Source organism: Lutjanus erythropterus, chromosome 8 (assembly GCF_056507025.1).
Source record: "Lutjanus erythropterus isolate fLutEry1 chromosome 8, fLutEry1.hap2, whole genome shotgun sequence".
Lineage (NCBI taxonomy): Eukaryota > Metazoa > Chordata > Actinopteri > Lutjaniformes > Lutjanidae > Lutjanus > Lutjanus erythropterus.
In genome coordinates this window covers 24248736-24378882 of record NC_139324.1, presented here as the reverse complement: position 1 = coordinate 24378882, position 130147 = coordinate 24248736, and the positions used below count along the sequence as shown (strand labels likewise).

Below are 130147 nucleotides of genomic sequence, written 5' to 3'. Positions count from 1 at the left end.
ACCTGAATTAAGAAAAAAGATCAAATGTACATTAAAAATAGGCGATCAAGTCTATAAGTAATGTTATCTAAGCTGGGTAGCTTAAAATTTCTTCTTGTGTGGAACTAAGACATTGATAAAATCCCTGTAAAAATACTGATATTCATTGCCAGGTTTTCTTGTCATGGTCTCTCACCTACAAACACAAAACTCCTCACAACTATTTTATCTAGACTAACAAGGACGAGACTAAAGACTGACACGGCTCTGTCTTCATGGATTTTGGTTTCGTAATAATATGGTGATGGTAGATCAGTCATTTAATAGAGCTGGGCTTCTGTCAGAATCCCTGTAACACCTGGGGATTATGCAAAAGTCTTTGGTGCAATTCCCTCTGGAGTCTGCATGTTCTGTATGTATGTTCTTTAAATCTCAGCCAATTCTCAACAGTTGCCCTTGTTATCTCCCATAATTACAGTCCCATTTGTAATTTGATATTACTTCATCACTGTATGTGATTTCATACTGAAATCTATTTGTAGATGATACATGGGAGAAAGCCTCGCTCCTACCTAATCAATACTCAATCACCAAGAAAGTTAAAGAAGTTTTCTAAAATCTGCTCTTACATTTTATCCAGCCAAACACATTGATGTGAATTGTAGTTTCTGTTATAGATATTTGGAAATGTTGATGAGGGTTTTGTCTTATTGTATTGTTTGGTCCCATAGAAGATGGTGTGCAGAAGATATTAGATAAAATATTATGATTTCAAAAACACTGCATCATGATATCATAATACATGCAAAGATTCATGGCAGTGGCTCATTTTGTGCTCATGTTGTATTTAAATCCAAGACTGATGGCGATTTTAACTCAGATTTATTTGCATATGGTGGTATGTTCTTTATACTATGACAGTTTTCCTAAAATTAGATTTTAAAAAATAGCAATCGATCACCTTGTTTAGTATTGCAATATATTGAACTGTAACCCCCATATCACAATACAGTGTATGGCTAGACTACACCCTTACTTTGTTGCATTTAATGAGGCATTCAAGGTACACATATATTCAACTTGAAACTCTGAAACAAAAGCATTTTCAACTATGAAAGCTTGTAAAAAGTTAGTGAATTTTATCTAGATTTTTATATTTTATTTTCAATTTCCCTACAAGAGTTAATTTTTTTTGTTTTGTTTTTATTTCAGTTTCTTTTGTGTTTTTTTCTTGTGCTTTCTCCTATACAAGTTTTGTACATGTGAATTCCACTGTAGGAAATAAAGAGGAAGAGAAAGAAACAACGTCCATAAATAATGTCCTTTCGAGGAGAAGCAAATACTAGTATACTCATATTGGCATCGTGTGCTAACAACCTAGCTTGCTGCTTGGAGACGAAAACTAACTTGAGTGGCAACTCCATCAGCCAATCACATTTCGTCTGGCGGAGGCTCTTTAAAGCTTGTGCTTGTCGGAAGGCGGGGAGGACTCGGCTCGGTTAGGCTGCTGATTAGCAACAAACAGAAGGTTACGAGTTTAAAAAATTGGACTATTTGACCGCCAGACTGGGTTTACGGCACCAAGAGCGGTATGAACTATGTCGGGTGTATAACCGGAGCTTGTTGGGTCGCTTTTGGCGGTGATTTTGCAACATTTGAGGCTGATAGCGGATCCAACCTCGCTTTTAGGTCGTTGAAGTGGCGATGCTGAGCTGATAGCTGCGTCATCATGTTGCTTCCGACTCGAGTTGGCGAAAAGAAATCTCAAGTTAACGCCAGCGGCGAGGCTGCCCGCCGTCATCCAGCTCCGGAGGCCACTCCCGGCCCCTGAAACAGATGGACGGATACGCCGAATGCTGGTGAGCGGTTCCCGGTCAAGCCTGTTTACGTGGTCGCCGTGAAAGTGGCGACTTTACATCACTTGGCTCGGCGTTTGTTGGCGCGAGACTCTCCTGTCCTGGCTGCTTTTATTATCCACACTTGGATGGACGGTCACATACTGCTGTTGATGTTGAGTAGCGGTAAAACTGTACAGAAATATAAGGAAATGTTTCCCGGACATTTTTAGGGATGTTAGCCACAGCAGTTTGGATGGTGAGAAGTGACAGCTAGGCTACTAAGCAGCAGGACCCTCCAGTGAACCATCTGATGGTGACTCTCTTCTTTAGAGGAAAACAAGCTTTTATAAGCCATAATGAGAGACGTGACGGTTCCTTTTAGCTAAGTGGCTTTGCAGCCGTCCTTTAGGATATGTCAGACTATTAAGAGGTTGTTTGTTGGGATTTATTGTCAGGTCTGGTGTCTGCTGTCACCGTATCCACGTGGACTTTGTTGCAGGTCGGTGGGTAAAGTTTGGCTCGCAGCAAGGGGCGACCCGGCCCAGCAGGAGAGGGCTGAGTGTCTGCTTACTGCCTGGATAAAGTTACATTTTACATTACAATATAAAACCGGTTATAATGGCTCACACCGACACCTATTACCGGAGCGCAGAGACGTTTTGTACGCCCGAACCGTGGTCGGATGGACACGGAGAAACAGCCAGGGAGATGGAGGCAGCCGGGATCTCCAAAGGGCGTGGATCCCCCGCACGGCAGGCGCACAACTTTGAGGTGATAGACGGGCTGCTGTACCGCAAGAAGCTGGAGAGGGGCTTCATCAACTACCGTGAGGTCTTGGATGAGGACCGGAGACATGAGGCCCTGTCCACCTTTCACCGGAGGCGGGGGCCTGGTCAGCGCCACCTGTCCCTGGAGGAGACCTACAAATGTGTGGCTGAAAACTACTGGTGGGAGGGTATGAACATCACTGCTCTTTACATCTCATTCCCGGTGGTGGAAGTGGTGGCATGTAGCCGAGTAGATTTACTCAAGTATTATACTTAAGTAATAGGACTGTGTGTTGATATCGCCATGTATTGTGAGCAAGGTACTGTTTTTAATCTAGTTTTATGAAAACTGTCATAGTATACAGAACACACTATCATATGCATAAAGTTAAGAAACTTTAACAACATGGCTATGTCCAGTCAGGCTTTTCACACATCTGAAAGCGCTACCACAAATCTTTGTATTCATCATGTCACCATACTGTGTTTTTTTAATTAATACAGTATCACAAACATATCATTATACTCAAGTGTACTGATATCTTCTAACACCCTGATTAAGTAGTGTTTTTTGATTAGTTCCATTAGAGCTGTAACAATTAATCAATTATGAATTAATTATTAAATTAATTGGCAACTAGAAAAAAGTCAAAATTCTTTGATTTCACCTTTTTAAATGTGATTATTTTCTTTTTGTTCAATCCTTTATGACAGAGATATAAAATATCTTTGAGTTGTCGGCAAACGACATTTGAGGACATCATCTTGGGCTTTTGGAAACACTGAGCGACAATTTTCACCATTTTCTTACATCTTATAGTCCGAATAACTAATCAGTTAATTGAAAAAATAATCAACAGACTACTCGGCAATAAAAGTAATTGATAGTTGCAGTCCTAATGTCCATTTAGTGCTATTTTATACTTTCAGAGGTGGCAAAAGTAGTCGCATTCTTTACTTCTTTTCAAGTAGATATACAGATACTTGTGTCAAATAAGACTGGTAAAAGTAGCAGAACTATTTCAACTTGTTTACTTAAGTAAAAGAGCAAAAGAGAGAAATTGTGTATATTGGATATATACTGTATAATGCTTCTTTGGCTGAAAATATCAATATTATATTTTAGCTTTATCGCCATATCTGAGAATTTTAACCATCAGTACAATGCTAGTATAAAAGAACGATACTTAATACCTCTTTCAATACCACAGCAAAAAGGGAAAGACAGTGCCTTGGTAGCTCAGTTGGTAGAGCGTTCACCTCATGTACTGAAGCTGTGAGTCCTCTGTGGTGGCTGTGGGTTTGACTCACGCCTACGACCCTTTGCTGTATGTCATTCCCTAGTCTCTCTCCCCATGTGCTGTCATATAAATTAAAGGCATAAATTCCCCCCTCGCCCAATAAAAGTCCCAGACACACAAAACAGGATACTTGTTTTCTTTGTTTAAATTAAGAACCTGCACGAGGGCTGGCACAGAAAAGTTATTGAACACTCTGGTTTTGCTATTCTGTAAGACAAATGTTAGGGATTAGCACCCTATCACACAGCCCTTATACAAAATATATATCAACAAACTAATGATGTATTATTATCATAGATAAAGCTACCCAGCAGTGTAAAAAGTCATGAAGATGAGCCTCTCCTTTATCAGCTGCCACATAAAAGTGATGAAAAAATTAACGCATGTATAATTAGAATTCTGTAATATAATGTATATTATTCACAAATGGGATATTCTGCACTTCTGCTTTTGGTACTTTACGTAGATTTTATTGCTAATACTTTTGTACTTAAGTAAGATTTGCATGCAGGACTTAAACTTGTAACAAGGTGTTTTTACACTGTGGTAATGCTACTTTTAGTAAAATATCTTGGTATTTCTTCCACCTCTACTGATTTCATAGGACTGGTTTCTGACTTCTTATTAATTATGTTATCAGTGTCTTATACAGCTATCTTATCTTATGCATTTCTTATTGTGACACATGGGACACAGTCACTCTCGAATGCTTGAATCAATCAAAGATAAAGAAACTTACATGAATGATGGCTGTTGATGGACCCATCTTTGAAGTTGTAACAAAAATCACTGTCTGTCTTTTTTGCCTTTGTAGTCTGATGTTTGCATTACTGTCGTCTTCACAGGGATGTACTTCCAGATCAGAGATTTTGTCCTGAGCTGCCCAGAATGTAAGAGCCAGCGCACCAAGCAATCACAGGTAAAGAGTAGGCCCAAGTCACAGAGGCTGATCTGACAAGTAAAACTGTCCTGAGGTCATTTTCCTTCACATTGCTTTCAAACTTTCAGCACCTCTTTGTTTTTAATCAGTGCATCATTTTTCTCCTCCTCACACATTTTAATTCACACTTTTGTCGCTCTCATTCTCACTTAATCCTGCTCTCACACTTCTTCAATCTCACACATTATCCAGTATTCCAATAATGATGCCTCTATGTCTGCGTCTGTCTTGCTGTATTTGCCTCTCAGGGGCTGGATGGCAGAGGATGTGTCACAAAAACGATGGCGTCACACAGCACCGACTTGCTGAGCAAGCTAAAGAGTCAGCGGGAGGCGGGGCTGTTCTGTGACATCACCCTACGCACCAACGGGCGACCCTACTTGGCCCATAGAGCTGTTCTGGCGGCCGTCAGCGATCACTTCCAGGAAATCTTCACAGAGATGGACTCGAACATGAAAGCAGACATAGATCTCACAGGTAAGAACATGTGACTAGAGGCCAAACTGTCAATAGTCTGTGCCAGTTTAGGGGCTGGATTTGGATGTCAGGACCTGACTGAGCCTGTACCTTGTCTGTCCAAATTCATGTTTTAGCCTACAAGTCATGCAGTATCATGTTTTCACTTGCTTTTGTTCAGTGAAAATAAAAATTGTGACACAATAATGATCATTCCCAGTAATCGTTACTTAATCACATGGCAATCAGAGTATCTGTCAAGATAATCAGAATATGATTTTTGGTTTGATTTTCTGGTTGAAACTATGGATTAAGGCGCCAGTATGCTTCATCAGAACTGCTTGTCAGATGGTCAAGCAGCTTCAGAAACCCACTCCCTCCACACTTTTGCAATGCGACAATTGGGGTGGCTGCGTCTCACAATGTTTGCAACTAACAGCCCGTAATTCCCACCCATTTCACACAGCAATCGGCCAGTCTGTCTTTTTTTCCCCCCCGTTTGTTACACAACTATTTCTGTCATTTTTCACATGTACGAACTAGTGCAACACTTTGAATGCCTTCAGAGAGAGACTGTTTGAATATGCGCACAACAGTGCACATTTTCAGACAAATATCCCCCTCTGTCAGTCTTTCAGCAGCCCGCCTTTGATTGTTGTAGAAACTCATTCTGTTCTCACACATTACGTTATCCATTCATCTCCAGAATATTCTATGAAACATTTTCTTCTGGCTTAAAGCTTAAACGTAAAATGTCACAAAATAAGCCTCTTATAATTCCTTAGAGCCTGAGGTTACATATTCTAGTTGCTTATTTTATCCAACCAACAGTCCAAATGCAACGATTTTTAGATTACTATCATCTATGAAAAAGTGTAAGACCCTCAGATTTGAGAAGCTGGCACCAGCACATCTTTGGAATTATTGCTTGAAAAATGATTGAAACAAATACTCAATTATCAAAATAGTAGCCAATTCATTTACTGCTGCTCGACAAGGTGAAGATAAATTTAATGAACAATGTTTCTGTAATGTCCTTTGAGTGACATGTCCAGGCAAGAATGAACAGAGGAGTTAAAGGACCAGTGTGTAGGATTTAAATTGCAAATGGCAGTAACTCTCCCTGCTCAAGTATGTTGGAGAACCTACAGTGGCTGCAAAACTCAAGCAAAAATGTGAAAGGTTGTATCTATAGCCATTGTTTTGTTCGTTAGAAACATTGTAGTGCAACATTGCAGACTCTGTAGAAGAAGACCCGCTGCCTTTGTAGACCTAAACAGCTCGTTCTAAGGTAGCATAAACACAACGATATGTTTCAGTGATTGAACACTAATGAAAACTCACTTTTGAGTATTATATTACTTTTCTGCCAAATTCAGCCAATAAATCTCTGTAAATTCTTCTCACTGGACCTTTAATGCTTTCCATTATTTAGCTTGTGCAGTGGTTTTCTCCTTGGTCTAGTAGTTCATGTGACACATTTATCAGTCACTGATGACCGCCTGAATGCAGTCACATAACAATTCCTGACTTGAGTTGACACAGTTCATCTCTTATTATCATTCAAATGCAGGTTTCTAGGAAACTGAAAGCTGCAGATGAGACACTGCCAAAGGATGCTGCATTTCAAAGTCCTTTTGAATAAGGTCTGGTTTGTCATGTAGAGTGTCAACAATCAATCGATTAGTTGTCAACTATTAAATTAATTGCCAACTATTTTGATAATTGATTAATCTGATTGAACAACATCTAAATTCTCTGATTTCAGCTTCTTCAAATGTGAATGTTTTCTGGTTCCTTTATTTTACTTTGGAAAAACATGTTTTGGACCAAACAACCAATTGATTGATCAAGAAAATAATCAAAAGATTAATGGACAATAAAAATAATTGTTAGTTGCAGTCCTGTTGTCACGACATCTTTGGTCTAGAAATCTGGAAGAAATCTGGAGGATCCAGGCGCTCAATTGGGACAGAGTACAGTTTGTCCTCTCATCTACTTATGTCTTTGATGTGCGTCTTCAGATAGGAGCAGAGGTGGCCCTGATTAAAGCTCTTGTTATATTGTGTCCTCCACCGTCATGTTTACACTCTGCTCCCACTCTGCCTGTTGTCTCTCTGATCCTCTGTTTACACCGAGTCACTTTCATCCCACTCACTCATTGACCAGGCTTCAGCATATCTAATTAAAGGTTCTTTTTTTTCCCCCTCAGGTTTTAGTGAGGACAGTCTTCTGTCTCTGCTGGACTTCTCCTACTCCTCCACTCTGTGTGTCCGCCAGGAGGACCTACCTGAAGTCATCGCCATGGCCCGCCACCTTGGCATGTGGCCTGCAGTGGAAGCCTGCTCTGCTCTCATGAAAGAGCAGGAGCAGAAACTCCATCCTGGCAAGGGCTTTACCCCACCCTGCGCTGGAGCATGTCACGAGCGTCACTGCCAGCAGAGAGAAAGCAAAAGGAAAAGAAATATGGGATTCAATGACAGTATGGACAACAGCTTCAGTCTAATGCTGGATGCATCAGATGAGTCTCTGGAAGGAAGTCCGAGGCGCACATTGCGCAGGACGCCGAAACCTCAAGGCCATAATGGCCTCCCTCTGAGTCCCTCGCACAGGATGAAGCTTATGGACTTCAAATCTCCCTCTTCCAAGAAAGCTGCTACACCTCGACATGCCATAGCCACCCCACAGTCACAGAATTACTCGCCCACATCGCCATCAAACACCCGTCTTCTCCGCTCCACTCCTGGGGCTGCCAAAGAGGTTCAGAGGTTTCTTCCCTCGCCAGAGACCCCTCGACGAAACAAAAAACCTCACTCTATCACCCGGCTTTCTTGCACCTCCAGAATGAGGCCCAGCGTTGTGTGCAGCCCTGTACGGGTGAAGCAGGAAGTAGAGGCTGTTGGAGAAGATGAGGAGGATTATGCGAGAGCACAGGAGAAGTACAAGCTGATGAACGTTCTTGGGTTACAGAGGACTGCCCTCCTCCCCAGACCAGAGGATTTGATTGGCTGGAGACAAAAGAAACGACTGAGGAAGCTAAAGGCAAACAACTACTCACTGACCAAGAGGAGGAAACCGCGCTCCAAATCCCCTGGGCTACCATTCGGAGATGTGACACTGTCACTTCCTCTGTGTAACCCCATCAACTCTCACCTCCTCAACAAGTCGGTAAAGACCAAGCCTGGTGGTCTAGTCAGCTCAGAGCAGATGACAAATAAAAGGCCAAAGACCGTTCCACGACATGCCCCTCCAAGTGACAGGAGCATGAGGAGTAAAGGTGTGTTAACAGACATGTTCTCACCTTCCTTTGGGGGTAGGGAACTCAGACGGTCAGTGAGGAAGAGTGATAGCGGCCACCTTCCTGCCCAGCAGCCTCTGCAACGCAACACCAACAAAACTCTGGTGAGAAACACAGTCAGGATCAAATCAGAACCAGTTGACTTCTCTATCTCAGGTTTCCACTGTCCATCAAACAATCGCCACTCATCTCACAAATCCCCCCCTGTGGAGAGGCCACAGGCCAGAAAAAAGGTTGCTGTAGAGACGGTCAAAACGCTGCGTTACAACAGCGGCCGATCAGCAGCGAAGGCCAAGCTGAGGCGGGGTTCCACAAAGGATGTGGAGAAGACGAAGTGTAAGCCCAGAGAGGAGATGAGGAAGGTGGGAAGCCAGGGGCTGAGGGGGGTCACGGACACGAGGCTGAAAGTGAAAGTTAATGAACCTGCCGGGCTCCAGTTTTCAGAGCAGGCACCTCCTCCGTCCATCTACAACCACCCTCTGTACAAAGTCATCAAAGAGGAGCCAGGAGAGCCCGTGCCAGTTGTTGGACCTTTCTCTGATCCTCCATCACCGGACCTGGGCAAGCGCCAGAGCAAGCCCCCCATCAAACTACTGGACTCAGGATTTCTGTTCAGCTTCTGTCGGCCAGCAGGGGGCACAATGGGAGTGCTGAAGAAAGAGGAGGAGAGCGTGGATATCTGCTTAACACGCTCTGTGTCACAAGTTGGGGAGAAGTTTGGAGCGGACGAGTCCCCTCACAGGGCACTGAGAGCCAGAGGGCCCCCTGCCCTGCCTGTGATGAAGAGGGAGAGGGAGGAGAGGAGCGTGAGCCAAAGCAAGGTTCAGAGGCCCAGGCCGAACTCCCGAAACAACACTCTTCACCTGGCCAAAGCTGCTGCCTCAAAAGCCACACGGACGATGCCAAAGGTAGATGAAAGGGAGGGCAGGGATATATGACAATGACTGCGATTTCTTTAAGAGGCAGTAAACATCACTAATTTCACTTTTTAACTATTGCCATAATACAATCAACAAATGTGTGAAAGCACTTGGAATAATTTATCACATTTTAACTTTTCATTGCTTACCCAGTGAGCATTTTTCCAATAAAAAGATGTTTTAAAATGACAAGGGTCAGTGGATTAGTTCAAAAGAGTGGCTTTTAGACTGATAAAACAAGACATGTAAAGACATCACCTTGGACTTGGAGAAACTGGAATGGACATTTTTCACTATCTTCTGACATTTTATTAACATTGCAGCCTTAGATTAAATGGGACAGTCCACGTAAGTCTTTCAATAACACGCAGTAAATAAAATAATTTCTACTGGGGCAAGTAAAAATTGATTTACAGCAAGCAGATTACTGACCCGATTGGGCAAGTTAAAAAAAACCCATACATTTTAAAGCCTGACAACGTGTACATAATTGCCTATTGTTGCTTTGGGCCCTCACTAAGAAATTACATCCAAATTTCTCAGTTGAAAGACACAAGAAAAACTGCCATACACAAGCTTGATCCCCCAGTTGCCTGGGTGAAAGTCATTCACCATTTACATCTGTTTAATTAATGTCTCTGTCACCCTTTATACTACTTTAAACTTCAACCACATTTTAGCTGTTCAGACTGAACATCAACCAGTTTTCAAAATCAACATTGAAAGACTGATTGGTGCTCACAGGGTTCTTACCATTCAGCTAATCATTTGCATGTATATGATGTATCTTGCATTAAACTCATCCATAAATGTATTTTTCCTGCTTCTCCAGCAGAAGAATAAACTCCCTCTGAGCGGCAAGAGCTGTGTCGTGATGGATGCTGTACGTCGGGCAAGGCTAAAGCAGCTTCGAGGGCCCCGCAGTCAAGCCCCCAAAGTCCCCAAGGCAGCTCATTCCTGTCTTCAGTGCCGAGCCTCCTACAAGACCTGCGATGCTCTAATCATGCATCGCCTCAGGCACATTGAGGGAAAGCACTGGCCATGTCCGGTAAGTCGCGGCTTTCGTTCACCTTAACAATCTAAATCCACACAACTCTTAAGGGATAGAAAATCCTGACCTGGAGCACCAAAAGGGATGAATGATTCTGAAAAAGTGTATAATTGCAATCATTTTGACTGATTAAAATTGTGTGTGATTTGCAATATTAGAGAGCGTGATCGTTATTCTCAGTTTAATTGACAAACATATTAAAATGATTATGCTGTGATTTTTGCACAGATGTGCACCAAATACAGATGCTCTCTCAAGTCTGTAGAATATGATATCTATGCCAGGACATCTTTGCAGCACCACAATATTCAATTTGAAATTAAATTAAAAAAATTTAATTTTCATACCCAAATATTGCACCTCAAAATTTTGATTAATTGTGCAGACCTAAGTGGAAATAATCAGAAGATTTATTACCATTATGCAATATATCATGAGATTTAGAGTGAAATATAATCGAGTAATGAGATAAGATGGGTACCCCTCCTCTGAGTGTACTAGGCTTTTGGCTAGCTGAGTGGTTGTAACAAAAGTGCAGACATTTGAAAGTCTGGTTGCCAACTCCTGGTAATAAATACCATAGTGGAGTAGTGGAAGGTAATTTTACTCAAGTAAAAGCTTTTAAATATAATTGCTATAAATTAAACTTGCGTGTATGAATTACTATTACTGATTGCTACATTATGTAAGTTCAAATAGATTCTGTGATAATCTGCACAATGAGTACTTTTATGTTTGATTCAGAATTACATTTGGATGATAATACTAATGTGCTTTTACATGTTGGTGTGGGACTGTTAAAGTAGAGTGTCTTAAATAGTAACATTTTTTGGAAAATATGCTTATTACTTTTCTTTCCGAGACTTGGATGAGAATATTTATACCGATCTCATGTCTGTATGGTAAATATGAAGCTGGAGCCAGATGGTTAGCTTAGCACAAAGACCGAAAAACAGTTGCATGGCTCAGGAGTCTCTGCTGGTTGCCTGGCAACCCCACAGTGATAACAAAACTCCAGGAAATTACACTTTCATTTATCTTTTTTTTGTGTATGGATTAAGCCAGTAAGATGCTGGTAGGAGGATTTTATTTTTGAACAGAGATGCACTAACTGTTCCCCGTCTTCAGCCTTTATGCTAAGCTAAGCTAATCAGCTGCTGGCACTTACTTCATATTTATCTTACAGACCTCAGAGTGGTATCAGTCTTATCAATTTTCTGTTGATTTACTCCTTTACATTTTTTTTTTCACGTTTGTATCCTCTCTGCTTTAGCTCTGCAGTAAGACGTTCTTTCGACTGAGGAATGTACGGAACCACATCCGCACCCACGACCCCAAGTTATACAAATGCCGGAACTGCATTGTTGCCGGGTCCTGAGGCAGCTGGAGGGTCCGCTCTGTTGGTGAGACTGAGGTGGGTGAAAGTCACACCTTTCAAGGCTGAGTTCATATTTGGTTTGCACATTTGACGTCTGGTGCGATGCTGTCCACAATAGAAATTTTACTTGTTGAGGGTCTGCAGATTATTTTTAATCAAAGAGACGATAAGTGATATTTAGAAGTGATGTACAGTTACCAACTGGACTTAACTCACACGCATAACCAGTACTGCTTCCAGAATAATAGGTCTCCCCACACCCAACCTCACAGAATTAAACAGCAAGGCCATAGCGCACATTGTAACCACAATACCACAGGACGTCACACACCCACTCAACCACCATCTAACGCTGCTACCCTCTGGGCACAGGTACAGGCCTCTGAGGTACAGAAGCCTCATCCCAGCTGCCATTGCTGCCTTAAATAAGAGACCTCGTTGAGTGTATTCTGTTGTTATTATGTGCTGTGTTTGTTTTTCTATTTGTTTGTTGACCAGTGTGTACAGTGCTGTGGAAAATGAATTTCTCTTTGGGGGACAAAAAAAGTCTAAGTCTCCTCAAGTAATGCACTGAAGTACAATTTTGAGGCAATCGTACTTCACATCATTTAGCCTCCTTTACGTTTTCCACTACTTTATACTTCTGCACCACAATTAATATATTATATATATATATTATATATTTTTTCACTGTGGTATTACTACTTTTACTTAAAAGGGTAGTTCACTCAAAAATGAAAACTCAGTCATTATCTACTCAACCTCATGCAGATTGACCTTTAGGTTTCCTTTTGTAGTCTGCAAAACACTGCTGGAGTTTTTCAGAAAAACAGCGTTGCAGAATCTCCCAAACAATTGAAGTGAATGGTGACCAATTTTCAAACAGCAACAACAACAACAACAAAACAACAACAACATAATAAAAATGTCACATGCCTCCATACTACTCGTCTGGAATAATCCAAGTCTTTTAAAGCCCCAACATGCCAAGTTGACCAAAAATTGTTGACCACAGAGCAGCACATCCTCTTACTGCAAAAATACTAATACTTGAAACAGTTTGTTCACAGACTCTTATTTAGGCTACAGTATCTCAGATGTTAACACCACTGTAATGTCTCCTTCTTTGTCTCACCATGACCCTCAGTCCTCATGAGGGTGAGTAGATAATGACTGAATTTCCATTTTTGGCTGAATTATCCATTTAAGTAAAAGATCTGAGGACTTCCACCACCACTTAGAATAACACAAACTCCACCATAAAACTTAGTTTTTCAACATAATCTATCTCCAAAGTTTGATGAAGTAAGTAAAATAAAAATAAATAAAACTAGTAGTAAAACTCCAATTTGTATTGAAATTTGAGTACTTCTCTTGAAGCCAGTGTCCTCAGTTAGTAGTCCCACTTGAGCAGCACCAAGTTGTTCTGTAGCTCTCCAGTGAGACGACCTCTGTTCTTCTCATAAAGTGCTGAGACTTCACTGAAGACACAGACGCTCACTCAGAACAGACGAGGGTGGTGAGGTCGTTAAAGTTATATCACTGCAACACAGTGCATTATTCAGGGACCCTGGTGGAGGAGTGACTGATTTAAAAGCCGATGCTTTGGCCTCCATTGAGTGAAATCCTCTTGGCTATGACTTATTGTTGGACAATATGTGAAAATTTTCCAACTGGCCATCATCAGCCATCCATCTGCATTTGGTGATATATTTGTCCCCCCTCCCGCTTTCTCTCAAGTCTCAGATGGAAGATGTGTGCAAGTGACAAATGCTGCATACATTCACTACATCAAATAATCAAAAAAAACTCACAAAGTGTCAAGAAATTGAACATTCTTACACATATTTTCCTTTTTAAAAAGAGAAGTACAACCGTACACCTTCCAAATTCAAGTTTCTCTTGTACTGAGCTAAGACAAATATAATTGGCTCGTTCACTCCTCGTAAAACACACTTCATTCTTCAAAACTCACCAAAACCGTCTTTGTTAGTCTGTCCACTCTTTCGGCAATCGCCAACTCTGGTTTGTTGGAAATAAATCCTTAATTCACTGCGGGAAAAAGAGTGCAAAGAGTCTGGCTCTGCAGGCCATTAGCCGCTCACTCCTCACCCACCTCAGCGCATTCATGGTCCTGCTGAGTCGGTGTGTCCTGTGCTGCTGGATGAGTGCGCGTTGCATAGCAGCAGCTGTCGCTCTGCACACCATTACATTAGCAAAAATAAAATGACAAATATCGTCTCAAAAACTGGCCAAAAAAAAACAGCCGGCGATGGATTCAGCACATTGTCAGTGGGCGATGTATTCGTCTATTTGCCCAACCTTATTATGATCGGTCTAATTTTGAAACAGGGCATGTTTGTCATCATAGAAGTAGATAATAAGAATGTGATGTTTATTGCAACTGCAAATGCAACTGTTCCTGCCAGAAAAGTTGTTGGACACGGCCGAGCAAAGGGAGAGTGACTTGTCACTAACATGAGAATAGCTGGCCTGATCCACCTTTATACGTTAGTCCACCCTAAGTTAGCCTCAGCAAACAAGAGATGGGAACTTGGCTTGGGTCTTGAGGAGTTGTGATATTCACAGACAAATAACCTAACCTGTGCACACACTCCACTGCTATGTTCACAGCTGTAACGTCACACACGCTCTCACTCTCTCAACTGCACACTCAGTAATGCACACAACCTGCGCACTGCGAGTTGTTCCTATAATATCTTCAAATTCACATAATGAGAGAATTTGATTGGATGAATCTCATTTATTTTTTATTACACCTAACATACAAAGCAAACAACTTTTAAGGCAACAAAGCTGTTGTGTGTGTGTGTGTGTGTGTGTGTGTGTGTGTGTGTGTGTGTGTGTGTGTGTGTGTGTGTGTGTGAGAGAAGTGGCCATACAGATGCAAATCATTCGCACATCTCCTTGAGTTGTTCAAAATAGTTATTCTGGAATAGAGTGACTTCAGTATTGGATGAGGTATTAGGACACATAATCTCCAAAAAATGCTGCCTTTTATGTCTTGGCAATATAACTTAAGTGATGCAGGAGTGAAATAATTACTAGTTCAAAACTCTTCTCACAGCTGACAGGAAGGCCAGAAACTGGCTTCAAACTGACCCACAGTTAGATAGTACAGCAAAGATATGTGTGCCAAAGTAAATAATACAGTAAATGTTATTACTAGTTGTAAACTGTAAATGTTTGTCTTTCTTTCTTTTTTTTTAACCAGTGCAACAAGGGGTGGATGGGACATTAAATGAGAACAGTAGAGCTGAACAATTAATTGAAAATTTACCAGAATTGCACTAAGGTCCACAGGGAGATGCAGTAAATATTTGTTTAAGGTGAAAAGTGTGTGAGAATACTAGAGCTGAAATGGCTAAGCAAGTAATTGATTATTTAAATTGATTGGCAGCTGTTTTGATAATTGATTAATCAGTTAAAATGTCCAAATTCTCTGATTTCAGCTTTTCAGATGTGATTATTTTGTGGTTTATTTACTCCTCTGTGACAGTAAACTGAATATATTTGGATTGTGGACAAAAGAAGACATTTGAGGACGTCATTTTGGGCTTTGTGAAACACTAATTGGCAATTGTCATACATTTAAGGACCAAACAACCAATCGATTAATCAAGAAAATGATTGACTAATTAATCAATGAAAATAATCATTAGTTGCAGCCCTACAGTATACTGTTTTGAATGATTGTGCTGCAGAGCTTTGGTTGGTGCAGATCCCTGCAGAAATCGTATTTTAATTTGTTTTTCAGTGGAAATAATGGTGGAAAAAATGCATTCCCTCTAAAATCACATTTACAGTATCAGTCAAAATGATCACAATTAGACTTTTTTTTTTTTTTAATTGTTTGGTCTACAGTTGGCTACAGTGGTGACTAAAGACAGAAGCAAGGCAGCTGTACCAGAGCCATTTTTCAGATAATTATTTGATCAGAAATGGGATGAAAAAAAATCAGATAATTGTAAAAATCCTGAATATTGGAGCAGATAATCAGTCGACCCCTAGTGCAGATGAGTGTGTATTCTACTGTCAGTCGCTGCCGATACACTACAGTGCATTGTGATCATCATGCACATTGATTTTCTCCGGAGTACCTGCTCTGTTTCTTAACATGTGTGTGTTTATTTTCCAGGATGAAGGCTGTCGTGTGTGTGACACCAGCGAACAGACTGAAGCCAGAGGCACATGATCGATCAGCAGCTTGTACATAATGCATCCGCCACACACAAGCACAACGGTCTGCGGAAAGACATAATTACTCTAATTCTAATCTTGGCCGTCGTCAATGATTGCTAATGTTATTTAAATTTAAATAACCAAACCGAGGTAGCTGGTCCTGTTTGCTTCTCCGTAGCTGCAGAGGGTTAAACTTGAACATTACACTCAGGGGGCGGGGGAAGGTGATGCCACGATATAAAGTGATTAACGTCACGGTTGTGTATAAAATGAAATGTAAAGTGATTGTTATAACTATTCCTGCTACTTATTGTTATCATTATTTTTCTATGTATAAATGAATTTGAGTGCACTTATATCATGGCTTATGTTGTAAACCTAAGAAGTGGCAATGAAATTGAAGGTTTCCACGGAGGGAATACTTGAAGTGACACAAGCGCTGGAGGGAATACTTGAAGTTGGAGTGAGACTGTCCTTTGGGTGTTTCAGTGGGTCTTTTGTCCTTTTCGTGTGCTAACTTTTAAATGACTTGACTAGTGTGTCGCTCCTTTCGTATTGATCTGCTGGTCTCTCATAGTCCGCGAGTCGGGCCGTTTGACTCGGGGCTGGTATGGTGACACCACTGCATGTGTATCTGCAGGCCGTTTCTAGTCCACCGTCTTTTCTAAGGCTGCCAATTTTAAAAAGGGAATCGTGTCTCGTTTTTAATGTGAATTTCTGAATATTATTAACAACACAACTGTGTCATGACAGGTGTTTTATTGATCTCTTCTTCCACTTTAATCCAAGACACTCGTCGTCTTGTTCTACTTCAGATTCCCCTTCTACTGAGTAAATGCAATGTGTTCACATGAAGAGATGTTTGTTTCACAAATTGATTTTAGAAATAAATGAGCTGTCTCTTGCTATCTGTTAAAAGACTGAATAAATTTTTGCTTTTTATATCTTGTTCTTTCTTGAATTACATGTGTTTTTATATGTATTGTAAAGACGATTAGATCAGGATTGGTTTCATGACTCAAACTATAGGGACACAGTATATAAAGCTGTAGTGTGTTCTACATAAAACCCACCTTTAGAATGTGGAAAGGTGTAGAAAGGTTCTCTGTATAGCCTCTCTAAGAGGGTTTTGGATGAGAACTTTCATAGATAGTTCTAGGTAGTGGAACCAAGTAGAACTTCTTCTCCTTATTAGTGAACATACACTGCCTGGCCAAAACAAAAGAAAGTCACCATTCATTCATTCATTCATTCATTCATTTTCTGCAACCGCTTATTCCGTAAGGGTCGCGGGCTGCTGGAGTCTATCCCAGCTGACATTGGGCGAGAGGCGGGGTTCACCCTGGACAAGTCGCCAGTTCATCGCAGGGCTGACACATAGACAGACAACCACTCACACTCACATTCACACCTACAGGCAATTTAGAGTCAGCAATTAACCTAGCATGCATGTCTTTGGACTGTGGGAGGAAGCCGGAGAACCCGGAGAGAACCCACGCAGACACGGGGAGAACATGCAAACTCCAGAAAGTCACCACCTGGATTTAACTCGACAAACAGGTAAGAACCTTCCATTGCATAATTACTGCCGTGATTTATGTGTTTCAGCTGGCAACAAGTTATTTAACTGATGAAGTGAGGAACTTCTCATTTCTTAAACAATCATGTCAGAAGATATATCCTGTGGTCGTGGAAAATATGTTACTCTCTTTCAGAAGGGTGAAATTATTGGCCTGCATCAAGCAAGAAAACAACTAAGGCAACTGCATCAGTGAGGTTAATCAGAAAAATAGGTTTCAGGTTGCTAGGGAGCATAAAGATTGGACTGTGGAGCAAAGGAAAAAGGTCATGTGGTCTCATGAGTCCAGATTTACCCTGTTCCAGAGTGATGGGTGCATCAGGGTAAGACGAGAGGTGGATGAAGTCGAGTGCCTACTGTACAAGCCTGTGGGGGCAGTGTTATGATCTGGGGCTGCTTCAGTTGATCAGGTCGAGGTTCAGCAACGTCATGTGCCCAAAAACTGAGACCAGCTCACTACCTGAATATACTGAATGAGCAGGTTTTTCCATCAATGGATTTTTTGTTCCCTGGTGGCACGGACATATTCCAATAGCAGGATTCATCGGGCACAAATTGTGAAACTGAGTTCAGACCTTCACCTCATTACGAATCTTTCGGATGTGCTGGAGAAGACTTAATTTTCCACATGTTTCTTATATCAAAACATGAGTAGTGTATTTGAAATAGAGTTATGAAGGAAAATGTAAAAAACTTTACAATTTCCCCTGGTCTCTGAAAACAGACTACAATGAATAGAGAAAAGTTATCAAATTTAATCAAATTAAAGTTAATATCTGTTGGTCAGACAGGCAGTAACTGGTGTCACCTTGGACTTTAGAGAATTTTTCACCATTTTCTGACATTTTATAGACCAAATGATTAATTCAGATTACAGTTAGCTCTTTAAAATGCAGGGGATATCATCAACCTGGAGAGAAAACATTTCCATTCAAAAATATTAACTTTATGACTCTTTTACTGCAGATATACTCAAACTTTACACAAGTGTAAGTGGGTTCAGCACTGCTTTTATCCAGCCAGGAGGAGGAGGAGGAGGAGGATGAGGAGTACTGTCTGGGGAGGTTGTGATCCAGGAGGAATGAGGAAGAGCTTTAGGCATGAATCACGCCTTTGCATCCTTTCTGACTGACTCATCAGCAGCGAAAATAGAGGTCTTTGTGTTATCACATGTGCAGCAAGACGAGATGAAATACATGCTCGTGTTCAGCCAATTTAAGATGAGACTTTGATGATCCTCTGGAGGATATTTGGCCTTTACAGCAATAAACTGGGACAGAAAATGTACAATAATGGTCTTTGTAGGGATAGTTGAAATGAAAATTCAATCTTTATCTACTCACCCTCATATCGATTGAAGGTCGGGTTTAATTTTATATACCACAAAACACTGCAGGAATTTTACAGGAAAACAGTGTTGCAGAATCTCCCATACAATGTAAACTAATGGTGATCAGTTTTAAAACATAAAAAACAACTGGAAAAAAGACTAAATCTTCACTGTAGATTTTTAGCTTGGAGCCACGTTCACATGCTTTTACACACCGTCTAAACTGCATGTATGTGGTGTTACGGTGTGCACACACAAGTGAACGGCATTTGGGGCTTTAGGAGACTTGGATTACATCACATGAGCAGCATGGAGGCAATTTATTTTATTTATTTATTTTTTTTTCGGTTGTTTTTTCCGTTTGAAAACTGGTGATCATTCACTTACATTGGTCAGGGGGTTCTGCAACAGTTTTCCTGTGAAACTGCAGCAAGCAACTGCAATTAAACATCGTGGCTTTTGTGATTTTGTCCATTTTGTAATTTCCTTGCTCCATACTCCAAATTATTATTGTTGTATGTGGCAATCTTTCTGCTCTTAGCAGAGAAACACTAAAAATGTATCACATGAAAAATTTTATAACTTTGTAAACTCTTGGTTACATTCCAGATCTGTTTCCTCACTTTAACATGTTCACATTGCATGAACGCTTAGCATTACAAAGTCCCATTGTTCTCAAACAAGGACTTCCTTAGCAGCTTCCTAGCTTGTTACTATTGCTAAAATTTGTCAGACATGATTTCCACATCAAACTACAAATGTTTTACACAAGTTTTAACCTTGAGATTTTTTTTGTACCTGTTCCACCTGTACCACTCTTGATTGTGGACTGTTTTCACAGAGATCAGGGCCATCCTGTTTTTACACTGATAAGTATATTACAGAGTTGTGATAAGTGTAGATGCAGTGAAGTGAAGCATGAGGTGCAGCAAGTCCAAAATCTGCTGTCTCCATATGCAGATGCAGGGTCTCAGGAGCTTAAATTTGGAAAAGTATGCAGGTTTGCAGTATTACTCACCTAAATAAAATGTATTGTACTAAATGTAATGCATGCAGATACAAATCACACGTACAGAACAGAACATGACAAATGTTCATTTTGTCTTGTTCTCATTAATATTGGCATAATAAGAAAACACTAGAGGATGGAGGAACCTATGCAGGAAAAAAGATGAAAACAGATGAAAAAAATATCTTAAAAATTAAAGATAATCTAAACGTGAGCATGGGAAAAGTAGTGCAGGATGGACTGTGTAGACTGTGCAGACATCCCAGGCTGACAGAGAGAGGATGTATGATGGTGTATTATGGAGAATTTGATGTGCTGTCAGTACAAAAGAGCATCTAAAGTGAGGGTGAGCTGGAGACTGAAGGTGCTGCAAGGAGTAATAAGCTCATCATAGCAGGGTGGGAGTGAGGTGTTGTCTCAGATGTTAGATGAATTAAATCTCATCCTCTCTAGCTGCCTCTGCAGTCTTTACTCATTTGTTCATCCCATCCGCTTCTCTATGGAGTGAAATTAGTTTCAATACTACTTAGAGATGTTCCAGTATATTTTTTTCCTTCCTGATTCTGATCCCTGAACTTTGCATATCAGGTGATACAAAATACTGATCCAATACAAGTGTGTTAAAAATATATATTACTATTTTTAGCAGCTTAAATTAAAAACAGTTAAACATGAGCAAATCATGCAGTGTTTAGAACAGCCAATCCCAAGAATCACACAGCCCAGTTTGAAATCTGAAAATCTTCTGCAGCCCATCCAAACCTTTAATCACAATTCAATACAGAGAACTAAGACCCTATATGTCCCTATATATTTCTTTTTTCATAAACACAACAGTTCTAAGTTAATGTTGCCATGCTGTGCAAATTATTAATCTATCCACATGTACCAAACAATTTGTAAACTTGCACATCTTTCCGTTCTAACTCTTGTTCTCTCTTACTTTGTTGCACCTCCCGGGACACATTAAGTGACCTGCCTTATCTGCAAACAGGTGAATTTGGCGCTTTAGGAATTTTTAACATTAATCGTCATTAAGAGACCAATCACAAATGTTAAGTTCATGTCTGTGCAGCTCTTGATCATATAGCTTCGATTAGATTTACTTTATTATCCACACAGGGAAATTCATTTTGCTTAGGTCAAAATCATTTAGACGGACAAAAAGGCTGTCTCCCTAATTTGACGCTCAGTCATCAAAACTTTGAGAACCCCTGTGATCGATCAACAAATGGCTCAGCAAGGGCAACAGAATTACTGTGGCAGCTAAGAGCCATGTGCAAATTCTACCTTTGCTGGGTGTAGCACTGAGAGCTTTTTGGATTTGTGTTAACATCCAGTGATGTCACAGGATGTAAGGAACAGATTTTGCAGCAGGAGAACTCTGCACCACAAGCTGATTGCCATCCTGTGCCACTACATCCAAGAGATGGTGGACATCTCTATAGCTGATATTTCCAAAACTCAGCAACTTATACTAAAACGATCTTGATAAATAGCACTACAGTTAAGAGGAAAAATATTTATTTTATTTTTGGGGTGAACTGTCCCTTTAAGAAGTGGTGGCTCCATAGATAAATGTAAACTTTTCAGACATTTATATGCACAGGAAGAAGTTCAAATTGTTGTAAGATATACTTACTTCAGGCTGGGAGTATATAATGTCGAATACTTGATATTTATTTGAGTTTGGTCATATTTCTTCGTGGATATCAGGATGCATTCACAAACCGCTGCACATCATACTAATTTCTCTCTGTACTTCCCCCTCCCCACCCTCTTTAAAGCGCACAGGACATATGTTGAAACCTCAGCATTTGCACAAGTCTCTTTGAGGCAAGTTACTGAAACCCGAACTGCTCTGCAGCCGAATCGAGCTCTCACAAGCCATGAAGGCGAAAAAGAGAATTTTTCAGCAAAGATATCTCACCAGTGTGTTTGCTGTAATGAGAATGCTCATCAAAACAGACAGACAAAGGAAGCAGAGACTTCTTTGTTCACTCTGTTACACTCAGTGAAAAGCACCATGATTCATACTCACATTTCTCTCTCCTTTGAGTTTGTATCACAGCTGAGAAATCAAAGTCTGAGAACAATAATATCAATATTATATGCAATATTATTACTCTTTCAACATGTGCATCAGTATCACTGCTAATATTATTAATATGAAAGGGGTAATGTAAAGGGAGTGGGTCATTCTTTGTCGGGTTTTTTTTTTCCAGTAATGACCCACTGTATGACTTCCCACTAATTACACAGCTAGTAACTTAAAAAAATAATAATTTGACACAAAATATTAAGTCTGTTATTCATAGCAATTACAGCCTTATAAAGTTCTGTTTTTTTCCTGAATAACAGACCTTACTGAATTTGACCAATCAGCTTTGAGTATTTAACAAAGCCACTTAATCAGACTTTGTCATTATCATGTGCAAAATATTACTTTGAACATCACTGACATGACTACTTTTCTTTTTGAGTCTAATTTACTTTTTTCTTTTGCTTAAATTATTTTACTTCTGTTGTTCTATTGGGAACTGGTTTTTGCATTTACTCCTTATACACTTTAATGCTCAATTGTTTTTATTCTTGAAGATGATCATTTCCTCCTGAATTAATAAAGTGAATCTTATCTTGCCAAGGTTATGTTGATTAGTGCCAGTTTGGCAGTCATGGATATTTTGAAAGCAAAATTAAAGTGCTATTTGAAGTGATATTTTAAGAAATAGATATATTTTAAATGTATGTTAATCCAAGGATCTTAAAATTAAAATTGGCTTAGGGTATTATCATGTCATAGGGGAGCAACTGTGTTCAAGAAACTGCAAAAAAGTACTGTTATTACTATTATATTTCCAAAATATATTTTGTCTTACCTTATTTTAAAAAATGCAAAGAATTTCGTTTGCTGATAGAGAAATATTGTTGAACAAGCTATTTAGGAATTTTTAACTTGCATTTCAGAAATACAGACATACATTTTTAAAAATTTAATTATATTTTTATTTCAGTTGTTTGGTTGTTTTTGGTGTTGTAATTTGTGAGATGTTCCCACACTTTTGGGTAAAATGTCTGGACTAGCTGTGCCACTCTGAGAAAAAAAAAAGAAAAAAAAAGAAAAAAAAAAAAAGAACCATGTGTTGCTTCATTAAACCAACAGTACCCAAACCTGACACTAGATGACAGTCTGCACTAGTGGATAACAATGGCTGCTTGGTAACAATAAGACTACAATGCAAAATGGTTCCAGCCATATCAACCCCATACCTCTGGAAACCTCCAGACACCCCCCAATGTGGAGTATCTGAGACCGGGGGAAGTCAAGTCGAGTCAGTTTCCATGGTAAAAACAAACAAACAAACAAACAAAAAACTGCTGACCAAAGTATGTAGGCATAAAATATTAATACCCTCCATTTTCTTACATTTAATCACAACAATTATTCCAAAAACTGAAAAAAGGATTACATTTTAAGCACTCTTGACTCTCATAATGTCCATGCTGCTTGTGAGTTTTGACTTTTAATACACGAGTGGACAACACAGAAAGTGTTTGATATTAGTGTGACATTATTTGTGCAGACTGAAGACTCAGTCTATCAATAATGAGTTAATGCTTGTATTAATGAATTAAAAAAAAAATGTATGTTGATGTTAACCCTGCAATGCCATTAGCCTTGGTATCTGTTGCAGCTTATTATAGAGTAAAAACTCTCAGTGGCTTCGCGCTGCAGCATTATTCGGGGGCCTTGGTATACTTTTTCAAGACTCATAACCAACAGGGCTTACTTGGGTTACCCTTGTCCCACCAGCGGCTGCATATGTGGGCTTATGTGAGTTTAGGGAGCCATGGAGAGTACGCCCAGGAACAGCTGACAATTTATGCTAGTGGGGCCCCCACATTCTCAGAGAGAGAGGGGAGAGAGAGGGAGAGAAGGGGGGGGAGGGAGGAATGGGGGAGAAGGAGAGGGAAAGAGGGGGATGGAGAGGGTGGAAAGGGTAAGGAGGGAGGGAGCAGAGCAGAGCTGGGTTGAAAAAATGGGGGAGAGAGGGAAAGGGAGGCTGTCTTGTTTGTAGCTTGTCAGCAATTGCTTGAGACAAGCTTCCCCTCCATGTGTGAAAGCTACTTGGCAGGAATGCTTGGGCTGTACCAAGTCTGGCCAGGCGAGAGGGGGGTTCCACAAGAGGAACAGACCCGGATTGAGGAGCCAGTGTGTGGCTGAAGTAATCCTTCGGCGGTGTCGGCTCTTTGATGTTGTATCTTTGTGGATGTGTGTGTGTGTGTGTGTGTGTGTGTGTGTGTGTGTGTGTGTGTGTGTGGAGAGAGGAGAGGAGGGAGGGAGCGGTGTGTGGGTGTGAATGGGGCTGGAGAGAGCGTTCTGTATGGATATGTGCTCTCTCTCTCCCCAGCAGCAACAAAAGAGAGGGAATGAGACACCCCCCCCCCCCCTCCCCGGCTCTCAAGAGAAAGAAAGCAAAAAAAAAAAAAGGAAAAGAAGATGATGAAACCTGAAGTGGTCCTGCAGTGTGAATGTGTGCGTGTGCACACACACAGATACACACAGATGCTCATGTGTGCATCTGCATATTTGTCTGTGAGTGTGTCTCTGCATGCATGCCAGTGTGAATAGCTTCTCCAATTTAATCTGTTTACTAACAATCTGTGTGTATCCTGTGAGCGCTATTTGTGTGTGTGTGTGTGTGTGTGTGTGTGTGTCGAGCCCAATCTGTGGGTGGGTTTCTGCATGCAATTGTCTCTGTGTTTGAGTGGTGTGGTCATGTTATGTGTTTTCTCCCCAGTAGAGGCTGTTATTGTCCTAAGAATGTGTGTGTGTGTGTGTGTGTGTGTGTGTGTGTGTGTGTGTGTGTGTGCGTGTGCGCACGGGGTCAATCTTCCAGTAGCCTGTTGCTTCTTTCTGCCTCTGACTGCTCTCAGCTCTGCATCAGGAGGAATGCAGACTGAGATGGATTCCTGCAGGATTCCTCTTCTCTGGCTTCATTATTCCCAGTGCTGCCGCTGAACAAACACACACAAAAACACACACACATTTCTGCTGGCTTGCAGGAATATGCTACAACCTGATCTGACCGGTCTTAATGATGAACTTATGGTGAGCAGTTTACTTCTTTTCTCCCCAAAACTTTAGGAATTTTCTACTCTTAAGACTGGGTTGCACCAACAAAGATAAATGTAATCTAATCTTTTTTGTAATCAGTTTAGCTAAACTAGGTTTAAAATGAGTAAATCAGGATTTAAAATTAAGCGGAGCTCAGTTGCACAAAAGATGAAACTCCATTTAGAAAATCCAAGTTTATTGATGTAAACGTAATTTAAATAAATTACGTCAGTATGGAATTGCTTGCTAACCCAAATTAAAATAAACAAAAAATAAAGTTGAGTGCTATTGGGACTTTAAGTGGCCTTTAAAAGAGGATATAAAGAGGTTAACTTCTGGCTGCTCTGTATTCCTTAAGATTGCATTGTTTGCTAGCTAGCTGAAATATTAAAAAAACAGAAACTTTGATTTTGCTATCGAGTTAGCCAAAAAGTTAGTAAAGTGTTACAACCTTTGCTAGCTAGCTAAAAAAATTAACAAAACTTCACAGCTAGCTAAGAAGTTAAAAAAAACATAGGCTACATTTTAGATAGTTGAAGTTAAAAGTAGCCTATAGTACACAACATTTTCTTTAAAAACAATTTATAGAAGTGTGTGGTGGTGTCTTTATCTGACTTGTCCTCTGCCTGAATTTCATTATTTTGCTGTGCTCGGGATGCTTTACCAACCCAAAATGTTGGTGTCTTTGTGGTGCATTTATGAACAGCTTGTACAAATCTTACTGATTCTACCTTTAATAAAATGTCACATTGTTAAACAATTAGCAAGACAATTAACAAACATTACACTGTTTGCCAGCTGGCTAAAAAGTTAACATTACATTGTTTGCTATCTTGCTAAAAACATAAAAACAACAATAACAACAGAACAAAAAAAAAAAAGACAACAATAACAACAACAACAACAGTACAGTGTTTGTTAGCTAGCCAAAAACCCAACATTACATTCTTTGCTCACTAGGTAAAAGGTTAGTTAGCATAGTTAACTTTAGGGTTGCCAGGTCTGCATTTTTCTCAGTGGAATTGGGGTACTTTTGAAGAGTTATTGCGGGAGGAATTTTTTGCCCACTGGTTGGATGATTGATTTGGATGCATCCAAATGACATCAATATTATCTTAACATATAGGCTACACATCCATATTTGAAATGTAATTATTTATTTATACCCAAATCCTACCAAACTGACTCCAGATCAGCATGTACAAACACAGATCTGGCACATGCCTATGTTCTTGACTTGGCGGTGCCAGTTTTATTTCCAGTCACCTGACTCCATTTTGCTCATTAATGTCCTCCTATACAGTGTACTTGTGCGTTCCATGTCAAACCTTTTGCACTCCCACAAAACTGCACAGCTTCACACTGGTACAAATTGTTTTTTACTGTTTTTATATTTTAAATGATTCTGATTCATTGGGCTGGTTTTGTCACACCTGGCAACCCTGGTTATCCTACTCATTATGGCTCAGCAGAAAAAACCACTGATTTGTCACCTTTCTCGCCAAATTTCCTCCAGTCTTTGAGTAAAGCTTGTTGGCTGAATTAGAATCAGAGCAAGATGAAACAGAATAGTAAGGATCAACTGGAGTGACAAAAGAAGAGACGCGCCATAAAACTGTGTTGAGTCAGTTCCTCAACAAAACAACCTTGATTATTTTGCTCAGTCCATCTAAAAAAGGCAACCTACAGCCTCAACAAGTGTAACTTCAAACTTAATACTGGATTACAGCTTAAATTGGAGTTTTAAGTTTTGGTGCGATGGAATGAAATTGGTTTAGAGTAAAAAAGTAAACTGAGGCTTAAAGAGAGGTTTAAATTCAATCTGACCTAAACTTGGTGCAACATAATTTAGAAATTAAACCATGATTTATTCTGGTTTCTCACACACTCGTATTCTCACAAATGCACACTCTGCTGTTGGCAGTCCCAGGGTTTTATTTCCACACTCATCTTTTGTGTGTGTGTGTGTGTGTTTGTGTGTGTGTGGAAAAGCAGTAAAGTTTGAGAACGTCCAGTCAGCAGCAGGAGGAGGCTACCACAGAGCAGCAGCAGCCTCTATGTTACACAAGGAACTGAAGGCTCTCATCCCGTCACCCCTGCTCATCGTCTGTTTCCAGGGCTCGTGGTTAAAAAAAAAGGAGGCCAAGTAATGGGATGCAATTTTAAATGAATTAGGCCGTGAAAAATGTTCAGGATGTCAAAATGTATTGGGGTGAAGGCGTTTATGTAATTGGAGCACTTGGTGCACTGGTATACAGCTTAAGAGAGGAAATTCTTTATTAGGACTGGAACGCATCACACACACACACACACACACACACACACACACACACACACACACACACACACACAATCCATAGACTTTAATTTGCGCATGTATGCGTTGGCGCACACCTACGCTCACACCTGAGTGATGCGGTTGATGTACTCGACTGTGCTGACCTCATTTACATGTCCTCGTGAGGAGGTGTACTGTAAAGAACGGAGGGGACGCGGCACAAAGACGAGAGGAGAAAAGGAGAAGGAGACTTTTAGACCTCCTTTATTAAAAACATGTCCACCAAACACTAATTACGAGGAAAGAGAGAGGAAAGGAGAGAGAGGATAGGAGACAACAGGAGAAGAAAGGAGAGGAAAAGAGAGGAAGACGTAAGGGGAGAAAAAGCTAGGAAAGGAAAGGAGAGATGAGGAGGAAAGGAAAGGAGAGAGGGCTTAACAGAAGAGAGGTGAAGAGGATGGGTTAGGAAAGGAAAGGAATGAAAACAAGAGAAAGGAAAAGAAGAGAAAGGAAAGGAAAGGAGAGAGCAGAGAGGAGAGGAGAGAAAAAGAAAGGAAAGGAAAGGAAAGGAAAGGAAGGGAAATGAGAGAGGAGAGGTGAAGAAGAGAGGTTAGGAGAGGAAAGGAAATGATAATGGAAAGGAAACGAGAGAGGAAAAGAAAGATTGAGAGAGGTGAGGAAACATGAGAGGACAGGCATGTAGAGAAAAGACATATTAGTGAAGATGAGAGTTTAGGGGAGGAAAGGAAAGGAAATGAGAGGACAGAGGTGAACAGAAGAGGTTAACAGAGGAAAGGAAACAAGAGAGCAGAGCTGAGGAGAGGAACGAAATGTTTAGTGAAGAGGTGATGATAAAAGAAGACGAGTTGTGCAATGTAACGTGAAATGAAGGGGAGCAAAGGCTGGGAGGAGAGGAGAGGAGAGGAGAGGAGAGGAGAGGAGAGGAGAGGAGAGGAGAGGAGAGGAGAGGATGAAAAGAAGAGGAGCAAGAGGTAAAAACGAAGGGATAGGAAAGCTAATGGAAGAGGGAGGGAAGGAGGAGGAAACAAGGAAGTGAGGGGAGGAGAAAGAGATGGGGTGTAAAAAGGGGCAGATGAAAGAGGGAAAGTTGAAAGGTAAAGGGGGTGGAGAAACGAATGAAGGCTGTGGTGAAGGAAGGCAGGGATGGAGAGAGGGAGGGAGGGAGGCTGGCGGAGGAGGGAGGGAAGGAAGGAGGGAGGGAGGAGGGTTGATCTCTGGGGTTTGAAGCACATTAGTATTCATGGGGAAGAGGAGGCCACAGACAGCAGAGAAACAGAGGGACCAGACTGAGAGCAGCATACCACACACACACAAACATAAATACACACACACACACACACACACACACACACACACACACACACACACACACACACACACATTTCTCTGTGCCCACACACACACACACACACACACACACACACACACACAGCGTATGTATGATGTGGATTTAGATGCTAACCACTCCTTGTGCTCCATCTTGTCTAATATCTCCAGGTTGCACACATTAACGTGCATACAGGCCCCTGAAAATGCTCCCCAGAGATGCTTTAGCGGTTCAGGCCTCCGAAACCGCAACGCACCCCTGCTGGCCTCGGATCGAATCCCGCTTCAGAAGCATCTCTCCTGTGTTTTCACCGCTTCGCATCCCCTTTTCCTCCCTCCTTTGCTCCTGTCAATAAAAGCAGAACACACACTAGAGGGGCTGTAGATGACGTCTGCCTCCTTTTTTTTTTTTTTTTTTTTTTTTTTAAAAAGGAGACCTCAACCACTACCCCAACAGAAGCGGAGACAGGAGAGGAGAGGAGAGGAGCGAGGGAGGAGTGCAGGTGACTCATTTCACTGTGGGAGAGGAAGAAGGGGCTGGGCTGAGCTCTGGGGAAAGGGTGGAAGACAGAAGAGATTCCTATCGTGTTGGAGGCCACTTGCAAAACACCGCTGACGGTGGCAGGAGGAGAGCAGAGAGAGGAGGGAAGAAGAGGAGGTGGAGGAGGAGTAGGAAGAGGAGGAGGGAGAAACAGCAACACTCTCTGGGTGTTCTATTCTTAGTCTCTTCTCCTCAGACTTTGGGTGTACGTGTGTGTGTGTGTGTGTGTGTGTGTGTGTGTGTGTGGGCAGGCAGGTGGTGTACAGCTGACAGTTGATTTGCTGTGACACCAGACACACTGGCTGCCTTGGACTCCCGTGGCCTAGATATCAGAGTCTCCTGGAAGCCCCTCTCACTCTATTTCACACACACACACACACACACACACACACACACACACACACACACACACACGCATGGTCACACGCACACACACACTTAATCACATGCACACACTCATCTGTGTCACTCTCTTTTCTTTCTCTTTTTGCCCCGTTCTCTCTTAGACCTACATATCATTTACTGATTGGCAAGCAGGTGGTCTCTACTGTATGTCCTTAAGGGTTTTGGAAAAAAAAAAAAAAAAAAGCTGAGGCTGTGTTAAACCATTCATGCCAACCTTGAGCTCTCAAAAATAGGGAGGATTTTGCCCCCCCAAAAAAATTAATTTCAGAGACTTGGTTTCCTGCATTCTGGTGAGTTTTAAAGAATAAAAATACCAAACATATGAGTAGACTGCAGCAGCAAAAACTTTGCTTTTAAGTCTCGGGAAAGAATACAGAATAAGTTTGCATAAATCTCTAATACCCATCAGCACCCATCAGTATTTTGGGTATCAATAATATCCATCAGTTTTCTTATAGAGTTATAGGGCTTATATTTGCTGTTCAGTGCCAGAAACAGGTTGTGATAATGAACAAAGCAAAAAAAGTGCGAAATTTTGTGAAAAATCGGGAGACATGTGGAACAATTGTGATGCCAGGAGGAAATGGGGAGAGGGCAATGAAAAATGGAAATCTCCGGGCAAAATCAGAAGGGTTGATAAGCATAGGTTGAACCAACAAAGATTGATTTTTAAATCTGATTAAATCACCGTTTAACTTCAATTCATGTGGTGCCAAACTTTTAAACTATCTTAAAATTGAGAAAATTCATTTCAGCCTCTCTTTAAACACCAGTTTAGTTTTTAATCTAAACCTAGATTAAATTCTGAAACTTTAAAGCTACAACATTTCTGCATTAAAATGTCAAAATGTGTTTGATGTATGTAATCTGTTTTGCTAAGCTGAATACTTTTATCATCCCAAATGTTTACAACAATGATCAATAATTAATTAAAGATAAGGGTGTGTATCATGCTAGTTGATATAAGTTCCAAGAATACATTGGGATGGGATACATTGTCGGAGAGGAGGGAAGTCTGCAAATGCTGCGAATGTGAATAAAACTTAACTCCCATGATCCTACGCCACTTTACATCATAGAACTGTCTTTTGTTATGGTTTTAATGTGAGAGATTATTGCATTTTAACTTCAATTTAAAATGTGATCCACTATCAACTTAAAAGTTACACTTAAGGAGGTTTAATTTTTAAAATGGGTGCCTTTTTAAGACAGACTTATCAGAATAATTCCCATGAGTAGGCTAACTAGGCTAACCAATGTTTTGCTAGCTAGTAAACAATTTGCTTTGTTTGTTTGTTATTAGCCAGCTAACAAACAATATATTATTTTGAGGAGGCTTTTTAGCTTGCAGGCAAACAATGTAATGTTTAGTCTTAAATGTTAAAACTTAAACACTTGAACAAATTCATTTTTCATGAATTTATGGGAAAGAAATACATGAACGTAAACATCTCTATCTTGAATTAATTCTTATTTTGTTTTCCATCACTTACCTCATTTATGGATTTTTATTTTTATTGTTTTGCTATACTCCAATTAGAACTTATCTTTGATTAAATTCACATTTCTTAGTGAAACCCAGCGTTAAGGGCCATCCACACTGAGAATGATGACTATAACTATAAAAATATTGTTTTGAAAATTGTTATAATTCAAGTGGATGGCACAGTCCACAGCAGATTCCACCACTGCCCTTCAATTAGAATGACTTTTAAAATTATATTTCTATAGCTATAGTTATCGTTCTCAGTGTGGAGGACCCTTTAGCCTAGTAAAGATAAGACCAACAGCAAAGCGGCATGTGAGAGGAGGGAAGGAAAGAAAAAGGAGCTTGAGACAGAGGAGTAAAGGGAAATAGTGACAAGAGAGAGACAAATAGAGTAAGAAACGAGGAAAAAGGAGGAAGTGAGGAGTGATCGAGCGCAGGAAGCTGATAGGAGAGAGCGACTGGAGTGAGGGAGAGGGAAGAAGAGAGTGAGATCCCATCATGTAAACAGTCTGAAGCACCGCATAGAGATGGAGGAGGCTGTTGCCATGGCGGCAGAGGCTGCATCCTTTTGTTAAAGATGTCACTCAGGGGGAATCAGGGCTAATGAGGAAGGACTTTGCGCTCGCGCGTGCGTGTGTGTGCGCGAGTGTTTAGTCAATGTGTAGCTGAGCAACACGGTCTGGTATTCTTGACGGTATAATGGTTCTTTTACTTCAGGAAATTAAAAAAAAAGAAAATTGTTAAAGTGGAAAATACAGTTGAGAGAGCGCGAGAGGATGAGTGGGGGAATTAAAAATAGAGGAGAGCTGAAGTCAAGCAGGGGTTACAGAGTCCATGTGGAGAAATGTCAATGTCATTGGTGAGAAGGGCGCGAGGCAGTGAACTACAGATGAATGTAACTCTATTGAGAGTTGGGCAAGTGTGTGTGTTTGCACGCGTGTGTGTGGTTTGGTGTGGCGCTGTGCTGCGTAGGTGGTTTGTTCTCTGTGCTCTTCATCTCACTGCAAATTAGTGAAGAATCAAAGGGAAACAGGTTTCATTTAATCCTACCCTCTCTGTCTCTCTCCGTCTTTCTTTCTTTTTTCTCTCTTTTCCCTCTCTTGTCTCTCCGTCCTCGGCAAACAGCCTTGAGCCTCCCACAGAGTGAATGCAGACATCTGCCTGCACTTTCTCTCTCTGTCTCTCCCTCGTTTTCTGTCTTAGAACTGACACACAAACACGCACACACACACACACACTCGCAGACACACAAACACACACACGGCGTATTTGTTTTGCTGTCAGCACCGTCATCAAAGAGAGTGAGAGTGAGAGAGGTCTTCGCGCCATTCTTCCATTCTACTCCATTTCCCTCTGCTCACTCATTTTTCCCTTCTGTTCCTCTCCACCAGCCCTCTCCTTTCCCTGATCTTTCCCTCTCTTCCTTCCTCTCTCTGCCTTTATAGACAGGGATAAATAATTTGATCTGGAGGGTTTTTAAATTCCACCACTCTGAGAGGCGTGACGTTAATCTTTTATTATCTGCTCTCTCATTCTTCCTCTCCCTTTCTCTTTCCATTCCTTTTTCTCCTTATCTCCCCACCACCCCTTCTGCCTTTCTCCCCCCCCAGCCCGTCCTTGCAGTATTCTAATGATTCATATTTCACATCCACTGCCTTTTCATTTAGCCTGTCTACACCGCTTCAGGGACAGCTACTCACGATCTTAATTGACTGAGGAGATAGAGGGGCTGGGTAGGTGGCACAGAGGTACAGCCATCATCATCCAACCACCTCCACCCCCCCATCATCCCCAACTGCGCACAAACAAATCCACACATTTGAACAAAAACACATCAATGCACGGGGCAGGCATGCAGATTTGCACGGTGTGGTAATTAAGCTGTCGATTTTTCTTAGGGTCAGGGGAGTGACGCAGGAGAGCGGAGCAGAAATGATGATGTGAAGCAAAAGGATGCTCAGATGAGGAGAAATGAGAGGACTCACTCCCTCCCTTTCTCACCTCTCTCCATCTCTGCCTCCTCTCTGTATACCCCCCTCCTTCCCTCCAACACCACCTCCACCCAACCCATCTCTCTGTCTGTCTGTGCCTCTCTTTGATCTCAGCCTCTGTCCCACACTGCATATTAAGATGCCCGGGCCCCCTGTTTGGTATTCTGAGGCGGGCACCGGGATGCCAGTCTCCATATCCTCTCCTCGCTTCTCTCTGAAAGAGAGCAAAAACCCCTCTGTCTGTCTCAAGATGCTTATCCCGCTAAATGGGTCTGAAATAGCTGGAGAACAGGGCGGGGGAGCGGTGGTGGCGGCAGGGAAGAGAAGAAGAGAGATGCATTGGAGAGGAGAGAGGGGGGAAGTATTAGACACACCACAGACGGGTGGCGGTGGGGGGAAGGAGGGGTAAGGGAAGGGGAAGAGAAGCAGAGTGATGGGGCTGATTTTAGCTGAGAGGATAATTAAACGCTATTATCACAATGGGCCAGTAATACAGCTAGCTTGTACATAGAGAAGGCAGCCCTCCCATGTTTGCCTCGCTAAAAAGAGGGAGGAAGGAATGAGGGAGAGGAGAGATTAATAGGCGGTGGAAGAGCAGGAGAAACAGAGGGAGGAAGACAGGGAGAGGGGGGAGAGACGTGAAAATAGGCAAACAGAATTAGAATGGGAGAGTGAGTGGGAGAGTTTAGTGGTGGGGTGATTGCTCAGTGTTTGGGATTAGCATGACTCTCCCTCACCCACTCTCTCCCTCTTCCTCTCTCCATATATCTCCCTCTTTCTTTCTCTCCCTCTCCTTCTATAAGCCCTGGGGATGGCACAGCTTTAGTTAAACTGCTCTATTAAACGGCGCCTGCTGAGAAAATCAAATTATAACTTCCTTTAATCAGCGAGTATCAGTGGCCCACACAGGAGCAGCCGGCTCTGACAGCACACACAGAGAGAGGGAGAGAGAGAGAGAGAGAGAGAGAGAGAGGGAGAGAGGGAAGGAGACTGTGACTGGAGACCTGAGGGAGGCCGATATGAACCTGTCTCCCGTCTGCTTTGGTTCCCATGGCAACAAGATAGAGTGAGGGGGAATATGGGTTGTGGAATGTCTGCATCTATCGTTTCCTCTCGGTAAGCATTCATACACAAAGATAGCAGAGAGAGGAAGAGAATACGCTCAGTGAGTCAGGGTGTTCTTCGTCTCTTTGGGTGGCGTTTGAAGGCGGATACACGCACACACACACACTCACACTCACGCACACACTCACAACTATTGTCATCTCTGTCTGCTTGCCCCTGAGAGACCTGAGCTGTGGTGGAAAGTAACTAAGTACATTTACTCAGATACTGTTCTTAAGTACAATTTTGAGTTACTTGGACTTTATGGGAACGTTTCCTTTTTTTGCTTCTTCTACTCCCAAAACATTCAGAGGAAAATATCACATCTTTTACGCCACCACATTTATCAACAACCTTAGCTACCTTTCAGGTTAGAGGAGATTTCTGTAATATATTTGCTGTAATAAATTATAAAATGACCATGATATGTCATCAGAACATTAATTAGTTCAAATTAATGCCGAATGTTTGCTGAGTGAGTAACTGTCTGTTTACGAATCATAAGAAGTCATTAACAATCTTTTAGAAGGAGGAGATGTTTATAAGGGTTAATTTGAGCAAAATGAGTCTGGCAGGTAGTGAGACAGGCAGTTACTGAACTCCAACTCCAGAGTGTGTGTTTTCTGAGCAATGTGCTTTTGTTTCCTGGATAACGGGCTTAACTTTACATTGATATACAAGTGACAGTTATAAACAGCTGATCAGCCTACTTATTGTTGCTTGTTATTGTCAGATTATAATGTTGTGCTTGTCTCGTGCTCCTGCAGTGTTCCTGCAGCCTGCCGTAGCTTCCTTGAGGCTGGGGACGAAGGGGTGCTTCAACGTTAGATCATATATTAAATAGGATTTCAGCCTATTTAATACACCGTCTATGGCTCCAACTTGCTATCTGGACCACAGTACTCATTTTTCCACACACAGTTGTTACATATTGCTCCTTCAAGGTGTTACATTAAACGCATAGGATAATAAAATACAATGCATTTTATGAGGGATGCATGAAAATATCGCCCTGCTATTAATATCAGCCAATGAAGGCTTTAAAAATAAAATATCAGTGTCTATATGACAGGGTGATAAGATGATAAATTATGCACACACTTGATGCAAGTATGTCTGCAGTGTTGAGGGTTTTTTTCTTTTTCGAAGTGTTCAAAACGGACAGCAAAGTTGCTATTTGCAATGACTGCTCAGCGCCAGTACTGTGAGGAAGAGCCAAATTGCATTCTTTAAAGGCAAACTATGCATGACTTTCCTAAAAAAAAAAAACAATACAACATACAAAAATAACCCCTGTCAATTATCACCAATGCCCCACCAGAAGTATGTGGTGGCGCCTGCATTCTCAGAGACTCTGTCCTCCGCCTGTACCGTCTTATTTTCTCATTATTTTGCTGTGGATGCTTTAGCAGCCTAAATGTATTTGATGACCTGGGAATGAGACTCAACAATCCATTTTTCCGTGGTGTTTATAAGCAGCAACTAACAAATCACTTATTCTACCTTACAAACTACAAATTTCCCACCTTAAGAGCCGTCACCCTGATCATTATGATAAATTTGTGAAAAACAAAGAGAAGCAGGCACCAGCAACTCAGGGTTTTGTCAAATAAATGTGTACATTTTGAAAAGCATGGCATTTTTTTTGTCTGTATCTGCCAGTGGGCCATCATGATAAGAGTAGGCACTGTAATATGTCAATTCCACCACAAGGGAAACTTGATGTTCCCTGTAATTAGGAAGAAAAAATCTAAATATACCAGCATTTGTCCAAAATGACTTTGAAAAATATTGGCTTATTGGATATAGGAAAAAATCAATTATCGTGCATCATTAATGTTTATAGACAAACCGGTGATTGCCAACCTTTATGGCTTGTGACCTCTTACACAAGATACTGTGTAAGTATTCCAACCTTCTCTCCTAGAATTTACATTCATATATTACTAAATTATTTTCCCAATTATGTTGGACTGACAAATATAATTGCTGCCTGCATTATATTCACAGCCAACCTGTGAATGAGAGTGAGTCATTTAGTTACGCCATTGGTCAGATCAGACAAGTGTTGGAGTTTCCCAATTAGCTGTTGCTCTTTCATAATGAATAGGTTGAATAGTTGCATCCAATTACAACCTTAGTGGGCTTTTACAGCTGTTTCACTCATTGACTGCCACTGATTCCGGATCTATCATACACGAAAAGATGAATATTCTGCTGGTCTTGGATGAAACTAACTGATGACAAAAGACTTCTGCTTCTTTAAAAGTTGTCTGTCAAATCAAACATCTTCAGATATGAACCTTGAAAATATTAAAATAGACCATAGACGATTAGCCCAAGGTACGGAAAAGACAACAATTCTTATTTGCAGGTGATTATACATTAATTATGTCGTCAGCTAAATTTGCTTAAATGATCAAAGGTGAAAGACTGAATATTATGACATTATAGGACTGTTAACACAGATTCATCAATGTGTCAGTAACATTTTACTTGTGGAGGTAAGTCTTGGCGAAATGTCTCTTTAGTGGAACTGCTAATAACTCACAGACATCTGAAACATGGAACCCCGTCTCCTAGAAATCATCATTTGTGTCATTTACACAGTGGATGCTGGAGACATGTCCCCACCTCTTTCTGAAATGGTCGATTTTGTCGAGGCACTTAAGAGTTTAATTTAGTTTAAAATGTAAAAAAAAAAAAAAAAGCTTGCAGCAAGAAAACTAACAAATGAGAAAACTTTAATGTAAGTATGCGGCATCGAAACAACAAGGCAGTTTGACTAACGCCTTAAGATGAGGTTGATTTGTTATCTTTAATTTTCCCTCTGTTGTTTCTATTTTGTCGTTATTTTAGAGCAGTGATATCGGACATTGTTGGTTGACTGGAATGCTGCAGCTGTGGATGTGATGGACAACTGTCAATGTTGTTTTGTGTTTTAAGCTGAGTATTCATGTTCTCCTCTGTAGTAGCTTGGGTTTTGCTCTTTTGATGCGCCATTGTGCAATTTTGTTCCAGCCGGCCTTAATTATCTACTATTACAGCCTGTATTACAGAAGTTCTCAAAGTGTGGCCCGCAGGCCAACGGCAGCCCTCTGAAACTTTTCATGCGGCTCCTGAAAAGTGACATGAAATCCATTAAGACCAAGGGTTCTCAAAGTTTTGATTACTGAGTGCCTAGAGAGCCTGCTTATGATTGGGGGCTTTACAGGAAAACTCATGAATTTGTTGAATTCACCTGTTTGCAGATAAGGCAGCGATAAGAATTTATCCATTTTTCCTGAAACGTCGATTTCTCCTCAACCACCCAGCATTTTTTCCAGCTCACTTTCACCTTTAACTGCTGAGCTGTCCACTGAAATCACTAACTTCAGCTAACAGTATTGATATTGATTAAGGAATGTAATTTCTGCGACACTTGTGAGGTTCTACTAGTTGCCACGCAGCCAGCAGCTTTATACAAGTTGTCATTCTTAATTTGACACATTCTTGTTTCTAGCTGGGCACAGTGTAACACAATAGCTGAGTAGTGTGTTAAATGTAGGCCGCTGAAAGTGAAAGTGTTGAAGCAGACCATCAATGATTAGCCTAAAATATAATGCATGCATTTCATGTCATGTTAGGGGGCTGCACAAAATGTTTTAGAGTCAGTTTTATGAGCTGTTTATATCTATAGCTCAGGTCCTCTTCCACCGAGGCCACCATGTTGCCATGTTTCTACAGTGCCCCAGAATGGGCAAATCAAACAGTGGCTCCAGATACAGCCTTTCATGTTTGTTTTTCTTTTTATCGTGACTGTCACTGACACTGCAGGTCTGCAACGTTTACAATCAAAAGAGCCATTTTTGGCCAAAAAAGAAAAAATAAATCTGTCTGGACCTACAACTTTTAAATTCTTAATTTCCCTCTGAGACTTTTCTCATTTTGGATTTGGCATCCACAGCTAGCCTAGTGAAAGTCAAGACTAGCCATGAGCAAAATTTAGAGGAAAAGGAGCTGAGCTGTAGATGTAAGCTGTAATGTGCACTTTTGTTGATGAAATATTAAAGCTCTTTTTCAAATTCAGTGTATAGACTAAACATTTTTAAATTTCAAGAGAAAATAGAAAATAAGGAAATACAAGCAGAGGACAGAGTCTCTGCAGATGCAGACAACACCACACACTTCTAGTGGGTCATAAGTGATGATTGAAAGGAATTATGTTCATATGAGTCTATACATTATGTTTAAGAAAATGTTGCATGTTGTACCTTTAAGTAAGGAACTGCTATCATTCCTGCTATCACTGTAAAGGCCTTATCCATACACTGTATAGGCATAATAGACCCGTGCAATCATAAATCCTTCTCGTTAGGAGGCGATCTAATCACTCTTGCCTCTGATTAGTCATTAACAGTCCAGTTAGTGAAATGGTGAGACGCAGGTGGGTGGGCAAGTGCTTAGATCTCCGGGGTCTGCCTTGACTCGTTAATGATCGGTTAATTAACATTGTTTCAGTCCTCCAGCTTGTTTACACTCACCTGCCATGGGGAAGAGTCAGAAAACACTGCTGCAGGGGACAGTAAACACGGGGAGGAGGGGAGAAAGACGGCAGGACAGAAGAGAGGAAAGCAGGAGAAATGATGTTGAAACTTATAATTGAATTCTTTATGTCTGTAATCTGAGTTCAGCTCCAGCAACACCATTACAAACAGAAGACTGCTGAGAAAAGAGCAGAACTGGTGGTGAAAGTGAGGAGAAGGCAATGAAACAGTGTAAGCCAAGTGGTAGCATCTCAGTGCATCAACCATCATTAGGGATCCGCGAGGCAGTGCTTGTCTCTGTTACTCATAGCAACACTGCATACCATGATAATAGGCTGACTGATGATTGGTCAGGCTGCCACACTCCAGTAAGTGACCTCACCGCTGTGTGAGTGAGCTCACTGTCTCAGTATTTTGATAACCCAGCCAGTCCTGGTGTTCTTCGCAGCCTGTTAATGAACAAACCTGAATACAACCAGCGTACCCCGCTGCAGGCCAACACACAAGCCCTGATGATACAGTTCACACCCCCATCCCCCGATCCCACCATCCGTCCCAGTCTTCCCACAGCTGCTGCTTTGAGGCCAGCTGTGTGTTTTGTTAAAGGTAGGGATGTACAACATGGATTTTTTTCAGCTGATAAACGATAACTACATGATTTTTATTACTTGACATTTTTGTATTTTAAAGACAAGTTTATATAACCTGTAGTTTATGCACAACTGAGGGTAAGAAAGGCTCAGATGTAGTGAGCAAAGATGGATGATAATCTTCCATGGCTTTGACCAAACCAAATCTAACTGACATCACTATGACAACACAAACAAAGAACACTCCTCAAATGTTCCGTTAGTTTTTCTAGTAAAGTGCATCAAAAAAAAAAAACTTCACACATATTCTTTGACTTTTAAAGAGCATTTTCTGAAGAATTCAAATGCTTTGACATAATCTGTCAAATCTGACATTTCAGATGATATTTATTGGCTAATATATGGTGATACTGACACAGAATGATATGGCTGCTGTCCAATATCAGCTGAAAATTTATCAGCTAATATTTATCATGTATTCCAAGTTAAAGGTTTTATTGATGACGTTTTTATATAAATGAACAGTTTAATTGTGTTGAAAACTGTGAGCTAATAGTATACTGACATCGCTATCTTGTGGCGTCGTCAGCTACACAGCTGTTAATAGTTGCTAGTAACGTATGTTCACACTACTGGTGACATAGCTACAAAACAGCAAAGCGTGGCTACATTGTTGCAAAGTCGCCAATGAAGTGTTGCTTAGCGCTCATGTATAAAGTGAACAAACATGGCCATGTTGACGCTGCAGTAAGAAAAAAGGGTGGGGTTAAATTACACCAGATACTGGCTTACAGCAAGTTTATTTACACAGTACAAGAATTGTGGAGAGGTGGGAAGTGGGAGTGATGACACAACAACATATGATTGGTTGACTTGTCACCATGTCATTAGAGCACTCACGGCTGATACACGGCTGCATGACAGTTTCTGGCTTTGTGTCGCCAGCTTGCATCAGAAACAACTTGTAACCGGGTGCTTTATCACTGGTAGCGTGAACATACTGTTAGTGTGGAAAAACTGTAAAAAAAAAATGGCTGAGTTTGACACTAAGCATCTGGTTTCATTCTACTACCCACCCCAAATTCAATTTTTGCAGGTGTCAGCTGAAGGAGTTTTTAAAGGCTGAAAAGCCACGCTGAGCTGGCTACTTTTCTTGTTGACTAAATTAGAGCTACGGTTAACTAGCTAGCTTATGTTAGCTGACATTAACACCAGGTCAAGTTAATTATGCGCAGTGATGTTGTGAGGAGACAATAATGTAACATCATATTCCTTAATGTCTAATATCTAATGTTCCCTAATGCTAATGTTAATGTTGGCTAACTAGTCAGCCAACATTTTAATGTTAGTTGTATAGTTTGTTTAGCCGATGTTAATGATGCTAATGAGTTTCTTTTAAGCCTACATGAAAGTGACAGCTCAGTAGAGGACTTAGTACAGTAATTCTGACAAATTACCATGTGGAATAATACACTACATGTTAATTATTCTACATATTAATTAATGTCTGAGTTTCTGTCTTTATCAATAAAATGTATCACACCTCCAACCCACCACTTATCCCTCCTCTCTGAGTCTACAGTGTGTCTCCCTGGCATAAGACTGTTTATCGAAGCTTTAAATAATGCAGATGGTAATATGATAAGTGAACAGTCAATGTTGGTGTCCTGCTTAAACACACACACACTCACACAAATGATGAACACACACCCACGCATGCAGGCAGGCAGACAGATGGGCAAACACACACACACACACAGTGGTCACAGTGCAATAAATATGATTCAGTTTTTCTCCAGTTGTTTGAATCTAACATTGGGCAGAATCTGGATTCTGTTTTCCTGTTTCCAAAGTATTCTGCGTTAGTTAGTCATGCCAGAGAGTTGCAGCGCTGGAGAGCCAGAACATCGACCTGAAGAGCTTTGCTAGTGTGCATGTCTAATGCAACCCAGTCTGGGAATACTGCCAGTCTACTGTTACTCCACCAGTGGGGTTTATCATACACACATGCACACACCCACACACTCGCACACACAGAACCAGAGAGGGAGGGAGGAGTGTATATGTGTGTGTGTGAGAGAGAGAGAGAGACAGAAAGAGAGACAGAGCTTTGTGGTGTGTCACTGATCTCTACTAGCATGCACAAACATGTCGTACGTAGCCATGGCCTGCTTGTCAAAAGTCACAAATATGCAGCTCTCATCCTGTGATTTTGTCCCACGTACAGTGTGTCATCCCACAGTGCTCACTGCCATAAAAGGCTTCAACGTTGCTGATGCTCTACAGCCATATAAGATATGTGAAGAGAGATGTGCAATATGTTAACACACCTAGAAAGAAACAAAGTTTAAGGCAAGTTTCAAACAAACCAAAAAAACTAATTAGGTTCTCACAGGCTTAAAGGGATAGTTCAAATTATTTTAAGTGGGGATATATGAGGTTCTTGTCCATAGTCGACATATTACCTATAGTAGATGGTGGTCGGCACTCTTCCAGTTTGGAGAGACAGCAGGAGTACCACTGTAGAAAGGTAAGCAATGGACTGCTGTGAACATGGTCAGCAGCGAAATGTATTTTCCCTACCTAAAAAAAGCCCACTTAAAAAAATCAATATCAAGTGAGGCTATATTTAGAACATTTTCACCACTTTACCTTGGCATCAGACAGTCTTTCCCAACAGGAAACCACAGTTATATAAGCCAAATATCACTCTCTCCGACCAATCAAACTCCATAGGCAAAATTATTAGTTTTACCTTGCAGGAGCAGCTGGTCTACTGCTGTTTCGATTTGTTAGCTTGTTTGTATCGTGTGACTTTTGTATTTTAAAAGGTTAGTTTGGCTTCACCAAAGTTACGCAATAACACACAGGTAGTCAAGAAACCCATGTGTTCTGTGCCGTAAAATTTCTGTTTTTGCCTGTGGAGCAACATTCAGGTTATATAATGATGGTTTTCTGTCAGAAAAGACTGTCTGATGGCAAGGTAAAGCAGAAAATATTCTATAGTGTACAATTAAACTAAACATAAACTGCTCCTAGTGTACATTTTACTCTATATAATTGCATATGTTACATTAAAGTTGACCTTTATCTTTACCTTTAAACACAGTACACAAACCAGGGGCATGTCAACCACCATCCCTGTAATACACTCACTATCAATAAGTACTGCACAGTACCCTACTTCAAATAATCCAAACTATCGCTTTGAAGAGCTATATAAAATGTAATAAGTAAGTAATAGGAAATTATCATTTATTATTTTTGAAGAAAAAAATCAAGCTTTTTAATGTGAGTATTTGTTGGTTTTCTTAGTCTTCTTTGACTGTAAACCCTTGGGCTTTCAACCACTGATCTGCCAAAAAAACAAAATTTAAAAACGCCAATTTGGGCTTTGGGAAACTGTGATGGATATTTTTATTTTTATCATATTTTGTGGACCATGAATTGAGAAAAAAAAACTGTTTTAGCCCTAAGTTCTACAAGTATTAAGCATAAAACATGCAAACCGAACAACTTTCATGCATGCCATCCCTATTTTCTTTGTGGTTCCAAATCTACTGTTAGTATTGTTCTTTTCCATCCATTTTAGCATTTTGAAAATTGTGAGCAAAAGAGTCCCTGTTGCTAACACACATTTATTGACGCATCTCCTCTAACTGACACAATACATATAATTCTGTCCTTGTACATTTAAACTGTCGTGCACACATAAAACGGAGCCCTCAGCCTTGAACAGCCTGCTCTCGGTTTGCAAAAACATCTTCACTTTGAGAGTCTAAATCAGTTCTCAGAGAACTACAGGAACTGACACACACACACATGCATACACACACGCACAATCAGGTCAGCTAATAATGTGTGCGCTTAAACACCAATTCATTCAATCCCCATGTCATGATTATACATTTGGGTTAGATTTGAAATGTATCTTGATTAAATATTGAGGAGGACCACTCTCACATTGCATGTCCTTAATGTTGCACTCTTCCTCTGAGGCTTGTGATAGTCTGATGTGTGTAAGTGTGTGTGTGTGTCCTCTTGTAATATTATGGGTAAACCATGCGTATCACCACCCCACATATGAAACTACAATGTAAAACAATCCTATCCATTTATACTCTGGTGAATTACTTAATCATGCACATGACTGGGTGTATATGTTTATATATCTATAATCTGTATGTAAATTTGCATAAATATTTATATAAAAATTTATTTATTTTGATGAGTTGATGATTGCAGGCGATCTCTCTATTCTCTTTGCTTTCTTTCTTTTTTCTTTCTATCTTGCTTTCTTTCTTTTACAGTTCTTGTTTGTATAAATTAATTTTATTTTAATTATTAGAATTGTCCATTACTTATGACTACAAATGTAAAGGTCTGATGATTTCTGAGATTATGAGTTTGTCACAAAGAGTATTTTACCTGTGCCTAATCTGTATATGTACAATATTTTTTGAAAGTGACTCTGTCTTGGAAAAAATAACCCCCACTGATGTCATCCAGGTTATCTCAGACTGCAAATTTACAGCAGAAAACATGAGTCACACACTGGAGTTTTGGAGTTTGAAAGACACGAGCATTTGCCAGGCAGAGAGGATCTAATAAAAAGGTGGTAGCATTATGAGAAACATAGGATCAAGGGTTTTGGAACCCATACTGTGCATGAGCTAAACTTCTATTTTGATTTGGTCTTTCTCTCATGAGCCCCCAAACTTTATGGAAGCGCAATATTAAACGGCTGTACTCCTTTAAATACAAATGCAGATGTAGCTGAGTAATTGCTCCCTCTTAAAAAAAAACAAAACAATGTAATACAGCTGCTGCTAAATTGACAGCTTCATTAAAGAACAAAAACATCTGGACAAAAAATTAGAATATTAATTGCATGAACGCCTAACTATCAGCAGTGACAAGGGTTGTTCCAATACCAGAATAAGCACTGGCTTCCAAAACTGCCTGATAATGATGGTATTAGTATTGTTGAGTATCCGTGTCTATGCACTGATCTGATACCACATAATTTCCCAGCAGCATTCTCTATGCTTTCCTTCTGAGGATAGTAAAGTCATATTCTATAGAATTTATTCTGTATGTTTGTTCATGTTTTTCATGTCATTAAGGGTTTAACCTGAGCCTGTAACCTCTTGTTCATGAGTAGATGCACACTTCCCTCTGCGCTGTGATGCAGTTGTCAGGTGTAGTTTGGTAGAAAGAAAAAATTCCGACTTTAAACTGCTTTAACAAGGTTTTTGGATTATTCTGAGTAACTGGGTCATGATTTCTGAAAAGAGACATTGCAGTTGAGTTTTTCATGTAGTTCTTGGTCCTTTGAGCACCACAAGCTGAGTCCCATCTAGTTCCATTATATTCAAGAGAGGGCATACATCTCTACGGGTGATATCTCCAAAACTCAGCAACTCACATCAGAACAATTGAGACTGATAAATAGCACTACAGGTAAGAGGGAAAATATGTGGGGGAGAACAGGGACCAAAGTGTAACTTTTTTATATTCCCCTCTTTTCACAGAAATGCATTTATTTAGAATAAGCCTGTTTAATTGTTATCAACATACACATGTCCTCTAACCAATACCAACTATTTTTTAAATGTTTGGGTGAATGAGTCTGATTCAATCAGGCAAAGAAACACGGTCACAGGATTGAAGTATTGACAACACAAGTGCTTAATATTTCCGGCATAACACGGTCATTAATGCTTCTGTTAGTCCTCTACGCAAATGACCATGTTACTTCCAAATCTATTTATCATTTTAAATGTCACAGTTGTATAAAATTGGTCTAATTCTTCAAACTCACCTTAGTACACAATCACCTCTTACGAACTGTCCCTCATATTAAAGAGCCTGACTGCTCTAGCATTCACATCTGGAATGATGAGACCTCTGTGTGTTTCCCTCACCCTGACAGTGAACATTTCCTGTAAATACAATGAGCACAAAAATATATCTTTAATAACAGCAAGACAAAAGTAACAACCCTGTCTCTCTCAACACGACCCTGGCTATCACCAAAGATAGGCCTTCACTGATACTAAACCTATGGATAGGTCTAACAGATTACAATCTTCACCAAATAAACATTACCTTCAAAACAGAAAATACTTCTTTTTCTACCATAACTCTGTCAAAACTGATCAGATTGGGCTGATTTTAGCCTGTGGACTGAATGCAGGGGTGGAAATAAGTAATTACAAGCCAAATAACTGTAATAAAGTCATTTTTTGGTACTTAATTGGGCACCAACACCAACAGTTAAAAAGTAGCTAATAATCTACGTATCAGCATTTGTTAAAAAAATTTAAAAATTTAAGGATATATATATCTAAATCAAGCACAATTACGGCCCTGAATTTTATGTTACGTCAAACATATCAAGGAGTCAAAGGTCTTTAGTTGCACACCTGAGAACAGGAATCCTTCCTCTGAACTCTGAAGCTGGTAAACATAAAAACATCCAGGAGAACAACAGGATGTGTAAATTGTAAATGAACTAGGAGAAGCTGAGAATGACTCACATTTTATTCTGTATTGTCATTTGTGTGATTAGTTAAGAACACCGATATTCAATTAAATGTCTGCTCAAAATCCAGAATTGTTAATGATGACAGCATGAAATGGTTGGCTTCCTTTGTTTCTAAAGTTTGGAAAAAAAAAATACCAGGATGGTTTATTTGTTTGTCATTTATGTTACTACTCTAGTTTCTGGTGTGTTTTTCTAAATAATGGTGTCTTGTAAGCCTGTTTGGGCTGGGCACATTGTTCATGAACCAATAAAAAAAAAAATATATCAAATCAAGAGAAGTTTTTGAGAAGAATACTTTCACTTGAGTATTTCTTGTAGATGAGTACTATTTCAGTAATGTAAAAGCACTCGTACTTGAGTATAAACTTTCAGTACTCTTTCCACCACTGACTAGATGATGTATACTTTTCACGTGGACTTCCCTGGCTTCCATGTTGCAACCTCTACTACTTTAATTCGCGCTCTCATCTATTCGTGAGTTTTCGGTATGAACTGTCCCTTTAAAAGCATTATCCTGTGAGAACTTTCACAAGTATGATGCTTTACTATTCCCAAGTTGTTTCATGTGAGGAAGTTCGATGTCACCACAAAGACGCGGGTACGGCTCGGCGAAATAAAAACCCCAAATGCTTAATTCACGGTTTATGTGTACATGTCCTCTGTATGGTTGTATTTTATATAGTGTGTACCGTGTTACGTGTGATGGACATTGGTGTCTCGCTGCTGTCCGACAGTAACATTCTCACTGGCACACAGACCTGACCTAGAATTGCTACTTAGAATTCGGGCGAAACCATCGCGCTGGAACGGAGGGGGGGGAGAGAGAGAGACGACAGGAAATCTTGACTGGGATGTAATGGAGTAGGACCACTGGAAAGCTCGGGCGAAAGGGGGGAGACACATTTCTATTTTATAATGTTACCGTGATAATGTTGTGATTTGATAAGTGTACGCTATGAATCCGTCGTTCGAGGAAAACGGGAATTAAGCTAACATTCCAGGTGAGTGTTTATTTTTTTGTCAAATCCAGGTGCTACCAGAGCTCGCCTCCTGGCAACGGGCACACGCGGGTCCTCCTCCCGGGGACATCTCACTCCGGTATCCGTTCTTCTCTGCCTCTGTCCCCGAAGGCTGGCGAGCAAACCCACGTCGCGTCTGGCCTGGCAGACAGCGAGCACCCTTTCGACCGCGAATGCCGATTTTTTCCAGCGCACCAAAAGCGGATTATTCACGATGTTTTCAGCATGGTGTAAAACCCGCGGAGAAATATTGGTTTTTACCCCATTATACTGGAGGACCGCCCGTGCTTCGTGAAAATGAAAAAAAGATACAATGCAGCATGCATGTTCTGCATTCTTCGGGACTACCACACCGCTGGTATTGTATTTCCTTTATTAAAAATGTGTGTGATATGATTTATAAACGCGTAGCGAGATTATAGGCCTCGGCTGCTGCTGATTGTGTCGGCCAGCCCTATCATCTGCCGAGCGATTTAATTGTTACATTGTTAACGGAGCCAGCACAACTTGGAAATGAACGTTTGCCTAAGGAGGGCCTGAATTGTGTTATTAACAGACAAAGCCCCGACGTGAACCGCATTTTGCGTGTGTTTTTTGTGTGTGCTTGTGGCCCGACGTCGTTGTTCTCGCTCGCAGCCGCCGTCCAGTGCCTCCCTCTTCGGGGAAGACTTTGTTTGCGCTGGCCGACGCTCCATGAATGCAAGTGCTGAAGTCCTCCCTTCCCCCCCAGTTCTCTGGCGAAACAGGAACAACTTCTTTTAGGAAAAAGAAAAAAAAAAGTTCCTGGAGTTTCAAGCGCCATGGAATTACTTTGTCCGCCAAGAGTTGTCCAGTGAGGCGCTGAGATTTCAGGGGGGAAGTCTAGCCTCTGTAGTTGTTGTGTGCTTTACGTTTTATTCGCAGACTTTTAGGTTTGTAGATGTCTGTGTATATTTTAGGACGACTTTCTCGAGTAGGCCCGTTTGTGAGTAACTTGTGTGGCATTGTGTGCTGTGTTACCTTGGCAAGACCAGAGAGCTAAACATAGCAAAGAATGTGTTCAGTCCTAGTTTTTTTTTTTTTTGAACCAATCTTTTTTAACTTGACTTCTTGTGAGTGAAAAAATCCACAGGTCCCTACAGTGAAAATGAGTAGTGAAAGACATCTGATACCTGTGGACTTTATAAATTTACGCCTCCAGTGAATAATATCTCAGCTTGTTACCTTTCATGAGTTTAAGTGCCCCTAAATCATTTATTTTCCTTTTTAGTCAACATTATTAGAATCAAATTTTCAATCGGTCACATCGCCTTAATGCTAATACTGTTTTCTCCCCTTCATAATTGTAAAAACAAAATCTCGGCAGCTTTTTCTGCTTTGTTGTAGTTTGCCTTTCAGTCTTAACTGATGCTGTACTTCTCAATTCACAGGTAGGGGTTCGGTGTCTTGTTCAAGGACCGTTTTTGAAGCAGACCTGCCAGTTACTGAGATTGAACTACAGACTTTCCTGTTAAAAGACTGGTCTCTTCAATTGCTAGGCAACACTGCTGTCTGCCATGAACGTCTATCTGTTGCATAGTCTTGGGGGTGTTTTATATTTATCTTCATTTATCTTCTGCTTTTACCCCATTTTCTTTGCATTGTTGAGGTGTATCAAAAAGTCACTTTTTCGCTCCTACAGCTGATATTTGTAGGGGGTCAAATAAGTAAGAAACCTCTTGATAGAGTATCATACACTGTCTTGTAGTCCCTGATGTGTACACCAGTAGATAACTGAAGTATTAATGAGTGTCTAGGTTAAAAGGCAAGTATACGCTGCTCCTGTAGCCCCTAATGACCTAAGCTTTGCACTGGTTCTGTGTTTGCTACATGCTGGTCTTGTCAACATGAGTGACTGAGTGCTTTTCCTTGCCATTTGCTTGTTTGTGTTTCACCCAATGAGCAAAGTTCTTCTCCCTCTGTTCCAGGTGTGAATGACTTGTGGCTGTAGGGTGTCGTGAGTGGGCCAGGTTCCTGCACAGCCTCCGTGGCTGACTGGGAGGAGTCGAGTGGAGAGCAGACATCAGTGCCCAGGGGACCTGAGACCTGGTTCTCCATATGAGGCCCTGCTGAAAGGGCAGGGGGGGCTTCTGAGGTAAAACAACTCAAGTCTGTCTCTCTCTCTCTCTCCTTTTAAGTGTCACACTCTGTCACACAGTTTTTTCATATATACACATCCCCTTCTCACAAACATACATCCATGAATAGGGCTGGGTATTGGTACTTGATACCTTTAAGGGACCAAAATAACCCAGCACCAAGTAGTATTGAAACTTCTCCAGTCAAACGATACCTGCATTTGACCCTTTTTTCGACCGCAATCCAGAACAAATGGCTCTTTTTTAGGCGCGTCACAATTTGACCCGACTTTCACTTTAAAGGTCAAGATTTGATTCAATTCAGTTTAAACATACACGTATATATTTATTTTGCGCTGGTGGCCATGCTATTGTTAGACTCTTGATTTGAAAAAATCAACAGATCATTGGTTTAATGCTCTGACAACTGTGATTCACATTTCTTCTTTAAAAAGCGTGTTTTATTTCAAGGGTCAGCAACCTGTGGCTTTGACAAAATATTAAATGGAAATGAATAACATAAAATGTGTAGCCTATACACTGAATTTAAAAAAAGTTGTAATATTTTGTCAACCAAAATGTGCGGCGCAGCGTATGTCTACAGCTCATTGCCTTCTACTCTAAATTTTGGTGGTGGCAAGTCTTTAATCTCCCTAGCTTAGGTATGGATGCCAAATCCAAAAACGTCTGAGGAAAAAAGAGAATTTAAGGGTTGTGGCCCCAGAGAGATTTTTTTTCTTTTTAACCAAAAGTAATTCTTTTGATGGTAAAGATTGCTGGCCCCCGGGTCAAGTGTGATATAACAGCCGGTAAACATGTTGTCTTTGAAGTGTTGTTTTTTCTTTGGACACATGCTGGACGCTGCAAGTACGCAGAAGTGGGGTGAAAAAATAGTGAGAATCGCAGATTCGCAGATCAATTTTTGAAAGTGAAAGCTTGTTTCAATGGATTTTGGATTAAATATTGAATTTGTGACACCCCTAATACATATTTTGTTTTGCTCGCAATCAATAACTGCAAGCATTCTTTGGTTTAATGTAACATGTGATTTGACCCACTACCAGAGCAGCTACAAGTCATACAGTCTGTGGTGTGGTGAAGTTTTGCAATTCAGCGTGCTGCGATGCCACCAAAACTCTGTGGCCTCTGATAAAAATAAATGCAGAAGGTTTATTTCAGGAGTTCTTCCATTCACATGATTGGTATCGAATGAAGGGAAAAAGGTATCTAATGAAGACTCTATTCCTACTAAGGCTACTAGTATTGTAATTTTTTATACGATATGCAGCCCTATTCATGACAGACATAAATACAATTCTGTCATCCTGATTGCTTTTTGTGAGCTTAACTGAGAAATGCTAAGAAACAAGTCCCGGCAGGAACATCCGTCAGAAATCACTCTGTATTTACTATATAGCGTACTGCATTTTCCTGTCCACCATTTTATTAGTGTGTCCAAATTCTGAGTAAATTTATGCTCTTAGTAGTGCCCTTAAAATTTCCACAATGCGATGAAAAAAGGAGTGTTCATGACTTGCATTGAACTTTCTGCTCACAATCCCACAATGCAATGCGTCACTTTCTTTTAAATTGAGACTAGTTATTTCAGACTTGGTCATAGCCTAGCAGCAAAGCAAGTGTTTGTTTTTACTATACTTGGGACTAAGAAAAGAAAAATGAAAAAGACTAAAACATGGCAGTGTTTCCTCACTAGCATATCACACACTTTCCAGACTGTAATGTAGGGGTGGAACGGTACACAAAAGTCATGGCTTGTATGTACCTTGGGTTTTGGGGGTCACGATTTAGTACATTTTGGGTACAGTAGTAGGAAAAAGTACAAAAAACATTTGTCATTTATTTTTAAAAATTTAAACAGTGGCTCACTGACCGTAATTCTTACTATGAGAACCTCTCGAGTACTGGCATATAATATCAGTGAGTAAAAATAAATAACAAATAATAAATAAATAAGTGATACTCCAGCATTAGACTCTGACCTGTTGATAATTCCTGAATGTGTGCACAGAGAACTGACTACACATGGAGGCACATTGAAGCACAGCTCAAGCACTTTGACCACAAGCTTAAATCCTGCAACATTACTCTTCAGAGTACGGTCACATATCTGTTGAGATAAAGTCATATCATTAGTTATCGCTTTGGTCTGAATCTACACTGGGTGCTTCCTGAACGCTGTGGTGAGAAGAACTTGCCTTCGACTCTGTTTGTGTCGCGCTCTGCTAATCGACATATTCAGGTGATCCTGACGTAAATAACAAGTTTGAACTGATTCCACAGACAAACCCGACTTCAGTTGAACAATGTTGGCTGTGTCCATATTTACTGCAGCTAACAGGGAACACAGCCTCTGATTAGTTGGCAAGTCAGGAACACAGTCTCCTGATTGGTCGACAGACTCGCCCCAAGGCGTCATGGGATTGCTGGTGGGTGCCTGACATTGTTGGGAAACTGTAACCGAGAAACTGTAACGCTCTCCTACAGTGGAGCTGCAACACTACATGAGCTTGACTAACCAGGCTAACCAGGCTAAGCTGACTAGCATGCTACAATTGATACAGAACAACTGGTGCGCTGCCAAAACGTCTCGGGTTGCTATGGATATCTAGCAGGTAGCGCAGTATTTCTAATATGCAACCGTGACGAGCAGCGTTTCACACAACTCTACTATGAGGAATGCAGGATGCCACCGTAGTGACATTATATGAATGGGGAATTTTTATTTATCTCCTGTGACAGTAAACACAATATGCAGGCTTTCAGTAACTATTATTATATGCTTGTCTAGCCATGTTACAGTTGACTAAAGTAACGCAACTACCCCTTAAAGCGAGAAGCCCTTTTTGTGACTGCTTGCACCACGAATTTGAAATAAGAATTTGATAAAGTTAATGACAGTTGCCAGGTCATAAAGTCATAAAATGATGTGTTGATCTTTACAAATCGACTTGATATAATAACTAGAGCTGCAATAATCAATCAATTAAAAACTGATATTAAATTAATTGCCGACATTGTGATAACTGATCAATTGTTTCAAGTAAATTTTTAAGAAAAATGTCTCTGCTCTTCAGCTTCTGAAATTTGAATTTTTTTTTGCTGTCTTTACTAGTTTATGCCAGTAAACTAAATATATTTGGGTTGTGAATAAAAGAAGACATTTGAGGACATCGTCTTGACACTGATTGATATTGTTTACCATTTTCTGACATTTTAAAAAACAAACGGCTAATAATATATAAATCGGGAAAATAATCGATTGATTGACTATGAAGATAATCATTAGTTGCAAAATCAAATCGAGTCGTGAGCAATATCTAAAAATTGGAAGTCCAGAAATGAGTTCTACAGTCCAAATAATGAGCTGTGAGACTGTATATTAAATAGGTTGAATTCCTTTTTAGTGTGTGATCTACGGTTGAAGCCTACTCCCCAGATTCAAAGAAGCTCAGGCAGGGTGCAATCATACTGCAGGAGCACAAGACAGGCGCAACATTACAGTTACACTACACTGTATGTTGATTGACTGTTTATAACTGCCAGTTGTCTGTCACTGTAAAGTAAAGCCCGTTATCCTGAAAACAAAATCATGCGACTCTGAAAAACTCACTCTGGAGTTGCAGTTCAGCGACTCCCTGCCAGACTCCAGTAACATACCGCTCAATTTAACCTTCATAAACATCTCCCTAACAAGATCATGAATGATTTCTTACGACTCATGAATAGGCGCCTACTCAATCAGCGAACATTCAGCATTAATTTTGACTCTAGCCAACCACAAGTTGTGGATTTGAATAAAAAATTTCAAAGGCGCACATGCTGGCTGTTGCAAATATTTAAATTTAGCATGTTTTTTTGATCTGTGATGACATATCATGGTCATTTTGTAATTTATTACAGCAAATGTATTGCAGATTTCTCCTTTAAAATGGAAAGTCAAATCAAATTGTAAATTTGTGGAACTGTGGTACCCCTAGTATCATTCCACCCCTACTATAATATTCACGTTTTTCAACCCACGACCAACTTTTGTTACATTATCAAGCTTGGCAGCAAACACTTCATTCATGCACTCAAAGGACTAAGCTTCCCGTGCCGTAGCTTGATAGCTTGACGCTGTTCTGATGCAACAGTAACAAGCCAGGCACACGCTCTTCCTAACATCGGTCACTATCTCTTTGACATTTATCTATGAACGTGCCCACAATGATAACTGCATTCTGATGAGAGAGGCCTTGAATTGTGGAGCGGTTGCCCCTGCGCGGCTGCTCTCGATGCTTGAGGAAAAGGATCTCAGAGCTGCACTGCTTCGGACTATCAGTGCTATGTTTGGTCTTATTCTCTGATCTTCTGCACATGCTGAGGACACAACACGGTCAAGGCGCTCTTCCTGAGAACACTGTCCACGCTGTTTATTTATCTGCTATCTAATCCGAAGTGTGTTAACCAAAAACCACAGTGAGGTGAAGGACGCAGGGAAATGGATATTGATGTAAAGTGGCAAAGGATTTATTTTCTCCTCTGTGTATTGGCCTCTCATGTTTCCTGTGTGCATTTGTTTGCTTCATGGGTTTTCTAATTAAAACTCGCAAGGCATGTGTTGTGTATGACAAGGCGGGATGTGTCGGAGGGGTGGCTTGTCTCATCGCCTGTGTACTTGGTGGCAGTACATACAGTAGTTAGATCCTTGTCTGACTTTTCTATTGATTGAAATGTTTATTTTCACTTTGTTGCCTCATTCTGATCTCTCTTTTTTGTACCCGTTTGCTCTGAAAATAAGGGGTGTTGACATTTTAGCAAAAATGCATCCATTTCTCATTTACCCAGTGTTCTGACTAAGGCATCCTTTCACAATTGATTAAAGAATTTATTTCATCCACTGAATGACTCCGACAATAGTCAGGCCTCCATTATACAGTAATTATGTAGTATCCCTCAGGGAGCAGGAAAAGTACTGTTTTGTTTTAACCAGTCAGTGATTGGTACATTCAACCTGTTTGGAAGTGTAGACTGATGTTTGACTTTCCCCATAGAGCACGGAAATTTGTTAATATAATACATAAAAGGAGAAATCACAGATATTATTTTTAGGTAGGATTTTTTCTCTTTTTTTCTTTCTTTTCCCTTTTTTTTTTTTTTTTTTTTTTTTTTTTCAAAATATGTATTAAGTGTTCAGTTCCAAAACTGTGTTTAATAGAAAACAATTTTAAATTCTTCAGTTTGTAGAAAGTAAAAGTACTACATTTTGCTTGCCATTTTAAGGACATAATCAGAGATGTGAGTTGATGGCAGATGTGGGGTTGGATTTCTGTTTCGGTCAATTTATTGACAGCTGCAAATATTGCAAATTTTTTTTCCAGCAGTAGAGATCTGCTCTGACACATTTAATCCATATGAGCACCTACAGTGACTTTATTAAATGTCCTATCCTCATTAAATATTTTTTTGTTATTGTTGGTATGAGCTTCTCAACACAATGATTTAGATCGGTTCCAATTCAGTTACACAGATGGAACTGGTACTGGATTGATAGTCTGTGTCAGTCAATGATTATGAGTTTAGTTATCAGAATTAGTAGCACTTAGAGCTACAGCTAACGATTATTTTCATTATCAATTAAACTGCAGATTATTGTCATGTTTGTTTAGTCTATAAAATGTGAAAAATGACCATCACAGTTTCTCAGAGCCCAAAGAGAGATCTTCAAAGAAAAGTAGCAAATTCTCACATTTCAGATGCTGGAACCAGAAAATGTGATTGATATTTTGCTTGAAAAATGACTGAAACTATTAATTGATTATCAAAACAGTTAGAAACCAATGATCTCATGATCAACAAATGGATAGAGCTCTAGTAGTACTTGTGAAAGGCCAAGCTACAAAAGTGTAGTGCAAAGGCAAATTAGAAACAGTAACAAAAACCTTAAACAATGTCAAATCGGAGACAAAACATTAAAAGACTGATTATAATTTAGAAAGCAGGGACAGGAAATAGATGGATAATATTATGGTGGTATTAAAGTAACACAAAAAATATCAGTGTTCAGTAAATAAGGTTCTCTTGTTTTTGGAACACTAACACCAGTTATTCAAAACCAAAACTAGTCTGTCACTTAATTTATAGTCATTCTTGCCAAGCAACATTTTCAACAAGTACACAAATAAGTGCATCAGTTGTTTTATTTATTAATTTATTTGATCAAATTCTACGCTAACCCATACAGAGCAGTAAAATAAAGATGATTAAGATTAATTATTATACCAAAGGAAAGCATCCACACAAGGCTGGACGACGTCTTTTAGTGTTCTTAGCTTGTAGTAGTAAGTCTTTACAGCTTAGTGCGCCCATCCAAACAGTCACAGCTATAAATATGAATGTGTTTTTCTAATAGCTGCATTTCATATCTTTTTTAGTGTAGGAGGTTCAGTCTCACATGTGTGGTGGGATTGTTGCCCGTACAGGATCCTCGGGGATATGTGTCTGTCTGAGTCAGAATGTACCTATAATTCTGCTTTCATGTTTGTCTGCTGTGATTGACAGTTATTGTGCAGACATGCTGCTCCCCGTGCTGCGAGGGGAGGGGTCCTCACAAACAGACCTGCTCTCGGGTAGAAGCTGGAGGCTGCAGTGACCTGCAGTCACCTCAACTACCCATGCTAAAAGCTGCCAGCCAGGCTGAGGTCCTGTTGTTATTAGTTATCCTAGTTTAACATAGTGCCGTGACACAGTGATAACCAGCATTACAGTGTTTTTTTTTAAAAAAAAAAACTTTTAAAATCTTTAAATTAGATGCAAGCACCGGACAGTGATGGCATTCAGGAATAATCCACATCTGTCCATCACAATCAGGCTGAAGTGTTAAAGTTGAGATGCAGGGATTTTTTTAAATTTTCTTTTTTATTGATGTGATTCTTAATATTATTATATTATTTATATATATTATTATATTATTTATATATATATATTATTTATATACTATTTGTCAATTCACCAAAACACATGGAGCATGTGACATAATCTAGATAGCTTGTTTTTAAAGGGATGGTTCAGATTATTTGAAGTGGGGCTGTATGAGAAGTACGAGCACAGATGCTAAGCAATGAATTGCTGTGTATAAGGTAAGCAACCTAAAAAATAGCTAGACTAAAAAGAAAACACTATCAGTCTAAGTGTACACTATGTTTAGAATATGTTCAGTGTGAAACTGCCGTTACATAAGCCGAATATTGCCCTCTCCAAATCAACCAGACTCCATGGGAGAAATCAGTAAGTAGACCATCAGTAGACCACCAACTCCAGTGCTCTGCGAGTAACTGATTTCACCCATGGATTCTAGTTGGCTTTGAGAGCTTGATATTTGGCTTATATTATAGCTGTTTGCTAATTTTATGAGCAAGTGATAAGCATCCATCAACTGTGTCAAATCTTGATTATCAAGTGTTCTTTAACTGCACTGTGCGTGTAAATGAGAGGAGGCTTCTGGTATGTTAAATCCTTTATGTTCTTTGATAGAGCTCCTGATAAGTGATGCTGAGAATGTGTCAGTGTTTTACAGAAAGTCTTTTGTGGTCTTCCACATTAGTTTGGGAGAAGATAAGCAAAGCTTTACTGAGCTGTATGTTGTTAGCATAACCACGTTGTCTTGACTTTTGTTGTCTTCATCAAGACCGCCCCAAGATCTTTGGTTGAATTTTGAAATGTGAACATATTAACAATTTATATGGTGGGCATGTAAAGACGGGTTCAGCTTGAAACTTTGGAAACAGATCTTTGGGCTATTCATGTAAAGGGATAACCTCCTCTTATTCCAACTTAATGCTTTATTCCAGCATGGTTCACTCCATTGTTAGTCTTGTTGTCACACCTGTAAAAAGCCTAAATGTGCAACTTTTATTTTCTTACATATTTGCAGGAGTTTGTTAACAAATGAAACTACAAATGGTATATTTAATAATTGGTCGTTTGTAGCTATTTTTGCTAATAAACTACAAAACTGTATGAAGCTGTAATTTTTCCCCCACTCAGCTGTACAAAGTGTAGTATAATAGTTAAGTATATACTAAGCTTATCTTGTCATATCAGTCCATCACGATGGATGACAGTCAGCAGAGACATCTCAACAAAATATTCAAAACAAAAATCAAATATCAGTTATATTTTTAACAAGATACCTCAATATTTATCAATGTTATGAGTCTAACAATATTGTGGGCATGGCAGTTGGTGCTTTCATAATTTTTTTTTGATAAATAATCATCAGGAATGTGGCTATATTGACAAAGTCGGTAAAGGCAAATACCAGAAAAACTAGAACAGTCTGGTCAGACCAGAAAATTACATCACTTTACTATACTGCAGCCTTTAAAACCAGGAAAAACGACAAAACGTATGCCATAGTCTCAAATCACATATCACATATATTGTTGAGGCATATGCTAACATCTGTTGTGATTCCTTGAGTACCACCATTCTGTAAATAAATGAATTTTAATGTTTTCTGGTTGTACAACTTGGACGAGTCTGTTGGACCAGCGAATCAACAGGTTCCCGTCTTTCTGCAATGTTTAGATCTGGGTGGTGTTGAGCAGGATACACCCACATTTTGTTTGTTTTTCTTCCATAATTTATTTTGTTTGTAAACAACAGCAGTCCTTACCTTGTCATGATTCATGTAATTTTTCCAGTCTTCCAAAATACTGCCACACCTCGAATTTGAACCGCTCAAATCAAGTCTTCATCCTCTATGTTTGTTTTTGATAGTACTTTGAGTAGGCAGTGACTGTTTTTTGTGCCTCTCAGTTTATCGTTTTGTTTTTGTTTGTTTATCAGTTGAAGTAATGGCAGTGTAGACATCATAGTTTCAGAAGAACCTAAAGGAGGCTCAGACAGAAATGCTCAGACTCAGATCAGTAGATCCCATTAACTTGTAGCGCAGTTTTCAGTGCATCTCAGACATTATTATGAGAGCCAAGTAGTGCTGCATGTGGACGTTTCTATGATTGTGTGCACATATATTGTTCTGTGCCTGTATATTTAATTGGGCAGGTCTTAGTGTGTTTTAAAATTCCAAGGGAATGACACATGAGTGCAAACAGGGGTAATTCAGGGACACAATCTGGCTCATAGTCTCTCCAAAGTGCTAATTTTGTTGTATGATAGCGGAGAGGAGACGGCACATGTATTGCGTACCCTTTGTGTTTGTGAGCGCTTTGAGTAAAATCTGTCTTTTGCTTGTTTGTTGTCATGCCAGGGCAGTAGAGATGCCTGAACTGTGTCACATGGTCTGACAGGTTAAGATGTCACTTTTTTTTCTGTTGCGTAGTGATTTGTAATGCACAAAAAGAATCTTTGGCAAAAATATTTTGAGCAGCGCATCTTAAAATTTCCTCCCTTTTCTGCCTAATGTTCTTAGTGCTATAAACTGAGGTTTTGCACAGCAGCGTGGGTTGTATCGACTGCTGCTTCAAATGTGGGCATTTGATGTTTCTGTGCTGTTTGTTGTGAGGCTCAGTATCAAGACATTAATGGCAGTCATGTGTTTGTTTTTTACTTGTGGCGAGTGGCTTCGTGCAAGAGGAGCCTTTTGACCAAGGAAGAGAGGAACGCAAGCCTCCTTTACACTTTTACGTCTGCATGTTGGGATTTCCCACAATGCTTTTAGCCACAGGGAGACGTCCTCCCAGCATGAGCAAGAGGAGGAATGTGGCTCGAGTGTGGGAGCGACCGTCGGGCTGGAGGGAGGGAGTCACGGACCAGAGAGCATGGTCAAGGGAAGGGAGGAAAGAAGGGGTCTGCACAGAGGGCAGCAGAGTTTCTCTTAAGCAAATGGAGTTCTGTTTGGCTTTTCATTAGAGCTATAAATGAGAGGAACCTACTGCAGGGAAAGCACATTTTTGAATTTGCACTGGGAGTGTGTTTTACTATATATTGTTAATTTCAGTGGGCACAATTAACACAGCACATTACTCTTGCTTTAATTAGCAGTTTTATTTTGCTCAGACACAAGGAAGTGATTTTCTACTAGAGGCCTTTGTGTGTTCAAAATTTTAACCTACCTTAAAGGGATAGTTCCGATTATTTTAGGTGGGGTTGTATGAGGTACTAATCGAAATTTTTATTTTGTTTATTTTGTTTGTTTTATTTTGTTTATTTTGTTTTTCCTACAGTAGACAGATCGGCACAGCCTGGTTTTGAAGAGGCAGAGCGTGGAAGCTAAGCTATGTACTGGTGTGGTTAGAGTCAGCAGCAAAATGTATTTTAGCCACTTAAAATAGGTCCACCTAAAAAAAAAAAAAAAAAGAAATCAGTATCTGTTTGTGTATATGCTATATTTAGATATTTTCACTACTTTACTTTGCTTTCAGGCAGGCTTTCTCAACGTAAATGCTGTCATGTAAGCCACATATTGCTCTCTTCAAAGCAACCAGAGCAGTATTTTTACCCTTCTGTTAATTTGTTTGTGTTATGGTGTGACTTTGGCCTGTTCTGAACCTTTTTTAAACACAATAACACAAGAAAACTAAACAATTGAGGCAGAGGTAGTGTAGCAACTCCTGTGTTCTGCGAGGTAAAATAACAGTTTTTCTTTGAGGAGTCTAGTTGCTTTGGAGAGAGTGATGTGTGGCACGTATAACCATCGGAAAAGGCTCTCTGATGGCGAGGTGAAGCGGCGAAAGTATTCCAAAAAATTACATATATAATTTTTAGGTGGCTAAAATACATTTTGTTGCTAACCCTGTCAACAGCAGTTCATTGCTTAGCTTCCATGCTGGTGCTCTCTGCTTCTCTAAAATGGGACGTGCTGCCTTGTAGTCAATACACTGACAATTGATGAGTAACTCGGAAAATTAGGGCTGCGTGCTGGCATGTATCTGCCAATAGGGGTGATGATTCAATATATTGCGATACTGCAAGCGGGGTGATTATGTTGCTTTTTTAAAATAAAATTTTATGAAAACTGTCATAGTATAAAGAACACACCGATATATATATATATATATATATGTATATATATATGTATATATATATGTATATATATATGTATATATATATATATATATATATATATATATATATATATATATATATATATATATATATATATATATATATATATATATATATATATATATATAAAATCTGAAGTAAAAATGTACTTTTTATGCAACCTGAACAGTGAAGAGATATAACAACACTGCTATCTAGTGATCAGGGGTTTAAACACATCACAAAATGAACCACTGCCATGAATCTTTGCCTTTATCATATCACAATATTTCATGCTATACACTTCAAATAATCCGAACTCTTCCTTTAACCCGATGTGCAGAAATTAATATATAAAAAATGGGACCCAATCCAAAAGGCATCTGGAAGAATTCAGACAAAACTACACCTGCGAATAATTAGGACTGGGTCCGAAAAGTTGATGACTCCAACAGACCCCAGAAGAGACCACAGACAGTTAATTGGTGGTGGAGCATGGTGCTCCACCAATCAACAGGCAGCTGCAGTCTAAAACAGTAACAATATGCAACTTTTCACAGTGCTCTAGTTTTCTTCGGCAAGTTTGACACACCACATAATCAGAGCTGATTGCAAATTCGCTGGATCCATTTGTGTGTGCAGACATATTGATTCACAGACCTAAGATTTTTTTTTCATTTTGGCTTTCATTGCTTGCATTTCTATTACTACCAGAGGAGAGCGAGATTAAGAGCCTATTTGTTCCATGCTTCTAGTGATGGTGTGCAGAGGGGTGGGCTGCCCCATCCTCCTCAGACTTGAAGAACCTTTGGCAGGCTGCAGTAACACTGCAGGAGTGCAGGATGAGTGCAGCTTTGTAAATAACTGTCAGTTGTCTATCAAGGCAAAGTTAAGACTGTTATCCTGAAAACAAAAGCCCACTGATTGAAAAATGCACACACTGAAGTTTGAGTTCAGTGACTACCTGTCACACTGACCCCATTAACATATTGCTCAATTTATCTGCTATGAACACCTACACCTTCTAAACACTTACTTACTAGACACTTACTCATTTGGTAAAGATTCAGCCTTAATTTGAACGCTAATTAAAGTGAAATGGGCAAACAATAACACAAGTTACAGACCAGAATACAGATTTAAAATGACACTGCGAATGTTTCCCGAATCTCTGATGATATATTGTGGTCATTTTATGATTATGTACAGATTTATCCTTTAATAGAATTAAAAAAAACACAAAACCTTTCTGGTGAGCTGACCCGTCTTTTTGTATTAACAATTTCCTCACTGTCTGCACTCATTTCGTCACTCCACTCTGTAACTGAACAGCACACCTGTTCAGTGATTGGCTGTTTGTGTGTCACTCGTAGCGTGCTCAAGGGATATGATAGGCTGTTTAGGAGCCAGGGCATATTGGTTATGTGCTTTCATGACAGTTTGCATTTAATGCATTTAAGTAAAGTTATTTGTTTTTATCAATTTTCTTATTGCTGTTGATGAAGGAACTGTTGCTGTTGATGCATATCACTATTGTTTCATTGCACAGGCCTAATTTCGTGTCAATTGTTTGACGTGATTTACAACCAGTTTTCCTGTATAAATGCCATTTTAAGTGTATTTTATGTTTGTATGTATGCCTTTGAGTTGCAATGTATGCTTTCATGTTTGATAAATCCAAGGTAAATGTGGTGTTTACCTTGTTCTTACACTATAAATTTTTGACCACAGCAATTGTATTGTAAACATTTAATACTGGCACACCCCTGATTTGCACCCATGCTTGTTGTGTCAGACAAATAATAGCAGATTGTTGCCAGTTACCCAGTCTCTTTGTCTTGTATTGAGGACTGAGTAGAAAGGTGTGTGTGTGTTTGTGCGTGTAAGCAAGCAAGACACACCCACTTAGCCAGAGATGCAGAAACAGAGGGCAGATCGACAGAGATGGAAGTGCAGGGTGAAGTGTGTGAGACGGAGATCACAGCAGGCCGGAGTGCTGAGTGCCAGTCCTGCTGCTGGAGCTGGCCGCCACACATGGCACTGTGCCCAGGCTACGCCAGCAGATGTGTCACTAGTGAGTCAGCTGTGTGTGTATGTGTATGTGTGTGTCTGAGACACAGACACCCACCCGCACACTCTGTGAAGAGAGCGACTTGTGTAATAACCCCTCCCCCCTCTCTTCCTTCGGGTATATCTGTATCGCACCCCTTTCTCATCCTCCTGTTTTCATTGCCACTTCCATCATTGTGATGGACACGGCGAGGCTTCTGTCACCACGATATGATATGACAAAATGTGACATTACACACATGTCGCCTCCCTGGGGATGAAGGGGCATCGTCTGCCGACCAGAGGACAGGATGAAGAGAGAAGGGGGGAGTAGGAGTTATTGTAAAAATGCAGGACAGACAGATGAGTGGAGAGACAGCTGACATAAGGGGGGTAACAGACTTAAACACACTCAGGTGAGCAGAGGAGCAAACCTGGGTGCAGAACGATGATATTACTTTTGGAGCGGTTTGGAGACTGTGCAACAGTTTCCAAGTTGATCGTAAATATTTGTGCAGAATGGTTTCAGTATTAGCTGGAGCTCAGTCATACTTGTGTTAGCCGCCTTGTTCCTGTCACGGTAGATGCATTATGTCAAATGTTACATGTGTGGCGTCACAGCTCTATCTTTAGCGGCACTCAGCATTCCTCACATTCTGTATGTACTGAGCGTGAGTCATGAGTGCTATCTGCAGGGTGTGGCATGTTGGGACAGTGCTCTCAGAAGCCACCTCAACAGGTGAGCATGCAGGTGCTGCTCAGTCAGAGTACTGCGGGGTGTACAGCTGATCTTTGCTTGGTGGTCAGCAGAAGTCTTGCTGTATTTAATGCCACCTTTAAGTAGAGTTAATGTTGTTTGTTCTGTGTGCAGGTAGTTGCTGTTTCACTCGCAGCCAGGCAGGTATGTGCAGGGTTCAGCGTTAGGCTCAAGCAAATTTTTTCACTTGCCCAAAGTCAATTTTTACTTAGTCCTGTATAAATTGTTTAATATATGTTGTTATCTGATAGCTGATAATAAAAAAATTTGATTGTCTTGTTTAATCTAGAACTGCAAGTGTCAGAAAATAATGAAAAAGGTCCATCCCAGTTTTTTAAAATCCAAGGAAAGGAAAGTGTGAAATCCATGTATTTGAGAGGCTGAAATCTGCATTTTCTTGTCTGGTCAAGCAAGTAGGTTGCGAGTTTTACTGCGAAACAAGGCATTTTACTTGGGTAAGTGGGTAACCCGTATTGTTTAGCCCTGTAATATGTAGCAAGTCATTGCAGTAAGGAAATGTGTTTTGTACAAGGTAATGCTGAGCTTTTTACTGCATTTAATTTCATTTTCATACAGTTGGACGTTTCAGTCTAAATCTGTCATTCAAATAACACTCCAAAGTTGGTCTAAATTTAGCTGATGTGAAAACTGTCATGGTCATTTTCACTCTCACATCAAGATATCTGAATGAGTCTGTGTTAGAAATGGTATCAACCCCAAAACTGCTGCAACACTGTTTGAGATATGATGGGAATGGCCATCATATAGTTCCATCATAATATTCTGAGCCCTTATACACTCTAAACTTTCATGATTTTAATAACCAAACCACACTATTCAGATTCCTGACTAGGAAAACTTGAGCTGCATCTCTAAATTCAATCTTCAAGTTCACTGCCCCCACCTGAAAAGGATCTGTGGGAGGAGAAAAATATTTGGGTTTTATTGTAAGAATTAGTGCAAAGTTTTTCCACACTAGAAGGATTTATATATTGAGGCGTCGGATCAAACAACCCTGTGCGAAAGAACCAAAAATATTGGGCACTGTAAATCACTTGTGCTCGCTCATCTTATTTATGACATTTTAGTCCTTAGTCCATTGGGGGAAATTCATAATTCATATCACAAGAGTAAAACAGCAAGTAAACACACGCTGTGGTACCTCACGGGAGACTCGACTGTTGTTTCTAGTTTTGGTCCCATTGCACTTGTTCTCTAGACACTGATTAAAGCATTGACTCAGAAGGATTTTTTTTTGGAAAAGAATGACATTTCAATGTGCCATTGTCCCATAATTACCACCTGTGGCTGCTTTTCAACAAAAGTTACTCTGTTCAATTTATGATTTGAATTATTCCATTCTTTTGAAATATATTTTTTTAAAAGTACATTTCCAGAGAGGAATTTGATGCCTATCTAATTAGACTATTAGACCTATCTGATTCTAAAATCCTCTTTTCACTGGAATTTTGTCACAAAGCTTTGACCTGAGACTTCATATGTGGTAATGTGATTTGAATGAATATTGGCTACATGTGAGTTGTGGCTGGAAAGGCTTTTCTGTCTGAGAGAGATGGCTGCTGCTCTCTTCAAGATACCGCACGGTTCCTTTGCTTATTGCTGGGCGCTTTTTGTATATTCTTGCAGAAAATGGCAAGGAGAGGTGGAAATAATGTTTCTGATATTACCCTAAACAAATAATGGACTAAAGAAATTCTTGAGATGGAGGCCGAGCAGACGGAGAGCGTGTAGGGGAGCTAGAGAGCGAGAAAGAGAGAGCAATACTCCATTGTGACTGAACTGCAAAATGGGATTTGCATAAATAAGGCTGAAACATCAGCAGGCCCTTTTACAGCCAACAGCAGGACTGAGAAGAGAGCTGGGGTGTGAGTGTGTGTGTGTGTTTGCACTTGAGTGTTTTTCACCCTCTTCTTTTTAAAATAATTTCTTTGTAGCATTGTTGTGTTAAAAATTTAAGCCAGTGGACTAGGTTGGCAGCAAGGTCATGGTTCCTCCGCTCCCGTTTTTGATCCCACTGGATCCTCCGCTGGTATAAAGCCTCCCGTCTCCCCTTCAGAGGAATTTGGGTGACGTAGCAGGGAAGGGTCTACTCTCTACACTGCACTCAGCCAGTGTACGATGGCTGTTACATAAGCATGAAATGAAATGCTCCCTTTTAGTGCCACCCGCATGTGAAAACCCAAATCTAATTGAATTGAACTATTTTCTGCCCTCTTTTCATGTGGAACCTCATATTTATATCAGAGGCAAAAAGCTCATTTTTAGAGCCTCATTATACTGTTTTCCCATTAACTTGCGTGCACTGGAGCTCCTCGTGTGTGCAGTGATAGACAGTTCAGCGTCTCTACTGGAGATAGAGGAAGAGAAATCTCTGTGATTACCTCTACAATTCTTTGTTGTGTGTGCGCATCTGGTCGGCTGCACTCTGCATGCCTGATGTGTGTGTATGTGTGTCGGTGTATTCCTTATGACAGTCATGTCAGCAAGCTCCCCAATTAGTGTCTCGTTAGTGTGCGATTGGAGGGAACAGGTGATTGACAAGTCCTGCTGTTTGTGTCTGTATACGTGCACATGCTCACATTACATGCATTAGTGTGTGATGGGGATTTAGGTTTAGATAACACCCTGAGGGGTAATACTTGTTAGTTAGGGCTGAATGAGGTAGGAGGCTGGTTCTTTGATACAGTAAAATGAGATCTCCTTCAGCAAACTGAATACATTTTCTAATGGACTCTTATGAATGATCAGCCGTCATGTCTCTCCAAGGGCCCCGTGGTAGATCATGTCAAGCGAGCCTCGTCTCTGTCCTCGCCCCACAGCGGAGCAGAGTCACTGTTAGGGCTGGGTGATATGGATGTAATCAAATATCACAATATTTTTGACCAGATACCTCACTAGGGATATTGCAGCAGTAATAATATCAACACTAATATTTGACTATTCATTCCTTTTTTCACATAGAATATTGAGCAGTGCTGTCTTGAGTTGCAGGTTTTTTCAGGGGGTTTAGCAGGACATTCATTGTGACAGCTAGGGTTGGGTAACGTCTGCTAAATTGGTATGTGACAATTAAGGGTGTGTGCGATTAGTCTACTACACGATTAAACGTCGCCACCTGTGCTAGTTGGCACCAGAAATACTAATCGTTTAAACTGTTTACAGATATTTCATTCATGTACAGTGCCAGTTAACTGTTGCCGCTAAGGTGTTAAGCAGCCACCCGCCACTAGTCGGGGTTGTGGCCCCGTCATACAGCAGCCCCTCTCGCCGTACGCCATAAGTGCGTATGCCCTGAAGGCCCACGCATCCCTGAATGTTTATGTCAGCAAAGTTGACCAGATGACAGCTCTTAAAACCAGTGTAGTCTGGCAGTGTCGTAATCTAGACAATGGAAATACAGTTGAATGTAGGCTGTGACAGAATAAACTGGTAAATAATCACTCGACTGAAGCAACATGTGACCACATTAAGCACAGACATGGACATTAACCTGCAAGCAGAGCAGCAGCTGCTGCTAACACTGCTGATTTTAGCCACACTGTGTGGCAGGCTGGCAGCTAACGTCAGCTCCGGGTTGTTTACCCACCGACACTGTGATCCTCTTTGGGCTGAAAGGGTGAAGCATTTTGTGAGTTGTTGTGCAGGTCAGTGTTTAATGTTTGTATTACACAGTGCAAAGTGGCTCGCATTTCAGCGGCATTTATTAAATTTTGCATTCAATTCACTGTGAAATTAGTTGCCAGGAACATCCCTAGTGATGATGTCCAAAGTGAAACTGCACCACATGTCTGTTGTTTGGTTGTGCTTAACAAGAAAAAACAAACAAGACATGGAGATGTAGTGCAAGATGTGATGATGGTAGAGAGCTCAGTGGTTGATGACTGTCAGCCATCGTGATGGACGATGGCATTATCCATTGGCCCAACCACATTGACGGCATCAGTGACATAATCAGTCCCTCCAGGATTTCGCTGGCTTTTGGGGTGGTTTTTCTTGCAGCCTAAAATGCCTGATTTCATGGCAGCTTTTCTAAAAAAAAATGTGAATCATTATGCAATGTTTTTAGGCATCTTAAATGAAGTTGAAAATTGCAAAAAATAGTTGCATTTTTTTCTTTCTTAGGTTGATTAAAAAACAAAGCTGTGTTCTGAGTGTTCCAAGTGACTATACCAAAAAGCCTCAGAATTACAAAAATTACAAGAAAATAAGCTTTATTTGTATATGAAGAAGTGTACCTGGGGAAAACACAAGAAGCAGAATCTTTTTTGAGCTCAAACTCAGTCAAAACAGTAAAATTAAAGTGCACAGAGCAAAACCTGTGCTCTTTTCAATACCATGACAAAAGTTAACTACACCAAGACACCCCCTGTCAAAGGCTGACTATGCTTTAAATAAAGTGCTTTTCAGATGGTCAAACATCATCTGAAACCCTCCTCACTCTGCCTTTCTAATGCTGAAACTGAGGGGATTGTGTCAGACAATTTATGCAACTATCTGAAACTTAAAATCCCAACATTTGCACCCATGTCATGCAATGATTGGCCAGGTGTGTGGAGCTGAGAATGAGTGAAACACCTTCAATGCCTTTGACTAAAAATTGCGTCCTTACTCTCATTTAACAATTATCACTTCTTGCCCGTCTCTGTTATGACCTTTACATAAACTTAATATCTCATTTATAAAACGAGAAAACTTCTTTCTTACAGAGACTGAAAGTAACTATTGTAAGTCACTTTGGACAAAAACATCTGTCAAATGAGCGAAATGTGTAGTTATGATTGCTATGTGACATTTAATCCTCACTTCTCCAGTGTGTCGTGTAAGGGTTCAGGAGTTTTGCCCACTCTGTCCATTTTTGTATCCCTGTCTCGAGCAAACACATTTCAACCTGAATATTATTATTTAGTGTTTTTTGTTTCAGAGCAGCGGCCTGGTAGGACTTTTCCACTGTGACTTACGCAAGCTACTGTTTCACTTTGATGAGCAAATAACAGTCAACAGCAAAATCAAACTGCATCTGTGTTTTTGCCTCTTTTTCATCTCATCTCACTCACAGATACACAAACACACACACACACACACACACACTCCTCCCTTAATCCAAACTCTGCCCCAGCAAAGCCCCAACTCTAGAGACAACTATTGGTCTGAATATGTTCTTCTTATTTAGACACAGAATTGAAACTGTGAGCGTTCATACTCTGTCTCTGTGTGCTGCACATCACTGCTGCAGAATTACTCATGTATAATTGTGCGTTGCAATCCTTGTTTCCAAAGTTGTGTATCAAAGCATGTTGTGTCGCAAAATAGAAACCAGTCATTTCACTTAGAATTTAGGTCTTTCAAGCTGTTCTCTTGTAAATATATAGTGGAAACCTCTTCTAGTGATCACGTCTGTCCAAGTCAAATTGATATGCACTATAAGCGGATGATTATTATAACCAAATTTTTTTTCCTTCTCTTTACTTCTTAGCCGATAACCATCTAACTGACATTTGTATACTTAATTCATTATATGAATATGAAGAAAGCCAGTAAAACTGGCAGCTTTGCTATTTGCTGCATTTTATTGAGCATTTGAAATACTGTGCAGTTGTTTTAAATGTTTTTCAAATAACTGTAGTAATTAAATTAATAAACTTGGTTTAATTCACGTACCAGGGTGCAATACAAATTTTTTGTCCGCTTACCCAATGGTTAGTGAATATTAAAATTTTACCAGCCACTCATTAGATTACCATAGTCTTTTTTTGACTGGTGAGTGAAGCAAATGTACCAGACATTTTAATATTTTTGCCAGCATTTAGCTGGCAGCTGGTGCTAATTTTGGTCCCTGCAAATACACTCTATTACACACACAGCGCAGGGCTCAGCAAGCTGGCAATCCTTATTGTTAAGGGCAAGTAATATACGTTGTTAGGCCAGTAAATTTAGCAACTCAGCTTAGACTTTAAAACTGTTTTGTTAATGGATTAATGATTAATGCAAAAGAAATGTCAGAAAAGTTGTTTTCAGGCTGTCAAATATGGAGATTTCACACTTTTCTCAGTTTATTGTCATATAAAATGGAATATCTTTTGGTTTTGGACTGACAAAACATTTAAAGACATCACATTGGACTTTGAACAACGGGGACAGTCATTTGTCATTATTTTCTGAAATTTTATAGACATTACAGCCCTAGATTAAACATGACAATTAACTTTAGCCTTCGTTGTCATTTGATAACCACTAATGAATATGCCAGTTTGTACAGGGGTGAGTAGATTTCTGACCCGCTTGCCTGACCGGGCAACATTAACACTGAATCCTGCTCAGTACTATATATAAAATAAGGCCCACTGTCGTTTCACTGCTGCATCTTGTTAGCTTGTTTTTGGCAGCCGCTCATAAGCTTTGATGCTTTTTCCCGTCATGTTCTCAGTGTGCACACAGCGGCAGCCTCACATAGCCCGTTGGAAGTAGACGGGTTACTGTGAAGCAAAGTAGGCCTATCAGGGAAGTTAAGGAAAAAAACACAAAAACAAAAAACATTTACAGTAGTTTTAATTTTGCTCTCCAAATGTATGAAAGGTCCCAAAATGAACATTGTAAATGGACTGCTTTATTGCTATAAGCAAATTACTTTAATTGCATTTGTATAGGAGTAATTCTGTCCCAAGTTTTTAATCAGTCGCCACTTGTTTATCACAAAGTGTTTTTTTGTATTTAAACGGTGAAAGTAGTTTGATACACGGGGCTCCTCTGTGCTTCCCCCTCTCTGTCCCTGTGGAGCAGCCAGCCTCTGCTCGTGTGCAGCAGTGATCTGTGGTCCTGATAGTTGTAAATCACTTCTCCTGTACACCAGTGAGAGACCAGTGTTGCTGCTGTAGCAGGAGTCGGTTGTATTTGTCTGGATCCCAGTGACACCCCCCCCCCCAACCCCCCCCCCCCCAAATACTCCACCTCCTTCTCCCTAGGGGAACTCTGGAGCCAGTTACAATGTTGAGTGTTTTGGAAGAGCTCCTAAATATTTTCAGGATGACAATGTAATCTGACTGACTGGGCCGCTCTCTCGCGAACAGGATTCTCATGCAATTCTCGTGCTCACTCACCAACACACACACACACACACACAAACACACGCACACACACACAGTGATTAGTTTGGACCACAATACTACCTCTCCCACTCCACCACCAATCTTCACTGTTTGTTACAGTTGCTGTGTAGTGCTGGTATTTATTTAGTTAAGGTGATATCCCACCCCAAATCTTAAAATGATCAAAGACTAACTTGTCTGATACTGGACTTTTTAGGCCAGTAACAATATTAATATTTAACAGGTCAAAATCGAACAATGACATCCACCAATCATCATATTTTTACGTAAGCAAATATTTTTCCCTTAAAGGATCCCTTAAATGACTACACTGAGTTTTTAACTGTAACAGAAACAGTTTCAATTTAACACTGATGCCTCTATATGACCTACACAAGCTTACAGTTACAATGAATAGTACTTTAACTAGTTAAAAAGAGCAGGTGGAGATTTCTTGAGATATGTTTATTTTTGATGATATATTTTGTGGAAACGCTGCCGCTTTTGTCCACAGGGAGGACACAAAATGAACACAATGTGAAAGTTCCTTGTAGCCGCTTTAGACTTCAGTGTTTGAAGAATAACCACGACTGTAAAGGTGACTTTCTTTCTAGTTGAACCTAAACAGTTCTGTGGCATTTCTGTTACTTATTGGTTGACACATACATAGACTAAATATTGGTCTTGCTCCATGAAAAGCTGCATTTGCACTGCATGGTGTGGCTCGGTGTGGCTCGGCTCTGTTTTTTGTGGTTTTCCATTACGGGTAGTACCTGGTATATTTTTTGGTATCACCTCAGTCGAGGTTCCAAGCAAGCCGAGCCAATACTAATAGTTGCCATTAAAACACTGTGACATGGGATGGCCTGCACAAAGCTGCTATTATTAAATAGCCAAGCTTATGTTAATGGTGATGACATTTTTTTTTAATTCACTCAAATGGCAGCCCACAAAACCATGCCGTGAGCAACTGATGAAGTGTAGACATCTCAAGAACACTGTCCCTTTTTATCCTCTGTTATAAGAGTGATGTAGCTCCTTTGCGTGTGTGTAGTGAGAGAGGGAGAGAGAGTGAGCGGCAGAGACTGGCATTGAATGCTGCGGAGAAATGAAGTTGTCAGTCTGGCAGTAAATGTACAGTGCATGTTGAAGTTTGTCAGTGAGTAAAAGCTGCGGCTTCTCAAGTTGTGTTCTTTTCCAGCTACTGAATAGGCTTGGATGGTTAAGAAATTCTGACAGTATGAGTTTCAGTACAGTCAAAAATACAGACTCTTCTCTTTCTGTTACCATGACACAGCGATACTCGCCTGAGGTGATGTATTGTAGAGCACAGCATGTAACACCAGAGGTCAGTCTCTCTAATTGTGGACAAGGCAGTGCAGCTGATACGAGAAACATGGCGCCTGGGGGATTAAGTTACACATGCAACTTTAACTAGCACCGCTTTTTACTAGTAAAAAAGAAAAATGCCTCTGCCCTGGTTTGGGAGTATTTTAGATTTAGTCCTGATGATAAATGTGAGCTGGGAAATGCCACCCACTGACTGGTTTGAGTAGAGTAGTGTAGTATGTGTGTAAGTGTATGTTCAGACTACAGGTGTCAAAGCATCAGGGTTTAAGTCATTTTCAACGGAAGCTGGTGATATGAAGCCAGAAATGGATGTCTGAGACTTGTCGCTGTGTGACATGCTACAGATCAAAGTTGAGCTGGCCCCATCTTTTTCAGTGCTTGCCGATAATGTAGCCTGCTGTGTTTTGTAGCTGTGTTGCCAGTATTGTGAACATACGGTACAAGCTGTGTGAGCAAGTGACCTAGCGTGATAATTATTGTTTTTTGACTGCTGAATCGATTTTTCAGCATGTATAAATAACTAGTGCTTGGTCCTTTAGCTTGATGCTAACACGTAAAGGGAATAAGCATTGGAATCACAGTATGTAGTATCTTACACAAAAAGATCCATTTTATTTCTCATGCTTAATAAAAAAAAGTGTGCTCATACTTTCAGGCATATATTCTCTCTGCTCTGCGATGAAAAACTTAGAGCTACTGATACCGCATTGCTGAAAGGATCAACCTTAAAGGGTCAAAGCTCAAACTCCAGATGCATGTTTCATGCATGTGTGATGCATGTTTCAAAGTTCAATTTCATATGTGAAGGATGTTAATCTAAAGACTCACATTTGTGCTGTTCTATTCATTTTGATCTAACATCCTTTTTCATTTATTATATTGTTATGGCACCAGCTTGATGGGCAGGAAGAGCTAAAGTTTAATTTACTACTTTTATATGCAGTCTAGCAGTGCTGCTGCTGAAATAAAACTCAGACTCATTGATGTGATGTGCATTGTTTTCAGAAATATGATTTATAATATACAGTTTCTACAAGTGTATGCTTAAACATTTTCATATGGTCTTATGGCAAAATGAAGTAAACTGTCCCCCAACTACATAGAGACAAGGCTGACTTAATTAAAAAAAAAATGTTAGGTATAAATAGACAGACACTTAACTTCACAATCAGAAGTTGTGCTGCTGCACAGTCGTTCATATTATATCAGGAGAAAAATGTTTGCACTGAAGTTATGTGTGCAGTAATGCAGCAGAACTAGAATATGTGCATTTGTCTATGATTCATGTGTGTGCATGTGAGCAGGGCCTCATACCCCCTCCCTCCGCAAACAGACCTCATTAAAGCCACTGTAAAAGAAAAAAAAATCCCAAATTTTAACAGCCACCTTTCAAGCCTACACTAGTAGATTGATACTAAAAAGATTTTGGGTGGAGTGTCACTTTAAGTTTGTTCAGACTGTGGCCCTCTTTTCCAGTTTTGTTAACTGTCTTTTCTCCTCTCTCTTCTCTCTCAACAGTGTGCCCAAGGGCCGTTGAAAGCCCCCTTGGGGGAGTTTCATAAATACACACGGAACAAGAAAAGACTCCTGGACTATTGTTATTGTTTTTACACACACACACACACACACACACACACACACATACATACACACACACACACACACACACACACTCACACATACACGCACACACACACGCTCACACAGACAAGGACATAGAGAGAATGTTGGAGGTCCAAGAGGAGAGGCCAGCGGCGGCAGGTACAGCAGCGACACATTTCAACAAGAAGGAGCGAGGGAAGAAGGAGCGAGAGGAGGCCAAGGACGGTCGGGGAAACCTCTCGAATATCGGGAATCCTGTTCCTGGCTCCAGGAACGTGCGCACAAAAGCGCCGCTCTCTCACACAGGCAGTCCTCACCAGCTCATCACTCCACCCTGTTCTGTAGTCCTGGGAGCCCCATCAATGCACTCCAATAGGCTAAAGAACTCCCCGTCCACCAACACACAGAGGTGAGTACGCGTGGGAATCTGTTGGCACCTCACAATTCGATTTCATTGTGGTTCAGAGAGCTATGATGCAATTATAAAGCGATTGATGATATATTTTTTTGTCACTGTCTGACTACTTGCTCAGAAACTTTGTAAAGCTCCATAATTAGTTTAGGGAAACACAACTTGCATACAGTGTGGCTCTTGTTAACTTCTCAGCATTGATTAATTATCTCTCAAGAAAGAGTCTCAATGCATTAAAGAAAACTGATCTGAATGACTATGTTGACATGCTAAAAAATACTCTGCCATTACTCTGAAAAATACAATATTCCTCCTGAGCTGTTTACATGGCAAACAAAAATGAATATAAATATGAAAATGGCTATCCCACTAAGGCTGTTTAAGGCTGGAGCCACTTGAGCCGTGTTGCTTCATTGCATCAATATAGTAGTATTTTTTGAAAGTTTTCCGCTGGCTGTGGACTGGTTCGACCATGCAGCCTCCCTCTTTCATTCATTCTTTTATCATGTTTCAGAAGAGGTGTGTTTGTCCTTCCAACCAGAAATGTTGGCTTTTCTTTGTGCGCGTATCATGCATACTGTTGGCTAGATGTTTTGTTTACAACACACAGAGCTGAGCGTAAACAGGCAAGAGCATTTTAAACTACGATTAAAAACCCTTATTGAGATGCATGTTCCTAATGTGCTGTACATGCCAAAAACTGCTCCTAAAACTGGAATAATACTGGCACATCTCACAAGTTTTAATTTGAAAATGCCATATTCAGGGCCCTTATGAAGAATTTTCAAAACAAAATATGCTGTGTATATGGGCTGTATTAAATTCAGAATGTTGTCATATTCTGAATAATAGTGGAAAATTTGTGTGCATGTAAACAGACATTGTTGAATTAAATTATGTATTTCGCAAGCAGAAGTAAAAATTCAATGCATGTTGAGCAGATTGTCTTTATGGCTGCACAACACTGTTGTCATCGGTAAGTGACACTTAATCAAAGTTTTTATCTGAGGCATTGTAGTTTTCTACTAAGAGCTGAAGTACACAGTTGTGTCTTCTCACATCAGCAACATAAACAGGTTTTATAGGCTTCTGTCCAGTCCATAAACCTGTTTCAAGCAATTAAAGAAAATCATCACACAATATCAAATATGAATAAACATTAGCTGTCTGTGTTTATTAACAGTTGGAAAGAGAGAACAAACACAAACACTCAACCCTCTGTTCGAAACAGAATGAAGTGAAAAAAAAAACAGGTCTCTCTCTGTGAAAACAAAAACACTGAGGCTACTTGAAGAATGTATGGAGCCATTTTCTGTAAAAATAAGATTTTTTTTGCAGTTCAGCCAAGTACAGATGCCAATTTCAGTGGTTCTTTGGCTGATATGATTGGTTGCAGAGTGATCAGTGCTTCCCACATCCCGCTGTTTGGTATGTTGTGAAACTCTCATATCTTACCAGTTGCAAGGTGCATAATGTGCTGAGTTTTGAATTTGGAAAAAGCTGATCAGGAGCGAGTCTACAGAAAACTTCAACCACAGCCCTTAAGCAGCATTTTTTTTTCTTGTCATACTTTATTAATCCCTGTGGGGAAATGTGACCCATCCCAACTATTTAAGTACACTGAGTAACCATTTCAGTGGTCAGTGGCAGAAGGCTTTATATTACTTAACATGCACGGTTTTTAATGTGGGAAGGAATCAGATGACTAGGTTGACTTGGTCCAGACCTTTGAATCCGCCCTCTCCATTGGGTTGACTGTGAGTCTGAGTTTAACGAGCTGACAGTTCAGTCTGATTTCAGGCAAATGACTTGGAGGAATCCCATGTATTGTAAAACCAATTTTAGGTGAATGTTCAACCGTCACACACAAAAGGCCAAGGCTGAGACCTTTTTTGTTCTGAAGGCTGAACCTGGATCTGATTTTCATATGTTTTTGTGTGACTAGTGGGCACAAGTTTTGAAATTGGTCAGGTATTGGGGAGTGTGCTGAAGCTGGAAAAAGTGAAACTAAGCTACAGTGCATACATAAAAATAAGTCCACTGACAGGCTCAGATTGTTATTATAAGTGTCTGACAATGTTATAGAAATGGTTTGCTCCAGAGAGAGACATTTTTGGAAGAGTAAGGTAAGTTTTGACTAAAAAAAAGAAAAGAAACAGCAGTTTTATTGTTTTTGCCAAACTCCGTTTGCAAAACTGTAATTTTAACATTGTCATCTTCATTCAAACTCAACAGAGACAAAATAAAACTCACCAAAAATGTCTTGGCTCGTCTTTCTACGGTTCCAACAATCACCAGCTCTGGTTTGGTTGAAATAAATATTTATTAAATGAATAAATGTTTATCCACTGTGGTTAGATGGGAAAGTATCAGGAGAAGAACGAGAAGGGGGTCAGACATCATTGAAGCAAAGGGGAGAAAGTGGCATGGAGAGCCAGAATATTTTCACATATTTTTCACCTCGAGGAAAAAGGTTTATTTCAAGCAAATCAGAGATGGTGATTGCTGGAGGACTGGATAGACGAGCCACAACAGTTTTAGTGAGTTTTATTTTGTGTCTGTCATGTTTCAGTGATGATGACAATGTCTGGTTAGTTTGGCGACAGCAACAAAACAGCTGTGTCTGATTTTGAAAAATGTATCTTTGTCTTTTGAAAAAAGGTCTTTTATTTGTAGCAGTCCTTTTCATGTTTGTCAGACACAGAATAAAAATATTAGCCTGTCTGTGGTAAAAACAAGCACTTCTAGTGGATATAGGCATTACGTTGCAGATCAGTTCTGCTTTTGCTGGCTCTCCCTCAGTACTCTCAATTAAAAAAAATTGTTGTCCCAATAAGTAACTTTGACACAAAATAATGGGAAAAGAGGGTCCATGTGCAAAAATACTGAAATTAGTCTTTAAGATGTTCAAGTGCTAACTGGCTAGCTATTGTGCAGCCACAAGGGTCAGTAGTGAAATGTGATTGGCAATGTGATAAAGTGGACACAAACTTGATGGGACCTGACCCATTCTGTTCAGAGAGCAACTGCAGGTCGGGTATAATACAGATGTAAGATCAGCTACTCTGCTCAATTCTTACACCTCCACGCCAGCGATGGCCGTAGCTGGAGGCATAAGTTGTACCATTTTTGCAAGAACTTTGCACCAACATCGAAGTGGACTCGAGAATGTGACTCTGACCTCACAAAACTAATTGTGACAAAATTTCAAAATGATGACGTGACGACATTTTATATTAAAACAAAGGTCAACTTCACTGTGACATCATCATCGCCATTAATCCTCTGGACACCGCTGTAAATCTTAAAGTGCATGGTAATTATTATTGGGAATCATGCTTGTCAATATAGAGAGAACTTCCATTTTGCTAAAAAAAGAATCTCAAGACCTTTTTATTGAAGTCCTTTATCTTCACTACTGTATTATGAGTCTGGACACACAGGGATGTAACTGCAGCTTGACTGGTTGGCGGACAGCTGTGAGACAGTAACTCTAGTTTTCACCTGAAAGGTCTTGATGTGTGATCCAGAGCTCTTGTAGGGTCAGGGAGTACACTGAGCTTGGAAGTTTTCCCTGCTGACTCATGGTTCTGGAGCCTCTGGAAACGGCGGTCTGGACTGCCAAAATTCTGGCTTTGCCTTCTTTTTCTGCTAGCTGTGTGTCTTTGCATACGTACATAAAGTGTGCTAGGCTGTGGCTGTGCTTTTTGGACATGTTGGCATTTGTTTCATGCTTGTGTGTGTGTGTGTGTGTGTGTGTGTGTGTGTGTGTGTGTGTGTGTGTGAGAGAGAGAGGGTGAGCAAGACAGAGAAAGAGATTAGGGTGTGGTAAGGGAATTCTCTGCCAGTTGGATGTGTCCTGTTTGCCTGAACTGAACTGCTCTCTAACTAGTAAGCAGCAGTCATTTGAAGATGGCTTGTGTCTCTGCAGCCTGTTCCTTCAGGTTTAACTGTGCACAGGAATTCCCAATACTGGTGACCTCATTTTGTGTTATACACATCCATACTAATTGCTGGATGCTATAATTGGTTTTGTTGACGATACCAGTGCCAATTCCAGAGCCAGAATTCCATATACCGATACCAGTAGAGTAATTCATTTGATTTCTTTTTTCCTATTTCATTGAATAACCATTATGGTTGGAAGCATTTTTGAAATAATCCTTCTCCATTTATATATTTTTATGCATGACACACCAGGGATGTTTAATGATTAATCATTTATTGATTAATCAGCATTAAGAGTTCAACAATAATAAATGTATTAATCAATACTGTATGTTACCATCTCTCTGGAGGTCACAAGCTTTGTCAGGATTTTATTTGGTTTGCCTTGTTAGTCTAAAAATGGCAGTACTTGTGCCTCATTTGACTTTGTTTTTTTTGTTTTTTGTTTTTTTTTGCTGGAACCATGTGTTGAAAAAGGTCAGACAGACAAGAGCAGCCGTTTGCAGTGAGAAACATTGTTTTATTATACTGTTCCCTGCTAGAATTGTTTAAATAATACTTAAAATGACAAAAGTGCATTTTGTATCTTAGTAGTATTAATGATTGACTGATAATGTTTTAAATTATTAGAGAAAATGCACAAAACAACAATTGAAATAATTTTTTGGAGAATAAGTATATAAAAACTTAATTTACCACATGAAAATGCTTTGAAAGTGCTTGAATTTGACTTTGGAAAAAGTGAAGAAATGCTGTGACAAGTTTTGATACTGCTTGGTATTTGGTTATTTCAGTCGATACCTTAAAGGTATCGAGCACCGATACCAAGTCCTAATTGCAAATAAAAAAAGAGGGCAAAAAGAAGGATCACGTATTCATTTTTGTCCTCTGGGTACCACAGTGGAGACCATGGATACATGTTATAGTGGTGGTGAGATGAGGGATACCAGACTTTGGATGGATAGCCAGCTGCCTGAGAATGTACCACTCTAAATGTCTGGTTTGTGCCCAGTTCCAGAGCATGATTACTGGGTAACCTAACTTCAAGCCCCAGGCTTTTTGCTTGATATGCCCCATTTCCCCACTGTTGTGTGTGTGCTGAAAACAAGGTCACAAATACATGTAGGGAGACAAAAGAAAACATTTTTGAACATTTTGAAGTAGACCATTTATTAACAATTGTAAGATATCAGTCGTTTTGATAAAATAGAGGATTTATTTTGTTCTTCTCTTAATGCAGTGTATTAACTTCGTCTGTGATCTTTGTCCATTTCCTCTTGTCTCTCAGCCCTAAACCTAAGACGGAGGCCATGGTACGCTCACCTCCCGTCATGTCCCCCTCCACTGCCACCCAGATGGACTCTAAAATGCCCAATCAGGGTAAACCAGGGAGCACCGGCAGCCAATCACAGCCTTCACCCTGCGACCCCAAGACCCTGGGTGCTAAGGGGGCTCAGAATGTGGCAGGGGGCATGGGGCTGAAGAATGGCCAGGGTTTGACCTCTGGCCCAAGCTCCAAGGTTAAAGTCAAAAGGGAGAGAAGCACCTCAGTGGAGTCATTTGAACAGCCAGAGAGCGGCACGCCCACCAGTGAGGAAAAAGGTAAGAATCACTGCAGCCAGTCCTATTATTATTATCGGATCCTCTCATTACCAGCAGGCAGCTGGGGTCACAGATGGTCAATTGTCCACCTGAAGTGCTACAGGTCAGTCTTGATGTTTGACAGTATGAATTCAAATCCGAGTCATCTAAAATGTTGTTTTTATTGTCACTAGACTGATAGTTGGACTGAGGTAGGTGGGAAAGTGATAGTGTGCAGTTTTACTCCCACTGTTACTTTTAAAAGTAATAATTCCCTGAATATTGATGCAGGTTTCAAGTGAAAAGACAGACAAATGTGCGCTGTGTTTTACTCTGAAGTGCAGGAGAAGAGTAACATCCCATTCGGTTGTGACTTTAGACATTTTCAGTCAGAAACTGGGCATGTTTGTCATCATAGAACTAGATCTTGATTGTGATGTTTAATGCAAATTTGGTGATAATGTGCTGCCTTCCTTTAGACCAGTGGTTCTCAGATTTTGTGCTAAGGCACACTGGTGCACTGTGAGGCAAGTTCAAGTGTGCCTTTGGATTTTTTGAAAACTTGATTATACAATATAGCAATCCAAAATTGTATGTATTCATTTTTCATTTAATACATCAGTACTTTGTCTGCAACAGGGGAAAATTCTATACCCTAAGAAAATACCTTTAAAAACTTTACCTCAAAGTGAACCCAAGTTGTCGTGTGACACGTTAAAGACCCCGACCTGCACTTTTATTGGCTAGTAGGTTACTCATTGGCTCTGTTCTTTAGGTTGGTTATAGAGGCTGTTTTGCACAGATCTGAATACAGGTGTGTCTTGAGATTTTGGCTCACCCTTTGGTGTGCCATGAACGCAAAAAGTTTGAAACCACTGATCTAGGAATACAGCCCACTCGCTAACTGTCCTTGTTTCCTGTCTGTGACAGCTGTCACAGTTAATAGACTATTACATGTGATGTCTAACCAATCAGACAGTGCTGTGGGCGGGACATTGAGTGAGACTACAGAGTGTGGTATTATTATACCACATAGTGCTGGGGTCGGCAACCTTTGATCTCAGAAGAGTTGTTTTTAGCCCAAAAATAAATTTAAAAAATCTTTCTTAAGTCACAACTATTAAACTCTATTTTTGTCAAAAACTTTTCTTTTTTGATCAAGACTAGGTAGCAGCAAAACTAGATATTGTATTAGATTTTGGATACCATCATATCGATATAGTAAAGTGATAAAACTTTCAGAACTTAGAAACTATAAGACTAGCTGTTATATTATTTGCCTTTGCCCACACAGCCATTATATCCACATTACTGATTATATATCAAAAAATCACCAACTGTCATCACTACAGTATTGTCACAATGTTGATATATGGGTTTTTGGTCAAAAATATTGTGATATTTGATTTTGATCATATTGCCCAGCATTGCATAATGCAGTATATTATTATTATTAGTGTTATATTTACCATTACTATGGGGGAAACTATAGACAGAATGAGGCAGCTAAATCAGAGCCAAGCACATTTTTAAACTAATTTAACCCTACCCCTATTTATTTATTTATTATTTTATTATTTTGTTTTATTTTTTGCTGACCCAAAAAAATTTATCTGACCCGTGGCTCAAAACCATGATATGATCCGAACTGTGAGTTCTGTGATCCGTTGCACCCTTCTGTTCAGGAGAGTAATTAGCTGTGCTTTCATCCTTTGTTACCAAAGTTCTCTGTTTGTAATGAAATGCTTTGAACTGCTCAGTATAGATAGAATACCTCACAGCGCTTAAACAATGCCATGTCAGTAGTCCTTGTGTTGTGATTGTTCCTATACATCTGGTAGTTTTATATATCATTTCCTGTAGAGGCAGTTTGTCAAATTTATTCAGTGCTGATTAATGGAGGAAATGGCACACACACAGCCCATGGTTGGTTTGTTGTGTTCCTCTTATCCTGTACCACTCCATTACTTTAGAAAAGTGTACTCTGTAGTTCTGTTTCTACTGGATATACAGCACAATCTTCCCAAAGAGGGCAACAGTTGGACATCTTTAAAAGGCACTTTGCAGTCCCTCATTGTCACTCACACGACTGATAAACCCAAGCCCACTGATAGTTGTGTGTGTGTGTGTGTGTGTGTGTGTGTGTGTGTGTGTACAGACAGCAGCAGGGTGAAGAGGATGTGTGTGGCAGAGAGGAGGCAGCCGTACAGTGGAGCTGACTGGTGCTCTGGGGGAGAAAGTGACGAAGATGAAAAAGGATTCTTCAGTAAGTGTGTTAACATGTGCATCCAAGCATGTGTAGCCGTCCCTCCGCTGATCAACCTGACTTATGACAGCTCTACAGTTGAACTACATTACCCAAGAGCCCGTGCTGGTCCTAACGTCATGGGTCTTCCCTGTTTTTCTCCCTGTAGACTGCAACTCCAGTGACGTGAAGCCCCAGGACTCGGTCACACATTCTACCTCCAACGCCGGACTCAGTCGCTCCTCCACGCCTTCCCACAATACACTGGGAGGCCAGGGCTCCACAACAGAACCTCCAACTGGGCAGAAACCAGGCTCAAAACTTGTTTATGTCTTCACGACAGAGATGGCCAACAAGTAAGGACGCTGAGAATTACTATTTATTTGCGGCTTGCATCTTCTTACTGTTGTAGCTCAGAAATTAGAGCTGCAGTGATTAATTGAGTGATTGATTAGATGTATTAAAGGAGAAATTTGTAATATTTCTGGCAATAAATCATAAAGTGACTGCAATATGTCATCAGAAATCGTAAGGACGTGTGCTAAGTTGAAATCCTTGCTACTCTGATAACAATGCTACAGCCATGGTGTTCTCCTTTTCAATTTATGATCCAGGCTGGAATGTTTAGGTTTGCCCATTTCATGTTAATTAGTGCTCAAATTAATACCAAATGTTCACCAAATGAGTTAGTGCCTGTTTATGAGTCCTAAGAAATCATTAATACCCTTTTAGAAGGTGTAGATGTTTATAATGGTTAAATTGAACAATATGTTAATGGAGTCTGGCAGACTCTAAGTAAAGAGTCATTCCACTCACTCTAAATGGTGAACAGAAAGTGGCTCAAACTGAGCCACACAACACTATGCCAGCCGATCAGAGACGGGTAGCTCACAGGACGAGAAAGGGAGCAGGGGCGAAAGGGACAATAAGTCTTCCTTAGTGCATCCCACATTTAAAGCTACTACAAGGAACAGGTTTTGTTGATTTGGGCGGCCCCTGTGGACAAAAGCAGTAGTATTTCCACTGTAATAACCACAAAATATAATCCCAAAAGTAAAATTACCTAAATAAAAACCGCCTCCTACCTCTTTAACTGGCTAACATACCAGTCGCTATAACTCTGCCTGAAAATATGTAAACACAGGCTCATCTGATTTCACAGAGAATATGACTTGATGGCAGGCATTAAGAATAATTATTTAAAAAAAAAAACAGCTGATCTTCTTGTGGATGGTCTTGGTAACTTGTATAGGTCATACAGACATCAGCACTAAACTGAGACCATTTCATAACCAGTTTTAATACTCCTTGTAGTAGCTTTAAGGTGTTTCTGGTTTCCTTAATTAATAAAATACAAGTAGCCAGCCATGACCTCAGGTTGTGCAACAAAATTGGCATTAATTGATTTGGCAATGAACAGTTTAAAGAATTATGTATGTACAGTTGGAAAACAAAACAATGTTAGTCCTTCTAAAATAGAATGATAAGTAATCAACCATGTAATATCATAGATACATAGATATCATCATAGTCTGATACAGTATTGAGATTTTTTTTATTGCAATACTCATTATATTGTTTCAACTGTAGCAATTAGTATTTATTGTTAAAGCTTATCTCTACATTTTTAATATTAATGTGTTCAGACAGGCTAATTAAATTATCATCTCAATAATCAGACCTTTTTTTTTCACATAAGCAAAACACACACCCACAGCGAAACCCTTTGTGGGATTGCAGTTCAAAATTAAATGGAATTACTAACAATGTCAATTGCCTGAAGTGTGTCTCTGTTGCCCTGTCATCAGTGGTTGTTGTTGTTGTCTTTGATGTTTGTTGCAGCTTTTTGTGTGTACGCCACTAAGATACTTGCATCCCACACCCCTGCTCTTCCTTCCCCCAACTTTCCCAGTTATAGCCTAAATCCATGGTGTGTATCTGCACAAACATGTGTGCTCAGTGGGAGCACACACTTGGCTTAGATTAACACTCTGTTGGGAATTAGAGATCAAAGATGTGGATGCTCGGTGGAAGGTGTGTGTGTGCAATAGTTTACTTAGTCTGTTGACCTTGGTTTTACCTTCATGGTCCCATCTAGTACTCATTCATCCGGCTCACCAGCTCTCAAATGCACACACACACTGCACACACACATATATTTATTGTGTCTGATGACTGATATCTGACTGTCTGCCTTCTTGTCCTCAGGGCAGCTGATGCAGTTCTAACTGGCCATACAGAAAACATCATTGCCTTCCACATGAAAAACATCTCCAACAGCAAGGACAAAGCTCACCTCCTCCTGGTAAACACACACACACACACTCACACATACACACACACACACAGGCTCGTTCTTTATCATACACGTATGCTGTCACATGAGAGTGCTATACATTTATCCTATCTCTGTCCATCTCTTTTAAAGAACAATGCAGCAAGCGCCCTCCGAAATGACTCCAAGCCTCCCCAGCAGCCTCCTTCCCATGCCCAAGATCAGAGCCACCAGCCCGGATCCAAGCCGTCCTTACCTGGCATGGCAGAGCCAGCCCCGCCCCCGCCATCAAACCAAGGGAACCAGTCTGGTGTTCTTCCGCAGGAAGGCTCGTCCTCTGCAGGCATGGAATCCAAAAATCTTCCCGGCAGTAGCCCCAGTAACACGACCGCCCCAGTAGATCAGGCCCCTGTCACCCAACCTGAGGCAGGCCTCAATACTCCAACAACAGGTGAAGGAGGGCAGGGTGGAAGCTCTGGTGGAGCTGGTCTGACACCCCAGCAGCAGCAACAGCAGCAGCAGCTGGCCCAGGAGCTGCTGAACATGGAGGCAAACACAGAGGGTCTGTCCCAAGAACAGTTGGAGCATCGCCAGCGCTCCCTGCAGACCTTACGAGATATTCAGCGCATGCTTTTCCCTGATGACCGTGATGCCCCACCAGCTGGTCCCCCACAGTCCCATGGTGGACCCCATGATGGAGGCCCTGATGGTGCACCCCGCAGGTCTGAGCAGGGCCCCCTGCAGGCTATGATGGCGCAGTCTCAGAGCCTCGGACCTCCAGGTGGACCAGGAGGACCTCGTCCGCAAGGTCCACCTTTTGGCCCACCCCACGGTCCCAGGGACATGCCACCATTCCCACAAGATGAAATGGGTGCACATATGGGTGGGCCGGGGGGCTGTGGAGAAGGAGATCAGATGACCCCTGAGCAGGTGGCATGGTTGAAGCTGCAGCAGGAATTTTATGAGGAGAAGAGGAAGAAACAGGAAATGCAACACCGACCGCTTCCTCCAGACATGATGATGCATCCACATGGTCCACGTGGCATGATGCGAGGGCCCCCACCTCCCTATCAGATGGGCCCAGGAGAGATGTGGGGAGGACCAGGTGGTCCACCAGATCACTACCAGGAGCGCATGGGCATGGGCCCTGGCCCCAGGGGAATGCCCCCACACATTCAGAGGATGCCTGGTTTCTCTGGTATGATGAACCCTGAGATGGAGGGACCCCCGCGACCTGGAATGGGCTGGCCTGACGACATGCCTCCACGTATGGGAGACGCACGAGGCTTCCCAGGAGGACCTGGAGGAATGTTTGCTGGTCCTGGGGGTCGTGGTGAACGTTTCCCAAACCCTCAGTCAGTTCAAGAAGCAATGTTCCACCAAGGTATGGCTGGAGAGAAAGGCCTCCCTCCTGGGATGATGATGGACATGCAAAGGATGATGGGGCACCAAAGAGGTGGAATGGAACCTGGTAATGGAATGGGTATATTTCCCAGAATGCCCGGTGATGGTCCTATGAGTCCATCCTCCAGGCTCCAGGGAATGGGGGGCCGGGAAATGGGGCCTGAGTTTGGTATGGGGCCCGGCCCTGGGCCTGGACCTCACATGCACCCTTCCAAACTACGAGATCCCGGCATGAACATGAGTCCTGACGAGATGATGAGGATGAGAGGAGGTGGAGGGCCTCCGATGGAGAACATGGGTCCTCAAGGTAGGCCCATGCAGGGGCCTCCCTTCCCTGAGCAGACACAACCAGGAGACTTTCCCATGGGGCCTGGACGGCCCTTCCCAGGCGGCCCTGGAGGGATGAGGGGTCCACATGGAGACCAAGCTTTCGGTCCAGAGCACAGATCTACACCAACAGGGGGTAACGGCCGTATCAACCACCTCCCCTCTGCTGGTGGTTCCTCACAAGGTCAGAGGGGCCGAAAGCCAGCAGACCTGAATGTCCAAGCAGGAGGAGGGAACTCTCCCAGTGTCAACCCGCTTAAGTCCCCTCCTCTAAGGCAAGTGCAGTCCCCCATGATGGGCTCTCCCTCTGGAAACCTTAAATCCCCTCAGACACCGTCCCAGCTGGCTGGCATGCTCACTGGTCCCACAGGCCCCAGTGCCCCTCCAGCTCCTCCAGCTTCGGCACCAATGAAGTCCCCACACTCTATGATGGGATCAGCCGGTGCCTCTCCTGTTCATATGAGGTCACCCTCTCTTCCTAACCCCTCCCCAGGATGGGCTTCCTCACCAAAACCACCCATGCAGAGTCCTGGAGTACCACCTCAGGGTGGCAAGCCTCCCCTCAGTATCACCTCGCCCAACATGATGGGAAGCATGGAGCCAGGTAAAACAATCTCTTTCTTCCCTTTTCTGTGTTCATCACACCTGTCTCTGCTTCTTTTATCAATATTTAAGTCCCTATCTTTTTTTCACTGCATCTGTGTTACATACAGAGGTAATAGTCAGTGTATTAGATGGCAAACCACATGCTCCTGGTTTGGAAAAGCAGAGAAGAGTACCAGCATAGAAGCAAAGCAATGTACTGCTGCAGACAGGGTCAGCAGCAAAACAAATTTTAGCCACATTAATTGATATTGATTTTTTTTAGGTGGTCCTTTTTTAAAGTGTACACTGTATTTAGAAGATTAGAAGATTTTGACTGCTTTACCTTGCTGTCAGACAGCCTTTTCTGACAGGAAACTGCTGTTCTATAAGTCAAATATTTGAAACCAACAAGACTCCACAGGCGAAATCAGTAATTTTACCTCAAGTTGCTGATCTATGATGCCTCGATCATTTAGTTTGTATGTTATTGTGTGGCTTAGGTGATTCCAAATTGTCCTTTTGAAACACAGAAGTCACAAATTGAACACAAACAAACAAACAGATCAAAGCAGCAGTAGACCAGCAATGTCCATATGTTCTGTAAGGTAAAATTACAGACTTCATCCATGGAGTTTGGTTGGTTTGGAGAGAGCGATATTTCATTTTAAAACGTCAGATTTACTTTTAGAAAAGAAGTCTGACAGTGCAGTGAAAATATTCTAGGTATATCATACAATTAAACATAGGTGGACTGTAAGTGGCTGCTGCTGACCCTGTTCACAGCAGGTCATTGCTTATCTTCTGTATGCTGCTTGTCCAAACCCTAGTCAGTGTAATACCTACCTACAGACATTAATACAGTGACTATTGATAAGTAACTCATACAACCCCACTTAAAATAATTTGATCTGAAATCTTAAATATTGGGATTTCTTTTGTGAATGGTTTGGTGTTGAATTTTTATTTGTATTGCATCAGTGATTTCTTTGATTGTCAATATCACATGCAGTGTATCTGAATTTGACCCTTTTTCCTTTAAAATTAGAATTGGTCTTCAAAACTTAAACCTGAAAATAAAACAGATGTGGAGGCTATCAAGTGTATCACTCGTTCAAGTTAACACATCTGTCTGAGGGGTGGGGTTGAGTGGGTTATGGTCCAGTGGCTCCCTCTTGTGGCCACATGATTTGGATCTAACAGAGTACCACACACACACTTGCTAATATCACGGATGAAAAAAACAACAATCTGCCAGAGAATGAAAAGTCTGAACTGCTAAGTTTTATCATGTCTTTGTCATGTCATCTCTTTCTCATCATGTCGTCCTCTAGGTGGTAACGGCCCTCCTTCAGCCCCTCCTTCATCAGGGGCTCCATCTGGCTCCATGTCCCTCCCAGGCAACGTCCCGTCTGGCAGTCCGTACACCATACCCCCTGAGCCAACTCTATCCCAGAACCCCCTCTCCATCATGATGTCACGCATGTCCAAGTTTGCAATGCCCAGCTCCACCCCACTGTACCATGATGCCATAAAGACTGTTGCCAGCTCTGATGATGACTCGCCCCCAGCTCGTTCCCCAAACCTCCCATCAGTGAACAATAACGGTAAGACATATGAAATATCTTTTGTTTGTGTAATTTGTCATTTCAATTCCACCCACCTTGGGCCATGTTTATACTAGTTTCCTCTTTGATCTGCTTCACAAAGGCTGGTACTGAATAATGTGTCTTTATGGCATGTCATAAATCTGCAGGTCAACCATGCTGGAGGTACTGAAACTGTAAACTACACACCCAAACTTGCAACCGTCCCTGATTTTTGTAGCTCACATTCCTCAATTTTTATCAACCAAATATAAGCTTGTAAGAATAACAAACTAGTTTCTCATCAATTGACTTCTTTAATAAATTGGTTGAAGAGAGATGTTTAAATTGGTTTTAGAATTCAGAGAAATCTCTACCCATAGGGGGCAAGGACAGAAAACCACTGAATGCCTGTGACCTTTGACCCCTCAGGTGGTTGTCCTTTAAGAATGGCATCAAAAGCCCACAATATTGTGTAAAGAAGGGAAGTTTGGAAAAACGTTTACAGCAAACACAGTTTGTCACCGCATCTACAAAAATATAAGTTAGACTCTACTATGCCAAGCGAAAGCCATTTATGAACAACATTCAGAAGCGCTGCAGACTTCTTTCGGGCCGAGCTCATCTGAGATGGACTGACGCAAAGTGTAAAAGTATGTTTTGGTCCACATTTCAGACCTCATGTCCTCTGGGCTGAAGAGGAAAAGAATCATCTAGATTGTTACCAGCACAAAGTTCAAGAACCAGCGTCTGTGATGGTTTGGGGGTGTGTTAGTGCCCATGGTCTTATGGCTAATTGTCACATCTGTGAAGGCGCCTTGATGCTGAAAGGTGTATACAGGTTTTGGAGCAACATACGCTGCCATCCAGATGTCTTTTTCAAAGACGTCCCTGCTTATTTCAAGAAGACAATGCCAAGACACATTGTACACGCGTTGCAACTGTGTGACTTCATAGTAAAAGAGTTCAGGTACTAGACTGACCTGCCTGCAGTTCAGACTTGTCTCCCATTGAGAATGTGTGGTGCATTATGAAGTGCAAAATACAATAACAGAGACCCCGGACTGTGAGCACCTGAAGTTGTATATCAAGCAAGAATGAGAAAGAATTTCACTTTCAAAACTTCAACAAGCGTTGAGTGTTCTTAAGAGACGGTGATGTAACACAGTGGTAAACTTGACCCTGTTCCAGCTTTTTTAGAACGTGTTACAGGCATGAAATCAGAATGAATGTATGTTTACAAAAAGCAATAAATTTAAATTTTATTACTGTTTATTATTATTATTCTTGTTGGGGGGTTGTTATTCCAAAACAAAGAAGCCAGCTCAAATGGATCTTCACAACCTGTTATTAAATATTGTGCCCTTTCCTGCAGTCCTGCTGTTTAAACTTCTGCACACTTTCCTGAGCTTTTCCATAATTTAAACATCCTAAAAATCATCTTAACTTGAACATTTAGCATGTAATCCATTCTGTTATTTACATTGCATTACCTCCAACACGCCAGTGACATCGGTGCAAACACTTTATATTCAATCGCTTCTTTTTGTCTCACACATGCAGGTATGTCAATGAATCACCAAGGCAATCCTCGTATGATGGGACCTGGAAATGCTGGACCCATGTCTGCCCTCAGCCCCCTTGGTATGAATCCAATGGGATCCCAGCCCCTCTCCCACGGTATGCCCCCACAGATGCCCTCTCCCAATGCCCCTAACATGGGCCCAGGCATGATGCCTCATGGCATGATGATACCACCAAATCCCCAAGACCCTGGTATGGGAAACCCTCAAATGATGCCGCAGGGACGCATGGGTTACCCCCACCGAGGCCAGGCATACCCTCTCACCCAGTCCCCTTCCCAGCAAGGCCCTTTCTCCCCGCACAACGGTCCTGGTCCCCAAGGATTCCCTGGCCATCCCATGGGCTTCCAGGGAGAGGGAGGGCCTATGGGAGGACGGATGGGGAACATGCCTCACGGGGCAGGGGGTGACGGGGGTATGTGCAAGCCCAACACCCCTGGAGGGCCGGAGTTCAACAACATGCAAGGTGGATTCAGCGACGCAGACCTTCATGAGGTGATGCGGCCGGGAGCGTCTGGCATTCCTGAGTTCGACCTGTCCCGGATAATCCCGTCAGAGAAGCCCAGCCAGACTCTGTCTTACTTCCCCCGAGGTGGAGGAGACAACCCCGGGGTAAAACCACCGCACCCCTCTGGCTTCCCCATGCAGGGCATGATGGGTGACGGTCCGCCGAGGATGGGGATGTCCATGCAGGGAATGGGGGGGATGCCAGGGGGCCCCGGTGGGGGAATGGGCCCCCAAGACATGCCAATGGGCAACCCCGGCCACAACTCAATGCGGCCACCGGGATTCATGGGCCAAGGCATGATGGGCCCCCAGCACCGGATGATGTCCCCTGGGGGTCCGGGAGGGATGATGCAGGGGAGGCAAATGGCCCACCCAGGCCCGGGCGGCTCACCTAATATGATGATGTCACTGCAGGGCATGGGCGGCCCCCCACAGCAGACAATGATGATGGGGGGTCAGATGAGGCCACGTGACATGGACATGGGGTTCAGTCCGGGCCCTGGAATGTTCTAATCCAACAGAAACCTTGTATCTAGAATGTTCTTGAACAGTACGCAAGGATGGAGTAAAGGTCATGGCGTGTGGCGAGTGTTCAGAAAACTCTGATGGACTCGAGTGAAGGAAGTATAATACAAGAGAGCGGATGTACCCTGAAACGAACAGAACGGAGCTAACCAGTCACCTAGTAATGTCCTGTGGGAACTATTCCAATGGAGACTCGGACATGGCCCAGCTTGGAGTACTTTTTGCCACAAGAACATTTTAATTTTGACTCCTGAACTTCAGAATGTATGGGATTGTTGTGCATCAATTTCGCAAAAAACTGTTCTTGTGTTTTTTGATTATCTGACTATAAAGATGACTTCGACATCAAAGAGGAATCAACCTAACAAAAGTCAGCGTGGAGATGCTACAGTATATGTCTACTTTTTTTCAAATTTAAAAACAAAATTTGTCACGAAAGTGGTATGGAACAAGAGAAAGGAATAAGAAGAATTTGTGCTTTGTGAAGACTTTAGTGGAACTCCATCTTGTCTCTCGCTCCATTGTTTTGACTGTTTCTGTACAGTATATACGTGTGAGAGTGCGTGCGCGTGACAGGCTGTATGTTTGTGTGGTATGTATGTATGTGTCTGTATGTATAGGCATTCTATCAGTGACCTCTCAACTCCTCTTACCCAACTTTCATTGGGGGGAGGAACGCCCCCTAAAAATACTGTACTGTTTACCATTGGTGGGCTATTCGAATTTTAGTCTATTTTAATTTCCTTTGTAACTCCAGTGTATAACAAACCAAACTATGACCTCATTAAGATAATAGTATTATTAAAAAAGCACAAACATGGACCGTCTGCAGAAAGCGTCTTCTTTCTCTATTTTTACCATTGAGAGCAACACATTAAAGTGTGAGGATCCTGGCAGCTTTGCAGCACAATGATTCAATCCCCAGTCCATTTCAACTTGTGGATGATATTTGACTTGGTGCTCCAAAACTTTCAGGACTCAAACTTTTTCGCCAGCGTGAATAATAACTGCTAATACCCAGATGTGCTATGTGTGTTCTTCTTGTTCCTGTTGTGTTCCTGTTTTGTTTTGACTCTCTTGTTGACTCTGGGTAATAATCATTCCCACAGCAATAATCCCCAAATGGTCAGCAGAATGGGACAGGAGTGGCCGAATGCCACAGCAGGTATGCCAGGTATTATAGAACTAGAGCTAGGTAGATCTGGTATAAAAAAAAAAAAACATTAGTAAGGCAGCAGGTGTGGTGTCCAGAGCAAGACACACAGAAATGTAAACACGTACTGCTTACCATCCAGTTGACTTCCTCTCTTTTCTCTATTGTATAAGCTTGTCATGTGTTTCTCCATTGGCTTTGGTGCAGAATAGCCTACCAGGGCTGTGGTGATGGACTACAAATAAAAGATATTGTTTTGGTATATACATGTTGTCTATGGAGTGTGTGTGTGCGCACATGTGTGTATCAGGGTTTCCATGGGTCCTTAAAGGAGAAATCTTTAATATATTAATTGTAATTTATCACAAAATGACCATAACGTCATCAGAGATTAAGGAAACATCCTACGTTGAAATTCTTGGTTCTCTGACATCAATGCTACAACTACAGTGTCCCCCTTTGTAATTTCTTTTCTAGGCCAATTTTAATTAGCTTATTTCTTGTTAATTAGAGTTGAAATTAATGCTCAATATTCGCTGAATGATTTAGTGTCTGTTTATGTGTAGTAAGAAATCAATAATCTTGTAGAAGGAGTAGATGTTTATAACTGTTAAACTGAGCAATAGGTTAATGGAGTCTGGCAGGCAGTCACTTCAAAGTCCAGAGTGTGTATGTTTGGAGAAGTGGGCTTTTGTTTTCAGGATAACGGGCGAACTTTACACTGACAGACAACTGACAGTTAGAAACAGCTTATCAACTTTGAACGTCCTCACTTGTTATTGTGAAATTTCAGTGTTGCATTCGTTTTGTGTCCTGCAGTGTTCCCGCGGCCTGGCTGAGCTTCCCAGAGTCTGAGGAGGAGAGGGCGGGGGAAATGCCTTGCCTCTACCATAGATCGTATATTAAATAAGGTTCAGCCTTTTTCATATACACTGTCCAAAGCCCCGACTCGCTATTTAGACTGCAGTAATCATTTTTGGACATGCAGTTTGCTACGTATTCCAACCCAATTATCTGAGTGTTAGAACTTAAAATGTCTTAAAGGGACCCAAAATCAAAAATGCAATTTTCTTCTCTTACATATAGTGCGATTTATCCATCTGGATTGTTTTGGTGTGAGTTATTGAGTTATGGTGATATCAGCCATAGAGCCTTCTGCCTTCTCTTGAATATAATAGGACCATATGGCACTTGGCTTCAGATGCTCAAAGCGCCTAAAATGCATTTGGGAAAAAAAAATCCAAAAATTATGACTCGGTTACTCAAAATGATCCAGACCTTGTTAGGAACAGTTTAATTTGAGAACCACTTACTTTCTTTGGTCAAATCTACCAGAACTACTTTCTTTCTGTGGTAGAGTCTCCTAGAACTATTTTGTTTCTGCAGCAGATTGTACTTTGTATTGTAGAATATATCATAGCTACTTTCTTTCTACAGTAGAATGTACTAGAACTACTTTCTGCAGTAGAATCTCCCAGAAAGTTTTTCTGCTAGAAACATCAAACTGCTCATAACAAGATCTGTGATTTATCTTCAGTAACCAGGTCATGATTTTTTGAAAGAGACTTTGCTGTTGTTCATGTTTTTTTTTTCTTAAAACCCCTAGCTAAGTTCCATTTTGTCCCATTATATTCAAGAGAAGGCAGACATCCCTACGATCGATATCTCCAAAACTCTCCAACTCACACCAAAAATATCTAGATGGATAAATAACACTACAGGCCAGGGGATAAAATATGTATTTTTAATTTAGGGGTGATCTGTCCCTTTTAAATATGATTTTTACAGGTTTAAATGGTCTAAATTTAAATGATTAAAACCTGCAGAAACCCTGGTGTTATGCGTTCGGTTGGCTCTCGACTGTTCACATCTAAGTCAGTTATGTAGACCAGGCAGTGTCGTCGTAATTGTACACGTCAAACTGGCTCACCAACATTTAGCTCAAACAAAGAGTGCAAGTCGGACCAAGAAGCAGCATTGCCGAGTTGACATTTTATCAGGAGCTACTTACTGAGAGCTATTTTCAGACGACATCACACTTCTAAAATAGATGCAAGCATGTTGATGCATTTGAACTCTACTAAACTAGTTGTGCCTGTCTAACCTGTGTGTTGGAAGTTTTACTTGGCTGGTAGAGACAGTACAGAGACCCTTATGTGACACAAGCCAAAGGAAAAAAAAATCTAATTGGTCAAAATCTTTATTTATGCCTCACCAATCCAAACCAAACCTTTACATTTTAAGCAGCAGGTCAGAGGAAACTCCCACTGATGAGGTACGATGTGTGTTATTGTAACACAGTATGGGCATGTATTCATGCATACATTATACTGTGGTCTGATACTACTAACAAATCCCCACAAGAAGGCAACCTAATGTTTCACTCTTCAAACATACTGCAGCAGAATCATTCACTTATTGCAGGTTTTAAGTGATTATGAAGACATTAATCTACACACTAATACACAATCCACTTTCTGCACTCCTGTGCAGCACGTGAAATACTTCGTATCCCCTGAGGAATGACGTGATTGAATATGAGATTTGATTGAACACAACCAAACTGGCAGAATAATTGCATCGGCAATTAAATACAGGCATTGATGCAAGGCTCAAAATTGACTTTTTTTCCTCAGTGTCCCCCAACTGTCCCAAATACACAGCTTTTACATAGCTTAATAGCTTTGATTCAGTGACTCGCATCACTGACTCTCCCTCTGGTCCATCATGGAAGTTCCCTACACTTGAAATCACCCCAGGTATTTGGCCACAATCGGTTTTCATTATTCTTTTAGTAACTGGTTGAGTTTCTGTTTCTGGTATATTTCTCTATAATCGGTAACTACATCACTGGTGTTCAAATTTGAAAAATATGAGTCATGGTGTTAAAATAGTATTAAGTGTTTACCATGATGTTCAAAGTGTATATACATTTCCATCGTCATATACCACACCTAACAAAATGACATATTCACTAACAGTAGAATTGTCCAAGACATCATCTTTGTGCCCTAGTTGCTATTTTTATTGTCCTCAGAACATCCTTACTTTTGAGCGCCGCACTGATGATTCCACATTGGTTAACCTTTAAGATGTCCATGTCCTAACATTAATGAACGGTCTAAACTCTTAAGGAAAAGATTGGTAATACTCTATATTTTTCTTTTCAACATATCCCCAAAACAGCAAAGCCAATGATGAATTTATTAGAGCTGCAGCTATTAATTGATTAGCTGTCAACTATTAAATTAATCATCAACTATTTTGATAATCTGAATGAATTGTTTTGAGTATTTTTTTTTTAAGAAAAAGAAATGTCTGATTTTAACTTCTCAAATGTGAATAGTTTCTGGTTTCTTTATTCCTCTATGAAAGTAAACTGAATGTCTTTGGGTTGTGGACAAAACAAGACAACTGGGAAACACTGATCAAGATTTTTCATAATTCTCTGTCATTTTATGGATCAAACAACTAATCAATTAATAGAAGAAATGATTGACAGATTAATAAAATAACTGTTAGTTGCAGCCATAGATTCATCCTACTCACAAGTGTTGCCTGTGTAGGAAATTCCTCATATATTTTATTCCTTATTGGCATTAAGACTATTGAAAATACTCACAGGAGTCGCACCATTTCATTGGGTGACATGCCATGAACATGGGCACAGTCCCGGTGCTCACTAGAGGACCAAATTTGTATCATTCACAGTTAAAAACAGTCCCCAACAAATGAACAATTTACTGCTGTTCGATTATTGTTTGTGAAAACTAGTGTCCAGTTGTTTTAGGGAATTGCTTAGACTTTTTAAAAAAATAAACTGTGTATTTGTCACCTGTTTTCAAAGGTTTATGAAGGTATGAGACAGGCAGACATTGTTGGTCTAAAGTTTGAAAATAAGAAATACACAGAATAACGCCAGCCTTGTGCATGCAAATAGATATCTATGCACTGAGCATCTGATATCAGACATACACTTTATAGCAAAGTTGTTCAAAAAACACTTAATCACACAATATGCAATAATCATTAAAGTAAATGACCTGTGGGGAACAATTTGCTGCCATGATTACATGAACATGAGGAATTAAGAAACTGAAAGAAAGTTTCCCCTGGTGTTGTCCAGCAATGAGGTATGATGACTGAGTGTGGCTGGATGGAGTGAGAAATGAGGACGTTAAAAACATGAGATGCAGTAACTGTCGGAGTGTGATGTCACTGTGTTCAGAAGTGAAGGTTTCAGGGTTCGGTCAAGCCGTTGGTGTTGTTACAGAGTGACTGGTAGAGTTCAGAGCTCAGTGAGTATGCTGAGAGGGTCCGTTTGAACTCCTCCAGGGGGCAGTAGACTCCACTACAACCTTGTATAAGTTGATCCTACAGAAAGACAAGCAACGCAGAGTAAAACATGAGCAATAAAAATGAAAAAGCTTGTCAAATAAATGTAGACGCTCTCAGCTCCTACCTGGCCTATGTATGACACTTTGACGAAGGCCTCTTTGGTCTGCCGGTGTTGGTGCAGCTCCAGAGTGATATCGGCGGCATACGGTGGCCATCTCATGTCAAAAATACCCAGAGCCATCAGACAGGGAATCAGAGTGGTGTCGTGTGCAGAGTACAGAAACAGTTTCCTGTTTAAGAGAGAGCTTTTACAGTAAAGCAGTTTAAGACCAAACACAATCAGGTTTGTGTAACAAATAGGTGTGTCCATCCCAATGTGTCCAACCTGTTTGGCTCTGACAAGGTGCCCTGTAGTTTATCCTCAATGTTGGCTAACAGTATGTGCAGGAGGGGTCCAACACACAGCTGCAGGTTCTCCCTGCCAAAGACACAGCAAAAGAATTAAAGGGATAGTTAGGATCATTTCTTGTGGGATTTTGATTATGTACTTATCCATAATCAGTGTATTAGCTACAGTAGATGCCTGTTAAGAAGCAGCGGTGAAGCAGCATGGAAGCTAATCAGTGGACTGCTGTGGACGGGGTCAGTTAATATCAGTTTAAGGTAGTTGCACTATATTAAGAATATTTTCACTGCTTTACTTTGCCATCAGACAGCCTTTTCTGACAAGAAACTGCTGTTATCTAACCCAAATAGCTCTCCAAACCAAACAAACTCCTTTGACAAAATCAATAACTTTACCTCACAGTATACAGAAACTGCTGGTCTACCGCTGCCTCGATCTGTTAGTTTGTTTGTATTATTGTGGGGCTTTGTTGAATCCAAACTATTTCTTTAAAACACTGAAGTCACACAATAATACAAGCAAACTAAATCCAGTAGACTAGCAACTCCTATGATCTGCTGGGTAAAAATACTGATTTTGTCTTTGGAGTTTGGTAGGTTTTCCTGTGAGAAAAGGCTGTCTGATCCCAAGGTAAAGCAGTGGAAATATTCTAAATATAATGTACATTTAAACTCAAATGAAATATTTTTACTTTTATAGATTTTTATATATTAATATTTTTATTTTTACTTTTGTTCGTCCCTGTCTACAGCAGTACATTGCTTAGCTTCTGAGCTGCTACTCCTCTCTGCCTCACTGACGGCCATCTACTATAAATAAGAGCATCATACAACCCCACATCAAATAATCCTAGCTATCCCTTTAAAGCTGGTCTGTTCAAAACAACATGGTTAGTTAAAGCGCTTCATTTGCCGACTTCGTTTAATCTAACCTCTTGCTGGGTTCGTACACATGGCAGATCATGTCCACAGCTCTCTGCTCCACTTTATTCCTCCAGGTGTCCAGCACTGGTGGGCAGGGCAGGCCATGCGTCTGTTAATGTGGAGACTTGACACAGTCAGTAGCAGAAAAAAAAAAATGAAGGAAAAAAAAAACAAGAACAGTCAGTATCAGCAACACAAAACCTCAAAAGGAAACTTCTAGTATGGCTGAAGGTTTTGCTCAGTTTTATTCAAGGAAACTGAATAAAGAGGATTATTCCACCATAAACCAACATTCTATGGTGCTGCTTCTATTGAAGCCTGTGGGAGATGCAGGGAGAAGCACATTAAAACCCTACATATCTACTTTGTATGACCTCTGATTCAGAAATGCCTCAAACAAATGAAGCAGCACATTTCAGAGAACAGCACACTGACTGATTATTCCAAATATACACAGTCAATTATTTGCTGTTGGTCTCCAAATAGAATCCAAAGATGATTATAGGCATACTTTATAGTAGTGATGTGCAGATGGCCATATGGATAAATCATCCACCCGATTGCATTATTTTCTCAAATTGTAGGCTATATTAGTTTTGAAATTATGTGATCTGGCACAAATTTTCTAGGTGATTTTTTTTCTCTAAGTTGTATTGATGTATGAGTGTTTTCTTTAACAATTTCCTTTAATGATTAGAGAGAGGATGCTTTCAGTAATTGTAAACATTTCAGTGTGTGCAGTCTTGTCACTACAGCAAATATTGTCAATAATTAAACATCAGAACAAAACAAACAAAAAACATTTAAAAAAAATTGCATTATTTTTTCTCTCTTCCTTCAGTTTTGATCCAGAGGCTGTTTTACCATGATTGACAGGGCTAATAATAGCTAATGTTATACATAATATACATTATGCCTTTTGTTTTAAGGGTTAAAGCAACTGATAATAAAAGGATGTTTGTACACATTTCATTTGTTTTGTCATTGTTTATCTGATATTCCCAAGACTTTAGCTATTATTAGCTCTGTCAATCATGCTAAAGCAGACTTAGATTAAAATAAAAAGAACGGAAGGAATATTACCGATTTTGATAACAATATTTATACATCGTCAGCTCAATATTTTCAAGTGACACTCACCCTTGCAACTTTTTAAAAATCTGTCACGGTGAACATTTTAATTTCACTCACCATGAGCCCTGTAACATATGCCTAAACTAAACACTGGATACTATTTGGAGACCAACAGCAAATAAATGAATGTGCACATTTGGGAAAAAAAAACAAGTATGTTATTCTCTGAAGTTGCTTTCCTTTGTTAAAGGCATTTCTCCACCAGCACCAAACAGAACTGGCACCAAAGTCTGGAACCAAGCAGAGTACAGAATATTAGTTTTATGATGATTTATGATGATAATGATCATTCCTTCTTTTTAAGTTTGCTTGATTTTATTATAACAATCTTACCATGTTTCCCTTCATCATAGTTATTTTCTCTAGTGCTGTCTATTAGGGCAACTTAGAGTAAAGGGGTCAATTTTAGGCTGTGAAAATAAAGTCTGTTTTGGTGGATGAGAGCAGAACTGACTCAACAGTGTGTGGCCGTAATTTGTCTGTTAGTTTGAATGAATTGCAACTGACACCAGGTGATAAGAGCATTAGCAGTGATAATGTTAGGTAGGGTTCAGTATTTGGCTTTGGTGGTGATAAAAAGAAAATTCAACAAAGCCCAATAAAGACACCCCTCTGGCCTTGTTTCAGATCTATTAGTGGCCCCAGTGTGCACATTTAAAAGATGGTTATATGAACATCTATGAAAAATGCCCCTCTTAAGTCTGGTATTACTCTACTCTTTCAACTACGCAAAAAAATGACTCCAAGTCTCTAATCCGGTAATGAACTTCTTTCAATGACTGAATTAGAAGTCTTTAGAGTTGCTATTTATGCAATTATGATTTCAATGGGCACTTATTTTAAAGCCTCAGGAAATTTGACCTTAAATAGTAAAAACGCACGTATGCTATCAAAGCTGAGTGTCTCATAAAGCATCTTACAAAATAAATATTAATGAATATTGTTAATTATTAGAAAACCTATTTCAAAAACAGCTTATTCCTCCATTACACAAATAGACCATTTCTCAAGACTGTGTGGGTGTGGTAGATCATGTTTGATTGACATCTCGCAAAGCAGCACTGGTATGGAACCTAAGAAATCTACTGCTGTAAATGGGGGCAGCAGTAAAATGTATTTTAGCCTCCTAAAAAAAAAGGACCACCTAGAAAAAAAATCCATATCAGTGTAACGTATTACTGCACACTAGAGTTAGAATATTTTCTCTACTTTACTTTGCCATTTATGCTCTCTGTTTATGCTATGACATAAACAGCTATTTTTACCTGCAGGACACAGGAGTTGCTGGACTACCGCTGCCTTGATCTGTTAGTTTGTTTGTGTTATTGTGTTACAGTGGTAGACCAGCAAGTACTGTGTTCTGTGAGGTAAAATTAGTTTTTATCAAAGGGGTTTGGGTTGGTATAGCAGCTTATGTTCTCCATAGTTATGTTGGCTCAGATACATTAAGTAGGAGCAGAGAGGTTTTGTTGCACCTGTAGGATTGGTTTGTAGAACTAACTGCATAATATTCATAACAAATGTTTGAGTACAATCCAAATTCTATGAAAGCTTGTTTTATTCACTTAAGAAATTAAAAAAAGACTCATTTATCATGCAAAAATAAATTTGGCTCTGTCACCAAGCCCAAACTCAATTTTCTTTTTATATGAAATATTAAAAATGAAACCAATTTTTTATATGAAAATGTATGTAATTAATTAAAATTAGACAACAGCATTTTTTTCAAGTGAATGCAACCAGGCTCTGAACAATTCAAGCCCAATATAAGGGTACAAAAACTTAAATTACTTTAAATGGCTTTAAAATATAAGTACATACTATCAATGTTCAAACTCAAAGCAGGCTGAATGTTATTTTTGCTTGTTAATCTCTAGAAACTTGACGAACTCTGTTAGAGTTTCATCTTACATAACTAGCAGCTTGCTCGGTTGGCGCCTCCGGCCAGGCTCAGTCTTGATAATAATGGTATGTATTCTGATAGCTTGTGGTGAGACCTAATAAAAGTCATATGAATCATGATGTGGCGGTGTCACCTCTCTGGCAACCATGTCGTCCCTAATGAGGATGAAGTCGATGTGCTGGTGAGCAGCGATGCCCAGTGCATTCTGGATGCTCTGCAGGTCTGCTGCAATGTCTGGCAGAGTGGACGACTCTGCCCAGCGGTGGCTGCACAGAACACACACAGTGTCAGCCATGAAACACAGACACACCATGACAACCTGTCAGAGGTGTCTCAGCTCAGCTTATAATTTTGCACAACACATTATTCAAGACTCCAGTTTTAGGTAGCAAGTGCATGGGATGTTTGAGGCCTGGTATGAAAATACCTTCTACTTACCTGCCAAGGATTTTGAGCACCTTGCATCCGTGGTAGTTAGGATACAGGATTTCAGATTCTGCTTCCGTTGTTAATATAGGCACAATTTCTTCAAGTGGAACGGAAAATTACAAAAAACAGATGAGACAAGATCCACAGTAGAATAAGTAACATCAAGTGGATTTCCACCCTACCTTTTTGTTTCTGCTGGAAGAGTCCTGCTACCAGGCACTTGGCAGATTCAATGGTCCTCACAATGTTAGTGGAGCGCACACTAAAAATGGAAAAAATAGGTCATGGAAGGCAGCCAACTTGAAAATAGTAAAACATTTAGGCTGGAATCCTTTGTACTCCACTCATAAACCCAATGTATTAAAGGTGTAGAGACCAGGAAAGAATTTGTCCAACACTTACTAGACCTCGGCGGGGCTAAAGGTGGAGCTGAGGAAATGACGCTCTTCAATGTATCTCCTCCTCAGCCTCTTGCCCAGCTCATACAGCTGCTGCATGCCCACTGTGGTCAGCTGACCGGGGTACGTGCCACCCTGCGAAAAAACAGGATCAAGTTTTAGACACACACCTGCAATGGCATGCAGGAATTCACAGCGAATGTGGTACAAGGATGGCAGGAGTCCATATTGTGGGATTTAGTTTTTGGAGCTAAATCCAGTGCAGTAAACCTCTTTAGCAAAGTAGCTAACTCAGCACAGGAAACTATCATTTCCATTGGACACTGTGGCTTGCAAAAAGTACACAATATCTCGGTGGGAAGGTATACACACAGTTCAGCAGTATTACAGAGAGAAGGGGAATGAATGAACCCACTTAAATGTCATCTGTATGGCTTAATAATGAACCCTAGTGGCCACTAGAGGGAGAAAGGCTAACTGAATGAGGTACGTTCAGAGTCTACAACAGGCCTATTAAATTACTTTTTTGAAAAAAAAGTAGTGAGGGGCTGGACATTTATATTCCCATGTCTGACCTGTAAAGTTAGAAATTTGAATGTGCAAGGAAAAAAGGGTCGGAACCACTGCTCGAGCCTTATAAAATAATGATCTTAATGATCAAACACCCATGAACTTTCAGTTCATAGGTGGTGTTCATTTTATTCCATTTTCTGTTACAGTCATTGCTACAACAACCTCCCAGCACCAATAATCAGCATAATAATAAAATGATCATCTTCTATTAAACACCCACAAACATAGATTAATAGACCGTTATTTACAGCTACCACAAGGAGTTTTTAACTGGTAATGAAACAGTGAATATTAAATATTAAAAATTTTATTTTTGATGTTTTTTTTTGTGGTTATTACAGTGGAAACCCTACCACTTTTGTCCATAGGCACCTCCAAAATTAGCACAATACAAAAGTTCCTTTTAATAGCTTAAAAAAAAAAAAAATCTCAATTATGTACTTTTTTCATCTTTATAAGATTGAGGTTGTTAAAGGGCCTGATTCAGCCTGTGGTCCGCCAATTGAATAGGCTTGGTCTATAAAACACTTGTCACAACTTGATGACACACAGGTAATTGTATAACATCTTTAACAACTGTCATTTACCAAAGCACATATTAACTTGTCAGAGCAGAATAAAACCAGATGTAACAACACTACTGTTGTTCCAGTTTCTAAGTATACTGTGTCAGATTGCACAATGTCAGGGCCCTGACAAAGGCACTCCTACATGGGACAACATTTTGTTTCTAATTACACCTGTGCCTTTCCAGCTACGACATGTCTAAATGTCTGCCAAGAAAATTTATAGGCCTCTTACCAGGAGGGAATCAACTACACAGGTTGCTGCCCCTGAATTTGATCCTTGAGCCCTTATCTTGTCTGACTGCATTCAACACCACAAAACACACCTACTCACGGTCAGTACGCTTTTCCGATAGCTGTCTTCTACAGGAGCCGGGGGCTTGGGGCCACCTTGAAGATCTGTCACCACATAGTTGATGTGGGTGTGTGCTGGAGGCTCCAACAGTGTTGGCACCCACTGGGCCTTTGATGAGACAAACGTGCCCAGACAAAGAATCGAATTGTCATTATATACAGATACTATGTGACACTTCATCTTTTAGAGACACAAGAAGTAAGCAACTTGATGATTTACCTCCATCACATCAGGTATTGACTTCAGCGGCGTTCGAGCACCATGCCGGAACAGAACTTGGACCAATTTGAGTTCATAGGGAGAACTGGGATTTGTGTCAGCAGAGGTGCAACTGGAAGCAACCTGGTCTGAATCAGTTTTCTTTTGTGACCACAGCAGTGAACCGAAAGCCATCGAACCTAAGACACTCGCTTTGGTCCAAAGACTCCTCATGGCTGCGCTGTGAACAAAACAGACCAACTGGTTTTAGTGTGTCTGGATTAACTACACATGTAGTAAAGTTCATAATAAGAGGACAATCAAGATCAACTCTTATCATAACGACAGTGATGTTAACAGAAATGATTTTGCTGGTGGCATTCAGAAAGGTTTTTGGACTGCTTAATGTTAATGAGCTGAAACACACAGGCCCAAGCTTCCTTTGCATTATTACAGCCACTAATGATTAGCTTCAAGATCAATGAATCTAAAAATTATTTCTAAATTAAAGAAGTGATTGTTTGATCTGTAAAATATCTGGAAAAAGGGGGGAAAAAAACACAACAACTTCCTAAAGAGCCATTTGACGGATTCATAATGCTTGTTTGGTCTGACCAAACTCAAGTTATGGAATAAATGTAATTCTAATCAGTTAAAGTTCAATATAAAAAAAATCTGTAATTAAATTACAATTAGTAATCAAAATGTTGGTGATTACTTCAAATATTCCTTTCGGTATGCCTGGGGGAGATCTGCACTTTACTGAATGCACTTTTCTTGCTTTGCACGTGATGGCTCAAACAATGAAAGACTGTTTAAAAGTTATGAAAACTATGACAACTCATCAATTTTAGCCAGCAAGCCATGTGCAAGTTATTATTGTGCAAATTGTAGACAATTGCACTCACACACGTGCTAAAATATGTGCAGTTTGCTTGAGTGAATGAGGAATTCAAATCTGTTTTGAACAACAAACTCATTGTGTAGAGATCTGAACTTATTGTTTCGGAAAAAAAAAAAATCATTCTCAAGAATTGAGCAAAAACACTAAACATTTTGGCTCTCTTTTCATCTGTACTATAATTATGCAGTCTTTTTCATTGTTTACAATAGAGTAAAAAAACATCCAAGTGACATCAGGAGTTATCATTCAGTCACAATAAAGAGAACACGATATACATATTGAAACAAAACACCAGGGAACAACATAACAATTACAAATCCGGGGGGTATTATTCACTCATACAAATTCATTAAATGAGTGCACAGATATATTGTCCTGATAGCCTTCTTGTTTTTGGAGGAGAAAAAAGTTTTTATATTTAGCTTGGTTTCACTTTCAAATATAACCTTCTATAACTGCATATGGTAAATACAGGTATAGAATAATTAAATCTGTATTTCTTTTATTTTATTGCCATTAAATTTACTGAAACAAACAAACAAAAAGATCTCTAAGCACATCATATCCAAGCAATCTTTCCAATAACAAATCTGCTCAAGTCCTTTCATTGTCTTTTGTTGCAGCGTAAAAACAAATGAACACAAAATCAACATACAGCTTCTTAAGTGAGTGAAATAAATCCCGACAGGATGATGCACGAACAAAACAAACAAACAAAACAAACCCCCACAAGAACAACACTACAAATAAAACATGAAGGAAGATAAAACAAAAACAAACAAACAAACAAACAAAAAACCTTACCAACACTGATTATGTAAATTAAGCTACTAACCTTCGTTAACCGATAAAATTAAACTTCCTGGTTAAGTCCAGGGATGCCGAGGATGATGATGCAGTAGGACTAACGTTAACTAAGTCTAATAATGAGGTGAAGTGAGCACCTGCACGGGGTCGATAAACAAGCAAACCCTCAAATCTTGATCATATTTTATGTTAACAGTTATATAACCTTGGTAAAGTTAGTTAGATAACGGCTAACAAACGGGACGCCCACACAGCTGTAACACCGGCCGCTGTAACGAGCTTCTCGGGGGGCGGAACGACTTTTCTACTCATCTTTCCTCAATCGTGACACGCATTAGCTTTAACTTCATATATCTTCATTATGTAATAAAAAACCCCACAAATACTGCGAGATTAGGACCGTTCAGACGACGGATAAAAGCCGAGTTAGCCAACAAACATTGCTTCACCCGTTTCAACACAAACTCGTCGCTAACTGAAGCACGTTAAGAAAACATCTCCTGGCACAATGCTAACGTTAACTCTTTCACAACTGTTAGCTAGTTGCAACACGACATGATAACACGAAGTTTAACCTCGACCTCAACAGCCAGCCTAGCTAACCGCTGAACAAACGCATAACTACTTACTTTAAAAGACAAAGTTTTTTTTTTCTGCCCTTCGGGATAGAAAACACAGCAGCGTTAAATGATAAATTCACTTGTCATTCGGCAGCTGTAGCTACCGGTTAAAGCCCGAGGAGATGTCGGGAACTGTAGGGCAGCAGATACCACTGTACTGTAAAAGTGAAGGAGACGGCTACGAAGGTAAAACTACACTTCCCGACACCCACATTAGAGTCTGGCCTTTCTTCTTCTTCTGTGAAAAGATGTTGCGGTAGGGCAGATGCCTCCAAGTGCGCTGCTGCCCTCTACAGGACTTTGCGTCACAGTGCATCCAGTATTAAAGTTTGTTATCCCAAACAGGCTGCAAGAGAGACGAATCTGCTCACTGTTAGGCTCAAAATTAACAGTTAGTTTATCTTTTAGGACATTCTCTTCCTCAGGCAAGTGGCAAAGACAAAAACATTTCCTGTAGAGGCTTTAAAGGGATAGTTCACCCAAAAATGAAAATTCAGTCATTATCATTACTCATCATCATGCTGATTGAAGGTCAGGTTTAGTTTTTTAGTCCACAAAACACTGTTGGATTTTCTCAGGAAAACAGCTTTGTAGAATCTTCCAAACACCATAAAATGCCTCCATACTGCATATCTGGTCTAATCCAAGCCTTCTAAAGCCCCAACATGCTGTTTACTTGTGTATGCACACCGTCACACCACAAACATCCATTTCAGATGGTGCGTACGTGAACTGCACTTGAACGTGGCTCCAAGCTAAGGATCTACAGTGAACATTTAGACTAAAAACATGATGTTTTTCACATCAGCTTGGCATGTCAAGGCTTTGGGAGACTTGGATTATGCCAGGCAAGCAATAAGGAGGCTTTTTATGCTTTTTTGTTTGTTTGTTTTGTTTTTTTCCATTTTAAAGCTGGTCACCATTCACTTCAGTTGTTTGGGAGATTCTGCAGCACTGTTTTCCTACGAAACTCACACAGTGTTTTGTGGACTAAAAAACTAAAACCGACCTTCAGTCATCATGAGAGTGAGTGATAGGTGGTAATAACTGAATTTTCATTTTTGGGTGAACTATCCCTTTAATCAACTCCAATCACTATCACATGGATACTCAAATTGCTCTGCCCAGGAGCTGCTTTTGCAAGATGACAGGAGGCCAGTGGCCATGTAATTAGACAAAGATAAAATTGATAAACATTAAAAAGGCTCATAACTCATCTTTCATCTTATCTCTAACTAACTTACGAACTAACTTGTTGTAAAGTTTGGCTGATAAATCAGATATTTTACTGTACTTAATAACTGCAACTTAATTTTAGTTGTAAATGCTGTAGTAACATTTTGAAAAGTGTATAAAACATTACATAGCTGTAAGTGCTTCCATCACACAAACACTAAAATGTTGGAATGGTTCCTACCAGAGACATGATGAACAGCATATTTATGGTCTTTTAGTATGAAATACACATAGAATTATTCCCATTTCTTTAGCTAACAGTTGTCTTTCACTGCAGACCTCACTGTTTGGTCCCTCTGAACTTTGCACAGCCTGAAAGACCAGCTAACAAAGATCATCCTTCTCTCTTATGAACATCCTAATTTATTCCATCATACAAAACTGGTATATCTGTGAATCAATTCCATTATGAATTAGAAAATGGTCAGAGGGCCGCCTTGCAGCATTCAGGGGCCAGATTTGACCCGTGAGTAAAGTATCACTGCACTATTATCTGCTGATGAGCAAGCAGTAGGGACACAAGACAAACACAACAAGATGGCAATCACAGCACTCCAGCAAAAGTCTTGTTTGCAATTAATTTTCAGACAGTTGACACAGAGAGTAAAATATAAATGTGAACAGGCAGGCCGAATAGCCTGAAAGCTAATCACAAAATTCCCATCTTCATTTTGCTGCTTACATGCGAGGACAATTTTAATGAAGTAAATTATCTGAATATTTCTGTTTTTATCTGAGAAGCACATTCCACCTCAGACGGTTATCTCGTTTACATTTTTAAATAAATAAAGAGAACAGACAACAACAAATATCCCGTGCATGAAAACATTACCTCAGCTCTGCCAGTGGGTGATTTACAGAAAAGATTTTATTGAAAAGCAAAATGGAGTCGTCATCCAGGGTAAAAAAAAAAATATGCCGTATATGGTGTAATGTGATACAGTGACGATGAAATGAGGGAGAGGAGAATCTGATCAGCAACCAACAAACAAAATGGCAGCATCTACGGCAGCTTTCAACTCAGTCTCAGCTTGTGACAGACTAAGTTGGATATTGGCGCTCAGCTTCTTGGCAGAGATGGCGAGACAGTCTTTTTGTGTGTGTGTGTGTGTGTCTGTGTGTGTGTAAATACTGTACATCTTCCACAGTCTGTCTCCTGCAGGTCCTTTGTGGCGAGCACAGACTGAAAAAATGCAAATGGTAACAAGATACTGATGTAAAAATGCCAAAAAAAAAAACCTTTGTCCATGTGTGATTTTCATCACTGTTCAGCTGGTTATTACACCTCCTCTTCTTCATGTCCTCTTATATTTTAGTTTACAGCTTTTCTGTGTTAACCAAGAGGTTTCTAATATGATGTAATTTGATCTACATGTAAATTCTCTCTGGTTTCCCGAGCTCAGCTCAGTCTGCGCATCTACATTTACTATATCCTTTAGTAACATACGTACATACATCTGGGTCGATTAGCATTTGACCCTTTATTAGACCCTTAGTAGACTTTAATAAAAGCTAATTAGGGACGCATTTAAACAGTACTGTACTGAAAAACTAAAGTGAAAACATCTATCTGCTAATTCTACACAGATGTCTGCTTCTTTGATCAAATCACATTCTCTGCCTACAGTATTACAACACGTCTCTGCAGTCACCTTCATAATTTTGGTCTTAACTGGGTAGATCTGGTTCACATATAGTTTTCAAATGGGAAAGTAACAGACATGTGATTTCACTTTAGTTCGCAGTATAGTTCTGTTGGACTGTATCCTTAATTACCCTCTAATAAAGTTTAAAAAGGGCCTAACAGTGGAGAATTATACTCTTTAGTTTACAGTACAGCTCTCGATATATTATTTCTATTTTTTGTCTAATTTGATATGAAATATGACTTGTTACATCTTATTAGTTTGCTGTTAGGTGTATGGTGTCTTATGAGGGTATACCTACTGTCTAATAAAGAACATTATTTCAAATTTTTGTCTAATCTGATACAAAATACGCCTTGTTACGTCTTATTCGTGTACTGTGAAATAAAGTGCATCTGCCAAAATCTGCATCTGTTGACGTGTCAGAAAGATCTATGAAGACCGTGAAATAATCACACACCTTGCGGACAATGGAGCAGATTGTACAGTTGATGATTTATTAATCCATGATAAGTTAATGATGACATTTATTGCATAAAGGTCTGTGTTGAAGAACCAAAAGCTGCAGTGGTTATACAGCCGGCTGAATGTTTGCTGTCGGGAAACGTGGATTCAATTTTAAACCTCCCAGTGGCAGGCAATGTCCATTTACAAACTGCTGTCAAAAACCAACCTGTAAAATTATTCTGCATATCAATAAGAACAAGACAACAGAAATGAAATAAAATACATTCAAAGACATCAACCGAAACATACATTGCAGGGGAACAAATTCACTATTTACACAATAATAGCTCCAAGGAGAGAAACTGAAAAACGTTAAGTGCAATGTTGCCACCCAGTGGCTGGATCTCCTCATAACAGCATCCAAGCAGGACCTCTTCTTTTTAACTTCTAACTTGAATCCCCCTTTAAAAGGAAAATCCTGAAACACATTTTCTCATCACTTATGCACACAAAGGCCTCTGTCAAATATATAACTGATGAACACAGATTTACTCACACTGTTTTAGATTGTAAAGCAATTATTCTTAAGTTACATTTTTTTTGTTTGCTGACCTGCGAGGTGTAGTGCAATCAGGTTGGCAAGTCAACAGATGGCTTAATTTAAACTTACAGTCTTTGCCATGGCTTTTGGAAAAAAAATATATGAAACATATTACATGGAGACAGAGATATTTATACACTTCTTAAGGCACTTTACCTTGTTTTACTGAAAATGTGCCCCACAAAAACATCCAATTTATATATCGGCAAGCTTCACAGTTTATTGCATATTAAAGGGATAGTCTGGATGATTTGAAACAGAGTTGTATGAGGTACTTATCAACAGTCTGTGTATTAACAACTGTAGATGGAGGTCCTCCAGTTTGGAGAGGCAGCAGCACTGAAGCAATGTGCTGCTGTGTACCCTATTATTACAATATTTTCTCCACTTTACTCTGCTGTCAGACTGATTTTTCTGACAGCCAAATATTGCTCTGTCCAAGCCAACCAAATTTCATGGATGAAATTGGTAATCATACCTTACAGAACAGAGGAAATGCCGACATACTACTGCCTTGATCTGTTAGTATGTTAGCATTACTGTGTGACTTTGGTGAATCCAAACCGTCCTTTTAAAACACCACACAATAACACAAACAAACTAACACATCGAGCCAGTGTGTGAGGTAAAATTAGTGATTTCACCCAACCCAGTGGTAGTTTTGTGTCAGAAAAGGCTGTCTGACTGCAAAGTAGAGTGGAGAAAATATTCAAAATATAGTGTACACTTAAACTGATATTGATTTTTTTTAGGTGGGCCATTTTTTTAAGTGGCTAAAAGAACTGCTGACTCTGTCCGCAGTCAGTACATTGCTTAGGTACCGTGCTGGTACTCCTCTCTGCTTCTCCAAACTGGGGATGTGCCAATCTGCATAGGTAATAAACTGACTATTGATAAGTGCCTTATACAGTCCCACATTAAATTATGTGAACTCTCCTGTTAAAGGACCAGTGTGTAGGATTTAGTGGCATCCAAGAGTGAGTTTGCAGATCGCACCTTGTCTCTCCAAGCATGAAGGAGGCCACAAAACAAATACAAGAGGCTGCATTAAGAGCTACTGTAAAAACATGGCAGTTCAACAAGGGAGCTTCTGTGGAAGAGGACCCACGCCCTCTGTAGATATAAACAGCTCATTCTAAGGTATCAAAAGACAACAATTCTTATTTTCAGGTGATTATACACTAATGAAAACATATTTATGAATAATATATTCCATTTCTGCCATATTCTGCCAATAAAGCCCTGCAAATCTTACACACTGGACCTTCAACTCCTGTTTTCTCTCATGCATCTTTTATTTTTTGCAGCAGGAGAATGAAACTGTTGGTTTTAAAGTAACAGCCTAATCTACGATGAACTGAATACTTGAGATGTGTATTTTTTTTTTGCCTTCTAATGAAATGATTCCCTAAATCATCTCACACCAAGTACTGAGCATTGCATCATTCTTACTTCATAATCTCTTTATCGCTCTTAGTTTTTGGCTTTAACCGTTTAACTCAAACATAAGATGTGCAATAGTCAGGTATCACACCTGGTAACCCTGTTCTCATTCCAAAATTATTCTTCTTTTGCAGTTTGGTTGTCAGTTTTTTGAGCTCTGAGGCAGATTGGTTCATCTGCTGACGGAGCTCACACATGTCAAGTTTACACGGTCCACTCTCAGATCTCAGTGTCTCTTCCTAAAGTGAACATTTAGTCCGTCCTCTAGAGTCAAGTGTCAGGCTTTGATGCCAGTTTGCATAATCATCCTGTTCCCACATTCTGACCACGTCACTCAGATACATCACTCCTCGTTGTGTCTCTCTGAACTGATCTTTCTGTCTGTGGAAAGACTTGAAAAATAAAGGCACCTGAGCAATGGAGCAAGTGAAACAGTTGCACCCTCACAATCCGAGCAAATATGCTCAGCTATTTTTAAACAACTAGCTTTGATCAAAAATAGTTAATAATAATAAAATCAAACATGTTTAATATTATTGGAAGGCAAGGGTTGGCAACAATCTTTCCCAGAGTCCTTACAACTAAAACAGGGCAGCTAAAGAACAGAGGCTGATAGCAACTTGAGGCAACAAGTTTTCACAGAAATACAGTTGTTTTTGGATTATATTGATGCCGAATTGACAAGAAGACTGTCAACCTATGTTGGAGTTTGGCGTAATATTTTCCTCGGAGATCACAAAGAGAAATGCTAAAATGTATGTTTTGTCACAACTACAGAAACTAAATCTTGTCATACCTCCCCTTGGCTTATACCCCAACTTTTAACTATAAATAGTTGCCCATGTTTCTCCCTTAATAGGGGTTGGTCACGTTAGTCTGTGTGCTCCAGTATTTTTGGACCTATTTTCCAAGTCTTTCCTGTGGAAAGAGTATCCTGCCCTTCAGAGCACCAGACAGGCATGCAGTTGCTTGTCAGCTGAAGCGTGTTTAACCTCTTCCTTCATCTGATCTGTCTTTCTCCTCTCTTTGGCTCCAGCCTGGTCCTGTTTCTCTTTCTGAGTCTATACTGCCAGGTCATCTTGGCGAGCCCGGCTGCTGCTCCCGCTGGTCTTGCTTAGGCGGCGTTTGTCCTTCGTGTAGCTGGAGTGCAGCAGAGGTGACGGGGAGCAGCTGTTGGGCAGCTCGGTGGGCACTTGGTCATATCTCATCCTCAGGAAGTCTTCCTCGTCCTCCAGGTTGTCACAGCTGTGATGCCGCTCGGTGGCCAAGTTGACCGAGTTCTGCTGCAGTGCCATCCTGTTGTTGAAGGGATGGGAGGCCATAGAGGTCATGGCGTTCATGGAGCTCGGGGCTGCCAGGCACTGGCTGAAGTCAGGGGGTGGGGTGCAGGAGGCTGAGGGCCGAGGTGGGCTGTTGGGCTCCACGGCTGTGGACACGGACACAGTCACCGCCCTTTGGTTGTTTCTCTGTATCACCTTGTTACGGACACACCTCCTGATGCTCTTCCAGCCGAGGTGGTAGAGCTCCAACACGGAGAGCAGAAGAGACACGCCTGCCACCACCAGCATAAAGATGATGAAGACATTCTTCTCTGTTGGACGGGACATGTAGCAGTTGACGGGGTTGGGGCAAGGCCAGGCCTTGCACAGGTACAACGCCTTGAGGAAGACCCCGTAGATGAGGTACTGCACCACGATGAACGTCACCTCCATCACCGTGCGGATCATGATGCTCAGCATGTACGTCTGTAGCAGTGCTCCTTTCAGGCGAACCCGCCCAGTCCCTTCAGACGTCATGGCACTCTCCTTCTGCTGGAGGTACTCCTTCTCCCCTTCCAGGTCCCCTCCACCCTCCCCTCTCGCCTCCCTCTCCTCCTGCTCCTTCCTGCGCTGTTTCTCCTCCCTGCGCACTGTGTGCATGGCATGGCCCATGTATATGAGGGACGGCGTGGAGACAAAAACAATCTGTAGCACCCAGTAGCGGATGTGGGCGATGGGGAAGGCGCTGTCATAGCACACGTTGGTGCAACCGGGCTGCTGGGTGTCGCACAGGAAGTCGCTCTGCTCGTCGCCCCAGGAGGACTCAGCTGCTGTGCCCAGCACCAGGATGCGAAAGATGAAGAGGACGGTGAGCCACACCTTCCCAACTGAAGTGGAGTGTTCTTGGACCTCCTCCAGGAAGTTCCCCAGGAGACTCCAGTCCCCCATCACTGCTCACAGGCTGGACACACACCTGAGAGACAAAGACTGGAGAGGAAGCAGAGAGAGAGGGGTTCTAGGAGTGAAAAGTCACTGAGGCGGAGAATGGACAGAGCAGGGAGGGGGGGTGAAAAAGGGGAAAAGAGACAGTTAGTCAAACAGCTGTAGGTCCTCTATATTCCTGCAGATGAAATGACCTGGTGTGTATATGGCATCATATGCATAAAAATAGCCTCTCTGCCTGTGAATTGCTTGAGGACTGGACACTGGCAGTATGAGAACAACCATTTTCCCATGAGGGAGAGGGAGAGGCGGAGGGAGAGGAAGTTCAGGAGTCAAGTAAAAGTAAATAATGAGGTTGTTTTAAGAAAAATGATTAAATATTATGCTATGTTTGTTTACATTCCTCATGTGCAATTCCCCAATTATGCATGACAGACATCAACCACAGGCCACCACAGGGTAAGTCAAAGCTTTGTCCTTTTAATGCTGTGACCTGGACTGAGCTGCACACAGTCCACATCTCGCCTGTGGACCATGACCAGCAGACTTCACTCAGAATGACAGAACAACAGCAGCTTCGATGTCCCCTGTCCTCTGCGCAATAATAACTGCCTTCTACACCGCCGGTGCCATGTTACAGAAGCTTCTAACTCCCTATACTTTTCCATTGAAAAGACCTTTAAAAGACAAGTACCGTCACTCGTGAAAAGACAGGAGACAGAATAGATTCAGAAGTGAAAATTTTCTCACAAGCTACTTGAAGATGTTTATTGAACATACACATTTAGACCACATTTTGCCAGGAATAGAAGCACTGACATTTTTCACCCTTGAAATGTGAAAATAAAAGCCTATTGTCACTTTGAAACTTTGACTACATTGAAATTGTTGCTTTGCAGAATCTCCCAAACAATGTAAATAAATGGTGACCAGTTTTCAAACAGAAAAAACAACAGAATAAGAACATAAAATGCCTCCATACTGCTTGTCTGGTGTAATCCAAGTCTCCTAACATACCAGGTGAATAAAAAAAAAAATCTTATTTCCACCATGTTTTTAGCCCAAATCTTTGTTGTAGATCCAGAGCTTACAGTCACGCTCACATGCACATGCACACTGTTGGAACTGTGTGTGTGTGTGTGTGGTGTGGCAGTGTATAAATGGCATGTCAGGACTTTAGGAGACTTGGATTATGCCAGACAAGCAACATGGAGGAATTTTGCACATTTTTTCCAGTTATTCTTTACATTTGAAAACTTGTCACCATTCTTTTCCATTGTTTGGGAGATTCTGCAGCAGAGTTTTCCTGTGAAACAACCAGACCCTCAATTGACATGAGGGTGATTAGATAATGTTGAATTTTCATTTCTGGGTGAACTATCCCTTTAAGATAGAAGGTTTCTCTCATAAAGACCCTGGTTCCCAACATGGGTGTCCTGACCCCAACTAGTGGTCACTAAAGCTTCAAGTGGGGTCTTGACGCCTCCTTGATTTAAAGAAGAATTTGAATTTGTTATTTTTAAAGTTTAAATCATAAGTGGGTAAATAAACTAAATTATATGGGCACAGTAAAGACCTGAATACAAGCTATACTCAAAGGCAAAGCTTTCACTCTGCTAAACAGCCTTGTCCTGCATTAATAAAGCACACAGTTAAACCAAAGAGCTGCATAATAGAACCATGACCGAGCGTCAGGGGGAAGAAAACACTGAATTTGCCAAAAAAAGAAAAAAAGCATAATACAGACAGAAAATTGTACAAAATGAATTGTATAAAAAGTTCCTAAAAATATATAATATAATTTTACAAAGACTTTTATCAGTTGTTCTGTATTGTTATTGTTACGCATTGAATATAATATGAATATCCATAGAATATGTCACTTAGTCAGGGGTCATCAGTTTATTCAATGACAGAAAAGGGTTCCCTTAAGGAAAAATGTTGAGAACCACTGTTCTGCATGCTGAAATCTGAATTGATCTGAGAGTGTCAATCAAATATCTCCAGCCATTCCCTGCGTGTGAGTGCTTTCACCTCTTGACTCCAGCATTAGTGAGAGTTTGGGTAAGACCCAAACATGGCAGTGACAGGCTGGCAAGTCTCAGCCGAGAATGACCCTATAAGGCAAGTTCAACAGACAGCTTTAAGGGTGCAATAAATGACCCCTCCGTCACTGAGGGGTTAAGAAAACCCATCAAACTCCATCGACGGGTGACCTCTGACATCTATATATGCCAGCTTTTACTATGCAATTAGAGATCAAAGACAGATGAGTTATCACAAAAGAAAGTAGGGCTGAAAGTAACAGTTTGACAGGTTTTTCCAACACGTCACACATCTGAAGTTACTGCCTTAGTTGGCGAGGTTTTTCAGAAAACATATACATTCCTTAAAAGCTGTGTGTTAAGACAAACTGTTACTTTAATGGTGTGCCAGAGAGGATATACAGTATAATCACTACAATCACAGAGAGTGAAAAAAGCCAAAAAGGGAAGTAATATTCTGTCTTACCACCCCTCATCTCCCTCATAATGCAGTCCATGAGCAGTTGCTTCCATAATAAGTTACTCCCATTGTGTAGTCCACTGTCCAATTGCTTGGCTGACACTGAAACTGGTTATGTGTGTGAGAGAGATGGTCTAAATGACCATGACCATCTGTCTGTCTCTCCCCCTCCCTCGGTTTCTCTATGAAGTATATATATGGCAATAAGATGGAAAATCAGAGCGTTGTGCTCTTTATCTGTAAAACAGGGGAGAGGCGGGAAACAAAACACCACCATGACAACATGTGGGAGAGGAAATGTTTAAAACGCCATCCATGCTTAAGGCTGATACGCCAATGCATACCAAAGGAAACTTAGTGGTCTGACACTTGTTTTCCAGCATGCACCTAATACCCCCACTAACGTCAAACTGGTCACAGTTAAAGACCAGCTGGATCATCAGTTAATGAAGCAGGTCCTGGCTCAGCGCCCTCCTTGGATAAAGCTGATGATCTTTACTGGAAGTAAATCACAAACAGGCAGAGGGTTGGAGGAGGAAGAGAGTGAGAGTCCAGCCAGGACAATAGCAAGAGGTACACATTACAACAGCCATGTTCTTATCAGCTAATGCTAACAACAGGCTTTCCTCACCTGTGCAGACCCTGGTAATAATACATCTCCCACTGGACTGTAATCAGTATTGCACATCAAGTATAAAATAGTCAGAAAAATTAAAGTTATTTAGATAGGAGACGACAAAACTCATTCTGTTGAACAATTTCTTCATTTTCCAGCCGTACCTTGAGTGGTAAGGCATGAAAATGAAGCAGTTGTGGCTTAGTGGGTTGTCCACCAATCGGAAGATCAGCGGTTTGATTCCCGACTGCCTTGTGTCCGCATATCGAAGTATCCTTAGGCAAGATGGTGAACCCCAAATTACTTCTGAAGGCATAGCCCTTGGTGTGTGAATGTGAGTCAATAAGTTAGTTCTAAGGGGGCAGAAGAACCTTGTATGGCAGCCTTTGTCATTAGTGTGTCAATGGGTGAATGTAACATTTAGTGTGACGCCCTTTTGAGCGGTTGGAAGGCTAGAAAAGCGCTATATAAGTTTACCAAAATGTTAAAGGAGTTGAAGGTTTACTGATCTGTCACTGGTATGGTTCAATTATATTTAGATCCTTTAGCGATATGGCTAACTTAAAAAAAATCAGTTTACAGGTAAAAGTCCCCAAAATTGTTTAAATATGTACTATTGTATTGTATACATGTTTATTGTATTATTGTATTACAGTATTCATCTGATGCATTACAAGTAGAGCAAACGATTCTAGAGAAAGATAGTTGATTGCTGAGTCTAATTCCCAGGTCACTTTAAACCACCAAACCAAACAACCTGGGAATAAGACGACAAATCTTTTCCCAGAATTGCCTACCTTCAGCATGCAATTTACTGTATTTTAGTGTTGTTGCTTCATATTGCTTGGCTTAATCTATAAACTAAGAGTCTGTAGCCATGTTAGCGGCTCTGTGTGATGTAATGGTAAAGGTCAGCTTTATTGTGACATGTAGAATTATACAGTGAAATTCAGTCCAACCCATCCTAGTATTAAGAAATTAATACTGTACCCCTGACCAGTGTCTTAGTTCAGGGGGACTGACTGGAGGACTGACTGAGCGTACATGTTTTTGACGGTTGAGGGAAACCAGAGCACCTGAAGGAAACTCACACAAGCAGGAGGAGAACATGGAAACTCCACACAGGAAGGCCTTGTCCGAACCAGGATTTAAACCCAGCACCTTCTAGCTGGGAGGGCAAAGAGGTGGCAGTGGCAGTGGAGGCTTTCTTTTCCTAGACAAAGTGGAATTCAGATCAGCTGGGAAGAGGCTGCAGTCCTGCGTCTTCCTGTTCTCAGAGGAAGCAATCTCAAACAATATGATTTCCGAAGAACAAAAGGCACAAGGTATTAAAAAGAGTGGGAGGCAGGGGGGGCAGAGAGGTTAAATTATTCCAGTGTACTTCTGTGCTGTTGGTTGTCTATCATACCTGAGCTCCTGTTGGCTCTCTGGAAGCCTGGCAATAACTATGAATTTACTGTCACACGTTGTGCCCTTTGCTGAGCGGTCTGGTTTGCCTGTAAACCATCATGGCTGTCATATTTGTTTATAATCTCTGTGGCAGAGTGAGGGAGAAGTAATGGACAATCTGGTTAGAAGGTATTCAGAACGGCGATCTGTGCAAATGGGGTATTATGCACCTCTGAGTTATTTCTCTATGACGTTGATAAAAGTGTCAGAGGTGATCTTTGAGGACAGTATGTGTCCTTTACAGAGGAAGAGTGTTCGTGAGCTAAAAGAGTTCCAAAGGAAAAAAAAGGATAGGTGTTAGAGACATATTATGATAAACTAAGCCAGAAAATAGACTGTATGAACTGTAGCCAAAAACTAGTCATTTCACCACTTCAGTGTTAAACTTCCAGTCAGATGTGCGTGCACCGACACTGAGTTGGTCTGGATGGCAGCCAGGCAGCGTCAGAGCGAAATAGCAGCAACTAAACTGCTGCTGTGACTCGCCACAGAGCAACAGGAATAAATGCTGCGTGTTTTCTCTGCCCTGCAACACAACAATAAATCCTCCGGGCTGTTGTTCCAGCCTCATTGTTGCCTTAGAGGGCAGTGACTCTGGTTCAAGAATCAGCCAAGGCTGAGGCAGCACCTCAGGCTGGAGAACCCCCTGGATGGAAGTTTTATAGGATCATCAAGCCATGTTTTTATTGCTGGCACAGACGGTGGTTTCAGATTTATGTCCCTCACAGAATCACTGAGTGTAATTTTTGTCATTTTATTTATAAGGCTGGAGGAGATTATGCAATGGGCTGTGTACATGCGTGTGTGTGCATGAACCTCCTACTGTCTTGTTTCAGCAATCTTATTAGTTTATTGCAGACACACTGTGAAACATGGATTCAATAAATTTGGGTACAACATCAAGTTTGATGTATGTGGACTGTACAATAATCATACCCTCTGAATCGTAAACCATGGCACAAGCCAATAAAGAAAACTTCATTATTCATCCTTCATCTTCATCTGTACTGATACAGTGCTAAACAATGAAACTAAGCGAGAATCGAGCCAATGTGATAGTGGTATTTATGTGTATGGACAAAAAATCCACAGAAGAGGAGGAGAAAAATGTTGACCTGGCGAGGGAAAAGATGCCAACTTGCAATGACAATTTTGCAAAGACAACCTCTGAGAAAACGCTTAAATACCATACACAAACATATTTTTATGCATTCCTATTGGTTGGTCAGTAAACAGGTTGTAGCAGCAGTCACTCCCAGGCTGTCTTTGGTTACGAGACCATAGCGACCATCTTTGAACCTCTCTCACATTGCAACGTAGGACCAACATTTTGGAGCCATGACCAAAGATATCATGATACTTCTTTCACCACTGGTCATCTTTCATGTGGGGCAACTCAAAGTTGCACCTGGCTTTAAGTGGCTGGTAAGAGCTGCAAGTCATCAACAACTGCCAGGCTAAAAACAAGGCTTACCAACTAGCTGTGATGGGGTGTAAATACTGCCATTTTATTAAATTACAAAATAAATGTAACTGTAATCCTGTAATCCAAAAAATATGTAATTCAGTCAGTGCTGGACAATATGGCTTATAAAATATGCACTGATATGGGTGAGACAAAATCAAATATCACAATATTTTTGACCAAATACGTCCATGTTAATATTGTGACAGTATTGCAGGGATGACTATTGGTGCTTTCCCAAAATATTAACACAACGACAAATGTGGATAAAATGAGTCAGTGGGTTAGGGGTTAGTCTGTGATGCAGCCTTTGAAACCAGGAAAAAACAACATGTATGCCATAAAAAGATATAAAAAATACCCCAAATCTACAATAATATCTAGTCTGAATATTCTCTTCTGGGTACACTCTTCTAGTTGTGTCATAACACAGGAGCAGAGACAGACACCATCTCTCTGTTGTGGTCTTTAGTTTTTAACTCTTTGATTTTCAGAGATCTCTCTGCCAGCCTTGTCCCTTGATCTCCCATTACTAACTGGCTCCCCTCAGGCCGCAGTGTGTGTATCCACCGGCCAAGAACAACAGGGGGCAGGGTTGATTTAAACATTCCTCCGGTGATCTGCACCTTTCAGCACTAAGCCATGTTTGACAGACCCCGGATCCTCATAGAGAACAAGGATACACTGCCTCCTGAATGGCGTCCTTATAAACACACAGGCAATTAGATGGTGGGGTATACATTTTCTTGGCCTGCTTCCCTCTAATGGGGCATGTTTAGGCTAACATCAACGCAAGAAAAAGTATTTACACAGTGTTGTGCATTAAGTACAGTTGTGTTACCGTGTGTGTCTGAGAGGATTTGCTGGAAATGAAGTCAATTTTTCAGCCAGGATCTCAACTCGCTGGCTTAACAACCACACTACCTGACAAAGTCATTTATCGTTTTCATTAGAAAGTAAAACACAGTCAGAAATCTCTTTTTTCCCCTAGAAAAATGTCACAGTATTTGACATATCCTAGAGGGACAAATTAGGCCACACATGCTCACGCTGGAGCAGCCCGAAGTCTGATTCTAAAAATATTGCAGAGAGCCAAATTTGGCCGGCTGGTCTATGACATCTTTTCAACTACATGGCCCCAATATTTGTTCTACATCAGAAAAATGTCAAATGTTTGGACTATAAAGCTGCGTTATCTCTGCATAGATCAACTGTGAAAGGATTACAATAACAATATATGTATAATCTCAAGAAATGTGTTACCTGATACATTTTTAAATTATCTGTGTTGAAGTGCTTTTGTTAACTAGTGCCAGTGTTGCAACCTGAACCCCCTCAGAGCCAGGAGTTTGATCAGTGCTAATGTTCTGGTAGTGTTTTTTTTTTTTTTTTTTTTTGAAGTAAAAACCCCCATTCAAGTTTTACTGCAGCTCTGCTGATATTTCAGGAAAGGTCTCAGTATTTATTTTAATAAACTAAAAAAAAAACCCAAAAACCTGGATTGCCTTTTTGTCGACAAAGACTAATAATCACCTCATGATATTTATCTATAACACCAACAGTTAAAGCTAGCAAACTGCCATGTCTCTCCTCTCATTTAAATCTAAAAATCCTCAAGTAAAAAGAAAAGGAAAATGTACTTAAAGTATTGAAAAGTGTTATAATAATTACATTAGATTATTATTACTCATGCACTAATGTACAAGCAGGATTTTACTGTTGCAGTTGCTTGAGGTGAAGCTAATTTCAAACTATTTTGTACAGGACTGCAACTAATGATTATTTATTACTTATTATGGATATCTGCAATTTTTTGGTCCATTAATGATGATAATGTTGAGTTTGTAAAAATTCTGAAAAAAGTGTGAAATGCCGAAAAATGCAATAATCAAAATTAATCAATTGGCCAATTGTTACTTTTATAAATTGTTGGGTAGTTTAATTTAAAAGAAAACATGATATTTTCTAAGCTGTAAGTATGTTTTGTGTGCAAAAATCTTTATTTGTAAAGTAACTAATAACTAAAGCTGTCAAACAAATGAAGTGGAGAAAAAAGTGCAGTACTTCCCTCTGAAATGTAGTGGAGTAGAAATAGAAAGTAACATAAAAACAGAACCTTCAAGTACATTGACTTTGTAAAGTACTTGAGTAAATATACTTAGTTACATTCCACCGCTGCTTAACCTAGATATTCTATCTCCTTTTAAAAAGTAAAAGAGTCTCCCTGATTGAGTAAGGGAGATAAACTCCACATTAAAGCTCATTAAATGACCCCAAACGAAAAGCCTCGGCTGGGAGCTCTATAACCAAAATATCTTGCAGGGTTGTGACAGTTCAGCAACGATTCAGTGGAACAGCCACAGCGCAGCATGAGGAAAATGTCAGAGCAACATCACAACTTGCTCTGCGCTAACACAGGTTTAGACGCAGGTTTCATCAGCCCCATTGACACCAACAACAGACCTGTGTACGTGATGCCAAACACACCCAGGCTGCAGATTCTGCAACGTTATTTTCCTGTGAAACTCCAGCAGTGTTTTGCAGACCAACAAAATAAACCCGACCCTCAGTCAGTATGCGGGTGAGTAGATAATGACTGAATTTTCATTTTTGGGTGAACCAATGATTACCAGGCTGGCCAACCCATACACCCTCACTCTTTGGGTGGATGATCTTTCTGCAGCTGTCATAGAGTTGGGCGACTGGACAAATATATTGATAATTGGATGAGTTCTTAATGGCACTTTTTGTTGTCATGTTACTTTTTTTAATGTTTATTCTTCAACACAGCAACATGGCATTTTAGCTCTTTTAGAAGGAGCGGATCTTTATAATGGTTAAATTAAGCAATATGTTAATGTCTGGTAGGCAGTCACTGAACTCAAACTCCAGAGTGTGTATTTTTAGAGCAGTAGGCTTTTGTTTTCAGGATGACAGGCTGAACCTTACATTGACAGACAATTGACAGTTATAAAAAGTCGATCAACTTACAGTGGAGGACTTGTCGTTGCTTATTACTGTCAAATTACAATGTTGCGCTGGTTATGGGCTCCTGTAGGGCTCCTGCAGCCTGCCTGAGCTTCGTCGAGTCTGAGGAGGAGGGGGCAGGGGTAAACAAATCACTTCAACCACAGATTTCAATCTATTTAACCCTAAAATGGGCCATCACATGTAAATATTTTGGAAATTAATTTATTGCTGGTTTTTGTGAGGCTAAAGTGACAATTTCATGCTTGTTTGTTTTTTAAAATATGACCTCTAGCTTCAGATTTACACTCTATATTTCTTAATGCACAATGTGTATAAAGCTAACATTATTACACAATTAAGAGTACAATAAAGAGTAATAAATATTTCACCTTCATATTATTGATTACCTGTAGAATATCAGCCTCAAAACATAAGTAGCCTATATGTGAGTGATTATACCTGTTTTATAACCTTATCTGGGCAATGTATCTTCCAGTATATGACCTTCAATGCCTGATTATCAAATGAAATTATGAGAATATTAAATAATATTGTCATAAAGTCACATTAATTGAGTACTTGACCCATCCCCCTTCAGTATTTTTCATGATATAAAGTTAAATATTCCAAGTTGACTTGAAAGCCGAAACCTTCACTGTAGATCCTGTAGATCCTGAACAGCATGCTGGGGCTTTAGGAGACTTGGGTTACGCCAAACGAGCAGTATGGACGCATCAGGGTGAGTAGACAATGCCTAAATTTTCATTTTTGGGTGAGCTATCCCTTTAAGTGCTAATATGCTGTCTATGGTTCCAACTATTTGGGAGGCTGCGCTTATTTTTGGACATGTAATTGTTGCATATTGCTCCTTTAAACTTGGATTTTAACACGTGTGCAGGGTCAATCCCAGTATGCATTGCAACAGCTGTTTAGCTGCAGGATGGCTGCATGGTGGCGTGCCTATCACTCCCAGGAGTGCCGGGATTATGATCAAGGATGAGCATGTTTAAGTTTAGTGGTACTGGCTCGTCGGAGGGGTGAGTTAAGGATAGTGTGACCTACAGAGTGGATCTGATGCGAGATGTGAGGGGCAGAATATTTCCTACTCATGTGAGTCACCTGTTGCCACCAGTTACAGGCCAGCATGGATCCCGGCTGCCATATATCAGTCACACCAGCAGAAGCCAGCGGGCCGATGTGCTGCCTGCTACCTTACATGGCTGTCTGGCTCTTCATCTGCCCACTACTATACACAGACCCACAGTCCTGTTATGATCTATTGTTTAGCTGCATATGGCATTACACTGGAACCCTCAGGCCAGACAGCTGCAAGGTGTTTCGGGGAGGAAAATTCTGACTAACACGCTCCTCCCGATTGAGATTCCTGGATAGCTGTTATTTCTGGAGGGATGACGGAGTGGATGTTTGGCTTGTTTATTTTCGTTTTTATTTTGAAGACTATCTTCACAGTCTGTAATGTAAATCCATCCTTGAATTTACACAAATCTCAGCTTGTTATGTTCCACTGAAAGTCTTATGACTGCTGAGAGTTGGGATTAATGTCTCAGTGCAGGTTGTTTTTCTGTACAGATTTGTCCGCAGCTTCAAACAGAGAAGCACTGACACACACTTGATGGTAGTTTGAGAGTGTAACAGATTTGTTGTGGGTACTCATTTAAAGCAACTAAAAGGAGCTCTCATATTTTGTTGATTTTGGAGGCTCCTGTGGACAAAAGTGTTTCCACTGTAATAATCATAAAATATAACATCAAAAATACAGTTATCTAAATGAAAATCTACTCCTGCTTCTTTTAACTGGCTGATATACTACCCACTGTAACTGTGTCTGGGAAATGTAAACACTTGTTTCATCTGAGAATCTGACCTGATGGCAACCATTCATAATAACCCATATAATAAATGAATAGCCAGTCTTCTTGCAGGTGGTCTTGTTAACTTATGTGGGTCCTGTAGAGGCATCAGTAATAAACCAGTTAAAAAGTCCTTTAAGTAGCTTTAAGTGATGACAGATTATTAAGCTTTTTAAAATATAGTCTACAGCACTATAAAAATAAACTATAATTTAATCATTTGTTCAGTACATTCATTCAACTCATCATTTCGAGTCAAAAGACTTCAAGAACTCATGTTTACCGAACATAAATTCTAGAAATTTTAAGGTTAGAGTTAAGGCTTGAATGACTAAAACTTTAAGTTAATGAGAAAATATTTTCCTGCATGATTTTTGCCTATCTAGTCATATATCTGTTCCATGAAAAAGTACAGATGGTAACTAAGTACATGTAATCAAGCGCTGTACGTAAAGCAAATATAAGTAGTACTATATATGATTTTGGAGGCAGCTACAGACAAAAGGGGCCGTGTTTCCACTGCCAGTGCCAGTGTTTCCACTGCCAATATGAATGATGCATTGTTAGCCATGCACTGTAAATAAAATCACCCAGTAGTATAAAATAGTCTGCTACAAAATTAAAATGCTTCTTTTGTATTAATGCATAGTGTATCATAATCCAGTGATATAATATACACAATAATGAACATGCACTGCTACTCACACTCACATATTCTACACAAACCCCGAGCGTGAGAGGTATTTGATGCCCTCAAAGAGGATTTTTTAACAGAATATTTTCAAAGACCCCAAAGTGCCATTAGTGGGAGTAATAATACTTATTAGACGGTCAAGAAATACTTCTTAAATATATTACTCACAGCTGTCTTGAAGTGTAACATTACAAACAGTTAGATGGCTAAATCTTTTTCTGTTCCATCTTATCTGATGGAACAAATTACATCCTCCTTAAGGCTCTGAAAAGCACGATCCAAGGCTTTATTACCTGCATACCAAACACTTCTCCTATCATATTTAAGGACATATTGTCTCTCCTAGTGCTTCTGGGCTTTTACAGAAGTACCATTTTGATTACAAGGCATTTTAATACTGTAATGGAGTATATTTACACTGTGATACTTTTACTTAAGCACATAGTCAGTCCTTTTTGTCTGTTTTCTCATATTTGTTAAGGTATTTTTGAAAGCACATTTCATCATTGCAGACTGATGAACGGCTTTATGAATTGCTGCCTTTGTCAGAGCCAAATAAAAAACTAGTTAAGCACACCTCATCAAAAAATAAAAGCATCTCCAGTATGAAACATTAACAACTGCCCTACGTCATATATATTTTCAGTCATTTCTGTGTAAAGACAAGAAAATGTGGGGGATATTTGCAATAGCATTAAATCAGAATTTCAACCTTTTGCCCCCGAGACACCAAAGAGATAATAAATCCCCTTAAAGTCTTCATACAGTATGTGCACATTGCTGGTGGCTCTGTGTTTTAAGGTCTCCAGTGCTGCTCTTTGTTTGAATAAATTTGTCTCCTCTGAGAGTTATGAGCAGAGAAGAGGGACAGGGAGAGGAGATGAAGGGAGAGAGTGGGGTGACAACATGTACCTGGGACAGGGACTCTTAACGCACACCAGGCCTGCCTGCATCGCTGCCAGCTCGACAAGATATCATCTCTTTCTCATCTCTAAGCCTGAGTCTACTGTAGTTTTTGGATGCTCACAGGATGCTCACAGTATTTACCCAAATACCTGCATCCTTCTGAATAACAGTTCTCTGAACACTTTGGGCCATATTTTATTTTACAGTACTGTATTAAAGGGTAATTTAGGGACACATTATAATAGAACTGTCCTGTAAACCAGAGTTTCCCAAACAGTTTTTTCTGGGGACCCACTTTTAAAAACCCAAAACAACCCAAATAAAACCTGTGGATCACGACTGCTATATAAAAAAAAAAAAGTTAAATCACATATCTGCTATTTCGTCATTAAAAAAACAATTTTTGAACCAGATCTACCAAGTAAAGGACAACATTACAGAGATGAAATGTAATGTTTTGTCTATGTTTGACTGCAGACTTATTATATTGTAGGCAAATAATGTGATTTGATAAAAAAAAAAAATAAAATAGGCATGATTCGTGATTACTTTTCTGATTATATGGGACAAGCCAAAGAAAATGTGTCTTAAGTAGCTAATATGTGATTTTACTTTAGTTTACAGTACAGTTCTGTTGCAATGTGCCCCCTCTAAGGTTTAAAAAAGGTCTAATTAAGGGTCTAATGTCTAATAAACATTATTTCTAATTTTGGCTTACCTGATTTTTTTCTGCTGTAGTATAGTTGTCTGACTCTGGAAGCCTGTTTCTGATCAAGTAGAGGCTCTTTATCTGTCCTCTGGTGAGACAAGCCTTCCTTTAACTCAGTGGACGAATGGCAGGTGATGATGCAGGTGATGGTGGAACTACCTTCTTCTTCTTCTTCTTCTTCTTCTTCTTCTTGTGATCATCAGCAGGAGCTCTCGAGGACAGCGTCTGAGCTTTGTGCCGTCCCAACACCAAACTGTTAGTCCACATAGGGGGCATGAGGAGAAAAGCAAGGGCATCACGAGAGAGTGTCTCCCCCCGTGGCCCTCCCTCCTGTCTCTCCTCCTCCATCTCCTCCTCTTCCCCCCCAACCGCACTCCCCCTTTCTTCTTACATCCCTGGTGCTCTATTTTTTGCTGGGAAGCATTCTTCGGCAACAGGAGGGGAAGTGGAATTGTTTTGTGGGATCAATGGCAATTCCGCTCCAAGTCAACTTCCACAGTGCTCTTGTTTACTGTGTGGTCCTTTAGGTTTACAGCTCTGTTGTCTGTACCGTGTTCAGTTCCAGACACGGTGAAATTCCTGCAGTGCAACATTAAAAAGTTTGCAAAATATCGTAGTCTTTCTGTGTTTACTCGTGAAGTTCAAGCAAAGACAAACTGATGAATTAATTGAATATAAATCTATTAAAAATGTGATTTTAGCGTTATTTCGGTGCTGGATTTCGAGAAGCAAAAAATTAACCAGTGGACACAAAATATAATAAAGTCAGGTCTTACCTTAAAGGCTTTGGTGGGAATACTGAATCTTCTGTACATGTCTCTGGCCTCACTCTTCCTCTCAAAGTGTGTGCTTGTCTGAAAACCACTTGCTGAACTTTGAGAATCACAGACTAAACTCAAAGAGCTCATCCTCCTCCTCTTTCCTTCCTTCCTGCTCTTTTTCTTGTTTGCTGTACGAGGTTTGAGTTACAGTATAGTCTCTCTGCTCTGCAGCCTGCCTGCAGATATGTTGCATTATATAATGAGAATCTTTTAGGTTTGATTCCTCCTTGCTGGAGGGCAAACATGCATTCAAATGGCTGTAATTGTGAGGCGAGGGCACACAGTTCATATAAGCACTCACATGTCCTTTCACTAACAGATATGACTTTAATTCCACATTTGCATGATTATTTGACTTACATTACGCTTGTCATGTCTTTATGGTTTGTCAAATTCACTCTTTCTTCTTATGAATATGCTTATAGACATTCTTGCAGAGACTTAGATAAGACAAACAACGCCACTCTTATGTTTGTCCAGTGAATGTGATTCACTGTCTGATCCAACAGCAATTTAGGTTAGCTCATAGCTAAAAGCTAAGGCCAAGCTGGACTTAATGAAATCTCATGTGGTCAGAGACTGGGAGAACTTTGTCACTTGGTTTGGCGCTTGTAAAAAGTGCCCAAAAGTATTAGCTTGTCCTCTAGCTAGGCTTTTCCTTGCTATGGAAACACAGGCAGCAAGGTGCTTTTCCAAGAACACTGTGATGGTGTTTGTGTTTGAAATCACAATTGGGTCACGTGTCTGAATTTGACTTGGAGATAATGGAGATAATGGGACGTTCCTGGTACTGAGCTTTGAGGATGTGGGTGGGTGCGGGTTTGTAAAACTGGACGTGTGCATAACTCTAGTCTGGCACATAACCCTGTAAAACCACAACATTATTCTTACACTGCTTTCTTTGTATGAATTAAACAATGTTCAAGTGCCATCCAGTGTGCATGGTAATCATACCTCTTGCCTGTCTGTAGTAGAAGAGGCGTGACTATATTATAGAACCACAAAGTCCACACAGGCATGAGGTTAAGATGGATGGACGGATCAATACAACATCAGACCTCAACATGCGTGCTAGTTTTCTAGTTCCCAGCAACATTATGCAAGAATTGTTTGTGTGTGTGTGTGTGTGTGTGTGTGCATGTGTGTCAGTGATTTGGCACCTTTCTTAGTGCAGTTCACTTGTGGACGTGTTCTGCCATCTAGCAGCGCCATCATTATTGCAGTAGTATGTTGTAGTGTCACTCCCAGTGTCTGCTGGCCACCCAAGGAAAAGCAAAATGCTGACAAAATATTTCATGGTTTCAGTTAAAATGATCACTCTCACAAGATCTCGGGTTCCCTTCTAGATGCTGCTGCCTGCTGACAGTGACAGCATGCAGCTGTCATTAACTGCACAGGTTCTTCCCTACTTCCTAGACATCATTGTCAAAGATAACATTTCTTACTTCATCATTTTATCCTCTTAGATCACTGCAAGTGATCGGATGCTAAGAATCGTATGTCATTCTGGAGAGCATGTGCCGAGGATACTTTGAAGGCCCATTGGGATTTGGGACTCCTTTGGATGCAGCAAGACAAACTGCTTCACCCAGTTTCCAGTATTTGTACAAAGCGAACCAGCTTCTGGCGGTAGTTACACACGTGAGATTGGCCTCTTTCTTCTTATTTACCTCCCAGCAAGAAAGTGAATAAGTTTATTATCCAAAATGTCAAACTATTTTGTTAGCCTCATTTTCCACTCTTCATTTAAGTCATGACTGAATCAGTGATCTGAATGCTGAAATTCTCCTCTCCAACAACTGCGCCTTTCACCAGAAAATGTTTTTGCATGTATAAATAGCAGGAGAAACAAAGTCATTAGGATCTCATGACAAACCCTGTCTGGTAAGCAGATGTGACCCAGCAACCTCATATCTGGTCCACCAAATTTGGTTTTGGTTATCTGTTGTACTGTTCTTTCAGTCAGGTTGCTACCTCAACTTAGAGACTTAAACACCTTTTTTCCTTTAGTCTTTCCCCACCATTGACGAGATATTCCATCAATTGCTGTTCTCACTGCCAGGCAGTAGGGGGCACTGCGACAGATCTGAAACTCGAAGAAGAGAGTTCAGCAGCAGCAGAAGACGATGATGTTAGGTAGTATGAAAATATTGGCGTTCAGCTGCAGATCCGCGGGACAGAGAGAACCACGACACGGGCATGGAGTGAGGCTACTCGTGCTGCAGTACCCGGACCATGACAGCAGCCGGGACACAGCGAGGCTGCTCACGCCGCAGCCCCTGGGACTCACGCTGCAGCCGGGCCAGAGAGCACCCCAAACCCCAGGCCTCTTAGACAAAGCGTTTCAGCCGGAGAGTGGGGGACACAAATAGGTAAGGTTCGCCACACTGGTGACAGTGCTTTCACACATGTAATATGAAGCAACCAACCAACATTCAAGTGCTTATGAAAAAGAATGTGCAAGAACCAAACTTTTTTTGTGTATCTGAAACTATCAGATCTGTTCTTTCTTTTGATATATCTCATGTTAACATATTCATATAACTGAATATTCTGTGGTTGTTGAAAATTCTGGGAAATTTGTAAAAAATGCTGGTGGTGGCTGGCAAGTTTAAAAAAAAAAAAAAACGCTGGCAGGAGAGAGTTAAACATCCTCAAAAGGTTGCTGGTCCTTAGGGAGAATCGCCTGTGATTTCCGAGTTTCCTTAAACAAAAAGCCCATGGAGCACCTAACATCGCTTCAGGCCCCAGTCTGTTCAACCCCACTGTTCAATGGAGCGGCTGAAGGGATGGAAAAGCTGTTGCTAATTCCTAATTACTCAGCCTTCCTCAGTTTAAAGTCCACTCTGACGTTTCCATTGTGCTGCTCATCAGGATGGATTTAGAAGTGGAACAGCATTCACATGAAGCATGAAGTGATTTGTAACAAAGAAGTGATGTTCCACGACTTCACTTAATCTCGTCACTTACAGCTCCTCTGCAGTGCCAGGATGGGGTCTGAATGTGAGTGTGCTACACAGAGATCAAGAGCAAGAGGCCCGCATGTGTTTATGTGTGGACGTCGTATGTGTACTTGAGTGTTTGATGGAAAAAGCTCACACTGCCAGGATGCATTAATGTAACCCACCCCACCCGCCCACCAGCCTGACCCCAGCACCGCTATTCTGCTCATGACACAAACCCATTTCAGCCCTGCCTCACCCGCGTCCGAGGGAAGCCAGGCTTGATGGACACGTGCTCCTGAACAACCTCATATACACCCTCCAACTGCCTGGCCGCCTGCACTGGAGACGGTCAGAGAATATGACAATAAAATGCAGCATCAAACTCCAGAGCGGGAAAGGCTGAGAATAGCAAATCAGGCGAACACACACACACACATGCACAAACTGTTACAGACTGGTATATGTCAGCACAAACTATGTCTATAAATCACTGACAGGAGTGATTCAAAGCACTGGCATGTTGTTGTGGCAGACTTCCTGCCAATCAGACTCATTTACCGTACTTTGCATTGACAGGTGACAAGCGACCATGTGAAACATCCTGCTGCTGCATTTGAGAAATTTCCATTCTCAGTTTTGCTTCATGCCTTTGTTTGATTTTTATTCATTTATTATTCACTTTTCTTTTTTCTTTGCACTGTAAAACTAAAATGAGGAAACTCACGCTTTGAATCAAACTCTTAACTTCTGAGAAAAACTAAGTTTTCTCAACCTCTAATATTTTCTTGAGATTATTTACTTTTCTTCCTTAGAAAAACTTGAATCTTTGAGTTTTAAAACCCCCCAAAATTGCATTTGCACAGTGAGCTGTGAATCTGATTTGTCATTATTTGGGGAAAATTAAATGGTTGGAAATAAAAATGAATTGAATTAAAATTTAATTTAATTATTAATGAGCTGGCTAACTT

General features: G+C 40.5%; 4 protein-coding genes across 7 annotated transcripts; 2 read left to right on the top strand and 2 right to left on the bottom strand.

Annotated features, from left to right (window-relative positions):
• Nucleotides 1–1452: 1452 nt before the first annotated feature.
• On the top strand, nucleotides 1453–17073 carry LOC146322872 (uncharacterized). Of its 2 annotated transcripts, none has more exons than XM_084724985.1 (7): nucleotides 1453–2772; nucleotides 4731–4804; nucleotides 5074–5302; nucleotides 7494–9487; nucleotides 10335–10547; nucleotides 11824–11964; nucleotides 16088–17073. In XM_084724985.1, exons 1-6 carry the CDS (start codon nucleotides 2436–2438, stop codon nucleotides 11926–11928), a joined length of 2952 nt encoding a protein of 983 aa, XP_084581111.1. In that variant the 5' UTR covers nucleotides 1453–2435; the 3' UTR covers nucleotides 11929–11964; nucleotides 16088–17073. The 2 variants fall into 2 exon arrangements, with proteins under 2 accessions (XP_084581111.1, XP_084581110.1); XM_084724984.1 differs by having other exon boundaries at nucleotides 1454–2772; nucleotides 10332–10547.
• A 29758-nt stretch (nucleotides 17074–46831) lies between these two features.
• On the top strand, nucleotides 46832–90767 carry bcl9 (BCL9 transcription coactivator). 2 transcript variants are annotated; one of them, XM_084724982.1, is made up of 10 exons: nucleotides 46832–46990; nucleotides 48955–49121; nucleotides 72889–73381; nucleotides 78621–78934; nucleotides 81072–81179; nucleotides 81328–81514; nucleotides 83367–83463; nucleotides 83587–85768; nucleotides 87081–87353; nucleotides 88896–90767. In XM_084724982.1, the coding sequence occupies exons 3-10, from the start codon at nucleotides 73095–73097 to the stop codon at nucleotides 89933–89935; spliced, it is 4488 nt and encodes a 1495-aa protein (XP_084581108.1). In that variant the 5' UTR covers nucleotides 46832–46990; nucleotides 48955–49121; nucleotides 72889–73094; the 3' UTR covers nucleotides 89936–90767. The 2 variants fall into 2 exon arrangements, with proteins under 2 accessions (XP_084581108.1, XP_084581109.1); XM_084724983.1 differs by lacking the exon at nucleotides 46832–46990 and adding an exon at nucleotides 47075–47366.
• A 4145-nt stretch (nucleotides 90768–94912) lies between these two features.
• acp6 (acid phosphatase 6, lysophosphatidic) lies at nucleotides 94913–104823 on the bottom strand. 2 transcript variants are annotated; one of them, XM_084724980.1, is made up of 11 exons: nucleotides 104664–104823; nucleotides 102345–102564; nucleotides 102105–102233; nucleotides 100636–100766; nucleotides 100416–100495; nucleotides 100243–100330; nucleotides 99938–100070; nucleotides 96776–96876; nucleotides 95824–95916; nucleotides 95563–95728; nucleotides 94913–95474 (listed from the first exon to the last, which is right to left on the bottom strand). In XM_084724980.1, exons 2-11 carry the CDS (start codon nucleotides 102555–102557, stop codon nucleotides 95340–95342), a joined length of 1269 nt encoding a protein of 422 aa, XP_084581106.1. In that variant the 5' UTR covers nucleotides 102558–102564; nucleotides 104664–104823; the 3' UTR covers nucleotides 94913–95339. The 2 variants fall into 2 exon arrangements, with proteins under 2 accessions (XP_084581106.1, XP_084581107.1); XM_084724981.1 differs by lacking the exon at nucleotides 104664–104823 and adding an exon at nucleotides 104063–104611.
• Nucleotides 104824–110779: 5956 nt separating this feature from the next.
• On the bottom strand, nucleotides 110780–125667 carry gja5a (gap junction protein, alpha 5a). Its single transcript, XM_084724979.1, has 2 exons — nucleotides 125423–125667; nucleotides 110780–112318 (listed from the first exon to the last, which is right to left on the bottom strand). Exon 2 carries the CDS (start codon nucleotides 112232–112234, stop codon nucleotides 111089–111091), a length of 1146 nt encoding a protein of 381 aa, XP_084581105.1. The 5' UTR covers nucleotides 112235–112318; nucleotides 125423–125667; the 3' UTR covers nucleotides 110780–111088.
• Nucleotides 125668–130147: the final 4480 nt, after the last annotated feature.

Coding starts and splice junctions, on each gene's coding strand:
- LOC146322872 (XM_084724984.1), top strand. CDS start 2,436: ATGGCTCACACCGACACCTATTACCGGAGCGCAGAGACGTTTTGTACG. Junction 9,488..10,331: donor CCACACGGACGATGCCAAAG/GTAGATGAAAGG, acceptor CTGCTTCTCCAG/CAGAAGAATAAACTCCCTCT. Junction 10,548..11,823: donor GAAAGCACTGGCCATGTCCG/GTAAGTCGCGGC, acceptor TCTCTGCTTTAG/CTCTGCAGTAAGACGTTCTT.
- bcl9 (XM_084724982.1), top strand. CDS start 73,095: ATGTTGGAGGTCCAAGAGGAGAGGCCAGCGGCGGCAGGTACAGCAGCG. Junction 73,382..78,620: donor CCGTCCACCAACACACAGAG/GTGAGTACGCGT, acceptor CTTGTCTCTCAG/CCCTAAACCTAAGACGGAGG. Junction 81,515..83,366: donor ACGACAGAGATGGCCAACAA/GTAAGGACGCTG, acceptor TCTTGTCCTCAG/GGCAGCTGATGCAGTTCTAA.
- acp6 (XM_084724980.1), bottom strand. CDS start 102,557: ATGAGGAGTCTTTGGACCAAAGCGAGTGTCTTAGGTTCGATGGCTTTC. Junction 95,729..95,823: donor ACCTTGTCAGAGCCAAACAG/GTTGGACACATT, acceptor TCTCTTAAACAG/GAAACTGTTTCTGTACTCTG. Junction 95,475..95,562: donor AAGTGTCATACATAGGCCAG/GTAGGAGCTGAG, acceptor GTCTTTCTGTAG/GATCAACTTATACAAGGTTG.
- gja5a (XM_084724979.1), bottom strand. CDS start 112,234: ATGGGGGACTGGAGTCTCCTGGGGAACTTCCTGGAGGAGGTCCAAGAA.